Genomic DNA, 144179 nt, shown 5'->3' with positions numbered 1-144179 from the left:
ACAAATAATGAAAATTAGAAATGAAAAGGGAGACATTACTACCATCCATACTGAAATACAAAATGATTAATAGTGGATTCTATGAACAGATGTGTCTAAGTTTGCCACAGGCTGTTGATGCAAAATACCAGAAATGAGTTGGCTTCTATAACAAAAATTTTATATAAGATATAAGCTTACAATTCTGATGCTCTGAAATATCCAGATAAAGGAATAAGCAGAGATGCTTTCTCACCAAAGTGAGCTACTGGTGATCCTGGAGTCCTGCTATGTGGCAAAGCAAGATGACCACTCTTCACTGCTATGGTACCTGCCTTTTCTTCCAGAATCTACTGTCTCCTGGTGCACAGATGTGGGCAACCAGGTATAGGTCTTGTCTCTTTCTGGCTCTCCTCTCCACTGTTGTCTACTTTACTTTCTTCCCAAGTTCATTTGTGGGTTATCAGGCATATGACTCATTCATTCATCCTTAAACTGACCTGAGAACCTGGCCACTTGGGGACTTTATGTTTAAGCTTTGACTGCTAGTGCTACTTAAGTCCTTTCTCACATGGCAGGATAAAAATGGCAGCTTTCTATTTCTCTATGCCTCTATTTATATAAGGTACAGCAAGAGGGTGGAAACCCAAACTATGTCATGCTTCACTGATGTAGTCCAATCAAAAGGGCCCTACACCTGTAGGAATGGATTAACTCAAAAGCAATCTTTTTCTTTTTGGAAGTCATATAAGAACTTAAAACTGTCATAAGATGCATGCTGATGTATTAGATAACTTAGAGCTAATGGATGAATTTTTAGAAACACATAAGCTATCTGCATTGACTAAAGAAGAAATAGAAGATCTCAACACTCCAATTATTAATAAAAGAGATTGAATCCACAATCAAAATATTCCAAAGAAAAGCTCAGGATCACAAGACTTCACAGGAAAATTTTAGTAAATATGCAAAGAAAACAACTTTAAATTTGCTCAAACTCTTCCAAAACACTGAAGAGAAGGGAAATCTACCTAATTCATTCTAAGATGGCAGCATTACCTCCATACTAAATCTAGAGAAAGAAACCACAAGAAAAGAAAACTATAGACAAATATCCCATGAATTTAGATGTAAAAATCCTCAACAAAATATTAGCAAACCAAATCCAGGAGCACACTAAAATAATTGTTTATTTGTTAAAGGCTGCCTATGTAAAGTACCAGAAACATGTTGGCTTTTATAATGGGGACTTACTTGGTGTAAAAGTTTACAGTTCCAAGGCCATGAATAGTACAACTCATGGCACAAAAGAGGTGGTTTCTCACCAGAATTAGCTGACACGTTGTGAAGCAAGATGGCTGCTGATCTCTGCCAAGCTCTCCACTTTCCTCTAGGCAAACCTGGCATAGGGTTTGTGTCTTATCAGATCTTGTCTCTCAATCTTCATACTCTGTTTCTTCCTTATTTCACTGTACAATACTAGGCATATGTCTCATATATACCTGGGTCTCAGTTCTTTGAGCCACTCAGGGTCTTCTCTCCACGCAGCTCAGCTCTGAGCAAACCTGGAGTCTTTTCTCTCACATTTCAGTATAAAACATGGTGGCTCCCTTTTCCTATGTGTATGTCAGCCTGTGTCTCTGATTATATCAGACCCAGCAAAAGAGAGAAGACTCAAGCTGGCTCATGCCTCACTGACATAGTCCACTCAAAAGCCCTAAAGTGATCTTATCAAGTAATCTAAGCAAATCACTCTCAAAATAAAATAATGCAAAGGGTATCAAACCCACATGAATAGATTAGATCACAAACATCATCGTTTTTATTTGGGACTCACAAAAATCAAACTGTCAAAAGAATCAAGTAGGAGTCATACCTGATATGTAAGTAATGTATTAATAATCCATCACACTAAGAGAATGAAAGAAAATCCCCACATGATCATCTCAATCTATGCATAAAATGTATTTGACAAAATATAGCACCATTTCTAGAAAAACAACACATAGCTCACTAGAAATAGAAGAACACTTGCTCCACACAAAAAAGGGTATATATGAAAAGCCCACAGCTAACATCCTACTTAATAGTGAAAGACTGAAAGCCTTCAATCTAAGGTTAGGGCCAACACAAGAATGAGCAGTATAATCACTGTTATTCAACATTGAACTGAAAGTTATCGCCAAAACAATTAGGCTAGAAAAAGAAATAAAGGCATCCAAATTGGAAAGAAAGAAGTAAGTTTTTCACTATTTACACATATGATCCTATATACAGAAAATTCCACAAAAAAGAATAATTCTAGAACTAGTAAAATGATTCAGCAGATTGGACCAACACCCAAATATCACTAGTGTTTCTATGGACAAGCCAAAACAACTGGAAGAAGAAATGAAGAAATAGATTTCCTACTCAGTTGCAAATAAAAAAATCAAATATTAAGGAATAAATTTAACCAAGAACGTAAAGGGCTTGTACACAGAATACTGCAAAACCTTTCTAAAGAATATTTTAAAAAATCTAAATAAAAGGAAAGACAATCCATGTTCATGTGTTCGATACCATTCTGATGTCCATACTACTGAAAGCAACCTATAGATTCATTTCATTCCCAATAAAAATTCAAAAAATATTATTTGCACAAATGGGATAACAAATGATAAAATGTATAAGAAGGGTAATGAACTGCATATAGCTAAATCGATCTTTAAAAAGAAGACTGAATTTGGAGGACTCATATACCCAATAGTAACATTTATTACAAAGTCCCTATGGTTAAAAAACCATGGTAAAGTAAAAAAGACAGACATTGTATTGAGAGCTCAGAAATCAACCCACATTTTTCTTGCCAAATGATTTTTGACAAGGTAGAGAAGACATCTCAATTTGGAAAGGATTGTTTCTAAAACAAATGGTGCTGGGAAAACTGCATCAACAAGGAGGAAAAAAATTGTAACTCTACCTCATACCATATACAAAAAATTAACTCAAAATGCATCAAAGACCTTAATATAAGAGATATAAATATGAAACACCTAAGAAGAAAATGTAGGTAAGCATCTTCAGGACCTTGTTTTAAGAAATATTTTCTTAGACTTTACACCCAAATCATAAGCAACAAAGTAAAATATGTCCACGTTGGACCAAGAATTAAAGAACAGCAGGAATTCACAGCCTTCCACCACTAAATCTCAATGAAAGAGAAAGAAATTGAGCATCTAAATAAACTACCATCCTAATCAGATGCCTACACATCAGTAAAAAATTACAGGCCATCCTAAGAAAATGGAAGGAATGGCCCAAGGAAAGGAATATATCAAAACCCCACAAGAGATGCAGGATTTGAGAGTACTAATTAATGAGATGAACAGAAATGTATAAAATCAAACTAATGAGTTGAAAGACAATATGGCTAAAGAGAAAAACCTCAAGAAGCCATTGATCAAGCACAAAGAAGAATTTGAAATCCTGAAGAGAAAAGTAATAGAACTCATGGGAATGCCAGACACAATAGGTGAGATTAAAAAAAAACATATTAGAGGCATACAAAAACAGAATCAAAACGATGGAAGAATGAAAAAGTGATACCAAAGACAGAACAGCTAAAACTGAAGACAGAAAAGAAAACATTGGAAAAAAATGAGCAGGGGCTCAGGAAGATTAATGATAAAATGAAACATGACAACATACGTGTCATGGGAATTCCAGAGGAAGAGAAGATAAAAGGAGCAGAAAGTGTATTTAAGGAAATAACAGCTAAAAATTTCTCAACTCCCATGAAAGAAATGAACTTAGTTGTCTGTGGCAGTTTGATATTACTTACAAATCCAAAAAATATATAGATTTTGTTTTTAAACTGGCCTGTTCCTCTGGGCATGTTAACCCTTTGGTTGTATTTGATTCAACTGAGACATCTGATAAACTGTGCTAAGATTAGGGCTTTTATTCAATCACATCATTAGAGTGCAATGCAACCTTGAGTCCCATCCCTCTTGGTGGAATGATAAAATAGGCTCTTGAAAGGAGGAAGATGCACAGAGAAGATACACAGAGGTTTCTGTGACCCCTGGAAGAGAGATGAGCCTGATAATTTATAGTTGACTTGTGAATGGAACAGAGTATCTGAGCCTGGAATGAAACAAGACCCAGAGGAAGAGATACAAGCTGCATGCCAGCCTACAGCTGAGATCAGAAGAAGGTGGGACTACAGAGCCTTAAGAGGAAAGAGGAAAGCTGAATATTCACAGACATTACCCACCATCTTGCTTCAACATGTGGCAACAGGCTTTGGGTGAGGTAGTGCCTCTTAGGTACCTTGATTTGGACACTTTAGGGCCTGTAAGATTTTACCTTAGGGAAACGGACTTTGGCCCAGTGGTTAGGGCGTCCGTCTACCATATGGGAGGTCCGCGGATCAAACCCCGGGCCTCCTTGACCCGTGTGGAGCTGGCCATGCGCAGTGCTGATGCGCGCAAGGAGTGCCGCGCCACGCAAGGGTGTCCCCCGCGTGGGGGATCCCCACGCGCAAGGAGTGCGCCCGTGAGGAAAGCCGCCCAGCGTGAAAAGCGCCGCCCACACTTCCCGTGCCGCTGACCACAACAGAAACGGACAAAGAAACAAGATGCAGCAAATAGACACCAAGAACAGACAACCAGGGGAGGGGGGGAAATTAAATAAATAAATAAATCTTTAAAAAAAAAAAAGATTTTACCTTAAATAAATATCCTTTATAAAAGCCAACAGATTTCTGGTACTTTGCATCAGCACTACTTTGGCAGATTAATATAATGTCCACGAAGTGCACTGTACCCCAATCAGACTAAATTTGAATAAATCTACTCCAAGAAACATAGTACTAGAATGTCAAATATCTATGATAAAAAGAAAAATCTGAGAGCAGGAAGGGAGAAGCAAACACCATCTCAAGGGACACCCAGGAAGACTTAGTGGAGATTTCCCATCAGAAACCATGTAAGTGAGAAGACAGAGGTATGATACATTTAGGGTACTGAAAGAGAAAAACTGCCAGCTAAGAATTCTTTATCCAGCAAAATTGTCCTTCAAATACAAAGGCGAGTATAAAATATTCACAAACAGAAATTAAGAGAATTCATAAAACAGAATCCAACTTTGCAGGAAATATAAAAATAAGCCTTAGAACATGAAAGAAAAAGACAGGAGAGAGAGGTTTGAAGGGGAGCATAAAAGAAAGAATAGCCAATAGAGTACAAAGACAGACAAAAATATGATATGAACATATGAAAATCACAGAAGAAAATGGCAGTAATAAATAATGCATTTACACTAATATCATTGAATGTGAATGGATTAAGTTCCTCAATCAAAAGATATAGGCTGACAGATTGGATAAAAAACAAAAACAAACAAACAAACAAAAAACAAGTCATCCATATGCTGCTTACATCAGGAGTACAAACTGGCTGAAGTAAAACGTTGGAAAAGAATACTCTATGCAAATAGTAACCAAAAAGAGCTGGGGTAGCTGTACTAATATCACTCAGGCTTTAAACGTAAAAAAGGTATGAGATACAGAAGGCCATTATATATGAATAAAAGGCACAGTTCATCATAAAGGAGTAACAGTCATAAATACCAATGTACCAAAACAGGGTACCCTAACATATATGAAATAAACTCTGGCAAAACAGAAGCATAAAACAAATGTCTCTACAATAATCATTGAACATTTCAACACATTACTCACATGATTAAATAGAACAAACAAGACAGATCAACAAGGAAACAGAGACCTTGAACAATATGAAAAATGAGTTAAACCTAACAGACATACAGAATGTTGCATCTACTATCAGTGGGTTATATACTCTTCTCAAGTTCCCATGGATTTTTCTCCAAGACAGATGACATGTTAGGGCAAAATGCAGTTCTCAATACAAATAAAAAGACTGAAATTATACAAAGCATCTTCTCATATCATAGTGGAATGAAACTGGAAATTAATGATAGACAGGAAAAAGGTAAATTCACAAATGTCTGAAGATTAAATAACACACTCCTAAATAACCAGTGGTTCAAAGAAGAATTTGCAAGTGAAATCAGTAAATATATTGTGACAAGGGAAAATGGGAACATAACATCAAAACTTATGGGATACAGCTAAAGTAGCTTTGAGATGGAATTTTATAGCCCTAAAGGCCTATATTAAAGAAGAAAGACCTAAATTCATGTTTAACTGAACAACTAGAGAAACTAAAAAAGGAGTAGGAAACCACTATCAAAGCTAGCAGAATGAAAGAAATAATAAACATTAGAGCAGAAAAAAATGAAATTGAGAACAAAAAAAATCTAGAAAAATCAACAAAATGGAAGTCGGGTTCTTTGAGAAGTTCAATAAAAATGACAATCACCTTGTTAGACTAACAAAGAAAAACAGAGAGAAGATGCAAGTAAATTCAATCAGAAATGAAATGATGTGGTAGAAGACTGACCACCCACTGGGTGGACTGGGGGAGAGTGTAAACTACAATGTAAACCATTGTCCATGTGGTGCAGCAGTGCTCCAAAATGTATTCACCAAATGCAATGAATGTCCCATGATGATGAAAGAAGTTGATGATATGGGAAGAGTGGGGTGAGAGGGGTGAGGGTTATGTGGGGACCTCATATTTTTTCAATGTGACATTTAAAAAAATAGAAAAATAAATAAATAAATTTAAATTAAAAAAAGAATCACAAGAGGATATCATGAGAAACTCTGTGCCAACAAACAAGATAACCAAGATGAAATGGACAACTCCTAGAAATGTACAACCAACACTGACACTACAAGAAATAAAAGAACTTAAACAAATCTAATTTAAGGAAAATGAATCAGTCATAAAAAATCTTCCAACAAAGAAAAGTCCAGGACAAGATGGCTTCACAGATGAATTCATTTTTAAAAAAATTCATACAAATACTGTTTATTTTTGAGACATAGGATTTCTTTATATATACTGGATACCTGGGGATGAGCCTCCCTGGCACTAAGGAATTACTACCAATTACCAGCTGGTGATGCAAATAGAAAAAGACATTGAATAAAAGGGGGAGATGGTAAAGACAAATGTATTTATATGGCTAAGATTATTCGGAATGAGTCAGGAGGTCATCAGAGGGGTCACACTTATGCATATCTCTGCAGGATCCCAGAGACAGCCAAAGTGGATACAACCCCAGGTACTGCTGTTCCTGAAGGCTAGGGATACACTCAGGTTCTATGGTCATGGCAGATTGCTCTGGAATTCAATGCTTTGCCAATGGGCCTTACTTTGAAATTCATGTCCCTGAGTGTGATGGTGTTGGATTAAGATGTCACCTTTCTGCACATGCCTCTCCTGTAACTTTTACTGAATCTGTTTTTGGGGTTGGGGTTAGTGTATACTCAGGAGACTTGAATCTCTGGGCCAGCCATATGCCACCTCAGCCCTGAGCCTCAGCATAGTTGCAACATCTACTCTCCAGTTCATTGGACTTACCCAGATCAGCTAACAGAGAGGTGAAGATGGCCAACCACCACACCAGGGAACCAAGAGTGCCTGTAAGTGCAAGCAGGAGATTCACATCCATCAGCCATGTGGGATCTAATTCCCCTCTTGATTTAGAGGTGGAGTGGACATCACCATCCCAGGGTCTAAAGAATGGAGGAATAAAATATGGATTAGATTGGACTTACTGGTATTCCACTATAGAACTATTGTGACTCCAGCAATGGAAGAAATTATATCATTGATATGGAGACAGTGGCCACAGGAGTTGCTGAGGGCAGGGAGAAGGAAGAAGAGATGTGATGGGGCATTTTTGGGACTTGGAGTTGTCCTGAATGATATTGCAGGGACAGATGCAGGACATTATATATCCTGCCATAACTCACTGAATGGACTGGGGGAGAGTGTAAACTACAGTGTAAATCCATGAGCTGTTGTAGTGCTCCAAAATATAGTCACTGAATGCAATGAATGTGCCACAATGATGAATGAGGTTGTTGAATGGATATAGTGGGGGTTTGGTGGTGGGGTATATGGGAACATCTTATACTTTTTAATGTAACATTTTTTGTGATCTATGTATCTTTCAATAAAAGATAATTAAATAAAAATTTTAAAAATATATAGAATTTTTTAAAAATTTGTTTAAACTCTTCCAAAAATTGAAAATGGAAATTTCCCAAAACATTTTATGAAGTCAGCATCACTCTAATACCAAAGCCAGTTAAATACACTATAAGAAAAGAAAATTACAGACAAATCTCTCTAATGAACATAGATACAAAAATTCTCAGCAAAATAATTCCAAGTAGAATCCAACAGCATATCAAAAGACTTATACATCATGACCAAATGGGATTTATTCCTAGTATGCAAGGCGGGTTCAAAATAAGAAAATCAAACAATATAGTAGACCACATGTGGGATTTTGATATTATTTATGAATTCCAAAAAGAGGTTTTGATTATGTTTGTAAACTGGTCTGTTCCTCTGGACATTATACCCCTTTGATTGTATTAAATTCAGGTTTCATTTTTACTTATTAAATCAATATTAGCCATTTGATTCAACCACATCATTATGGCAACTAATAGTTGAGTACCCACCCCCTTGGTGGACTATATAAACAGAAGCTCATTCAAGAACTAGTAAGTAGATAAGAAAACAATGCAGAGGAAGAGAAGCAGCTCCATAGATACAGCAGAGGCCACAGGAAGCAAGATGAGATTGATAGTTTGCAGCTGAAGAGAAAAAAAGCAGATGAGAAGCCCTGAGAAACAAGTCTTATGTCACTCTACAGCTGAGAGGAAGAAGTAAGACTGAATGCTCACAGACATCACTTACCATCTTGCTTCAATACATGGCAACAGAGTTTGGTGAGACAGTACCTTTTATGGCACCATGTGTCAGACATTTTAAGATCTTGTGACTGTCAGCTTCTACCCCAAATAAATACCCTATAGAAAAGCAAAACATTTCTGGTACTTTGCACCTGCACTACTTTTGGCAAATACAGAATTTGGTAGCAGGGATGGGGTGGTGCTTTTGCAAATATCAAAAATGCTGGAACAATTTTATAAATGGGTAAGGGATTTTTTTTTTTTAAGAAATTGTGAGATGCTTGATAGAAAAGGTCTGGAGAAAACCAACACATGCAAGGGAGGCTCCATAAGATTAAGTGCTGATTTCTCATCTGAAACCATGGAGGCAAGAGGGCAGTGGTATGATATAGTCAAAGACACTAAAAGAAAAAAGTTTCCAACCAAGAATACTTTAGCCAGCTAAACTAGCATTCAAAAATGATGGAGAGTTCAAAATATTCACAGATAAACAGAAATTGAAAGAGTATGCCAACAAGAACCCTGCCCTTCAAGGAATACTAAAGGGAGTTCTGCAGGAAGAAAGGAAAAAACACGAGAGGCAGAGTTGGAGGAGAGTGTAAGAGCAACAACAACAACAAAAAAAAAAACAAAAAGAGAAGAAAAAAACAAACAATATATGACAAGTCCAATCAAAATATGGCTAACATAAATGATTCCTTGAAAGTAATAACACTGAACGTCAATGGATTAAACTCACCTATCAAAAGATTCAGACTGGGATATTGGATAAGGAAATATGACCCATCTATATGCTGTCTACAAGAAACACATCTTAGAACCAGGGATTCATGGAGGCTGAAAGTGAATGGTTGGAAAACAATCATACAAGCAAACAATAACCAAAAAAAGGCAGGAGTAGCTATATTAATATCAGACAAAATGGACTTTAAATGCAAAACAATTGTGAGAGACAAAGAAGGATACTACATATTAGTGAAAGGGACATTCTCTCAAGAAGAACGAACAATCATAAATATTTATGTCCCTAACAAGGGTGCCTCCAAATACATGAGGCAAACACTGGGAAAATGAAGTGAAAGAATAGATGCCTCTACAATTATAGTGGGAAATTTTAATACACCACTATCAAACTTTGGATAGAACATTTAAAAGGAGAATCACTAAAGAAACAAAATATTTGAACAGTATATTAGAGGAGCTGGATCTAATAGACATATACAGATCATTGCACCCAAATACAGCAGGATATACATTTTTCTCAAGTGCACATGGATCATTCTCCAAGATAGACCATATGCTAGGCCACAAAGAAAGGCTTAATGAATTCAGAAAGATTGAAATCATACAAAATAATATCTCTGACCACAGTGGAGTGAAGCTGGAAATCTGCAATGGCCAGAGGCCCAGATTTCATACCAAGATTTGGAAATTAAACAGCATACTCTTAGAAAAACAGTGGGTCAAAGAAGAAATCTGAAAAGAAATGAATAACTACCTTGAAACTAATGATAATGATAACACAACATATACAAACTTATGGGATGCAACAAAAGCAGTACTGAGAGGGAAATTTATAGCCATAAATTCATACATCAAAAAAGAAGAAAGAGCAAAAATTGAAGAACTGCACATTTGGAGGAATTAATAAAAAAAAACAACAAAGTAACCCCACAGGAAGAAAGAAAGAAATAACAAAGATAAGAGCAGAACTGAATGAAATAGAAAATAAGAAAGCACTTGAAAACATAAACAAGACCAAGAGCTGGTTCTTTGAGAAGATCAATAAAATTGACAAACCCTTTGCTAGACTAACAAAGAAAAAAAGAGAGAAGATTCAAATACACAAAATAAGAAATGAGAAAGGAGATGTCACCACTGACCCCACAGAAATAAAGACAATCATAAGAGGATACTTTGAAAAACTATATTCCAACAAAAATGACAATTCAGAGGAAATGGACAAATTCCTAGAAACACATAAGCAGCCTATATTGACGAAAGAAGGAATTGATGATATCAACAAACCAATCACAAGTAAAGAGATAGAACCAGTCATTTAAAACCTCCCACCTAAGAAGAGCCCAGGGCCAGACAGCTTCACAGGTGAATTCTACAAAACATTCCGGAAAGAACTAACACCAATCCTGCTAAAACTCTTCAAAAAATCAAAACAGAAGGAACATTACTGAACTCATTCTATGATGCCAACATTACCCTAGTACCAAAGCCAAACAAAGACACCACAAGAAAGGAAAATTACAGACCAATTTCTCTAATGAACCTAGATGCAAAAATACTCAACAAACTACCTGCTAACCGTATTCAACAACACATTAAATGAATTATACACCATCACTAAGTGGGATTCATTCCAGGTATGCAAGAATGGTTCAATATAAGAAAATCAATCAATGTAATACACAATATAAACAGATTGAAGGGAAAAAAAATCACATGATTATATCTATAGATGCAGAAAAAGCATTTGACAAAATACAGCACCCTTTCTTGATAAAAACACTCCAAAAGATCGGAATACAAAGAAATTTTTTGAACATGATAAACAGTATATATGAAAAACCAACAGCCAACTTCATTTACAATGGTGAAATCCTAAAATCCTTCCCTCTAAGATCAGGAACAAGACAGGATGCCCACTCTCTCCCCTTCTATTTAACATTGTCTTAGAAGTACTTGCTCGAGCACTGAGGCAAGAACCAGATATTAAAGGCATTCAAATTGGAAAGGAAGAAGTCAAAATTTCATTATTTGCAGATGACATGATCCTATACATAGAAAACCCTGAGAGGTCTACAATAAAGCTTCTAGAACTCATAAATGAGTTTAGTAAAGTCGCAGGTTATAAGATCAATGCACAAAAATCAGTAGCATTTCTGTACACCAATAATGAGCAAGATCAGGAGGAAATCAAGAAACAAATACCATTTACAACAGTAAATAAAGAGTTCCAGCAGAGAGCGCAGTGAAGAGCAGAGCGCGAATGCCCTCCCCAGGCCCTCCGGCCTCTCGGCCCTCGGATGGGTGAGCTGGGGGGCCCTGGGGGTGGTTTGTGGTCCCTGCCCTGCGGAGACCCAGAGCCCTCCCAGCCATTGCTCACTGGCCCAGACCAGGCCCTGAGGCAGCGGCAGAACCCTGCCCTTCCTTCCCCCATGATGTCCTGAAGGCAGCGGTGGCGGCCTCACCCAGCCTGGGCCCCACCCGCCGCCAGATTTCCTTGCCCAAAATTGTGGGGCGGCGGCTTAAGCCCCCAGCGGGCCACCGAGGACGAGGCCCCTTTGGGCACTGGGCGCGGGCGGGGAGAGAAGAATGGCGGCTAGGAAAGAAGGCCACGGAGGGCCGTTAGGCGCCTCGAGGTCCCGGATGGCGCGCCTGCGCGGACTCAAGTTCCGCCACCTCTGTAGGCGGTGGAAGCGTGCAGATCCGTGATCTGAGGTGATCACTCAGTCCCAGGTGGACAAGATGCCACTTCCCCCGACAACAACGGACAAAGGCCTTAGCGGGCCTGGAAGGTGAGCTGAAGCCTGGACAATGACGGGTGGAACGGTTAGCGGCCATCGGGCGGCTGGTCAGCGTTCTCCCCGAACTTGCTTGATATTTGAAGAGAGAAATAGTAGAATAACGTGCAACATTTGGCCAACAAGAAGTGTCCACAACCCTTTGGGAAGATTTACTGGCCATTTACAGAAGACCTGTGTATATAATATGAAAAAGCTGCTCTCAATTTTTCCCCCAATCTTTTAAAAGAAAACTTATGCTACATCTAGGCTTTCTAGATGAAAAGAGGTTGCCGATGTATGATAAAGTAGAGTTAGAAAATCACATGTCTTGTAATGACCATCTATTTTTAAAAAAAATAGAAAAATATCTTCTGGAAATGACTTCGAGATGGAATTTAGACTGCCTCTGGGAGCAACACCGGTAGCCACATACATCCATGTTTTGTGGGTTAGAGGAGGTGAAGCAGAGAAGGCTGAGAAGAGGATGAGAAGCTTCTATGCCAGACTGATCATATTTAGAAGATATTTTCATATTGTAACCATTGTTCTGTATGTCATTTTATTCCTCACTACCCTATGTATAGTTGGCAATACTAAGTACTTTTTAAAAATATCTCTTCCTATATGTTCTGAAGTGCCTGACATACGTAAAAAGTAGAGGTAGTAAAAGAACACATTTTGTAAATATCTTTTTGTTAAAATTCATATAAAATATTATGGGGGGTTTTGGAATAGCCAAACCACCTCTCTGAATAGTTCACATTTTGTGCACTGGTTTGGGGGTGGGGGGATAAGAAAGTGCAAGGGCTCTATGCTATTGTGTTTAGAATGAGCCAGGATTAACCATTGTCCCTGTGTTCCCGCCCGCATTTGGTTTTGTACTTTGCTGTGTATATAGTGTATATAATGGACAAACATGTCCTAATTTACGTCTAGTCTTCCAGATGTTAAAGAGGTTGCCAGTGTATGAAAAAATAGTAAATACATTTTGTGTTAAAATTCCTAGGAAAGATTGTCTTCTGAAAACTTGAGCATTATAGCCCACAAGGAAGGATGGTGGAGGGAGGGGTAAGAGGAAAGGGTTTTAGACCAGAATGTTCATATTTAGAAGACACTTTCAGATTATAACTTGTTAAATGTGTGTTTAGTCAAGACCGCTCTGTATATAGTGGACAAAATAAGTCCTTATTTGAAACATCTAGTCTGTCTAGATGTTTAGAAGTGCCCGATGTATGTTAAAAGTAGAAGTAGTAAAATATTATTTTGTAAATATCATTTTGCTCAGTTTCATAGGAAATACTGTCTTTTGGAAATAGGTTGCTAAACCGTCTCTCTGGGTAGCATACTACTGCCTATATATTCATTGATTTGGAGGAGGTGGGAGGGAAGCAATTGCAAAAGGTAATATGCTTGTATGTCCATACTTGGATAATTTCAGACAAAACTTTTCTGTTACGTTCTTTGCATTTTGTTTGGTTTGTACATAGTGTATATAGTGGACAAATGAGTCCTAATTTTGCAACACCTAGAGGTTCACAGTATATGACAAAGTAGAGTTAGTAAAATTAGCATGTTTTGTATACTCTGTGTTGAAATTCATTGGAAAGTTTGTCTTCTGTTATTGACTTTTGGTATGAATTTGTTCAACCACCTCAGAGCATTACACTTGCCTGTACTTGTCCACTGAACTGGTGGTGGAGAAAAGGGAATGAGGATGGAATGGTTCCAGGCCAAGATGGTCATGTTTAGGAGATACCTCAGATTATAACCTTGTTATGTGTGTTCAATTTTATTTAACAATATTATGTATGTAGTGGACAAGTAAGTTCTTATTTGAATTATCTAGTCTTTCTAAATATTTTAGAAGTGCTTGATGAGCTTAAAAATAGAGTTAGTAAAAGAACACTGTAAATAGCTTTTAAAAACTGGTGGGATATTGTCTTTGGAAATGGAACTGTACTCTTGTTCATTGGTTTGAGGGAGGTGGGAGGGAAGAAAGTGCAAAAGGTGTTTGCTAGTGTGTACTAGAAAATTTCTGATCATCTTTTGCCCTGTATGTGCATTCATTTAACTTTGCTGTACTGTATATATTGTATATATACTGGACAAATGAGTCCTAATTTTACAATATCTAGTCTCTAGATATTAAAGAGGTTGCCAATGTATGACAAAAGTAGAGTTAGTAAACTAACACATTTTGTACACTTTGTGTTAAAATTCATAGAAAAGCTGTCTTCTGAAAATGGCTTTTGGAAATGAAATTGTAAAACCACATCTAAGTGACATGTGCCTGTAAATCAGCCACTGGGTTTGTAGTAAAGAGAAGGGATTGGTAGAAATGAAGGGCTTTAGACCAGAATGTTTCTATTTAGAAGACACTTTCAAATATAACCATAGTTACATGTGTATAGTTTATTCAACACTACTGTGTATATAGTGGACAAATTAAGTCCTTATTTGAAACATCTAGACTTTCTAGATGTTTAGAAGTGCACAAAGTATGTTAAAAGTAGAGGTAGTGAAATAACATTGTAGATATTGTTTTGTTAAATTTCATATGAAAGATCTTTTGGAAATGGAGTGGTTACAGCACCTCCACAGCAGTACATACTATGTGCTGTTTCAGGGAGGAGGGAGAAGGAAGTGCCAAGTGCTCTAAGCCAGTAAGTCTGTAGTTAGATAAGATAAACCATCATCTGTGTTCTGTGCATTTTATTTTACTTTTCTGTGTATATAGTGTATATAATGGACAAACTAGTCCTAATGTTATATCATTTAGTCTTTCTAGATGTTAAAGAGGTTGCCAGTGTATTACAGAAGTAGAGTTAGTAAACTAATGCATTTTGTACTTTTTTTTTGGGTTAAAATTCATAGGGAAGACTTTGTTGAAAATGACAGAATTAAATTTGTGAAAGCAAAATTGTTCAAAAAAAAATTCCCTCTAAGCATTGCAAATGCAAACCACTAAGTTGAAAGAGGTCAGAAGGGGAAGGGTTATAGGCCAGAATGTTCCTATTTAGAAGACATTTTTGGGTTATATCCTTTATTATGAGTGCGGTTTATTCAGTGCTACTGTGTGTATTGTGGACAAGCTTAAGTCCTTGCTTGAAACAGCTAGTCTTTCTAGATGTTTAGAAGTATACAACATGTTAAAGTAGAAAGTTAAACAATACTTCAGATATGTTTTCTGTTAATATGTGGGAATGACTATTTGGGGAATGGGATTGTTAAACTAGATGTCTTGGAGCAGGATGCTGATGGGGTGGTGGTGGGGGCAGGGAAGGAAGTGCCCCGGGAAGGTTCTTTGCCTGTAAGTTGTGAGACAAGTTCAGATTGTCTGACCATTGTTCTCTAGGCATTTTAGTTATTACTGTGTATTACAGGACAAGACCTGATGTCCAAAGTATGTAAAAAATAGAGGTAGTAAAGTAATCTACCTCTGATAAAGATTCTTCTGTTAGTTTTGGGATGTACTGTCTTCTGGGAGTGACCACTGTCCGTCCACCTTGAAATGGTGGATGAGGAAGATGAGGAAGGGCAAAGGGAAGGGCTCCTTGGTAGTACTCTATATCTAGAAGACAGTTGTAGATTATAACCATAGTTCTATAAGTACATTTTTAGGTAAAAATACCTGTGTAAATTGCAGATATGGTTCATACTTTACTTCACATCTAAGCTTTTTAGATATCTTGAGGTGACAATGTATGATAAAAAGTAGAGCTAGTGAATTAATGAATTTATAAATATCTTTTTTTTTTTTTTAGTTAATAGAAGCATTTTTGATGTGGAATTGTTAAACCACCTCTGAGCAGTATGCACCAGGACTTGTTCATTAAATTGGCTTCAGAAGGGCAGGGGGAGGGGTATATGCAGATGTGTTCATATTTCCATTTGAAGTTAACATCAGTGTGTGAGCATCTCTTGGCTATACCATAGGAAAACATTGTTAATTCAATAGAAACATATGTTCTTGCTAATAATTCAATATAGATCTGATAATGAATTTTCTTAGAAGCATTTTACTTATTGTACTCTTGCTTTTGTCTCACTTTAAATTGAGCATTATTAAGGGAGCACAGTATTTGTAATTCTGCCAGTATCTATAGAGGCCTGTTGCTATTTTTGTCTTAGGAAATTTTTGTCCCCAAGAAAGGAATACATTTTTTCCCCCCTGAGATGGTGTCATATATTCTTGGTCATCACAATATCTCATGGCTTTGGGGCTGTGAATTGGTAAATATTCATGATGTGTGAAAAAGCATGATACATTCTGTGAGATCTTGACTAGATAAAAATGTATGCTCCATTGTGTTTATACATACACAGGACCTAAAGGTTATGTCAAACTAAACTGCTTGTGATTCTGGATGACTTTTGTATTCTTTGCTTCTTGTGTTTTTCAGTTTCTATATTGCACAATTAAAAGTTTGAAAAAAAATAAATGTTACTTTAAAAACCTTAAAAAAATAGTAAATAAAAAAACCAAATACCTAGGAATACATTTAACTAAAGATGTAAAAAACTTATACACAGAGAACTACACAAGACTGTTCAAGGAATCAAAGAAGACGTAAATAAATGGAAGAATATTCCCTGTTCATGGATAGGAAGACTAAATATTATTAAGATGTCTATCCTACCAAAACTGATCTACACATTCAATGCAATCCTAATAAAAATCAACACAGCCTTCTTTAAGGAACTAGAAAAACTATGAAATTTATTTGGAAAGGAAAGAGGCCCCAAATAGCCAAAGACATATTGAAAAAGAAAAATGAAATTGGGGGAATTACACTACCTGACTTCAAAACATACTACAAAGCTACAGTAGTGAAAACAGCATGGTATTGGCATAAGGAGAGACATACAGACCAATGGAACCGAATTGAGACTTTTGATATAGATCCTCATATATATAGCCATATAATATCCGATAGAGCCACCAAACCCTCTCAACTGGGAGAGAATGACCTATTCAACAAATGGTGCCTGGAGAACTGGATATCCATAGGTAAAAGAATGAAAGAGGATTACCATCTAACACCTTATACAAAAATCAACTCAAGATGGATCAAAGACCTAAATATAAGAGCCAAGACCATAAAGACCTTGGAAAGCAGTGTAGGGAAGCATATACAACACCTTGTAATAGGAAATGGCTTCATGAATTTTACACCAAAAGTACGAGCAGCAAAAGAACAAATAGATAAATGGGACCTCCTCAAAATTAAAGCCTTCTGCACCTCAAAGGAGTTTGTCAAGAAAGTGAAAAGGGAGCCTACACAATGGGAGAAAATATTTGGCAACCATATATCTGATAAGAGACTTATAACTTGCATATATAAAGAACTCCTATATCTTGAAAATAAAAAGATAAACAACCCATTTAAAAAAATGGGAAAAAGATTTAAACAGACACTTCTCCAAATAAGAAATATAAATGGCTAAAATGCACATGAATAAATGCTCCAAATCTCTAGCTATCAGGGAATGCAAATCAAAACTACAATGAGATACCATCTTACTCCCGTAAGATTGGCAGCTATGAAAAAAACAGGAGAATACAAATGCTGGAGAGGATGTGGAGGAATGGGAACACTCATCCACTGCTGGTGCGAATGCAGAAGGATCCAACCATTCTGGAGGACAGTTTGGTGGTTTCTCAAAAAACTAACCATAGATTTGCCATATTACCCAGCAATTCCACTGCTGGGTATATACCCAGCAGTCCAGAAAACAAGGACACAAACCAATATATGCACACCAATGTTCATAGCAGCATTGTCCACTATTGCCAAAAGTTGGAATCAACCCAAATGCCCATCAACAGATGAATGGATAAATAAAATGTGGTATATACATACAATACTACTACTTAAAGCCGAATACTACTCGGCTTTAAGAACGAATACACTACAAACACACGTGATAACATGGATGTATCTTGAGAACCTTATGTTGAGTGAAGCAACTCAGACACTGAAGGACAAATACTACTTAACCTCAATGATATGAAATAAGTAAACCAAGCTGCCTCAGAGAGCTAGAGACTGGATGATAGGCTAACAGGAAATCGGGGGGTAGAGGAAGGATGTAAGCTGACATCTACATGGGTGAAATCTATGATAAGCTGGAGGTAAGTATGTGTATATGGAAGGGATAAAATGGCATAGTGTTACCTTTGGGTGGGGCTTTGCAGGCTTGAGGGGGGCTAGGGATGGGAGGATGGGTAATATTGCCCAAGAAATTGGGGAGAGGGTGGGGCAACATACGAACATAGGAGATTGTCAGGTGTTCATTGAGAGTATAATGCTGAGAAAACCTTTTCAAAAATATAATAAGCAAAGTTACCTGTTTTAGATACTTAAAGAGGATAATCTGACACAGGACAGACTCCTAGGGAATATGTGGATGCTCATTTTGCCAGAGAGGGTTATATCATTGGGTAGAGACCATATAATGAGAGTGAAGGTATACCCACATCCTGGGGAGGACTGAGGCCATCAAATAGAGGGAACTGTATCTCTCAAGAGAAATGGTGGCTCCCAGGGCATAGGGGCAGTTGAGCATGTCAAGTTCTCAATACCGTTGCAAGTATCTCTGAACATGGCTCTTCAAGAAATGAAGATTGCCTGTCACTGTGGGCCCTAAAGGGAGGGGGAGAAAAGTATTAAATAGATGGAACCAATGTAACTGTGTGGGCAATAGAAGTTTTCCACAAGGGTACACAAGGATGGATATAAGACATGTAAAATTACACCAAAAATATATAGGGGCTGATAGGCTAAAATGTAAACCATAATGTAAAACATAAGATAACTACAAATTTTGAAAATTGTATAGTCTAAAATATAAACCACAATGTAAACACAAATGTTACCTTGTTTGAAAGCTATTGTCTCAATATCTGTACATAAGTTTCAGTAAATATGGTAGGAATATGTTAAAAGATTATTGCTGTGGAAGGGAAAAGGTTTTATGTTGGATATGTGGGAGTACTGTATATTGTATATATGAATTACTGTGATCTAAGACTCTTGTGAAGATCAGCTTAATTAGAAAAAAGAAAAGAAAAAGGATGTAGAATTTTTCCAAATTAATATGTATTCTATATCTAATCTTTAAGCTCATCACTATATTCCATTTTACTTTTAAGGGAACCTGGCAATATATTGGGCTTCACTTTTCAGGAAGTTTTGGATCACAGAGAGGTTCAGCAATGGTGGCAGAGGAATACTAGTGTGGGGTGTTATTGACAGGGGACACATGGTTGGCAGGGAGTTCTACAGGGCATATATCCAGGATACATATAAATGTTTGGATATTTTCATAGAGGATACAATTAAAAACAACAACTGAGCAAGTGCTGAGTTCCTAGCCAGGGGAGCTCTATCACAGTCCCTAAAGGAACAGCAGCAATCCCTCAAATGCAATGGCAAAGACCAAAAAAGAATGAAGGTCCAACAATGAGCCCCTGATACTAATGGCTATGCTTGTGAGCCTGTGCACCTGAAATAAGAACGAGGCCTAGAGCTGCAGGGTGCCTAAGAGTTACCTCCTGAGAGCCTCTGTATTGCTCAAATATGGTCAGTCTCGAAGCCAAACTCAGCATGTAAATGCATTGCCTTCCCCCCAGTGTGGGACATGACTCCCAGGGATGAGCCTCCCTGGTGTTGAGGGATCACTACTAAGTACCAGCTGATGATATAACCTTGAATAAAAGGTTCAACTCGGACCAGCAGAATATCTCTGTCTACGTATAATAACAGGAGTTAAAAATGCTTTTTGACTTAAATCAAGGGGGAAATGGAAAGGACAAATGAATTTATATGGCTATGAATCTCTAAAAAAGAGCCAGGAGGTTATCAGAGGGGTTGTTCTTATGCACACCTGAGCAGAGTCTCAGAGACAGAAAAAGTAGATACAACCCCAGGTATTGGTTCTTTTGAGGGGTACAGAGACCCATAGGTTTTATGGTCATGGCAGATGGAGTTCACTGCCATGTCATTTGGCCCTTCTTTGGAGTTGGTGTTTCTGTGTGATGGAGCTGGACTCAGATGTGATCTCTTTCCACAAGCCTTTCCTGTTACTTTACCAGAATTGTAGTTGGTGGTGGGGTTTAAGATATACCCAGGGGATCTGAATCTCTGGACTGACCATATGATAACCAGGTCCTGAGCCTCAACAGACCTCAGCTCCAACACTGGTTTATTGGGCTTACCCCACTCAGCTAACATGGGGTTAAAGAATGTCAACCACCACACCATGGAGCCAAGAGTGCCTACAACTGAAAGCAGAACGATTGCAACCAGCATCCATGTGGAATCTAAGCCCCCTCTTGACATAGATGTGGAATGGACACAACCAATCCAAGTTCCACAGGATGGAGGAATAGAATATGGATTAGAGTGGACTTACTGATATTCTATTCATGAACTATTGTGATTAGTAATCGAAGAAAATGTGGCATTGGTGTGGAGAAAGTGGCCATGGTGGCTGCTGGGTGTGGGGAATGGGAGCAAGAGATGAGATGTGGAGGCGTTTTTGGGACTTGGAGTTGTCCTGGGTAGTGCTGTAGGAACAATTACTGGACATTGTAGATCCTCCCATGGCCCACTGGCCATGTGGGAGAGTGTGGGCTATGATGTGGACCATTGACCATGAAGTGCAGCGATGCTCAGAGATGTATACACCAAATGCAATGAGTGTGTCATGATGATGGAGGAGAATGTTGCTATGGGGGGATTAGTGGGGTGAAGGGGGTGGGAGGTATATGGGGACCTCATTTTTTTTTAACGTAATATTAAAAAACATGAAATTTTAAAAAAAGGTCTGGATAGTTTTGAAGAGACTGTTGGTAGGAATAATGACACTAAAGAGACTATTTAGGGGCCTTAGAGGTAAGTTACAAAACTATTATTGGAAACTGGAGGAGAGATGATCCATGTATTAAAGTCTCAGAGAATTTAGCAAGATAGACTCCTGATGTTGTATGGAAGGCAGAATTTGAAAAATACTAGCTTGGAAATTTAGCCAAAAAGATTTCCAAACTAAATGTGGGAAATGTAGCCTGTCCTGTCCTTGCAGCTTATAGCAAAATGTTAGAGGAAAGATATAAGCTGATATCTCAACTGTTGGGTAAAAAGAAACCAGAAACTGATTCTGGGAACTTTAAACCTCTGGAAATCAAGCCCCCAGATGATAATGTCCAACTTGAGGACTTGACTAAACTTGTAATCAGGATTGACAATGTAGTTATCTAGGAAAGACTTGTGGAAAGTCTGACTCTCTGATGGCTTGGACTCATGCTTCCAACATGCTACACCAATGAGCTGTATGAACCGAACCACTGTCAGCCTGTTCTAAAAGGCAGAGAGGGGAAATATGGAAAGGAAAAAGGCTTTTAGAGTAAACCATGGAAGTTAAATTCTGGAATTAAGGCATTTCCTTGGCCCAAGAGAGGAAGCCAACCCATGTGTACAGAGGGTGAGTTTACCCTGGCAGCTGAAGAGGTTGGAATATCCAGTCCTCTGTTCAGGGAAAGTTTTCCTGCCTCAGGCTACAAAAAGGATAGAGCACATTTCCCAAGATTTGGGGAGAGTGAGGTCAACACGCCACATGTCTGAGAGGGGTAGGCTTGACCCCATAGATTAGGGAAGGCCAAGTTGCCAACTACTTGCCTTGAGTTACTTGGACCAGTATGTCAGAGATTAGGGAGAAACTTGCTGTCACCTCACTGTATAAGGGGGCTGAGACTTTACCTCCAAGATTGGGGAAGGAGTGGTAAAAACCCCAATGTTCTTGGAGGGTGAGATTTGGAGTGTGGTTGACACCCATATGCTTTATGAGGGTGCAACCAAGAAAATGGCCATTGGGCAAGTCTGTGGAAAGGGTTGGTTCCTATGAGGCCCCAGAGGAAAAAACCCACCATCTTGAGAATGACTCCAACTCTGAAATCAAATGGAGTATGAAATGCAGATTTATGGAAGTGTAGGGGACCCATGACTCATATTTCCCTCCCAATTTCTTTTTATGGTAAAGCAAATGCTTATCCTTTGTCCTTTTGTATATTGGAAGCAGAAAAATTGTTTTAAAAGCTTTCAGAGGTCAACACTCAGGCAGGACATTGCCCAAAGGCAAATTGTATTTCTATTGGGTTGTGATGTGAGTTTGCACTTAGCATTGTTACTGATGTAAGGTTATTTTTAAATGTTGTAATGTCTTTTTGGAATTTAGAGGGTGGCAGTTTAGTATTATTCATGAATTCCAAAATGTGATATTGATTATGTTTGCAAACTGGTCTGTTCCTCTGGGGGTGATACCCATTTGATTGTATTAAATTCAGAGGTTTCACTTTTACTTTATTAAAACAACAATAGGGATTTGATTTGACCACATCCTTAGGATAACTCAGAGTTGAGTTCCCACCCTCTTGGTGGCTACATAAATGGATGCTCAATCAAGAACATGTAAGCACATACACAGAACACAGAAGAAGAGAGACAGCTTCATAGACCAGTAAAAGCCCTTGGGAAGAGAAATGACCTGACAGTTTGCAGTTGAAGAGAACAGAGAAGCAGAGACACCCAGAGATGAGTCATATTCCAGCCTATAGCTAAAATGATAAGAATCTGGAGCCACAGAACCCTTAGTGGAAGACAGAAGGTTGACACTGACAGATGGTGTCTACCATTTTGCTTCAATATGGGGGGAAAGAATTTGGTAAAAAAATACCTCTGAAATTGAACTCTTTAGGGCATTGTGACTAAGCTTCTACCCCAAGTAAATACACTTTGTAAAAGCCAATAGATTTCTGGAATTTTGCAACAGCATCCATTTAGGCTGACTAATAAACTACATTAACAAATTGAAGGAAAAATTCCACATAATCATCTCAATTGATGCAGAAAATGCATTAGACAAAATCCAGCATTCTTTCTTGAATTTCCTATCAAAAGATAGGAATGGAAGGAAGATTCCTCAGTATGATGAAAGGCATATATGGTAAAAACACAGCCAACATTGTACTCAGTTGGGAAAGGTTGACAACTTTCTGTCTAAGATCAGGAACAAGGATGCTCACTGTCACATTGTTATTCAACATTGTACTAGAAGTTCTAGCTGGATCAATTAGACAAGAAATAAAAATTAAAGGCATTCACTTTGAGAATCTTAGTCTAGGAGAGACAGACAAGCATGTCAACAAATGGGTGCTAAAGTTCTGTAGATGCAAAATTAGAAATCTTTATGTGCTCTCATAGGTTCCAAAGAAGGGGGTGTTGGATTCTATCCAGAGGGGAGCATGGATGTTCTGGAGGAGGTAAAGCTTGTTCTGTCTGGAAAGATGTAAAAAAAATCGAAGGTGGACTAGTGTGTGGGACTCAGGGTGCGTGAAGCAGCAGTAGCAATGACCTAGGGTGTGAAATAGCAAGGAATGTTTGGATAACTGCAGAAAGCCTGGTAACTATAGTTTTCAGGTGTGTGGAAAGAGAATAGTGAGAAAAGAGAGACAGAGGTAAGGACTTTGAACTTTACCTTGTAGGGACTCGTAAGCCATAGACTGGTCAATTATATTTATTTGTATTTTATTTCCAAGCATTGATCATCCAAATTTAGAGTGGCTATTATGGCCAATTACTACGTGGTGTGTTGTTTGCAAAATAGCTGCCATAATTCCACTACATCCTGCACCCATACCTTCCACTCTGATCATGGGCTTGTCCAATTGACTTGCTTTGGATAATAGGATAGCAAAACTGAGGCCAATAGAAGCTTGAAAAATGTTTCCACGTTTGGGCTTGTCCTCTCTCACTGTCCATGGGAACCATGCAGACATGACCACGTGAATAAACCCAAACTACCCTGCTGGAGACACCTTACGTGGTCACTTTCATCACCCCAGACAACCAGCACCAACCTCCAGATATGTGAGTGATTCCATGCTAGACCACTGCTTCCACTTAATACATACTCATTATAGAAAATAAAAAGATAAGAAAAAAAAAGATGACATCAATAGTTGCACAACTAAATATAACTATTATAGGCTTTCTCAGTATCTTTATTTCCAATCTTTTTCCTGTACAGATTGGTTTTCTACATGGCAATGACAGTTCTATATGGATAATTCTGCACCGTGATTTTAAAATTTATGAAATAAGTATATTCTCTCATGATACTCTTCAAAATATCATGCTTAATGACTGAATAATGGTCCACCAAGTGGGTGAATTATATCTTAGCTATTGTTGGACAATTAGATATATGCTGCAATGAACATTCATAAGCATAAAACTTTTTCTAAATTTAGAATGATTTCTTTAGAATATTTCCATTAAGTAGACTAATTTAGACCAAAGGGTGTGAATATCTTTTAGAACCAATACTTGTTGACAACTTTCCCTAAAGGAACTCATACCAATTTACACACCCAACAGCACTGTCTGAGTAACCATTTCAACAAAGGCTCAAGGACTCCATGAGACTTTTATTGTTGTTGTTCATTTTGTGTTGTTTTTCATCTTCATTAATTTGGGTGAAAAGTGAATTCTATTTTCCATTGTAATTACTTCTTAGATATTCAATAAGGTTAAAGAGTTGGAAAGTCGCATTTTCTCAGGCTAACAGAGCATTGGGCTAGTTGATTTCTCAAAATTACTTCCCTCATTTAGTCCACACAATAGCTTAATGTGCTCTCTGTTTGAATATGTATGGCAGAATGATTTATAAATATTGAGAAAATGTCATTCATCTGTATCTAAGAATGGACCTATCCTCATGAAAATTATTGATGAAAGACCTAAACTCCCCCCAAGTCACCCCTTGGCCATCTCCATTGTATTTCTTTCCTAAGGCTGCCATAATAAAGTCCAACAAAATGGGTGGCTTAAAGCCACAGAAATTTATTGTCTCACAGTTCTGCAGGCGTGTCGATAGGGCCACGCTCCCTCTAAGTCTGCCAGGAAGAATCTCTTCCATCCCCCTTTCTTGACTTCTATTAGTGGCTGGCAATCCTGGGAGTTCCTTGGCTTCAATCTCTGCCTCCCTCATCACATGGCCAACTTCTCTCATGTGTGCCTGTGTGCCTCCTCCCCTTATTATACGAATACCAGTCATATTGGGTTATGGGCCCACCCTACTCCAGTGTGACCTTGGTTATCTTAACGTCATCTGCAGTGATTGTATTTCCAAAAAAGATCATAGTCACACACTTCACTAAATCATTTTTAGGGGACATGATTCAACCTATAACAGTCATGGTTTCCACACCACAATCTTCCAATTTACAGGTGAGTACCTTAGGCCTTTGAGATTTTAAGAAGTTTGCTTAAGTGTCCCATAGATATATAAACTGATTTTTTTCGTAAGAACTTTAAATAGATTGTTGGGGAAAGTGGATGGCGCTCCTCAGTTCATAGCACAAGAAAAATAATAAAACATCATTATGAGACACAAAAGGACAAATATTGCATGGTCTCACTAATACAAACTAAACACAAATAAAAAATTCATGGAGTTAAAACCTAGAGTATAGGTAATTAGGAGATAAGAAGAGGCTTGAGAACTACTGATGTTTAATGTATGTAGAAATTTTAATTAACTTGACTGTAGGTGTGTGGAAATGGATTAGAATTGATGGTAATACATTATGGTGAGTAGGACTAATGCAGCTGGTTTACAAATGGGATTGTAGCTGACAAGGGCAGTCTACAGATATAAATGTCAACTGAAAGAAAGCTAGAGAATAACCTAGGAGCTGAATAACACAGTTAACCCAGAGGTGGATGAGAAATGTGGTCAGTAGTACAAATGCAAAAATATCCTTATGTGAACTAGAACAGATGGACATCACTACTGCAGGGTGCTGGGACTATGGCGAAGAATGAGAAAAATACAATTAATGTAAACTATGGAGTATAGTTAACAGTAACACTGTAATATTGTTGCATCAATGTCAAAAATGTACTGTGTAAGTAATAGGGGGATATGGAAAAAATATTCCAGAGTTACACTGGACCATGGTTAGCTATTGAAACAAAGTTCCACATCAGAGTTGTGTGTTGGTGGAGTGCTGTATGGAAATTCCAAACATGTGCATGACAGCTTTGTAAGTTCACAATTTCTCTAATATACTTTTTAAAAAATTAAAGACATTCAAATAGGAAAAGAGGAAGTAAAACCCCCACTATTTGCAGATGACATAATCCTATATTTAGAAAATTCTAAAATGTCTACAACAAAGCTATCTGAGCTAATGAATGAGTTCAGCAAATTTGTGGGATACAAGAACAATATAAAAAATCAGTAAGTTTTTATATACAAGTATTGAACAATCTGAGGAGTGAATAAGGGAAAAATTTCCATTTGCAATAGCAGCAAAAAATCTCAAATACCTAGGAATAAATTTAATCAACAAGTACAGAAAACTAAAATGTGGAAAACTACAAAACGATGCTAAAAGAAATCAATGAAAACTTAAACAAATAGAAAGACAGTCCATGTTCATGGAATGAAAGATTAAATATTGTGAAAATGTCAATTCTACAAAAACTGATTTATAGGTTCTACGCAATACCAATCAACATTCCAGTAGTCTACTTCACAGAAATAGAAAAGGCATTTGCCAAATTCATTTGGAAGGGAAAGTGCACCTGCGTAGTTGAAAGCATTCTAAGAGTAATGTGGGAGGAATTTCATTTCCTGATCTTGAAACATATTACAAAACTACAGTGGTCAAAGATCATTGTACTGGCATAAAGATAGACATTAATCAGTGGAAGAGAATTGAGACTCCAGAAATAAACCCTCACATCTCTGGTCAACTGGATTTTGACAAACATACCAAATCTATGTTAATGTGACACAAGAGTTTCTTCAACAAACCGTGTTAGAAGAACTGGATATCTATAAATAAAAGATTGAAAGAGGAGACCTATCTCATTCCCTATACAATAAGCAACTAAAAAAATGGATCAAAGACCTAAACATAAAAGTCAGGACCATAAAACTACTAGAATAAAATATAGGGAAACATCTTAAAGACCTTGTGATATGTGGTGGTTTCTTGGACATTACACCCAAAGCACATGTAACAAAAGAAATCATAGATAAATGGAACCTTTCCAAAATTAAACACTTTTTGTCTCTCACAGGACTTTGTAAAAGGGTGAAAAGGAAATTTAATGGGAAAAAATAATTGAAAAAGGTTTATTGGACATGATATATAAGCAGATGTTACTACACAACAATAAAAAGACAAATGATTCCATTAAAAATGGCCAGAAGGACAACCACCACACCATGGAGCCTAGAGTGATTGCAACTGAGAGTGGGAGGATTGCATCCAGCATCCATGTGGAATCTGAGCCTCCTCTTGACATAGAGGTGCAATGGACACAACCAATCCAATGTCCACATAGAAGAGGTGGCATTGGATTGGGAAAAGTGGACATGGTGGCTGATGGGTGTGGGGAAAGGCAGGAAGAGATGAGAGGTGGAGGCTTTGGGACATGGAGCTGCCCTGGATGGTGCTTCAGAGGCGATCACCGGACATTGTAAATCCTCGCAGGGCCCACTGGATGGAATGGAGGAGAGTGTGGGCCATGATGTGGACCATTGACTATGAGGTGCAGAGGTGCCCAAAGATGTACTTACCAAATCCAATGGATGTGTCATGATGATGGGAACGAGTGTTGCTGGGGGGGGGGGGGAGAGGGGGGGTGGGGGGGTGGGGTTGAATGGGACCTCACATATATATTTTTAATGTAATATTATTACAAAGTCAATAAAAAATAAAAAAATTTAAAAAAAAAAAAAAAAAAAAAAAAAGAGACATAGATTCCTGGTGCTGCCTGACAGAATGCAAGCAGACACAGAAGAACACACAGTAAATGGACCCAAAAAGCAGACAATGGGGCAGGGAGGAGTGAAATAAATAAAAATAAATCTTAAAAAAAAAGGACTTTATTGTAATTGATAAATGTCAGCTTATAAAATGAGAGAAAATATTTGGAAAGTACATATCTGATAAAGGATTAATATTCAGGATTATATAATGAAATCCTTCAATTTAACAACAAAATGACAAACAACCCAATTAAAAATTGGGTAAAAGTCTTGAACATATATCTCTCCAAAAAAGATGTAGAAATGGTGAGCAAACAAATGAAAACATGCTCAACATAATTTGTCATCAAGGACAGGCAAGTCAAAACTTTCATATTCAATAAAATGGCAGCACTTATATTTTTAAAAAATGGAAACTAAGTTTTTGATAAGATGTACAGAGAGGAGAAGACTCATTCATTGCTGGTGGCAATATAAAATCATTCAGGCCCTGTGGAAAACAGTTTGGACATTCCTCAGAAAGCTAAGTATAGAAGTACCATATGACCTGGCAATCCCAATGCTAGGTATATATCAAAAAGAATTAAAAGCAACATCCCAAACAGATCTTTGCACACTGGTGTTCATAGTGCCAGTATTCACTGTTGCCAAAATGATGGAAGAAGCTCATGTCCATGAATGAATGAACAATAAAATATTATTGTATTATTTGGGTTCTCTAGGGAAACAGAATCAATAAAAGATATCTGTCGAAAGTATGCAATTTTATGAGTCTCTCATGTGACCACAGTGATGCACAAGTCCAGATTCCTCAGGCAGACTTCAACCAGGGGCTCCAATGAAAGTCCAATGAAGGTTCTTAATGAGTTCTGGGAGACTCTGGCTGTCCAAAGATGAGCTGGGAAATTCTCACTCAAAGCTGGAATCACTTCCACTTTTAAGGTGTTCAACTAATTGGATAAAGTGTCACTCATTGCTGATGGCAATCTCCTGATTGAAGTAATTGTAATCAGTTATCTGATTTACACTGAAGTAAAGCCAATGGTGATGAAAGTCCATAAATTCCCTGTATTACAGTTAGCCCAGTGCTTGCTTGACCAAACAGCTGGGTACCATTACCTGGCCGAGTTGACACATTAGCCAAACCATCACAATTACATACACACAATGGAATATTTTCAAGCACTGAAAAAGAAATGAAGGTTTTATACAATCAACAACATGGATGAACCCAAGGTAACATATTGAGTAAAACAAGGTAGACTCAAAAGTTAAAATATTGTATGATCTAAGTGATATGCAATAATTAACAGTCATAAATACAAAATATTAAAGACAGATTACCATGGACAAGGTGGTGATAGTTAATCCATAATTATTGCTTAAAATTTATGGAGTCTATACATAGAAGTCCTGCACCACTGCACATCCCAGCAGTTACTAAAATTGTATGCTCCCCATCCCAACAAATCCATGATTGGGGTGTGACAGACCATGCACCCCTCACTGTATGCATCTCTTTGCATTGTCTGCAGCAGCAATACTGCCTTCCTGGTGGAGAAAAGGACCTTACAGACTCATAAAAAACCTTCCATCTGTGGCTGAGACACACTACTCCTTCAAAGGGAAATGTGTTGTATGTTCTTGGGCCTTGGTGGAAATGGGAAGGGTTATCCAGCTCTCAGGTCCTCCTGAGGCTAGAAAGCTCCATCTCATACTGAGTCCTGTGTAATCAGAAACCTACCCCTAGGGAGTGCCCAATTACAGATTATCTTTTGTACATTAAGGACCATGCTTGCCATAGCCCCAGGAAGTGACACAATTGTATGGTTAGGTGGTGGAGACACCAATGAATAATAATCCTGATGCAATACCATACAAAGGCTTTGCCATCCCTGCATTGGCATCCTGAAGATACCGATACTCAGTGCAGGTTCACTGATAGATCAGTCAAGGTGAAGACATCTGCATTACATTTATATAGAATGGAACTGTTAAGAGAAGACACCATTTTTTATATCTGCTTATAGTAAAGCACTCTCTCTTTAAATATGACATAAAAGACAAGATGTAGTGGTAAGAACAGAAATAATTGTAGTAACCACAATTTTAGTAGGAAAGTACTCTGCAGTCTTTTAAAACTAGGCATGAAATTAGCTGCAAATTTTTGATATTTGCAAATTCTGGTGTCATATATTTTAATGATTAATGACCAGGGAAGGATTTCCAAATCTTGGCCATCATACTGGCATTGCCTATGGTCCTATAGGACCACAGGTTTTGGAATCTATTAAATATTTGATTATGAACAAGGTAATTATTGCACTGCATTTTGACTGATAGTCCCTTCTGGGTCATTAATGAGGGGCAACGGGAATGATCTGGACCTCTCCTTGGCAAAGTAAAATACTATTTGCAAGACTCACACAACCACCGATAAAGATTCTAATCACTGAAATGAAGTATTGTTTCCTTTAGGATCAGGAACAAAGCAACCATATCTTTATCTATCACTTAGATATTTTACTACTGACTCAGGAGAGCTCTACAAGGAACTATATTCACTTACCAGAGAAGATTAAAAAATCCAGAGACTGCACACAATCTCTTATCCTCTAAACCTATAACAAGTCCATCAATGATATCCATAACTCAGCCCTCAGATACCCAATCAATTGCCCAAACACTTCAAATATTATCCCTTACAGAAACACAATAACTGATGCACACCACATTCCCAATTGCTGAAAAAATTATTCCCCTGAATTTTTCTTTGAATACATTCTCTGCCATCAATTTTCTGGAAATCCCTCAAGTGGTTTCATCCTCCTAATAAAGACATTGCCTTCTGATTTCATGTTTTTTTATGGTTATATTATTTACTTTATATTTAAAGAAGTTTTAGGTCACCAAAATATTACATAAAAAATATAGGATTGCCATATGCTGCAAACCCCCTCTCACAATTTCCATTATGAATAACATCTTATATGGATATGGCAGATTTTTAAAAACTGACAAACAAATATCAAAACATTGCTACTAACCATGGTTAAGAGTTTTCATTATGGTTTACACTTTGCAGTGTATAATTTTATAGGATTTGAAAAAATGGATAATGGTCTGTATCCATCATTGCAATATCATGTAGAACAATTCCAATGTCCATTTATAATGTTTCATTTTTAAATGCCCTATGTTCCACCTTATCTTATCCCCTTTGCTCAAAACATCTGGAAACTACTATTTCCACATCAATGTTACAAGTTTTTCCATTACTACAATAATAAGTCTAATTTGATCCATAGTTGCATTCCTCCTTAGTTGTTCATTCCTCAGTTTTGAGGCTTTTGGGATGGTGATCCTGCCCTGCTTCAGACTGAAAGGGGGCTTAGATGTTATGGGAAAGATGGAAAGAACAGTTTTGCTTGCAGTTTTATTCTTTGCTTTTTGGAATGGGTGTTCATCATCATTTGTTTAGTCTTGGGCAAGTCTGATGAACTGGAGAGTAGGTGTTGGTTGCAACAGTGCTGAGATTCAGGGTTCAACTGACATATGAACAGACTGAAGATTTAAGTCTCTGGCACCTACATTTAATGTATATAGTATTAATTATAGGTGCAAAAACAAAGGGTAGAAAAACCTGAAGGAAATGATAAATGAGCCTTAGTCTGTTACACTAGGGAAATAGGTTATCAAATATTCCAAGGTAAGGCACAGTGATAGGAGGCTGATTTCATAGGGTTCTGTGCTTTGCTTATACTATCCAGGTGTCTCCAGAGCCCTCAGAGGCACCCCAGTTTGAGGCGTAAACCTCACCCATTCACTTTATCATAGATTCTCCTCAAATTGAGCATTGGCTTTCCACTCTCTACTCACTTTTCATCCCCTGATAACATATATTCAAGACTCTAACTCTGGGATTCTGCTCAATATCATTAGCTCATATCAGTGAGATAATGCAATAATTGTCCTATAATGACTGGATTACTTCACTCAACATTGTCTTCAAGATTCATCCATGTTGGTGGTGGACTTGGCCCAGTGGTTAGGGCATCTGTCTACCACATGGGAGGTCCGCAGTTCAAACCCTGGGCCTCCTTAACCCATGTGGAGCTGGCCCATGTGCAGTGCTGATGCGCGCAAGGAGTTCCACGCCACGCAGGGGTGTCCCCCATGTAGGGGAACCCTATGCGCAAGGAGTCCGCCCCATAAGGAGAGCCACCCAACGCAAAAGAAAGTGCAGCCTGCCTCAAAATGGTGCCGCCCACAAGGAGAGCTGACACAAGATGATGCAACCAAAAGAAACACAGATTCCTGTGCTGCTGACAACAACAGAAGCGGACAAAGAAGATGCAGCAAATAGACACAGAACAGACAACCGGGGTGGGGGGGAGGGGAGAGAAATAAATAAATCTTTAAAAAAAAAAGATTCATCCATGTTGTCTCATGTGTCAATGCGTCATTTATTTTTAGGGCAGAGTAATATTCCATCATATGTATATACCACATTTTATTTATCCATTCATCCATTGATGAAAACTTGTGCTGCATCCATCTTCCAGCAATTGTGAATAATGCTGTGATGAACATTGTTGTGTGTATAGGTTTGCGTCCTTGTTTTTGATTCTTCTAGTAATGGGACTGCCAGATCACATGACAATTCTATACTTAGCTTCCTGAGGAAGTGTGAATCTATCCTTCCCAGTGGCTGCAGCATTTCACATTCACACTGGCAGTGGATGAGTGTTTCTATTCCTCCATGTCCTCTCCAACACTTGTAGTTTTGTTTTGCTAATAGTAGTTAGGGTAATAGATGTAAGATGCTATCATATTGTAGTTTTTGATTTGCATTTCCCTAATAGCTGGTGTGGCTGTTTGGAATTATTTATGAATTCCAAAAAGAGAGATTATGTTTGAAAACTGGTCTGTTCCTCTGGGTTTGATAACCCTTTGATTATATTATAGATTCAGATGAGATGTCTTACTAAATTATGTTAAGAATAGGGATTTAATTCAGTCTTATTATTAGAGTGGGACTCAGGTACTGATAAAGCAGACTCACACAAAAGTAGACACACAGGAGAACAAAGAGAATAGAAATGGTGCCAAGACACAGAAGAAGCTCCAGGAAGAAAGATGCACCATAATCTACATTTGACCTTTTGAAGAGAACAGAGCAGCTGACTCAAGAAAGAAATGAGCCTTGGGGAGTGATGAGCCTTATGCCAGCCTACAGCTGAAAATAGAAGCTGGGACCATGGAGCCTTAAGAAGGAAGGCTGAACCCTCACAGACATTGCCCACCACCTTGCTTCAACATGTGGCAAAGTACTTTGGGTGAGAAAGTACCTCTTGTGGTACATTGTGTTTGACTCTTTAGGGCCCTGTGACTGTAAGCTTCTACCACCAAAGAAATACCCTTTATAAAAGTCAACAGTTTCTGGTACTTTGTATCAGCACTCCTGTTGCTGACTAATGCTGCTGGGGATGTTGAGGATCTTTTCAAGTAATTTTTAGACATTTGTATTTCTCTTTGGAAAAGTGTTTATTCAAATAACTTCTTAAATTTTTAAATGAGTTGTTCCTATTTTTGAGATATATGATTTCTTTATATATGCTGGATATTAGGCCCTTATCATATAAGTGGTTTCCAAATATTTTCTATGATTGAGAGGGTTGCCTTTTTATTTCTTTGACAAAATCCTTTGAAGCACAAAGGTTTTAATTTTCAGGAGATCTTATTTATCTATTTTTTCTTTCATTGTTCATCCTTTGGGTGTAGTTTATAAAATCATTACTTCTAATGAGATCTCATAGATGCATGCCTACATTATCTTCTAGGATTTTTATGGTCTTGGCTGTTACATTAAGGTCTTTGACCCATATTGCGTTAAAATTGTATAGGGCATGAGATGATGATCCTCTTTCATTCTTTAAGATATAGATACCCAGTTCAAGCCCCATTTATTGAGTAGACTATTCTGTCCCAGTTGAGTGGGCTTGGTGGTCTTGTCAAATATCAGTTGGCTATATATGTGTGGGTCTATATCAGGACTCTCAATTTGGCTACATTGGTCAGTATGTCTACCCTTGTGACAGTATAATGCAGTTTTATCACTGTAGATTTGTGGAATGTTCTAAGGACATAGGGTGATTCCTCTATTTCAATTTTCTTTTTCAAGTTGTTTTAGGGTCTTTTGGATCCCCTGCCTTTCCAAATAAATTTGATAATTGGCTCTTACATTTCAGTAAAAATTTCTGTTGGAACTTTTATAGGGATTGCATTAAATTTGTTAATGTATTCAGGAAAGACATCATAATGATATTTAGTCTTCCTATCCATGAACATGGAATATTTTTCCATTTATTTGGATCTTTAATTTCCAATAGCAGTGTTATATGTAGTTTTCTCTGTACAAGTTCTTTATATACATAGTTAAGTTGATTCTTAGATATTTGATTCTTTTTGTTGCTACTGTAAATGGTAATTTATTCTTGATTTCTTACTCAGATTGCTCATTATTATTTTAAAGAAATGTTATTGATTTTTGCATGTTCATCTTTTATACTACCACTTCATTAAACTAATTTGTCAGCTCTAGAAGCTTTGTTGTGAATTTTGGAGACTTTGTACAATAGGATTGTGTCGGGAAACGGACTTTGGCCCAGTGGTTAGGGCGTCCGTCTACCATATGGGAGGTCCGCGGTTCAAACCCCGGGCCTCCTTGACCCGTGTGGAGCTGGCCATGCGCAGTGCTGATGCGCACAAGGAGTGCCTTGCCACGCAAGGGTGTCCCCCGCGTGGGGGAGCCCCATGCGCAAGGAGTGCGCCCGTGAGGAAAGCCGCCCAGCGTGAAAAGAAAGAGCAGCCTGCCCAGGAATGGCGCCACCCACACTTCCCGTGCCGCTGACGACAACAGAAGCGGACAAAGAAACAAGACAACAAGACACAGCAAACAGACACCAAGACCAGACAACCAGGGGAGGGGGAGAATTAAATAAATAAAAAATAAATCTAAAAAAATAAAAATAAAAAAAAAATAGGATTGTGTCATCTGCAAATAGTCAAATTTTTATTTTTCCTTTCCAATTTGGATTTTTTTTGTTTCTTTTTCTCACCTGAGTGCTCAAGTAGTTGCAATACAATGTTAAACAAGAGTGGCAACAGTGAGCATCTTTGTCTTTTGTAGATCTTAAAAGGAAAGCCTTTAGCATTTCACCATGGAGTATGTTAGCTATGGGTTTTTCATATATGCCCTTTATCACATTGAGGAAGTATACTTCTAATACTACCTTTTGAAGTATTTGTGATTAAAAAAAAACACATGCTATTTTTTTGCATGTTCTGCGTCAAGAGTTAATTGCTTGATTTTTTTCTTAGAACTGTCAATGTGGTGTGTTATATTGATTTTCTTCTGTTGAACCATCCTTGCATATATGAGATAAAACCCACTTGATCATGGTGTATAATTTGTTGTGTGATTGGATATGATTAGCAAGGATATTTGGACATCTTTGAACGGTTCTTCCATGTTGAGTGATTCCTCTTACATTTTAGTTTGTTCATTAGATTGGGCCATGAATTGTTTTCTTAATATGGCTTAAAAAATCGTTGCTGATGCCTAGACATCAGTTTATTTTGAGGTTTTCATTCAGTTGGTTAGTTCCTCTTTCTAGTCTAGGGTTTTATTTTTGCTTGGTTTTCTGTTATGAGCCTCCTTATCACTCAGCTCCACCTTTTCTATATTCTTGTTATTGCCTATTTCAATGAAATAGGAAACAAAAAGGAAAGAAGAGGCAAAAGAAAAAGAAAAAATAGAAGAAAAAGAAAAAAGAAATAAAAAGTAAATAATGGGAGACATAGTAGATAGGAATAAAATTTTAAAATGTGAACGAGAGGAAAAATTGAAAATAAAATATAAACATCCAATTATGTGAGAAGACAAAAAAAGGGAAAGAAAGGAGGGAAGAAAAGAAGGAAAGTATGGCAGGATATTAGAGATGAAAGAAATCAAAAAGAAAGAGAAATAAGAAAAAGGAAATGAAATAATAAGGGAGGAAAATGACATAAGAAGGAAGGAAAATTAAAAATAGAAAGGGAAAAATGAGTAGTTGGAAGAAAAGAAAGAAAAACATAAGAAGGAATGAAAATGAGGAAGAGGAGAAGAGGAAACAAATAGGCAAAACAAAACAATACAAAAGGAAACAAAAATTTGATTCTCCCTTTCAAACTACCAGATGCACTCAGACTGCATGTTCTAGGCAACTGATCACTCCTCAAAAGTATGAAAAAAAAAAAACCGGCCTCCATCTGAGGCCATTAGAACCTCACTAGTCTACTCTGATGCAGCTGCTTTTACCTGCCAATCAGTCCACCCACAGCTAGCTTCTCTGCCAGAACCCAAATAAAGAAAAAAAGTTAAATAAAAATGCAAAGAAAAGGAAACAGAAAAAAAAACATTTTTGGATAATTTCCCTCAGCTCCCTCCATGTTTCATTCAGCTCTACCTACTCTAAGCTGGCTGGGCACAGTCCCACTTGTATGATTGTTCCTCAACATATCCTGTGTTCATTGAGAGCTGTGTGTCTTCCCACCACCCAGGACCAGATGTGTGAATCTCCATTCCTGCATAAGATAACATTAATGTGGTTTCTTTGCTGTGTGAGATCTCTAATGTTCTTTAAGATAAAAATACTGACTGAATGCTTTCACACATAAGTGACAATCATGAGTTTTCTCTCCAGTGTGAGTTCCCTCATGTTTTTTAGAAGAGTGATGATAGAGGCCTTTCTCACACAGATTACATTCATGGGGCTTCTCACCAGTGTAAGTTCTCTCATTTTGTTTTGGTGAAGAGGATTGAATAAGACTTTCACACAAAGATGACATTTATGGAGTTTTTCTCCAGTGTGACATTTCTCATGGTATTTGAGGGAAGAGGATGCAGTGAAGACTTTCCCACAAAGATGACATTCATAGGATTTATCTCCAGTGTGAGTTCTCTCATGTCACTTAAGTTGGGAAAGTTAACTAAAAGCTTTCTCACATAGATGATATTCATGGGTTTTTCTCACCAGTGTGAGTTCTTTCATGTTGTTTAAATTTAGAATATTGACTGAAGCCTTTGCCACATAGATGACATTCATGGAGTTTCTCCCCAGTGTGAGTTCTCTCATGTTGTTTAAGGTAAGAGCAAAGAGTGAAGTGTTTCCCACATAGATGACATGCATAGTGTTTCTCACTAGTGTGAGTTCTCTCATGTTCTTTAAGTTTAGAATATCGGCTGAAGCCTCTGCCACATAGATGACATTGATGTGGTTTCTTACCAGTGTGAATGCTCTCATGTTGTTTAAGGGAAGAAGAATGAGTGAACCATTTCCCACATAGATGACATGCATAGGGTTTCTCACCAGTGTGAGTTCTCTCATGTTGTTTAAGTTCAGAATAACGACTGAAGCCTTTGCCACATTGATGACATTCATGGCATTTCTCTCCAGTGTGAGTCCTCTCATGTCTTTTAAGGGAAGAGCAATTAGTGAAGCATTTCCCACATAGATGACATTCATGGGGTTTCTCTCCATTGTGAGTCCTCTCATGTCTTTTAAGGGAAGAACAATCAGTGAAGCATTTCCCACATAGATGACATTCATGGGGTTTCTCACCAGTATGATTTTTCTCATGCCTTTTAAGGGAAGAGCAATGAGTGAAGCATTTCCCACATATATGACATGCATAGGGTTTCTCACCAGTGTGAGTTCTCTCATGTTGTTTAAGGTGAGAATGTTGACTAAAGCCTTTGCCACATAGATGACATTCATGGGGTTTCTCTCCAGTGTGAGTCCTTTCATGTTGTTTAAGGGAAGAGCAATGAGTGAAGCATTTCCCACATAGATGACATTCATGGGGTTTCTCACCAGTGTGAGTTTTCTCATGTTTCCTAAGGTTAGAATATTGATTGAAAGCTTTGCCACACAGATGGCATTCATGGGGCTTCTCTCCAGTGTGAGTCATCTCATGTCGTTTAAGGGAGTAGCACTGAGTGAAGCATTTACCACATAGATGACATTCATAGGGTTTCTCACCACTGTGAGTTCTCACATTTTGTTTAAATGTAGAAAATTTACTGAAGCCTTTGCCATGCAGATGACTTTCATGGGGTTTTTCTCTAGTGTGAATCTTCTCATGTTGTTTAAGGGAGGAGCAATGAGCAAAATATTTCCCACAAAGATGGCATAAGTATTGTTTCTGGGCAGTATGAGCTCTTTCATGTTCTCTAAAATAAGAATAGTGACATTCATGAATCTGCTTATGCTGATTAAAAGGTGAATGCTCCATGTGTACTTTTGCCATTGTACTGTTAAAATATGGTTTCTTTGTCATGGAAATTAAAGCATATTTAGTCACTGTGGCTCTGTCAGTGGTATCTTCTTGCAAATCGTTGCATTTGAAGGAATTCCTTTTAATGTTAGATCTCTCCTGTGAGGAATTAGATGAGAGACTGTAGAACATTTGTACATATACATGTATTTCTTTATTTCCCTACATATGAATTCTAGACTACTCTTTCAGTGATAGAATCCAATCAAATAATTCCCTTGTTACATTTATAAATACATTATTCTTCTTCATACACAGAGATATTTTTTATAGCAATCCAATTTCAAAGCTTTCTGATAAATTTTGAACTTTATTATGTATCAAAGATTATATATGTGAAACCTATTTATGCAATTCTTTTTTAAATGTTCTCAGGATAGATTTTTTGGCTTAGGATAATTTCCCCTAAATTCAAACACTGTTTTTTTTTTTGTTTTTTTGTGTGTGCTGGATTAGCATTTAACCCCAAAATTCATTACTATGAGGGTATTTTACTGAATTCCTAATTTATTCCATCTCCAGTTATCTATGTGGAAACTGGGTTCACACAGTGAAGCTTACCAATGACAAGATTTCAGAATTGTCTTTCCTATAGATGGGTGGGTTAAATATAATTTCTATCATTTCCCATTTTTTAGAGACACTTTTCCTACCTGTAGTAATTGGAAAAAACATAATAACATGTTAGAGTAGGATTCAGGGCATGAAAATGTTTGTCGTTTCCAAGTATTCCTCTCTGTATGTTTCCAACATTCAGAATTATCTGGAAAAGAATATCAAATTGAATACTTTAAACATAAAAAAACATTATATTCATATATAATGGGCAAAATTGCATATGATTTTTTTCTTTGAAACTGAACAAATGTATGTTAATACTACAAGATGTTAATATCAGACAAAAAACTTGATGCTAAGTGAAAGAAACAAGAAGCAAAATACTATATATTATACAATTCCATTTATATAAAATGTAAGTATAAATCAATTTATAAAGTAATAAGTTTACTCGTTATGTAAGGCTAGGGAAGGATTGCTAAGTGGGGTGGAGTTTTTCCTTTTTGAATAATGAAATTGTTCTAAAAATTTTTTGTATTGATGAATGCAGAACATTTTCATTATGCTAAAAGTCACTGATTATACCTTTTGGATAGACTGTATGGCATATGAATATATCACAATAAAACTGCTTAATAAATAAATAAGCTAAAATAGCTAGATATAGCAGCTATGTACAACAGGCGAAGCATAGATAAATTGAGAAATGAAGAACCTACTCATGTGTCTGTTTTTTATTATAATTATTGAAATAATGAAAATGCTCTAATAACATTAGTGATGCTTTAGAGAAAATAAAGAATCCTGTTAATTCTAAATAGGAAGAAACCTATGTTTCCACAGTGATGAATATTTTTTAAAACAAATCAATTTTATTGATACATATTAGTAATGCATATGACCCATCCAGCATGTACAATCAATATTTGGAATAATCATATAGTTGAACATTCAAGACTTCAATCACTATTAAAGCAGCTTCATTATTTCAGTAATAATAATAAACAAAAAACAAAGAAAAAATTCATCACCTCTCAATCTCTCTATGCTTCATGAGATTCATTTTATGCTAAAAATATCCAATAAACAAATCTCATTCAGAATTATCTAAATTCTATCTGGGAAAGTATATATGCAATTTTTTTGACTGTTCTGAAAACTCAGCATAGCCCTTGGAGTGGAATACTTATTTCATAACAGCTAATTATTTATCCTTTCAAAAAATATTCATTGGGTTCTCCACACTGCACTGAGTGTTAGAAATGGAGATTCACTAAAGACATTAAGTTGTGGCCAAGATTAAATTATATTGGGGTGAAATACAGGTAAGTAAAAGTAAGGAATAAATTTCATTTAGACAGTTGTATGTGTAAAAAATAATATATTTAGGGAAGCAGATGTGGGTCAACTGATAGAGCATTTGTGTACTATATAGGAGGTCCAGGGTTTGAACCCAAGGCCTCCTAAACCCATGTGGTGAGCTGGCCCACACAGTGCTGCATGCAAGGAGTGCCATGCCATGCAGGCATATCCCCCACATAGGGGAATCCCATGCACAAGGAGTGCACCCCACAAGGAGAGCCACCCCACAGCAAAAATGCGTACATCACTCAGTAGTGGTACCACACACATGGAGAGCTGATGTAGCAAGATAATGCAACAAAAAAGAGATACTGATTCCAGGTGCCACCAAGAATGCAAGTAGACACTGAAGAACACAGAGTGAATGGACACAAGAGAGCAAACAATGGCGGGGGGGGGGAAGAAAAATAAATAAAATAAATCTTTAAAATAATAATACATTTAAATTATAATATATAAAATATAAAAGAAAATAATGATTATATGGCAACATGGAAAAGCTGATCTAGATATTTGAATTAATAAATGGAAGATGATTTATGGTAAATATATAGGTAAATAGTAGATACATAGGTTAGATGGATGGTAAACAGAGATAGATATAGATGATAGATAAAATTTTAGATTCTTACCCATTGAAACCAGGTGATTGATAGTCTCCAGCATCACTTCTCTGAATAGCTTTCTCTGGGAGGCATTTAGCATGTCCCACTCTTCTTGGGTGAAGTCTACAGCTACATCTTTGAAGGTAACTAACTCCTAAAACATCACAGAAATTTTGGTTCACACAGGGCTAACAACGTCCTGAGTGTGATGTTCAAAATAACAGCACTAATCTCTAGAATAAACTTACATGTTATACTGAATTGTATTAACCATAAAAACTCTTTCATATCTAATGATTCCCCATTTTGGTCAAGGTCTTTTTCCAAATATATCACTAGTTGGTGCTTCATATTAATGTCTTAGTGACATCTCTGGAATTCATGTCCCATGCAGGGGGTAAAGCAGTGCTTTTATTTGTTCATCAGTGGTTTGGCATTTTGTGTTTTCTTTTATTAGGCATTGCTTATGTACTTGATGTTCTTGCCTCTCTATTTGAGAATGTAGCAGGAATCTCCAAGATGGGAGTTTAAAATTTTGTTATTGTGTAGGTCTCTACCCATTTAATATAACATTCTATGCCAACACGAACACATTCATATTTCAAAGGGGCATATTCCAGGTGTACCTTTCCCCATTCATCCCCAAACCGACAACATCCTGCATCAGTGACCCTCCTGCCACATTTGCCAAAATAACACTCCCACAATGTATTATCAACTATAGTCCTCCACCTCCCCAAAGTTCACCTGTTCCTTACTCCTGCCCACCCCTCAGCTCCATGGAGAGCCCAAGCCACCCTCCAACCCTTCACACATTCACATTCTAGTACCACTGATCCCACTCACACTGTTCCTCTAACATCTTTTGCCAAACCAAACCCATTCACCTTATCATACTTTCTCCCCAGATTGAGCATCAACTCACCACTCTCTACTCCCTTTCTGTCTCCTGGCAAACTATCTTCCAGAATCTGTCTTGGCGAGTCTGCTAAATATCCATCATACCAGTGATATCATGCAATATTCCTCTTTTAGTGACTGGCTTATGTCACTCAACATAAAGACTTTGAGGTTCTTCCATGTTGTCTCAGGTGTCAATATTTCATTCATTCTTATAGCTAAATAGTATTATATTATATTATATTATTTTACTTTATTTTATTTTATATACCACATCTTGTTTATCCATTCATCCCTTCATGTAAACTTGGGTTGCTTCCAACATTTGGAAGCCATGAATAATGCTGCAATGAACATTTGTGTGCACATATATGTTAATGGCCATGCTTTCAAATCTTCTGGTATATTCATAATATTGGAATTTTTTGGTCATATGGCAATTCTATACTGGGCTTCCTGAAGAACAACCAAAGTGTTCTCCACAATGATTGCACCATTCTACATTCCCACTAGGAGTGGATGAGTGTTCCGATTCCTCCACATTCTCTCATATCAGTGGACATTATCTTGCAACATACGCCAACCAATTTCCCCAATGTAAAAGAGTTAGACTCATTTATAATTTCCCTACACATGATTCTTCTACCTTTTGTTTGAGGCAATGAACAGTATCATATGAGTTAAATATACATCCCTGAAGATTGGATCTTCAGACTGTTCGTATGCCACTTGAGCCATGAATCTCAGCAGAGGTGCAGTCAATACCAAATCTTCAATTCATCAGATTCACATAGGACAACTAACATAAAGTTGATGCTGGAAAACCCCCTTTCCCCAAAACAGGGAGGATATACAACTGCAAGCAAAACAGTTCCTTCACCTGTTCCATAAGATCTAACCATCCTCTCAATATGTAGCAGTATGGAAATTGCCATTGCATAATCCTCAAGACTGAGGAATAAAAAAACGTAAAGGGGGAATGCAACCACGGACCAAAGTAGACATTACTATTGCAGCAATGGAAGAACTTGTAAAATTGATATAAATATAGTAGTTACCAGAGGTTCTCAGGGACTATGAATACATGATTTCTCCAATGAGGCATAGGTTGGGAGAGAAAAAGAAACATGTCTTATCTTTCCAGAGAATACACAGCCTTCATGGAAGTGGAAACAACTATTGTAATGGTTGGAAGGAGAATAATTATTGATCAGTCCCTAAATTACCATAATTATTCTTGAATCCTGTATAATCATAATTTAACACCAGATCCTTGAATAGCTTATGAATGCACTCAGATAATACATGCCAGTAGGAGAAATCTCCTCATCTGCTGTCAACAGAGGTGTGATTTCAGTTAATTCCAAACTCACCTGTGATTCCATTGTTAATACCTCAGCTGGAATCTATCTTCTTCTGGTTTTTCATTCAAATCCTGACAAGCAGAAGGAGAGGAAAGCTGAGAATGGAGAAAGAAGTCTTAAGAGTCAAGATCTGATCACAAATTCCAGTTCCACTTGTCATGAATGCCAAACACTTCACCTGGTAATAACCCCAACCCAGTCAACAAGAGGAACATGAAGTATGTTCGAAGGGAAATAAGGGACGGACTCTCCTTTCTGAGGGTTAAGAGGGCAGAGTTCTTGTCTTCCCTGGCTAATAAAGATAATATGAAAACTTTCATTGTAGAGAGAAGAACATGAAAATCCATGAATTTTATTAATTAGCTCATGATCTTCAGAGACATACTTAAAAACATTTTTTAAAAAACATATTTAGATTACATAAATGTTACATAGAAAAAAATAGGGTTTCTGATATGCTCTGCTCCCCACACCAGCACATTTGCCCCATTAACTGCAGCCTTCAATAGTGTGGTACATTCATTGCAATTGAACACATTTTAAAGCATTGCCACTAAGCACGGATTATAGTTTACATTTTAGTTTACACTCTCTCCCACACAATTTTGTAGGTTATGGCAAGATATATAATGACCTCTATCTGTCATTTCAATGTCATTTAAGGAAAATTCCCAAGTCCTGAAAATGCTCCTGTATTACACCTGTTTTACCACTCCTTGACCTCAGAACCTCTTGTCGCCACTGCATCCACATCAATGATATAAGTTCTTCCATTGTAGAATCATAATAGTCTACAGTAGAATACCAGTAAATCCAGTTGAATCCATATTTCATTCCCTAATCCCAAGGATTCTGGGATGGTAATGCTCACTCTAACTCAAACTGAGAGGGCTTTCCATATGGCTGATGGATGGGACTCGCTTGCAGTTGTAGGCTATCTCAGTTCTTTGGTATGGTGGTTGTCCATCATCACCTCCTTGTTAGTTGTCCTGGGTGAGTCCAATGAATTGGAGCATATGTGTTGCAACTCTGCTGAGGCTTAGGATCCAGGTGGCATATGGACAGTCTAAAGATTCAAGTTTCTTGGATGTATACCTAACAACTCCAACACTAAATATAGGACCAAAGAGCCATGTGTAGGGAAATGACAACTGAGTCCAATTCTGTCACACTGGGGGGCACAAATCCCAAAGTAGAGTCCAATGGCAAAGTACCAACCTTATGAGCTAACTACCCTGACCATAGTGCCTGGATATCTCCAGAGCCCTTAGGAGCCCTGCTATTTGGGGTACTGTCTAATTTGACAGTCAATGAGTGTTCTACATGATCTTCCAATGATGGATATGTGATGTTAAGTTTCATCAATATTTATAAAAGTGTATGGTCCAAAATGTAAACCATCATGTAAACAACTGACCATGGTTGGTAGATATGCTTCAATATTTGTACATCAGTTATAAGAAATGTATCATCCACATATAAAATATTATTAAATGAGGAAGGGGCAAAGTGGGGAGGATGTTGTATATATAGGTATGCCCTTTATTCGGTATATGACATTGCTGTTATCGAAAACTTTTTGAAGACAAAATGAAAAAAATAAGACATTGGGAGAGTAAATGGAAGAAAATGTCACTGTATATATAGGACAACAGATCTTACAGAGTTGAAAGGCACAATGACAAAAAGAGTTTCAGGCAGTGGACTTGGCCCAGTGGTTAGGGTGTCAGTCTACTACAGGGAGGTCCGCAGTTCAAACCCTGAGCCTCCTTGACCCATGTGGAGCTGGCCCATGCACAGTGCTGATGTGCGCAAGGAGTGCCCTGCTGCGTAGGGGACCCCATGCACAAGGAGTGCACCCTGTAAGGAGAGCCACCCAGCGTAAAAGAAAGTGCAGCCTGCCCAGGAATAGTGCTGCACACACGGAGAAGTGACACAACCAGATGACACAACAAAAAGAAACAGAGATTCCCATGCTGCTGACAACAACAGAAGTGGACAAAGAAGACGTAGCATATAGACACAGAGACCAGACAACTGGGGTTGGGGGGAAGGGGAGAGAAATAAATAAATAAATAAATCTTTAAAAAAAAAAGAATTTCATATTTTTTCATTATTTGTTATTATCCCAAAATTTATTTTATTTTTATTTTTAAATTTTTTGTGTGTTTGATTTTCAATTATCAAAACTTTTAATATTATTTCATTAACAATTGTATTTGGCTATTTTATTGGGTCCTTTTTAAAGTTTTGATCACAGAAGGGTTACAACTGTACCAGGGAAGGACCATTTGTGAACAGTGTCAAGGAAAGGGGATACATGGGAGATAATTCACATGGGCACACATATTAGGCATATAAATGCATTCAAATGTCCACAGAGCATTGTCATAGTGGTTGGAGAGTCACACAATAAATGAAAGAATATTTAATTCCCATCCTGGGGAACTCTGCACATTCTTTGATGAAACAGCAAGAATCCCCCAAGTATAGAGGCAATGGCTAGAGAAGGATGATGGTCCATTGAAAGGCCTTTGATATTTCTGACTGTAGTTATGAACCTTTACTCTTGAAATTGAAGCATAGCATAGTATTATAGGGAGCCAAAGTTCTCCTGAGATCCTCTTTGCTGCTCAATTGTGGCCTATCTTTAAGGCAAACTCAGCATATAAATGCAATAATTCCTCCCAGCATGTGATATGACTCTCAGGGATGAGCCTTCCTGGCACCAAGGAATTACTACCAAACACCAATTAGCAATGCAACTGGAAAAAGACCTTGACCAAAAGGGGGAAAGTTAATGGCAAATTAATATATATGACTAAGAGAGTTCAAAGTGAGTTGGGAGGTTATTATAGAGATTGTGCTTATGCACATCTAGCAGGACCTCATTAAGTGCCAAATTAGATGAAGACTTTTGATTCCATCCCTGATTCTAAAACATAGGAATCCTTGACCCATGTCACTTTTTGAATTATGCCTCCACCACCAGAGAAAGCAGATTGAAGTTACTCAATTATATTTATCCTTAGGTTTAGCACCAACATTGGTTCTCCAATCTCCATGCCTGTTTTCTGGAATCTACCTCCCTCTCTGCTTTATTATGTACCTGAACTTGTGGATACATATGTTCGAAATCATCTTGTTCTTCCATATGTGATGCCTAACAATGCATCCCCTCAAACACTGAGTTCTGCTTCTCAACCAAATGTATATGAAAATCAACTGAAAGAAAAATATCACATGATCATACCTATAGATGCAGAAAAAGCATCCAACGAAATACAGCACACTTTCCTGAAAAAATCTATGCACTAAATAGGAATAGAAGGAATCTTTCTGAACATGATCCAAGGTATATATGAAAAACCAACAGCTAACACCATTTAGAATGGTGAAATCCTAAAATCTTCCCCTCTAAGATCAGGAACAAGACAAAGATGACCACTGTCAAACCTTCTTTTTTACACTGTGTTAGAAGTACTTGCTCAAGCACTGAGGCAAGAAACAGATACAAAAGGCTGCCAAATTGGAAAGGAATAAGTCAAAATTTCACTATTTGCAGATGACATGATCCTATATATAGAATGCACTGAGAAATCTACAAAGCTTCTAGAACTTCCAATGAGTTCAGTGAAGTCACAGGTTATGAGATCAATGTGCAAAAATCAATGGCATTTCTGTACACTAGTAATGGGCAATCTGAGGAGGAAATCAAGAAAAAATACGATTTAGAATAGTAAATAAAAATATCAAATACCTATTAATAAATTTAGCTAAAGATGAAAAAGACTTATACACAGAAAACTACACAACACTGTTAAAGGAAATCAAAGACTTAAATAAATGGAAGAATATTCCCTGTTCATGGATATAAGGACTAAATATTATTAAGATGTCTATCCTACACAAACTGATCTATAGATTTAATGCAATCCTAATAAAAAGCAGCACAGCATTCTTTCATGAACAGGAAAACATAACTATGAAATTTATTTGGGGAAACGGACTTTGGCCCAGTGGTTAGGGCGTCCGTCTACCATATGGGAGGTCCGCGGTTCAAACCCCAGACCTCCTTGACCTGTGTGGAGCTGGCCATGCGCAGCGCTGATGCGCGCAAGAAGTGCCGTGCCATGCAAGGGTGTCCCCCGCGTGGGGGAGCCCCACGCGCAAGGAGTGCGCCCGTGAGGAGGGCCGCCCAGCGTGAAAAGAAAGAGCAGCCTGCCCAGGAATGGCACCGCCCACACTTTCCATGCCGCTGACGACAACAGAAGCGGACAAAGAGACAAGATGCAGCAAATAGACACCAAGAACAGACAACCAGGGGAGGGGGGGAAATTAAATAAATAAATAAATCTTTAAAAAAAAAAAAAGAAATTTATTTGGAAGGGAAATAGGCCATGAATAGCCAAAGACATTTTGTAAAAGAAAAACAAAACTAGAGAAATCACACTACCTGACTTTAAAACATACTACAAAGCTGTTGTGGTCAAAATGGTATGGTATTGACACAAGGATAGACATACTGACCAACTGAAATGAATTGAGAGTTCTTATACTGATCCTCACATATACAGTCATCTGATATTTGACAAAGCCACCAAGCCCACTCAACTGGGAGAGAATAGCCACTTCAAAATATGGTGCTTGGAGAACTGGGTATCTTATGCAAAAGAATGAGAGAGGAATACCTTCTCACACCTTATTCAAAAATCAACTCAAGATGTATCAAAAATCTGAATATTAACAGCCAAGACCATAAAGACCATGGAAGACAATGTAGGGAAGCATTTACAGGATATTGTGATAGGAACTGCCTTCGTGAACATCATACCCAAAGCACACAGGGTGAAAGAAAAAATAGATAAATGGGACTTCCTCAAAATTAAATCCTTTTGCATCTCAAAGGAGTTTATCAAGAAAGTGAAAAGACAGCCTACCCAATGGGAGAAAATATTTGTTAACCATATATCTGAAGTACTCTAATAACCAGCATATATTTAAAAAATCTTATATCTCTAAAATAAAAAGACAACCCATTTAATAAATGGGCAAGATATTTGAACTGATGCTTCCCCAAAGAAGAAATACAAATGGCTAAAAAGCATATAAAAAGATGTTGAACATCACATGCTACTACAGAAATGCAAATGAAAACTACAATGATATACTATCTTACACCCATTAGACTGGCAGTTATGAAGAAAACAGAGGACTATAAGTGTTGGAGAGGAGGTGGAGGAATGGGAAACCACCAATTACTGGTGGGAATGTAGAAGGATCCAGGCATTGTGGAGGACAGTTTGGCAGTTCCTGAAAAAATGAGCTATAGATTTGCCATATGAGCCAACAATTCGACTGCTGGGTATATACACAGAAGAACTGTAAACAAGGATATGAATCAATGTATACACACCAATGTACATAGTGTCATTATTTACTATAAACAAAATTTGCAATCAATCTGAATGTCCATCAACAGATGAAGGAATAAACAAAATAGGGTATCTACATAGAATGGAATACTACTCAGCTGTAAGAAGCAATACAGTATTAACACAAAGGCTAACATGGATGAATCTTGAGGACCTAAGTTGAGTGAAGCAAGCCAGGCATTGAAGGACAAATACTACATGACCTCTCTGATATGAATTAAGCAAATCAAGCTGTCTCAGAGTGCTGGAGACTGGAAGATAGAATTACAGGAAATAGGGGGAGAGGAAGGTTGTGAGCCAATGCCCACATGGGAAAAATCTATGCTAAAGTGGAGGTAAGTAGTTGTGCAGTGAAGGGATAAAATGGGGGCAAAGGAATACTATTGGGTTGGGTTTTACAGGCTTTAGGAGGGCTAGGGTTGGGAGGATGGATCAGATGGTCCATGGAAATTGGGGGATTGGGAGCAAGTGAACATGGGAGATTGTCAGGTACATGGCTGAAACTAAAATATTGAGAAAACTCTTTAGAAAATATAATAAGGAAGGGTTACTGGTTTTAGGTGTCTAATGGGGGACATCTGGCACAGGATGCACCTGGAGTAGTCTTCTAGGGAGTGTTCATCTTGTCATAGTATGCCATATCAGTGGGAGGAGACACATACAGTGAGTATTAATGTGTTGTAACCCCACTCTGGGGAAGCCTGATCTTCTCAAACTGAGGGGATGGTGTCCTTGAGAGCATGGATGGCTCCCCATGAGGGAGGACAGACTAGTATGTCAAGCCCTCAGCATTGTTGCAAGTATCTATGAATCTAGTCCTTCAAGCAGGGAAGCTTAGGTCTCACTGTGGGCTCTGAATGGTGGGGAAGAGAGGAATAGAATAGATGGATGAGGGGGTAACTGGGGGGCAACTGAAGTGTTCTGCATGATCATTCAATGATGGGTACATGTTAAATGTCACAAAAAATTTATAATGGTGAACAGTCTAAAATGTAAACCATAATGTAGAACATAATGGAACCATGGTTGGTAGTTATGTTTCAATATTTGTGTATCAGTTGTAGCAAAAGTATCTGCACGTGAATGAACTGTTGCTGGGGAAAGGGGAAAAGGGTGAAGATTGGGTATATGGGACTTCCCTATATTCTATATGTGATTTTACTCTGACCTAAAAGTTTTTTGAAGACATAATAAAAAAAAAAAAAAGATGTAAGCCACTGGAAGAAATGGAAGAGATTGCCATGCCACTGTACATAGAGGACTACACCTGTTGCAGTAATGAAAGGCAAAACATCAAAAAAATTTTTATATTATTCAATTTTTAATACCCCAATTTACTTTACTTTATTTCAGTTTTTCTAAATTATTATGTATTTTATTTTTTTATTCATTTTTTAAAAAATATTACATTAAAAAAATATGAAGTCCCATTCAACCCCACAGCCCCCATCCCCCACTCCCCCCACAGCAACACTCTCTCCCATCATCATGACACATCCATTGCATTTGGTAAGTACATCTCTGAGCATCGCTGCACCTCATGGTCAATGGTCTACATCATAGCCCATACTCTCCCACGTTCCATCCAGTGGGCCCTGGGGTGATCTACAATGTCCCGTAATTGTCCGTGAAGCACCACCCAGGACAACTCCAGTCCTGAAAACACCTCCACATCGCATCTCTTCCTCCCATTCCCCGCACCCAGCAGCCACCATGGCCACTTTTCCCACGCCAATGCCACATTTTCTCTGTGGACATTGGATTGGTTGTGTCCATTGCACTTCTATGTCAAGAGGGTGCCTAGATTCCACATGGATAATGGATGCAATCCTCCTGCTTTCAGTTGTAGGCACTCTAGGCTCCATGGTGTGGTGGTTGACATTCTTCAACTCCATGTTAGCTGAGTGGGGTAAGTTCAACAAATCAGAGTGTAGGAGCTGAAGTCTGTTGAGGTTCAGGGTGTTGAGATATATCTCAAACCCCAGCACCAACTACAATTCCAGTAAAGTAGCATGAAAGGCTTGTGAAAAGAGATCCCATCTGAGTCCTGTTCTATCATGCAGAAACACCAGCTCCAAAGAAGGGCCAACTGACATGGCAGTGAACCCCATCTGCCATGACCATAGAACCCGTGGGTCTCTTTAGCCTTCAAAAGAACCAATAACTGGGGTTGTATCTACTTTATCTGTCTCTGAGACTCTGCTCAGATGTGCATAAGGGCAATCCTTCTGACAACCTCCAGACGCTTTTAGAGACTCATAGCCACATAAACTCATTTCTCCTTTCCATTTCCCCCTTACATTAGGTCAAACAGCATTTTAAACTCCTGTTATTATATGTAGACAGGGATATTCTGCTGGTCCGTGTTGAACCTTTAATTCAAGGTCATTTTCTAGTTGCATCATCAGCTGGTATTTGGTAGTGATCCCTCGGTGCCAGGGAGGCTCATCCCCGGGTGTCATGTCCCACGCTGGGGGGAATGCACTGCATCTACATGCTGAGTTTGGCTTCGAGACTGGCCACATTTGAGTAACATGAAGGCTGTCAGGAGGAAACTCCCAGGCACAGTGCTGCTCTAGGCCTTGTTCTTATTTCAGGTGTATAGGCTCACAAGCATAGTCATTAGTATCAGGGGCTCACTGTTGGACCCTCATTCCTTCCTGGTCTTACCATTGCACCTGGGGGACTGCTGCTGCTCCCATAGGGACCACAACAGAGCATCGCCAGCCAGGAACCCAGTACCACCCCAGCTGTTGTTTTTAATTGTTTCCACTATGAGTATATCCAAACATTACCATGCACCCTGGACATATGCCCTGTATAACTCCCTGTCAACCATATATCGCCTGTCACTAACATCCCATACCAGTATTCCTCCGCCGCCATTGTTGAACCACTCTGTGATCCAAAACTTCCTGAAAAGTGAAGCCCAATATAATGTCAGGTTCCCTTACTAGTAAAATGGAATATAGCAATGAGTTTAAAGGTTAGATCTAGAATACGTATTGATTTGGAAAAATTCTACATCCTACCTTTTTCTTTTCTTTTTCCCTAATTATTGAGCTTCTCTTCACGAGAGCCTTAGATCACAGTAATTCATATATACAATATACAGTACTCCCACACATCCATCATAAAAGCTTTTCCCTTCCACAGCAATATTCTTATAACTTATTCATATCATATTTACTTAAACTGATGTACAGACTCTGAGGCAATAGCTTTCAAACAAGGTGACATCTGTGCTTACATTGTGGTCCATACTTTAGGATATACAGTTTTCTAAATTTTTAGTTATCCTATGCTTTACATTATGGTTTACATTATTAGTCTGTTGTACCCTATATGTTTTTGGTGTAATATTATATGTTTTATATCCATCCTTGTGTACTCTCGCAGAACTCCTCTCTTACCCCCACATTTACCTTGGTTCCATCCATTCAACATCCATTTTCCCCTCCCCTTGGGGCACACAGCGACAGCCAATCTCCATTTCCCGAGGAGCCACGTCCAGAGATACTTGCAACAGTGTTCAGGGCCTGACTTGCTCAACTGCCCTAATGCCCTGGGAGCCACCCTTTCTCTCGAGAGATACAGTTCCCTCTATTTGATGGCATTAGTCCGCCCCAGGATGTGGATCCACCCCCACTCTCACTACTTGGGTCTCTACCCAATGGTACAACCCACTCTGGCAAAATGAGCATTCAGACATTCCCCAGGAGTCCGTCCCACATCAGACCATCCCCTCCTAGCATCCTAAACAGGTAACCCTCCTAATTATATTTTGATACAATTTTCTCAGTATTTTACTCTCAACCAACACCTGACACTCTCCTATGTTCGTGTGTTGCCCTTCCCTCCCCCCAATTTTTTGGCACTATTACCCATCCGCCCATCCCCAGCCCCCTTCAAGCCCGCAAAACCCCACCCAAAGGCAACCCCTTGCCCCCATTTTATCTCTTCTTTGTGCTCATACTTACCGCCAGCTCATCATAGATTCCACCCCTGCAGACATTGGCTCATATCTTTCCTCCACCCCCCAATTTCCTGTAAGCCTATCTTCCAGTCTCTAGCTCTCTGAGGCAGCTTGCTTATTTCATATCATTGAGGTCATGTAGTATTTGTCCTTCAATGCCTGGGTTGCTTCACTCAACATAAGGTTCTCAAGATTCATCCATGTTATCACGTGTGTTTGTAGTGTATTTGTTCTTACAGCAGAGTAGTATTCCATTGTATGTATATACCACATTTTATTGATCCACTCATCTGTTGATGGGCATTTGGGTTGATTCCACCTTTTGGCGATAGCGATCAATGCTGCTATGAACATTGGTGTACATATATCAGTTTGTGTCCTTGTTGTCAGTTCTGCTGGGTATTTACCCAGCAGTGGTATTGCTGGATCATATGGCAAATCTATGGTTAGTTTTTTGAGAAACCACCAAACTGTCCTCCAGAATGGTTGGATCCTTCTGCATTCCCACCAGCAGTGGATGAGTGTTCCTCTTTCTTCACATCCTCTCCAGCATTTGTATTCTTCTGTTTTTTCATAGCTGCCAATCTTATGGGAGTAAGATGGTATCTCATTGTAGTTTTGATTTGCATTTCCCTGATAGCTAGAGATTTGGAGCATTTTTTCATGTGCTTTTTAGCCATTTGTATTTCTTCTTTGGAGAAAGTGTCTGTTTAAATCTTTTCCCATTTTTTAAAATGGGTTGTTTATCTTTTTATTTTCAAGATATAGGAGTTCTTTATATATGCACGTTATAAGTCTCTTATCAGATATATGGTTGCCAAATATTTTCTCCCATTGTGTGGGTTCTCTTTTTACTTTTTTAACAAACTGCAGAAGGCTTTAATTTTGAGGAAGTCCCACTTATCTATTTGTTCTTTTGCTGCTTGTGCTTTTGGTGTGATATTCATGAAGCCATTTCCTATTACAAGGTCCTGTAGATGTTTTGCTACACTGCTTTCCAAGGTCTTTATGGTCTTGGCTCTTATATTTAGGTCTTTGATCCATCTTGAGTTGATTTTTGTATAAGGTGTGAGATGGTAATCCTCTTTCATTCTTCTACCTATGGATATCCAGTTCTCCAGGCAACATTTGTTGAATAGGCCATTCTCTACCAGTTGAGAGGTTTTGGTGGCTTTATTGAATATTATATGGCTATATATATGAGGTTCTATATCAGAACTTTCAATTCAATTCCATTGGTCTGTGTGTCTCTCCTTATGCCAATACAATGCTGTTTTCACTACTGTAGCTTTGTAGTATGTCTTGAAGTCAGGTAGTATGATTCCTCCAATTTTGTTTTTCTTTTTCAATATGTCTTTGGCTATTCGGGGCCTCTTTCCTTTCCAAATAAATTTCATAGTTAGTTTTTCTAGTTCCTTAAAGAAGGCTGTGTTGATTTTTATTGGGATTGCATTGAATGTGTAGACCAGTTTTGGTAGGATAGACATCTTAATAATATTTAGTCTTCCTATCCATGAACAAGGAATATTCTTCCATATATTTAGGTCTTCTTTGATTTCCTTGAACAGTCTTATATAGTTCTCAGTGTACAAGTTTTTTACATCTTTAGTTAAATTTATTCCTAAATATTTGATTTTTTAATTTACTATTGTGAATGGTATTTGTTTCTTGTTTCCTCCTGATCTTGCTCATTATTGGTGTACAGAAATTCTACTGATTTTTGTGCATTGATCTTATAACCTGCAACTTTACTAAACTCATTTATGAGTTCAAGAAGCTTTCTTGTAGATCTCTCAGGGTTTTCTATGTATAGGATCATGTCATCTGCAAATAATGCAATTTTGACTATTTCCTTTCCAATTTGAATGCCTTTTATATCTGGTTCTTGCCTCAGTGCTGAAGCAAGAACTTCTAAGACAATGTTAAATAGAAGGGGAGACAATGGGCATCCTTGTCTTGTTCCTGACTATAGAGGGGAGGATTTTAGGATTTCACCATTGTAAACAATGTTGGCTGTAGGTTTTTCATATATACTCTTTATCATCTTCAAAAAATTTCCTTGTATTCCGATCTTTTGGAGTGTTTTTATCAAGAAAGGGTGCTGTATTTTGTCAAATGCTTTTTCTGCAACTATAGATATAATCATGTGATTTTTTTCCTTCAGTCTGTTTATATGGTGTATTATATTGATTGATTTTCTTATGTTGAACCATCCTTGCATACCTGGAATGAATCCCACTTGGTGATGGTGTATAATTCGTTTAATGTGTTGTTGAATATGATTAGCAAGTATTTTGTTAAGCATTTTTGATCTAGGTTCATTAGAGAAATTGGTCTGTAATTTTCCTTTCCTGTGGTGTCTTTGTTTGGCTTTGGTACGAGGGTAATGTTGGCATCACAGAAGGAGTTAGGCAATGTTCTTTCTGTTTCAATTTTTTGGAATAATTTCAGCAGGACTGGTGTTATTTCTTTCCGGAATGTTTTGTAGAATTCACCTGTGAAGTCGTCTGGCCCTGGGCTCTTCTTAGTTGGGAGGTTTTTAATGACTGATTCTATCTCTTTACTTCTGACTGGTTTGTTAAGATCATAAATTTCTTCTTTTGTCAATATGGGCTGCTTATGTGTTTCTAGGAATTTATCCATTTCCTCTGAATTGTCATTTCTGTTGGAATAAAGTTTTTCAAAGTATCCTCTTATGATAGTCTTTATTTCTGAGGGGTCAGTGGTGATACCTCCTTTCTCATTTCTTATTTTGTGTATTTGCACCTTCTCTCTTTTTTTCTTTGTTAGTCTCACTAAAGGTTTGTCAATTTTGTTGATCTTCTCAAGAACCCACCTCTTGGTCTTGTTTATCTTTTCAAGTGCTTTCTTATTTTCTATTTCATTTAGTTCTGCTCTTATTTTTGTTATTTCCTTCCTTCTTCAACCTGTGCGATTACTTTGTTGATTTTTTCCTAATTCCTCCAAATGTGCAGTTAGTTCTTCAATTTTTGCTCTTTCTTCATTTTTGATATATGAATTTATGGCTATAAATTTTCATCTCAGTACTGCTTTTGCTGCATCCCATAAATTTTGGTATGTTGTGTTATCATTATCATTTGTTTCAAGGTAGTCATTGATTTCTTTTGAGATGTCCTCTTTGACCCACTGTTTTTCTAAGATTGTGCTGTTTAATTTCCACATCTTGGTGTGAAACCTGTGCCTCTGTCCCTTGCAAATTTCCAGCTTCACTCCACTGTGGTCAGAGATATTATTTCGTATGATTTTGATCTTTCTGAATTCATTAAGCCTTTCTTTGTGGCCTAACATATGGTTTACCTTGGAGAATGACACATGTGCACTTGAGAAAAATGTATATCCTGCTGTATTTGGGTGTAATGATCTATATATGTGTATTAGATCCAGCTCCTCTAATATACTGTTCAAGTGTTTTGTTTCTTTAGTGATTCTCTTTTGAGATGTTTTGTCAAGAGTTGATAGTGGTGTATTAAAATCCCCCACTATAATTGTAGATGCATCTATTCTTACACTTAGTTTTTCCAGCGTTTGCCTCACGTATTTAGAGGTGCCCTTGTTAGGAGCATAAATATTTATGATTGTTCGATCTTCTTGGCAGATTGTCCCGTTCACTAAAATGTAGTATCCTTCTTTGTCTCTCACAATTGTTTCACATTTAAAGTCTATTTTGTCTGATATTAATATAGCTACTCCTGCCTTTTTTTGGTTATTGTTTGCTTGTATGATTGTTTTCCAACTATTCACTTTCAACCTCCATGAGTCTCTGGGTCTAAGATGTGTCTCTTGTAGACAGCATATAGATGGTTCATATTTCCTTATCCAGTGTTCCAGTCTGAATCTTTTGATAGGTGATTTAATCCATTGACATTCAGTGTTATTACTTTCAAGGAATTATTTGTGTTAGCCATATTTTGATTGGAGTTGTGTTTGTCATATTTTGTTTGCTTTTCTTTTTCTCTTCTCTTTTTGTCTTTTTTGTTGCTCTTACACTCTCCTCCAACTCTGCCTGTCCTGTTTTTTCCTTTCTTCCTGCAGAACTCCCTTTAGAATTTCTTGAAGGGGAGGTTTCTGGTTGGCATACTCTTTCAGTTTCTGCTTATCTGTGAATATTTTGAACTCTCCATCATTTTTGAATGCTAGTTTAGCTGGATAGAGTATTCTTGGTTGGAAATTTTTTTCCTTTAGTACCTTGAGTATATCGTACCACTGCCTTCTTACCTCCGTGGTTTCAGATGAGAAATCAGCACTTACTCTTATGGCACTTCCCTTGTATGTGATGGTTTTCTTTTCTCTTGCTGCTTTTAGAATTTTCTCTTTGTCTTGAGTGTTGGATAATTTGACAAGTATATGTCTTGGGATGGGCCTGTTGGGGTTTATGATGATTGGGGTGTGCTGTGCTTCTTGGATATGTACGTCTGTCTCTTTCAGTAGATTTGGGAAATTTTCAGCCATTATTTCCTGCAACACTCCTTCTGACCCCTTTCCCTTCTCTTCTCCTTCTGGAATGCCTATAATACCTATGTTTGAGCATTTTGCATTTTCATTCAGGTCCCTAAGTCCTAGCTGGGTTTTTTCTATCTTTTTATCGACCAATTCTACTATCTGTTTGATTTCCAATGTACTGTCTTTCACATCACTAATTCTCTCCTCTGCCTCTTCTAGTCTGCTGATATATGCTGCAAGTGTATTTTTGATTTCTTGAACTGTGGTGTTCATTTCCATCATATCTGTTATCTTTTTGCATATGTCTGCAATTTCCCCTCCAAGTGTTGTCTTTATGTTGTTAACCTCTTCCTTTACTTCATTAAATTTGTAGGTGATAAATGTTCTGAGATCTTTCATTACTTGTGTGAAGTCCTGCTCCCCTTCCTGATTTTTAGTTTGTTCATTGGATTCAGCCATGTTTTCCTGATTACTGGTTTGGCTTGTAGATTTTTTTGCTGTCTGGTCATCATTTTATCTTGACGGGTTTAATCAGTTCCTTAGCTTCTCTATTCTTGGAGATTAATTAGCTGTTGTTTTTGCGTAAGTGTTATATCTTCTCTTTGTCACTTTGTTCTTCTTATTCTAATTTCTTATTGCTGGCTGAGTTCACTTTAAAGGAAAGTATTAGGGCCAGGGAAAGGCAATTGTGTAAGCAAGGAAAAAGTGTAAAGTAGTATTGGTGATATATGTTAACAGAGCAACAATATGAGATCTGGGAGGATGGATGTTAGATTCATGTAAGTTGTGTAGAGTTATCGCAGTAGGTAGAGTACCTATAATGAGGGAGTTGACTGAATATGGGAGGAATACGGTATGAAATAAAAAGCTATTGTTTTCATGAGAAAGGAAAAGAGAAAAGAAAGGTAGTTTCAAGAGTGGATAAAAGAAAACAAAACAAAGGTATTAGAAATTAAGAGTTAGACACTTTGTGGATCAAAGAAAGGGAGGTGGAATATAGGAGAGACAGTAGATGATGGAGGATATCAAGATGTAGGGGAAAGGGGCTAGTGTAGGTAGCCAAAATCTATTCACACAGAAATGAGGCAGTGGAGGATGAGGAAACCCAGCATATGTGAGGTGTTCCCTGTAGCACCTATTGTATAGTTAAGATAAAATAAAATAAGAAGAAAATGAGGGACAAGAGAGAGAGAGAGAAAAAAAAGAGAAGAAAGGAAGAAAGAAAAACGGGGTGGGGAACAGGTAGCGAAAAGAAAAAAAAAGATATACAGCATCCACAACAGCCAGAACAACAATTTAAAAAAAAACCTAAATAACTGAAAAAAAAAGACTTTGATAATGCAATGTTAGCAATCAGGACATTAAAAAAAATAAAAAATAAAATAGAATAAAAATAAAAACAAAACAAAACAAAAGAGAAAAAACGCAAACGTTGAGGGCTAGGACATTCAAGGACCTCAGATGGACTTCAGGGCATGATGGATTCAGGGATGGAAAGTCTGAGATTTTGAAGACTCAAGAGGCGTGAGTCTCTGGGGTGTGGGCTACCAGGGTTTTAGGGGACTCAGACCTGGCAACCTTGAGTCTGGTTAACAGGGAGCCTGGGAGCACTGCAGTGCATCACAGCCTTCAGGGATCCCCGCACCTGGGTGCCAGCCCTATGGGTGAAGTCACATCCGCAAGCTCTATCCTGTGTGTCTGTACTCCACATTTCACTCACTCACTGGGGTCTATTTTGTGGATGTATCACCAGTTCGACTCTAGGACCCCTCCCACCCTGTAATCCCCGGGAATGGCCACCTGGGGGCGCCTCTACACTGTAGCCAATTTAATGACACAGATCAATAGCCAGACCTGGGGATGGGGCTCCAGCCGGAAACGCTAATAATAGAGTCCAAACCCGAAATTCCCACACTTTGCAAAATATTCCCCTAATAAGCTTCCAAACATCTCCCACCCTACCAGACCCTGGTGGTGTCTCTTTATTGCTATCAATTTAAGTCCACTGTAGATCAGCAGCTGGGCTTGGGGGATGGCGGGGCTCTAGGCGGAAGTGCTATTGTTTGTGTCCGCAATCATAAATTTCCCCCCTTCGCAATAAAACTCCCGTTTGTCTCCCCAAATCGGTCTGCAAGCGCCTCCTGTCCTATTGACCCCCCAATAGGCCTCTCAGGGCTTATGAATTCCCCAGTACTGCAGAGCCTCCAAAAAAAAATGCCACAGCAGCGCCCGGTGACACGGCTCCGCCCACCCTAGGAGGGAGCATTCCGCACGCAGCCCGGACCTCCGTGTAAAGAGTCTCAATTATATTTTATAGACGTATTTTCTCCGTTACCTTCCCACCAAATCGATGTCCAGACACCTCCTGTCCTGCAAAAATCCTGAAACAGCCTGGTCCCTAAGAACCTCCAACGCTGCCCAGCCGCTTCTTTGCAGGAGATATTATCAGGTAAGCTCACTCAGCCACCATCTTGCCCCACCCCCCTGTATTTTATTTCTAATCTTTAAACCTACATTACTATTTCATTTTCCTATTGGTTGAATTTGGCTGTGTATTAGTCTTCATTCATGAAGACGTTTTGGATCACAGACTGGTTTAACTATAGCAGGGGAGGAGCACTGGTGTGGAGTGTCATTGATGGGGGATGCATGGGTGGGAGGGAGTTCACCAGGGCATGCATGTGGTATGTATGTATATGTTCGGATGTTATTTGGGTGTTGACATTCTGGATGGAGTTTCACATAATGGCTGAATGGGTTGGGTTCCCATCATTGGGAGCTCTTTCATTTTCCCCAGGGGTGTGGTGGTAGTTCCCTGGATGGAAGGACAGAGACCAGTTAAGAGGAATGGTCAAATTGTGGGCCCTTGAACAGTGATGACTATGCTTGTGAGTCTGTGTTTGAAATTCCAACTTGGCTTAGAGCTGCAGGGTGCCTAAATGTTACCTCCTGAGAGCCTCCATGTATCTCTAAGCCAAACTCAGCTGAGAGATGCATTGCCTTCCCCCAGTGTGGGACATGACTTCCAGAAATGAAACTCTCTGGCACCAAGGAATTGCTAGCAGGCTCTGGCTGGTGATGCAACTAGAGTAGACAATGGTCAACCACCACACCAATGAAATGAGAGCAACTGCAACTGCAAGCAGGAGAATTCCAACCATCAGGCACATGGGATCTAAGTTCCCTCTCAATTTAGAAGTAGAATGGTCATTGCCATACCAGAGTCCTCAGGATGGAGAAAAATATGAATTAGAGTGGACTTACTGGTATTCTACTATAGAATTACTGAGATTGTAGTAATGGAAGGAATGTATCATTAATGTGGATATGTGGCCACTGGAGTTGCTGAGGGCAGAGAGTGGGAAGAAGAGGTGTGATATGGGGGAATTTTTGGGACTTGGAATTGTCCTGAATGATTTTGTAGGGAGAGATGCAGAACAACATATTACTGGCATATTCCACTGAATGGACTGGGAGAGAGTGTAAACTACAAAGTAAACTATAATCCATGCTGTGCAGCAGTGCTCCAAAATGTATTCATCAAATGCAATGTATGTGCCACACTGATGAAGGAAGTTGTTGATGTGGGAGGAGTGGGTGGGTAAGGAGTGGAGGTATATGGAATCCGCATATTTTTAATGTAACATTTTGTAGGATCTATGTATCTTTAAAAATATATATTAAAAATATATTTAAAATTTAAAAAAAGAAAATAAACTGAAAAACTTAAGAATGTATTTTATTATGGGATTGATCAAAGTCTTCATTGTTTGGGAGGGATCAATGACTCCCATCAGTCAAATCTAGTCATGAAAATCTCCTGCATCAAAAAATAGAAGAACTATATGGGTTATAATGTCTTAGTCATTTCCCACAATCCTCATAGGATTAGAAGGCTCAGATGATGAAGAATTAAGGAATTTGGTAGAAAATACATTCGAACAGTTTGAAGTGATAAGTGAAATCTTGTTCTATATTAATCATCATCAGCTACAACATCTCTAAATTTCATTATTTGTCTTTTAGAAAATGTATATACTGTAAATTCTCCTCTAAACTATCATCAACAATTACATCCATTTCATGGACAATTAATGAGAAGGTGTCATAAACAGAGCTAGGATTAACTTAGCTATTTGTATCTGAAGTCCAGGAAAAAATGGTTGAATTCAATATGCTTGGAGATTTACATATTTTTAAAAATTTAGTCCTCATACTAACCCTGCTGATAAATGGTAATTTACCAATTTAACAAATTTCCTAAAGAGAGGTTCAGAAAGAAAAATATGACAAACTTACATGGCCAGAAAAAGACAGCTAGAGTTGGAATTTTTTCTTCCCATATACCAATCTCAAATAACACAAGGGTCACGTGCCAATACTGGGTATTACATGGAATGTCACCATTCATATCAATAATCAGATCCTCACCATGCTTTCAAAGTATTCTCTTTACACTCTATTACCACAATTAAATCCCATGCCCAGATTTTCCTGTGAAAGGAAAACTCCATCACATTGGGCCCAATTGCAAAACATCAGATTCTAACTCACTTAATGTTTATTACCAATCAAATCCAAGCACATTTATTTCAGTATATTCTTCCTGAGAATGACATTTCTGATGTTGCTTTATTTACTTACCTGTCAATAAATATCTTACTAATTACCACCCCTACCCTCTAGGAGGTGACTGTGATTATCTGTCCTGTTTTTACTCATCTGACACAGCACATTACTAATCTCTTTTTTAAGTCTCAAAGCAGAATCATTATTCCTAGTGCTTTCAAATATATCTGGGAAACAGATTATAGCTTGAAAATTGAGTTAATTTTCCACATTCCATAATCACTTCACATCCTATATTTTGAACATCACATTCTCTCACATTTCACATTACCTCCTAATAACCAGTTGAATGATGTAATTTGAGAAATCTCCTCAATTTAACACCATAATATTCCTGGATGCATTATTTCTGCATTCATACCCATTAGTTAACCCTTCTCTTTCATGAAGTGTCCTATCACCTGATTGTCTCCAACTGAATTACTATCTTTTCTGTTTCTTCTTGAAATCTTTACAAGCAACATCTCTTATCATAATCATCTCATCATTTAACATCGTTTCTCTTCTATTAAGAATGAAAATGTAACCTGTGCCTATTTCCTATCTCATGCCTGATAACTTCCTCCTCTCACAATCAATCTGCATGAGCATTTTACCCTGTAATCACACAGCCTAAAATGATGAGTTATAACGTCACTGTCCTCCTCTTTAAAAATCATGCTATCATCTACAATGAGCTCCTTATGAATAGTTTGTGTACCTCATTCTATAACTTGGAATTAAAGAATTAGACCTTTTGAGAACTTTCTTTCCCTAGATTTCTCTGACATCTCAGTCCCCTGAATGTATTCAAGCTATTCTAGTTATTTCTTCCTTTTGTGTTCTGCATGGTACTCCTCAAACTATATTATTAGAATATCTTAATACTCAATTGTAGCACCTTTCTCTCTCATTTCTGTAACTGCCATGACATTCTCACACATTTATTTAATTACTTCAATTTATTGCACTCTCAGCCCTAAAATGACAATGAAATTCCCTATTTTCATAGGCAGAGGCACAGAAAATCAAATATAACTCAAGACATTACCCACACAAACCCATAAATCTAAAAAAAATTATCCTCCTATAGAGATTACTCTCTGGTTAGCCTAGATGTCAATCAAGATAAATATAATCTAGGTATACTTTTTTAAATTTTATTTTTTAATTATCTTTTTAAAAATTAATAGATCACAAACAACTTTACATTAAAAACATAACAGGTTCTCATATACCCTACTCCCCACCCCCCTGCCCCATCAAAATTAATTATATTTTTGAAGATACATAGAACACACAAAAATGTTACATTAAAAAAATATGAGGTTCCCATATACCTCCCAACCCCCTACCCCAACCCTCCCACATCGACAACCTCTAAGTATGCTTCTTTAACAAAATATTTCCCTTCAAATTGGATGAATTTCATTTAGGAGTGTCCAGGTGTCCAAGGATTAAATAGAAATCACTGCTCAGAAATGCCCAAATACCTTTAAGGAAAGCTATTATTTTAGCTCTGACTACCATAATCACCTATCATTTCCATGGCAACCCTCTCAAACTTTGTCCCATATAATAGTATGGTTTTTTTTGGTCTCTATTTTGTCATTTCTTCAGAAATCTCTTCACTGAACCCAGCCTAAGAGAGTCTTTTCCTTTCCTACAGCCTCTATTAAAATTCTACAGTTCCTTCAGGTCACTCATATAATTTTTCATTATACATTTATTTGTTTGTTCATTTGTCTCTTCTGCTGGTCTAACTGCATAAAATTCTTCAATGAGTACTTATTTTAGGGGAATTTCCCTTTGAAAATTAATAAATAAGTCCAGAGATACTGTATCTCTACAATAAATTCACCTAACCTCAGATGGCCTTGGCCCAATTGCCTGCAATAGAACTAAATAATATCTTTTGAATAAAAAGATAATTATTTCCAAAATAAATTAGAATTCTCACACCTGGTTAAAATTCTCTCATTTCTTATCAGAACAAAAAAGAACTGAAAAGGCAAGGAATCTAAGTTTTAATGAGGCTGCTTTCACCATATTATGTAGTTCAGAGCTCCTTTCTCTCTAGAAAAAGTACCATTTTGATGGTGAATCCTTTTTTTATGCAGTTGATAACCTCATCGGTCCTATAATTCAAAAGACATATCTTGATTAACTCACATGCTAGTCAAGATGAATTTAATAAAGTCATGCCTTGTGTCATTCACTTCCAATAGTCTCAAAATTCATCTACCTGCCTAGTCCATGAGGATTCACAACTTTACGGATTTTGATTGTCCTGGGTAAGTACCAGTAGAATATCTATAGCAAGAAGATTCCTACTAATCTGTATGTCTAAAAGGACTGGTAATCTACCAATATTTTCTCAGTCATTCATGTGACTATAAAAATATAAAAATTCATGTTGAAAAATATATTCAAGGAAAAGTATTTTATTATTTCTTGAATGTGTATATTTTACTACCAAGAAAAGGAGAGACCATCCAGTACAGGTCTTGTTATGTCAGATATTGCTTCAAACTTCAAAATATTTGGTGTTCCCAAAATAAGTGATTAAATTTCACTGCTGATTTTCCTATGAATAGATGGACTTCAAAGAATTTTTACATTTATAACTACAAAATTATTCAGATACCTCATGAGATATAGAAGAATAAATTATTTCTGTAGGGAAATCAAGCAATGTATTTCCATTTTAGGCATAGGTATTTGAATGCAAATAAATATTTTGCCATTTTCTTTTATAATTCACTCTTCTGAAATTAAAAATTGTACTTTATTATTTTGGTAACATGCATTTTAGGTAATCAATTTCTCCCTTTTCATAGTTTTCTAACATAGTCCTATGAGTTTGCTGCCTAATTTCTGTAGCATTAGTAAAATAAAATCTATGTTAACCTACCAAGCACCTTAGGATAGAAGCAAAGCTTCTGTAGGAAAGCAAATAGTTCTGTCTATGTGCTTTATTTGAAAGTAAGCAGACCTTTTATTTCTACTTTGTAAAGAAAAATATATGATGTAAGCATGGAATGCTTCACTCATTCTTTTCTCCTTATCACCATGAGACTTAGAGTCACCAGGCATGATATTTTTTATATTAATGAGAGTGGAACACTAAAGAAACTCCTGAGCTCCTTCCCAGAGATTCTCAATGAAATAATTACCTTTGTGTTTCAAATCTATATAAAAGCTGTATGAATATCCCTCAGTAGGGAGGCATATTTGAGATTGATTAGATCTCCTTTAATCCACCTTTTGATAAATGTACTTTTACTCCCTAGCCTAGTTTACTGTGTCTTCCTATTCCGCTGTGCCATGTGATGATCTGTGGAGCATTCTGGTCACCTTCAATTTGTCAACCAAGATGGACTAGTATCCTCATGATAAGGACACTGCTTGGTGGTCCCCAAAGATTAGATATTGATGGGCTTTGGCTCTGTAGCTGCCAGAGTATTTTATTCTGAGACTTGGAACACGAGTTTCTTGCCCTGGGTATCTAGCATCCCTAAAGGAGGCAGGGCTTGAAGGGAAACATGCTCTCTTCTCTGTGTATTGTGTGTGAGGTTGTACTGTCCTTTTCAGCAGCACAATACCTCTGGCTGAAGCTGTAAATGGAAATTTGTCATGACAGGTTTGGGGAGGTGTTACTTATATAGGAGGTGTTACTAACATTGGTTGCCTAGGTTTCTTGGAGCCTGAATGAACAAAGGGGCTGAAATAAACTGGATAATTACATACTTGCATAATTGTTGGGCTCAGGAATAGGTTCCCCAATAGGAAACCAAAGGAACAATATCAATATTCAGGATGGACAATGAACCCCAAAGTGCATGGATCCTAATAAAACTACTGTGAGACACTTACCATTCAGATTGTCAAAGGCCAAACATAAAGAGAGGATTTTGAGAGCAGCAAGAGAAAAGCAATGTATTACTTACAAGGGAGACTTAATAAAGCTAAGTGCTCTTCTGTCTTCAGAAACTATGGATGTAACAAGGTAAAAAATGTTTAAAATACACAAAGAAAAAACTGCCAGCCAAGACTCATTATGTGGAAAACTATCCTTCAGAAATGAAGGTGAGTTTAAAGTTTTTACAGACTATCAAAAACTGAGAGAGTAGGTTACCAAGATATCAAATCTATAAGCAGTAGCAAAGACTATGTTACAGCATGAAAGGAAAAGACAAGGAAGAGAGCCTTGGACAAGAATGTAGAAATGAAGAACACAAGTAAGAGAAACTAAAAGGGTTAAAAACAGACAATAGTAAGATACTACAACAGAAAGCAAAAAGATAAAATGTACAAAATATGTAATGCTTTTACAGTAGTAACATTGAAGGTTAATGGATTGAATTTCCCTATTAAAAGACGTAGACTGGTAGGGTAAGGTACAGGCATCTTGTATGGTGTTACATATGTTTGTTTTATAAGTTCACAATTATTACTTATAATTATTTATTTATGTTTATGTATGAGTGACATACTTGAGTAAAATTTTTTAAAAATTGTAAAAATAAAGATACACCCTCAAAATTTTACTCATACATTGGTAGTGGGAATGTCAAATGGGATGGCTGCTCTGGAAATTTCTTTTTCAAAAAGCTAAACTTACAGCTACCATATGTCCCAGCAATCACACTATTGGGGAATTTATCCCAGAAAAATTAAAACATATGTTCACATAAAAACTGTACACATGTTAGTACTATACTTATTTGAAATTAGCCAAAAACCGTAAACAACCTAGATGTCCTTTTAAAGGGTAATGGTGGGAAGCGGACTTGGCCCAATGGATAGGGTGTCAACCTACCACATGGGAGGTCCATGGTTCAAACCCCAGGCTTTCTTGACCCGTGTGGAGCTGGTCCATGCACAGTACTGATGCACGCAAGTAGTGCCGTGCCACGCAGGGGTGTCCCCCACACAGGGGAGCCTCACGTGCAAGGAGTGCGCCCCATAAGGAGAGCCACCCAGCACAAAAGAAAGTGCAGCCTGCCCAAGAATGGCGCCACACACACGGAGAGCTGACACAACAAGATGATGCAACAAAAAGAAACACAGATTCCCGGTGTCACTGATAAGGATAGAAGCTGTCATAGAGGAACATACAGCAAATGGACAGAGAGAGCAGACAACTGGGGGAGAGAGGGAAGGGGAGAGAAATAAATTAAAATAAATAAATAAAACATTGCTAAGAGAAACCAAGGATGATCTGAATAAAAGGATATTTTGTGTTCAGTTTGGAAGACTAAATATCATTAAGAGGTCAGTTTGATTGAACTGATCTACAGATTTAAAGCAATCCTAGTGAATTTTCCAATATCCTTTGTAGAATTGGAGAAGCAAATTACAAAATTTCTGTATAAATGTAAAGCCCCAAAATAGTGAAAATTATGTCAAAACCAAAAAAGAATGAAGTGAGGGACTCAACCCCAGAGAGGAAACCCCTCTCTACCATTCGCCAGATCTCTCTTAATCCTGAAGTAGTCTCCCTCCCAGCAGCTTTTTGCCTTGAGGGTGGGGCTTAGCAACCCACCATTTCCAGACACTGGGTGAGAAACTCATGGTTTTCCCTTGGGCTTTTTATTTATTTGTCTTGTCTGTCCAGATCAACGCCCTGAAGCCTCTTGCACTGTGGGTTCCCAATACAGCTCACTCAGGCAGGATCTTGCCCCTTCTCAGACATCTTTTGTGAGAGGTGGTGAGTGCCCAATTAAACCAATGCCATCTTGCCACCTTCTTTTTTAATATATACAGTTAGGGCTATAAATTTCCCACATAACACTGCTTTTGCTACATCCCATAAGTTTTGATATGTTTTGTTCTCATTTACTTTCATCTCTCTATATTTACTGATTTCTCTTGCAATTTATTCTTGATCCCCTGAACATTTGTGTATGTGTTGTTTAACTTGCATATAAAAACACATATTCCCATTCTCCCCCTATTATTGATTTCCAGCTTCATTCCATTATTATCAGATGTAAAGCTTTATATAATGCCAAGCTTTTAGATTTTGTTAGGTTATGATTTTTGATGTAACATGCAGTATATCCTGAAGAAAGTTCCATGAGCACTTGTGAAGAATATATATCCTACTAATTTGGGGTACAGCATTCTGTATATGACTGCCAGTTCTTGTATGTTTATCATATTACTAAAGTTCTCTGTTTCCACATTGAAAAAAAAATAAAGATAAAAATAAAAAAGAATGAAGTGAGGGACTCCAACTTCTAAACTTTAAAGCATATTATCTAATTTTCAGTGGTAGAAATGTCATGGTATGTGCATAAAGACAAATGGATTGACCAATGGAATCAAATCAAGAGTTGATAAATAGACCCACAAATCTATGGTCAAGTGATTTTTGACAAGAATATTCAGCACACTGAAATAGATCATAATTGCCTATTCATCAAATGGTACTGAGAAACTGAATATCCATATCTAAAAAAAGAGGACCCTTATCTCACACTTTATACAAACATTAAATTAAAAAAAAGGATCAAGGACCTAACTATAAAAAAATAAAAGAAATATAAAACATCTTCAAGATCTTGTGGCTAGTAATGGTTTCTTGGACCTTAAACCCGAAGCACAAGCAACAAAAGAAAAACTAGATAAATGGGACTGTCTCAAAATTAAATACTTCAGTTCTTCAAAAGATTATCAAGAAAGTAAAAAGGCAGAAAAATCTGATAAAAAATCTTGTGAAAAGTTATCTGATGAGGGATTTATTTCCATGGTATAGAAAGAGATCACACAATTTACCAACAAAATGACAAGCAACACCATTTTACAACTGGGCAAAAGAATTGAAAAAAAATTTCTCTTAAGTGAAAAAAAAATCACCAAAAACACATGAAAAGATGTTCAACATCACTAGCTATTAGGGAAATGCACATCAAAACTCTTCTGTCAATATATAATATGGCCATTATTAAAAGAACAGGAGTAGTGGGGTGGGGTCCATGCTTGCAGCACTGGCTCCCCTCACCTACCTCCCCTACCTCCCCCTTAGCCCCTCCCCCTCACCATCAGTCTCTGCCAGGACCACCTGCTACTCTAACTGCATGCTGCCCATAACTGAGCAAATCTACCTCCAGCTTGGGCCGGTCCCTCGCTCTTCCCCCTCAGCCCAATGGCCAGGCAGACTGCACCACCACCACTGTGCACAAACCCCACAGGTATGAGTCACCTTGCCCCAGTCCACAGCAGTGCACAAGCCTCTGTGCAGTGGCATGAGATAGGGCCTCTGCCCCTGGGGGAACCAGAAAGGAACAACATACCCCATGCTCCCTTGGGTCACCGCCCAACCCAGCAGAAGCAGGAGCAGCACTAGCAGGCCTAAGGACCCTGCACCACTGTAACAGGACATTTCTGACTCATTGCATCTTGAAGAGCATCTGTAGAAGAGGAAGGAGAAGATGGCTGTGAAAACATTTATTCATAGCTCCTCTCCCCATAGCCAGGAAATGCTTGGAAAGTTAAATACGCTGCAAAATGATGAACATTTTGGTAATATCACTATATGTGTCCAGGACAAAATCTTCTGGGCACATAAGGTGGTCTTAGTGGCTTGCAGTGATTTTTTTTTGCACCAAGCTTGTGGTCTAGCTGAGGATGAGAACAAGAATATGTTGGTTTTATATTATGTCATAGAGACTGGATTTCTACCCTTTTAAAATATGCTTACACAACCAATTTACCAATTAACTCAGAAAATATTATTGATGTTTTAGCTGTTGCCAGCTACATGTAAATATCTAAAGTTGCCAGTCCCTGCTCAGAGTTCATGAAATCAAGTATTATATGGAATATACCCAACAGCCAAACAGAAAAGAATCTACATGCTGGACAAGAAAGACATTCTGACTGCAATTTTATTTCTTGAGATGGAAGCATTTTTCCTATGTGTGGTAGAAAGAATCTTTCCTGTTTGCCAAGAGCCCAAGAGAAAGTGTAAAACTACATAGTTATGCCTCCTGAAAGTCCTGGAAAGTGTACCAAACAAGCTCTCTCCAAGTATTGAATTCTTCGGCTTCCCACTCAGAAGGTATAAATCAACTAGTTGATTCTTCTTTAGATTTTCCCTGGACTTTTCCTTTTGTAGTTGATTGGATGGAGTCTGAAAATGTTAAGCATGCAGAAAATACCCAGACTTTAGAATTTCCTGGCCCATCTGAACCATGTAGAAGACTGACTGATTACGTGACTTGTGAGAGCACAATAACTATTTTGCCTCTGGGTACTGAAGATGTCCATGTCAAAGTTGAAAGGTTAAGTGATGAGGAGGTTTATGAGGAAGTGCCACAACCTGTCAGTGCATCTCATTTTTCACTGAGTGATCAGCAGACAATACCAAGAAGTGAGCAAGTTCAATAGGACCTTCTCATTAGTTAATAGTCTTCCTCTATATGTGTAATGTCTTCTGTGTTTTTCAAGATACAATAAAACCAATTCAGCAAATGTTTTTAAGTGCCTATTAGATACCTTTGAAATATAAAGAATGGTAAAACATGACAACTGGATTTTTTTTAAATGCTAATAGCATTACCAAATTTTTTTCCATTTACACATTGGGAAAGAAAATACAGTTGAACAGCAGATGATGGGCCAAAAGCAGAAGGTATGAATTGTGAATTACTCTCAATGCAAAAGAACAAAATACACAAGTTTTAAAAAAAGGACAGAAATCTACAAGTGCCGCAGAGGATATGGAGAAATAGGAACACTCCTTCACTGTTGATGGGAGTATAAAATGGTTCAACCTCTGTGGAAGATGATCTGGTAGTTCATCAGGAAACAAAATATAGAAATGTCATATGATTCAGCAATCCTCCTACTAGAAATATATTCAGAAGAACTGAAAGCAATGACTTGAACAGACATTTGTACACTAATATTCATGTGGCATTATTCATAACTGCTAAAAGAGGGAAACAAACTAAGTGTTCTCCAACTGATGAATGGATAATCAAGATGTGGTGTATTCATATGATGGAATATCATTCAGCACTAAGAAAAAAAATCATTTGAGAAAGCACATGAAACAAAGTAACCTTGAATATATTATTTTGAAAGAAACAGGTTACTTTTTCCTTTATTTTTTCTAAATTAGTATGTATTGTATTTCTAATTTTTAAAACTATCATTACTAATTCATTTTCCTACTAATTGAATTTGACAATATATTAGGCTTCATTTTTGAAAAAAAATTTGGATGACAGAGGGGTTCAACGATAGCAGGGGAGGAACACTAGTGTGGGATGTTATTGTTGGGAGGCACATGGTTGGGAGAGAGTCCTCCAGGGCATTTATATAGGGTATATAAAAATGTTGAGATATTCAGTGGGTATTTTCATAGTAGTTGTAGTTACAAATGACAACTGAGGGAGTGCTGAGTTCCTACCCAAGGGAGCTCTGTCACATTCCCCAATGGAACAGCAACAATCACCCTAGTGCAAAGTCAAAGGCCAGTGAAGAAGAAAGGTCCAATGATGAGCCCTTGATACTGATGACTATACTTATGAGCGTATATCTGAAATTTCAGCTAAGCATAGAGTTGCAGGGTGTCTAAGACTTACCTCCTGAGAGTCTCCATGTTACTCAAATGTGGCCAAACTCTACATGTAAATGCATTACCTTTCCCCCAGCATGGGACATGATTCCTAGGGATAAACCTCCCTGGTGCCAGGGGATTACTACCAGTCAACAGTGGGTGATGAAACTAGAATAAGACTTTGAATAGGGAAGGGGCTGTGGCTCAATTAGTTGGGCTCCCATCCACCATATGGGAGGCCCTGGGTTCACTCCTGGAGCCTTCCTCTGAAGGCAGGCTCACCCACACAACATGGAGAGCCATTGGCCCAGGCACCACAGAGTGCAACTGGCCTGCAAGTGCCACAGAGGGCTGCCAGCCTGGGTGCTGTGGAGTGCTGCTGGCCCACAAGCTCCACAGAGAACCACCAGCCCACAAGCTCCACGGAGTGCTGCCAGCCTGCAAGTGCTGTGGAGAGCCAACTCAGCAAAGTGACCCAACAAAAAGGGAGACAAGCAAAAACACAGAAGAGTGCACAGCAAATGGACACAAAGAGCAAACAGCAAGCAAACTGCAAGGCAGGGAGGAAGAATTATAAAAACAAAAAGACCTTGAATAAACAGCAGAAATGGTAAAGACAAATGAGTTTATATGCTAAGAAATTTCAAAAAGAGTTAGGAGGTCATCAGAAGGATTGTACTTATGCACATCTCAGCAGGATCCCAGAGACAGCCAAAGTAGATACAACCCCAGGTACTGGTTCTCCTGAGGACTATGGAGACACACAGGTGTGATGGTTATGGCACATGGCTCTGGAGTTCAGTGTCTTGTCAGTGGGCCCTATGTTAGAATTTGTGCTCCTAAATGTGATGGAGTTGGACTCAGATGTGATCTTTCTACACGTGCTTCTTCTGTCACTTTTACTGAACTTGTGTTTGTTGCTGGAGTTTGTATATATTCAGAAGACTTGATTCTCTGGATTGGACATGTGCCAGCTATACACTGAGCTGAGGGTTGCAACTCCTACTCTCTGTTTCATTGGACTTACCCAGGTCAGCTACTAGGGAGGTTAAGATAGCCAACCACCACATCAGGGAACAGAGAGTGCATACATATACAAGCAGGAGAATCACATCAATCAGGCATGTGGGATCTAAGCCCCCTCTTGATTTAGAGGTGGAGTGGACATCACCATCACAGGGTCCCCAGGATGAAGGAATAAAATATAGATTAGAGTGGACTTATTGCTGCTATACTATAGAACTATTGTGACTAGCAATGGAAGAAATTGTATCACTGATATGGAGAAAGGGACCACTGTAGTAGCTGAGGGCAGGGAGAAGGAAGAAGAGATGTGATGTGGGAGCATTTTTGGGACTTGGAGTTGTCCTAAATGATATTGCTGAGACAGATGCTGGACATTATATATCCTGGCCAAACCCAGTGAATATACCAGGGGAGAGTGTGAACTACAATGTAAACTATAATCCATAATGCAGTGCAGCAGTACTCTAAACTGTATTAACCAAATGCAATGAATGTGCCCCAATGAGAGGTTGTTGATGTTGACGTAGGAGTTGAAGGATGGGGTGGGTTGTGGGGTATATTGGAACTTCTTATACTTTTTAATGTAACATTTTTGTGATCTATGTATATTTTTAAAAAAGACTAAAATAAAGAGGAAATTGAAAAGAAGGTTAAATGTGCAATATATTTAAGGTATGTAGGCGATAGGGTTTGTTAAGACACTTGGGCAATGACATGGAGATGATTCATCAATTATGGGAAAGTTAACTGATAAGTGGAGATGTAAAATACTGTGCTGATTGCGGTCACCCCTCGGGCTGAAGTGTGGTTTGCTGGCCTGGCGAGGGGAGCGGCCGCGGTAGGCCTAATTCCGCTGCCCCCATAATAGGGTGGTTGGTCGGGTCCACCTCCACCCCTGAAGGGAGCTCGGCATGGGCGCAGGGTGCCCTCGGGTCTCCCCTTCTCGGCAGCCATGCTTCCGCGGCCGCCCCTCCTCCCGGATGGCGCCACACGATGCCTGTGGGGCGGCACCCTTCTTCTTCCTTCTCCCTGCGCAGGCGCAGGGTGGAAAATTCCAGTCTGCCCTTTTCCCCTCCCCCGACAGCAGCAACAGCCAGGCGTGGGCGGAAAAATCCAGTCTGCCCTTTTCCCTCCCCCCGACAGCAGCAACAGCCAGGCGTGGGCGGGAAACTCAAGTCTGCCCTCCACCCCAGCAACAGCAGCCACCAATCCCTAAACCCTGCCCCTTCCCCCAGCAACAGCGACAGCCAATCCCTAACCACCACCCCTCCCCCGTCCAGTACCGCCCACTGACCTTTCGCCGGCAACCAATCAGAACAGGGCGTGGCTTCGACCAATCAGCCTTCCCCAGCCCCTATAAAACTGTTGCCTCTCCCTCAATAAAGTGGACTTGCGTGTTTACCTTGTCTCCGCGGTAGCTCTTCTGCCGTGCGCCCTCCAGTCCTGAGAGCCCCCGACAAGGGCCTGGCCTCCCTTGTCCCCAGTTCGTCGCCTGCTTCTCCGGGCGACTCCTTCGTCGCCTGCTTCTCTGGGGGACCCCTTCGTCGCCGGCTTCACCGGGCGACCCCGTCAGCCGAACCGCGCAACCCCTTGTGAGACCGATCCCTCGTCTGCTGCCGGACCGACCCCTCATCCCAAGTGGGACCGACCCTTCGTCCCAAGCGGGACCGACCCCTCGTCCAGAGCTGGACCGACCCCTCGTCCGCAGCCAGACCCCACCTCTACCGACCGAGCAAACCGTTGCAGCTGATCATCTTAATTGATAAATTAAGAGAAGACTGAAAGCTGAATGGTTCAATTAAGAGACTATTTCTGGATAATTTTAGTATGACTGAAAAATAACTGATCTTTTAAACTTATTGCAAGAGAAAATGCTATGACTAGGACATAGCTATCAATAATTTAAGAAACATAACTATATTTGTGTCACATCCTTCTGTTTTGTATTAAGAAAGTATTTATAACAGTATAAAAACTTGCTTACTGGATGCAATAATATTAAAATTTTATGGCTTATTCAATAAAAATAGGTTTAAACAAAGAAAAACAAGAAAGAAACAGGCAGACTCAAAGCAGGAATATTGTATGGTCTCATTGATTGATATGAACTAAATACAATATGTAGGAAGTGGGGCAAGATGGCATCCGAGTGAGTGCACCCTTGTCACCTCTCCTGCAAAGCACTGAGTGGGCATGGAATACTGCCTGAGTGGGCAGGTTTGGGAATCTACAAAGCAGGAGGTGCCTGGATGTTGATCTGCAGAGACTGCAACAAATGTAGTGCTTGCTCACAGTAAAACTGCAGGTTTCTAACACTGAAGTCAGAAGTGGTGGGAAGGCAAAATCCTTCCCCTAGGGATGAGGTCTGCAGCACTCCCTGAACACCGCTGGTCACATGGTGGCATTCCCGAGCCTGTGCTCCCCAAACACATGATCCCTGAGCCTGTGTTCCCTTAATCTCACATTCCCCGACTGCCGCACTCCCTATAACCCACATTCCACAGACCCAAATACCCTGAGCCCTCATTCTCCCAGGCCTATGTTCCCTGAGCAGAGCACTCCCCAAACTCTGGCATTCCCCTAACCACTGGTCTCAGACTAACTCCAGGAGTGGGAGAGTTTTGGTGAGGGGTGCAGAGGAGCCCAAGGAGTGCAGGTTCAATTTTCTGGTCCCCCCCTTTTTTGAGCTTGTAGAAGCATACCGGATGGCTTGGAGAGAGCCTCAGAAGAGAGGAAAGTTGAATTTGCTGAGAAAGACCGATTTACCCAAACAACCTGGGACAGGGAAACTTTGTCTGGGAGAAGGTAGAGTCAGAAAATTGACTAGCCCCTGGTAGCACACCGAAAAGGGAGGGACAGTAGGACATGCTTTGCAGGCTTCCAATAGCGTATTTTGGGTTTCTGAAAAGGTGTGGGTATCCTCTCAAGAAAAAAAAGTCATCTTCTGTGATGAGTTGGTTTACCAGGGTCCCATTTGAATCTCCAAGGGGAGCCCTCACACTGCCTTCCTACTGCCCTGGGAGAGAGAGAAGTGAGGAAGGGAGAAAGGGGAAAGGTCAGACTCCTAAGCAGTTCACTCAATTGCAAAGAGGATTCCTTGTTTGAGGCCTTGTCAGGTCTATTTTGTTGGTTTGATTTCTTGTTTTTCATTCCTCTTTATCCCCCCAGAGCCCCTTTTTTTTTTGTTTGCTTACTTGCCTTTTTTTTTTTTTTTTGCTTTATTTCCCTTCCTTTTTCTTTTCTTTCTTTTAGGTGTTGCAGGCAGTGTGTCTTTCTTTTTTTTCAGATTTTTATTTTCTCTCTCCTCCTCCCTGCCCTCTGTAGTCTGCTCTCTTGTCCATTCACTGTGTGTTCTTCTCTTTCCACTTGTCAGTGGCACTGGGAATCTAGGTTTCTTTTTTGTTGCATCAGCTCTCCATGTATATGGTGCCACTCCTGGGCAGGGTGCACTCCTTGCGCATGGGGCTCCCCTATGCAGGGGCCACCCACGCATTGCATGGTACTCTTTGCATGCATCAGCACTGCTCATGGGCCAGCTTACCACACAGGCCAGGAGACCCTGGGTTTGAACCCCAGACCCTCCATATAGTAGGTGGACACTCTATCAGTTGAGCCAAATCCACTTCCCAGCAGTGTTTCTTATTTGGGATGCTTCCTCATATAAAAACTTATGGGATGCAGCAAAAGCTGATGATCTCAACAAACCAATCACCTCCCAACTGTGAAGAGCCCTGGGTCATATGACTTCACAGGTGAATTCTACCAAACATCCAGGAAAGAGGTAACACTAATCTTCCTTAAAATCTTCCAAGAAATTGAAATAGGAGATAGATTGCCTAACTAATTCTATGTTGACAACATAACCCTAATACCAGAGCCAAACAAAGACACCACAAGAAAGGAAAATTATAGACCAATCTCTCTAATGAACCTAGATGTGAAAATTCTTAAGAAAATACATGCTAATCCTATCAACAACAAATTAAACAAATTATACACAGTGACCAAGTGAGTTTCATTCCTGGTATGCAAGGATGGTTCAACATAAGAAAAACAATTAGTGTAATATACCATATACACAGATTGAAGGGAAAAAATCACATGATCATATCTATAGATGCAGAAAAAGCATTTGACAAAACACAGCACCCTTTCTTGATAAAAGCACTGCAAAAGATAGGAATAGAAGGAAACTTTCTGAACATTATAAAGGGTATATATGAAAAACCCACAGCTAATATCATTTACAATGTTGAAATCCTAAAATCTTCCTTCTAAGATCAGGAACAAGACAAGGATACCCACTATCATCCCTTCTACTTAACACTGTGTTAGAAATTCTAGCTTAAGCACTCAGGCAAGAACCAGATATAAAAGGCATCCAAATTGGAAAAGAAGTCAAAATTTCACTATTTGTAGACAACATGATCCTATACATTGAAAGCCATGAGAAGTCTACAACAAAGCTTCTAGAATATATAAACAAGTTCAGTAAAGTGGCAGGTTATAAGATCAATGCACAAAAATCAGTAGCATTTCTGTACATCAATAACGAGCAATCTAAGAAGGAAATAAAGAAACAAATATTATCTACAATAGTAAATAAGAAATGAAATATCTAGGGATAATTTTTTTTATTTTTTTACTTTTTTCTTTCCCCTTCCCCACTCTCTCCCCACCCCAGTTGTCTGCTCTCTGTGTCCATTCACTGTGTGTTCTTCTGTGTCCACTTATATTCTTGTCTGGCACCAGGAATCTGTTTCTCTTTTTTGTTGCCACATCTTCCTGTGTCAGTTCTCCATGTGTGTGGTGCCACTCCTGGGCAAGCTGCACTTTTTTCATGCTGGGCAGCTCTCCTTATGAGGTATACTCCTTGCACATGGGGCTCCCCTATGTGGGGGACACCCCTGTATGGCACGGCACTCTTTGCATGCATCAGTACTGCATGTGGGCCAGCTCAACACATGGGTCAAGAGGCCCTGGGTTTGAACTCTGGACTTCCCATGTGGTAGGAGGACACTCTATCCATTGAGCCAAATCTGCTTCCCTAGGAATAAATTTAACTAAAGTTGTAAAAGACTTACACACAGAAACTACACAACACTGTTCAAGGAAATCAAAGAAGACTTAAATAAATGGAAGAATATTCCCTGTTCATGGATAGGAAGACTAAATATCATTAAGATGTCCATCCTACTAAAACTGGTCTACAGATTCAATGTAATTCCAGTAAAAATCAAAACAGCTTTTCTTAATTAACTATGAAACTTATTTGGAAAGGAAAGATGCCCCAAATAGCCAAAGACATACTGAAAAAGAAAAATGAAATTGGAGGAATCACACTACCTGACTTCAAAGCATACCACAAAGCTACAGTAGTGAAAAGAGCATGGTATTGGCATAAGGATAGACACACTGACTAATGGAACCAAACTGAGAGTTCTGACACAGATCCTTGTATATACAGTCATATGATATTCAGCAAGACCACCAAGCCCACTCAACTGGGAGTGGCCTCTTCAAAAAATGGTGCCTGGAGAATTGGATATCCATATGCAAAAGAATAAAAGAGGATTACCATCTCACACCTTATACAAAAATCAATTCAAGATGGATCAAAGACCTCGATATAAAAGCCAAGACCATAAATACCTTGGAAAACAATGTAGGGAGGCATCTTAAGGTAAGGTTAGGTAATGGCTTCATGAACTTCACACCCAAAGCACGAGCAGCAAAAGAACAAAGAGATAAATGGGACTTCCTCGAAATTAAAGCCTTTTGCACCTCAAAGGAGTTTGTCAAGAAAGTGAAAGACAGCCTACCCAGTGGGAGAAAATAAATGGTAACCATGTATCTGATAGATTAATATCCTGCATATAAAAAGAACGCCTCTACCTAAAAAAGAAAAAGAAAACAAACCATTCAAAAAAATGGGCAAGAGATTTGAACAGATGCTTCTCCAAAAAAGAAATACAAATGGCAAAAAAGAACATGAAAAAAAGCTCAAAATCACTAGCTATTAGGGAAATGTAAATCAATCCTACAATAAGATACCATCTTACTCCCATCAGACTGGAAGCTATAAAAAAAAACAGAAGACTACAATTGTTGGGAGAGGATGTGGAGTAATGGCAATACTTATCTACTGCTGGTGGGAATGCAGAAGGATCCAGCCATTCTGGAGGACGGTTTGGTGATTTCTAAAAAAAACTAGCTATAGTTTTGCTCTATGACCCAGCAACCCCACTGCTGGTTATACACCCAGAAGTACTGAAAACAAGAACACAAACCAATATATGCACACCAATGTTCATAGTAGCATTATTCAGTATTGACAAAAGTTGGAATCAATCCAAAAGCCCATGAACAGATGAATGGATAAACAAAATGTCGTATATACATAACATGGAATACTATTCAGATATAAGAAGAAATAGAGTACAAACACATGGAACAACATGGATGAATCTTGAGGACCTTATGTTGAGTGAAGCAAGCCAGGCACTGAAGGACAAATACTACATGACCTCTCAAATACAAAAAAAAAAAAAAAAAAAAAGCTACCTCAGGGAGCTAGAAAATGGATGATAGGCTTACAGGAAATTGGGAGGGAGAGGTAGGTTTTAATCTGACACCTACATGGGAGAAATCTACAATGAATTGGAGGTAAGTATTTGTACAGGGAAGGGACAAGATGGGGGCATAGGTATACCTTTGGTTAGGGCTATGCAGACTTGAGGGGGACTAGGGTTGGAAGGATTCTTCAGATGGCCCAAGCAATTGAAGGGAAGACTAGGAGGAACAGCTGAACATGAAAGATTGTCAGGTATGTGATTGACACTATAATATTGAGAAAACTCTTTAGAAATTATTGTAAGAAGAGTTATCTGTTTAAGGTGCTTAAGGGGGGGGGGCATCTGACACAGGGCAGGCTTCTAGGGAGTGTGTGATTGCTCATAGTGTGTTATATCATCGAGTTTAGACCCATACAATGAGTGGAAAGTTGTCCCCACATCCTGGAGAGGCCTGATTTTCTCAAACAAAGGGAACCATGTCTCGAGAGAATATGTGGCCCCCAATATGGGATGACTCTCTAATATGTCAAGCCCTTAGCATTATTGCAAGTATATGTGAATCTGGTCTTTCAAGCAGGGATGACTGATTGCCAATATGGGCCCTGAGGGGATGGGGAGAGAGAAATAGAATAGATGGAAGCAGGGTAACTGGGAAATAACTGGGGAACAATGGAAGTGTTCCACAAGATCATGCAATCATGGATATAGGACATGTTAAATTACACCAAAAATGTATAAAAGTCTATAGGCTAAAATGTAAACCATTATGTAAAACATAAAGTAGCTAAAAATATAGAAAATTGTACAGTCTAAAATATAAACCATAATATAAACCAAAATGAACCATGTTTGATATTTGTACATCAGCTGCAGCAAATAAAACATGAACATGTAAAAAGATCATTGCTGGGGAAGGGGGAAAAATGTGTTTGATGTTGGATATGAGAGTCCCCTATATTGTATATATGACTTTACTGTGATTTAAAACATTTTGAAGACAAAATTAAAAATTAGAAAAAAAAAAGGATGTAGACACTGAGGAAGAAATGAAAGAAATTTCCTTGCCACTGTACATATAGAGCAATGTCTATTAAAGTGATGGAAGGCAAAATGTCAAAAACAAAGTTTTATGATATTATTTCAATATTAATATCCCAATTAATTTTTACTCTATTATAGTTTTTCAAAATTAGTTTGTTATCTATTTTTAATCTTAAAACCTATCACTACTATTTCATTTCCTATTAATTGAATTTGGCAATATAATCTTCAGTTTTTAAGAAGTTTTGGGACACAGAGGGTTCACCTATGGCAGGGGAGGAATGCTGGTGTAGGGTGTTATTGATGGGTGACACATGGTTGGGAGGGAATTCTCTAGGGCATTTACATAGGGTACTAAAAATGTTTGAATATATGTTGGTTATTTTCATAGTAGTTGTTATGTCACAAACGACAGCTGAGGAAGTGCTGAGTTCCTACCCAGGGGAGCTCTGTCACATTTCCCAATGGAGCAGCAACAATCCCTAAAGTACAATGGCAAAGACCAGTGAAGGATGGTCCAATGATGAGCTCTTGATACTGATGACTATTCTTATGAGCCTGAGTGCCTGAAATTTGAACTAGGCCTAGAACTGCAGGTGCCTAAGAGTTACCTCCTGAGAGCCTCCATGTTGCTCAAATGTGGCCACTCTCTAAACAAAACTCCACATGTAAATGCATTATATTCCCCCCAACATGGGACATGACTTATGGGGATGAGCCTACCTGGCACCAAGGTATTACTATCAATCATTAACTGGTGATGCAATTAGAAAGACACCTTGAATAAAGGGGGAAATGGTAAAAATAAATGAGTTTAAGTCTTCAAAAAAGTCAGGAGTTCATCAGAGGGGTCACACTTAGACACACATCAGAAGGATCCCAGACACAGCCAATGTAGATACAACCACAGGTACTGGTACTCCTGAGGGCGACAGAGACACACAGGTTCTATGATCATGGCAGTAGGCTCTGGAGTCTTGTCAGTGGGCCCTACCTTGGAATTTGTGTTCCTGGGTGTGATGGAATTGGACTCAGATGTGACCTTTCTACACATGACTCTTCTGTCACTTTTACTGAACCTGTGGTTAGTGCTGGGGTTAGTGTATACCCAGGAGATTACAATCTCTGGACTGGACATGTGCCAGCTGGGCCCTCAGCCTCAACAGAGTTGTAGCTCATACTAACCAGTTTGTTGAACTTGTACTGGTTGTAGAACAGGGAAGTGAAGATGGTTAACCACCACACCAGAGACCCGAGAGTGTCTACAACTCCAAGCAGGAGAATCACATCCATCAGCCATGTGGGATCTAAGTCCTCTCTTGATATAGAGGTGGAAGGGACATCACCAATCCAGGTTGCACAGGATAGAGGAATAAAATATGGATTAGAGAGAACTTAATGATATTAGAGTGAACTTACTGGTATTCTAGATATACCCAGACTGGTATTGTCTGGGTCAAATGGACTTCAGACCCACTATAGAATTATTGTGAGTCTAGCAATTAAAGAAATTGTATCATTGATGTGGAGACATTGGCCATGGTAGTTGCTGAGGGCAGGGAGAGGGAAGAAGAGATGTGATGTGGGATATTTTTGGGACTTGGAGTTGTCCTAAATGATATCGCTGGGATATACACTGGACATTATATATCCTGCCATAGCCCACTAAATGTACTGGGGGAGAATGTAAACTACAATGTAAACTGTATTCCATGTGGTGCAGCAGTGCTCCAAAATGTATTCACCAAATGCAGTGAATGTGCCATAATGATGAAAGAGGTTGTTGATATAGGAGGAGGGGGTTTGAGGTGTGGTGTATGTGGGAACCTCTTATATTTTTTGTAACATTTTTTGTGATCTATATATTTTTTTAAAAAAGACAATTTAATAAAAAAAAGAAAAAATTCAAAATAGAAAAAAATAAAACAAATAAATACAATGTGTAGACTTATGGAGTTGGAGTATGAAGTGAAGGTTGGTCAGAGATGGAATAGGATAAGAAGGGAGAAAAGATACTGGATATATGTAGTATATTTATTAAGGTCAAATATAAATAGTTATTGGTTGGAAATGATGGTAACACATTATAATGAATGTCACAAACACTTTTTGTTTAATGATGTGATTGTGGCTGAAATGATTAGTCTAAGATGATTAATGTTAGTTGGAGAATAGCTGCAGGAAAATGTTGGGAATGTATACAATGATTTTGGAAATAGATAAGGATTGTTCATAATAATATAAATACAAGAATGTTCTTCTATTTCGAGGTGTTAAGAATGTGGTGGCACATAGGGAAAATATTATTTTATGGACTATTGTTTACAATATTTTAATGTTTTTGTAGCAAAAACAAAGTTTGTACTAAATTAATTGTAAAGGTAAAAAAAGAATTGGGGTTAGGTTTTTTGAGGTATGAATATGACTATGCTTTTTTTCTCTTCATTTTTTTTATTAATAAGGAGACCTGTTCTATGTCATTTAATGAATCTGTGTTCATTTATGTATCTTTCTGAACTCTAGAGGAAAAACTGAGTTAGTAGTTTTAATTGACCAGCTATAAGTGCTTGAGAAAGAAAAAAAAAGTTCCTCAGTTGGGACCTAATCAGACCTTGCCTGTCAAATTTTAACATGTTCATCTTTCCAGTCCTGAAACCTGGCACACAAGGTTAGAAATTTGTATAAGACTTAAGAGTTGTTAATTAAGTGACAGAATACATCCACCCAACAGTGCCTAATCCATATATACTCCATGTCAGGACCTTAGATGCTTAAGCTTGGTTCACTATTTTAGAAGTGAAAGATGCTTTTTTACTGCATACCCTTAGAGAAAGAATCACATATGCTTTTTGTTTTTGAATGGAAGGATCCCAATACTGGACTAAAATAATAATATTGTTGGACTCTATTGCCACAAGTATTCAAAAATGCCCAACTCTTTTTGGGCAGATGCTGTCCGAGGAGTTAGAAAGAATATGCCTCCAAGAAGGGCATTTCCTTCAGAGTTCTGATGAAATACTCACAGTTAGAAAAAACCAGGAAGTCTCAAATCAAAACACAAGAATAATGCTAATAAGGCTGAAAAGAAAACTCAAATCTTTTATTGCTACTTTTGATCATTGGTTCAAATAGACTTCAGAATGAAGAAATGTGACCTTAACGCAGTGACCAGATGTTTATTTGGTTACAGCCCTATGTTATACCTTGAGTACACAGCGTTACAGTTTGAGTTATTAGCCTGACTGGGGTGAGTATGGAAGTGCTCTCAGTGTTACAGCTCAAGCCTGACCAAGGTGACAATGGAATTGCACCCAGGGCAAAGATGGAAGCATGCCCGGGACTTTGGGGCTGTGCTAGATATAGGTTCACTGTGCATCCACCCTGTGGGTGGAGCCTTAAATTGCAATGCTCTAATTGGTTAGTTATTGGGTTCTGCATGGGAGCATTGGCTGGGGTTTGGGGATTAACATTTTATGTTAATAGGTTATGTTAGCTGGGAGACATCAGAGTAGGAGATTACCAATTAGGGGAATGGTTTGAAAATCTTATCCTACTGGTTGGTTCTTCCTTCTTCTGCACAGGGGTCAAAGTTCAACCACCAGCCCACTCCCTCAAAACCCAGGTAAAATACCTTGGGTTTTATTTACCAGAAGGACTATGAGCCCTGCTTCCCAGCAAAAAGGAAATCATTCCATAAGTGTCAGAACCCCAAAACAGAAAGAAATTTTAATGGTTTCTAGGTATGGTGGGCTCTTGCAGGTTCTGGAAACCAAATTTTGGTCTTATTGCAAAATCCCTATATGAATCCTTAAAGGCAGAAGAAAAAGATCTTTTAGAATGGAACCCAGAATGTTCTCTGAAATTTCAAAAGCTTAAGGATGAGCTCCTCGCAGCGCCAGCACTAAGACTCCTTGACCTAATTAAAGTATTTATGTTGTTTGTATATGAATGATAAGGCATTGCATTAGGAAAATTAGTACAAGAATTTGGAAGAAACAGGTCAATTGTTTACATATCAAAGCAGCTCACCTCTGTACTTGAGTATGGCCAGCTTGCTTACTAGCTGTAGTTCCCACCTGTGAACTTCTCCAGATAGCAGAATTCTCATTGCGCCCTCCCATGTGAATTTTCAACCCATATTACATTCGTACTATACTAGAACAAAAAGTGGGTCCCAATTTTAGCAAATATGGCATTTTACTAAACAACCCAAATGCCACTCTGAAAACTATAGATAAACTCAATCAGGCCACTTTACTACCTGAATTTAATGAAAGACCAGAATGGAAAACTTCCACATATGATTGTGTGCAACTTCTTGTTGATGTATACTCTAGAAGTCCTGGATTTGAGTCATGTTAGTTTAGGGAGAAGGGAAATGAGTAACAGCTGAGACCTGGTAGAAAATAGGGGTATGAGACATGTGGTCATGAAACCCTATCTGGAAACTCCCTGAAGGAAGAGTGCTGCCAAGAATAAGGCTGGAGAGATTGCACAAGACACCAGCCCCATTTGGAACAAGACTGGAATGAAATCCTGTTCAGGGTCAAGGGATAGCCCCAGATCCCTTCAAACAAAAGGCCTCACCATTGGACCCTGAGACCTAACAGGGACAATCAATCAGAAGAGCAAATGGCAGGGGCCTTGCCCCAATATTATGAAGGGAAAGAGCAAAACTTTTAAAAAGGTCTGCCCTGGGACCCCACACTCACATCTCACTTTGGAGCACGCCCACAGTCCATGCCTCAGACTAGGTACTTTTCTCATTTTCTTTTTTTCTTAAACTGTCTCCCTTGCCTACCCTATGCCATGCTGTTAAATTCTTTTATGTGAAATAAGCCATAGAGAAGCCCAGAACCCAGAGCTTTCTGCTAACAGATTAACTAATGTCCAATTATCAGACCCAGAAAAATTCTTCTCCAATGGGAACAGTTATATGGATCATGGAGAGCATAAGGCAGACTACACAGTAGTCATTCCCAGTGAAATACTAGCAGCAGATCTTCACTTCCAGGAACTTCAGCACAAAGAGGTGAATTAATTGTTCTTTAAGGGCCCTGCTATTGAATGCAGGACAAAAAGCAAATATATATACTCATTCTAGATATGCTTTTGCCATCCTGCATTCCTATGGAGCTACTTCGAAAGAGTATAGATTGCTAACCAATACCTATGAAAATATTAAACATAAAGACTTAATCCTGCAACTGCTAGATGCAGTCTTTTTTTAAACAATGGAATTTGGTATAATCGCATAGTTGTGCATTCATCATCTCAATCATTATTAGAGCATTTTCATTATTAGAGTAATAATAATAACCAAAAAAAAAAAGAAAATTCTTCATCTCTCAATTTCTCTATGCTTCCCCTGCTGTACATATCTGCTATTTCTGTCTATTCTTGCACAAGTATTTACTTATTCATTTAGAAGTTTTATTAAGATTTATTTACATACTATATGATCTAGTCAAAGTGTACAGTCAATGGCTCTTAGTTTAATCACAATGCTGTGCATTCATCACTGCAAAATTTTGCTTTAATATTTGTACATCAGTTGTAACAAATGTGTGATCCACATGTAAAATATTATTAATAGGGGAAAAGGAGGAAGATGTGTTTATGGGAATTCCCTGTATTATGTAGATGATTTTTCTGTAACCCAAAACTTCTTTGAAGACAATGTGGAAAAAATAAGACATAAATAGTGTATAATAGTTTATAGAGTATAAATAGTGGAAAGGTCACTGTCCATACAAGAAAATAGATCTTACAGTGATGAAAGACATTGTAAAAAATTCTTTAAATATTTTTTCATTATTTTTTATTATTCCAAATTTTTTTATTTTTAAATTTCTTATATATTATTTCTTATTTTAAAAACTATAATTAATTCTGTATTAGCCAAAAGGGTGCTGATGCAAATACCAGAAGTCTGTTAGCTTTTATAAAGGGTATTTATTTGGGTAGGACCTTACAGATATCAGGCAGCACAGGTTACTTCCCTCACAAAAGTCTACTTCTACATATTGGAGCAAGACAGCTGCCAATATCTCCCAGGGTTCAGGCTTCCTGGGTTCCTGCCTTCCCAGGTCTTGCTTCTCTCTGGGCTCAGGGTTCCTCTCTTCCCAGGGCTTGCTTTTTCCTTGGCTCAGAGTTTCTCTCTTCCTGGGGCTTGCTTCTCTTTCCTCTGTGTGCTTACTTCCTGGGGTTCCAGCTTAAGTCTTCAGCATCAAATTCCAACATCAAAACTCCAACATTAAAAACACTCTAACTCTGTCCTTGGCCATGGCTTTTATTAGTGAATGAGTCCCCACTGGCCAAGTGGTAGGGACTCAACCCTTTAAAGATGGCCCAATCAAACCCTAATCATAATTTAATCATGTTCGGGCATAGGCCAGTTTAAAAACATAATCCAATATCTACTCTTGGAATTCATAATTATATCAAACTGCTATACTCCACTCTCTGAATTTCAAAAAGACATTACAATATTAAAACAAACCTTAAATCAGTAACATTGCAGGTACTAAATTACATCACAATCAATTTAAAGAAATACAATTTGTCTTGGGGCAAAGTCGCTCCAGGATGTAGATTTATGAAACTTACGAAACAATTTATCTGATTCCAATACACAAATGGACCAACAAAGGATAAACATTTTCATTACAATATGGAGGAATTGGAAGGGAAACATGAGTTATGGGTTCTCTAGATTTCAGTAATTCTTCAGGGCATCCTCAATATAATTTCAGTCTGAAAGTCATTCTTAAGAAGATGATTTTCTTCTCCTTTGGACCTTATGGGAACCTGCCCCTTTCACAGGCTTACCCAATGGCCACATTCTTTGTTCCACCTTCATCAAGTATCTGGGTGTTGGTTTTGTTCACATATCTCTCTCAAAAAGTCTGATAGTATGCAGGAAGCATGGGTCCAAGCCATCAGACAGTAAAACTTTCCACCAGTCTTTCTGACATAACTGCATCTTCAATCCTGATTTACAAGTTCCATGTTTAGTTAAGTCCTCCAATGGGGCACCTTCCTCTGGGAACTTGATTTCCAGAGGCTTGGAATGTCCAGAATCAGTTTCTGTTCTCTTTGTGCCCAAAAGTTCAGCCCTCAACATATCTCTTTCATCTAGCATTTTGCTATAAGCTGCAAGCAGAAGCAAAACTGCATTCTCCAGGTATATTTTGAAAATTTCTTCAGCTAAATGCGCAGGCTCCCCATTTTCAAATTCTGCCTTCCAAAAAATACCAGGAGTTAATCTTGCTAAATTCTCCACAACTTTAAAACATGGATATCCTTTTCTCCATTTTGCAGTAATAGTTTCATCATTTGCTTCTAAGGCATCATTGAAAGTCTCTTTAGCATCCATATTGCTATCAACAGTCTCTTCAAAGCACTATGTCTTTTCTTCCAAACAACTCACAATTCCTCCAAAAAAATACCCATTACCCCTTTATAAAACCATTCCAGCATTTTGTCATTGTAAAGGCACTTCCCCACTCCTTGGTACCAAATTCTATATTAGTCAGCAAAAAGGGTGCTGATGTAAAATACCAGAAGCCTGTTGGCTTTTATAAAGGGTATTTATTTGGGGTTACAAGTAAATCTGTAAGTTGAGGTTAGAGATACTAGGCAGCATAGGTTACTTCCCTCACCAAAGTCTTCTTACACATGTTGGAGCAAGGTGGTTGCCAATATCTATCAGGGTTTATACTTCCTGGGTTCCTGTCTTCCCAGGACTTGCTTTTTTCTTGGCTCAGGGTTCTCTCTTCCTGGGGCTTGCTTCTCTTTCTTCTGTGTGCTTACTTTCTGGAGTTCCAGCTTAAGGGTTCAGCATCAAACAGCAAAATCAAAACTCCAACATTAAAAACCCTCCAACTCTGTCCTTTGTCATTGTTTATATCAGTAAGTGCCTACCTACCAACTTGCGGGTACACAACACCCTACTGACATGGCCCAATCAAAGCCTTAATCATAATTTAATCACGCCCAGGTATAGGTCAGTTCACAAACATAACCCAATATCTATTTTTTTGTCTCTATTTATTTTTTAAATATTACATTAAAAAAATATGAGGTCCCCATATACCCCTCACCCCCTTCTCCCTATTCCTCCCCCCATAGCAACATTCTCCTCCATCATCATGAGACATTCATTGCATTTGGTGAATACATCTCTGAGCACCATTGCACATCATGGTCAAGGGTCCACATCATAGCCCACACTCTCCCACGTTCCACCCAGTGGGCCATGGGAGGACATACAATGCCCAGTAACTGTCTCTGCAGCATCACCCAGGACAACTCCAAGTCCTGAAAACGCCTCTACATCTCATCTCTTCCTCCCATTCCCTACCCCCAGCAGCCACCATGGCCACTTTCTCCACACCAATGCCATATTTTCTTCGATTACTAATCACAATAGTTCATGAATATCTATTTTTGGAATTCATAACTATATCAAACTGCTGCAATTAGTTTTTGTATTCATTGTATTTTATTATTTTGTTGGATTTATTTTTGAAGAAGTTTTTACAATTATAATAGGGGAGGGTCATTGGTGTGGGGTGTCATTGATAGGGGTACAAAGGAGGGGGTTCACCTATAAAGCATATAAATGTGTTCAAATGTTCATGGGGCATGGCCATGGTGGGTGGAGATCTACACAATAAATGAAAACATACTGAATTCCAATCCTGGGAAGCTCTGCCACATTCTCTGAAGGAATAGCAAGAATCCCCTGAGCACAGGGACATTGACAATTGAAGGAGGATGGCCCATTGATGGGCCCATGTTACTGATAACAGTACTTAGGAACCTTTAATTTTGAAATTGAAACTTAGCCTAGTATTACAGGGTGCCTAAGAGTTACCTCCTGAAAGCCTCCTTGTTGCTCAAATGTGGCCTCTCTCTAAACTGAACTTGGCACTTAAATGCATTGCCTTCCCCCCCAGGTTGGGACATGACTCCCAGGGACGAGCTTTCCTGGCACCTAGAGATTACTACCAAGCACCAACTAGCAATGCAACTGGAAAAAAGACCTTGAACAAAAGGGATAAAATGTATAGACAAGTGAGTTTATATGACTAAGAAATTTCAAAGTGTCAGGAGGTCATCCTGACAACAGGATCTCATTGGCTGCCAAAGTAAATATTGTCTCAAATAGCAGAGACATCCAGACACTATAGGCAGTGCAGAGAACTCAGGAGTTTGGTGACCTACCAGTCAGCCCTACTTTGGAATTTATGCTCCCCAGTGTGACAGAGTTAGACTCAGTTTTGGTTTCCCTATACATGGCTCTGTTGCCCCAGCCATATGAATGTAATTAGTTCTAGAGTTAAGAGCTGTATGTCCAAGAGATTTAAATCTTTGTGCTGTCCATGTGTCAGCTGGGCCCTGAATCCCAACAGAATTGCAACGCCTCCTCTCTGGTTCATTTGACTCACCCAGGACAACTAAGAAGGAGATATTTATGGACAATGACCACCCTAAGGAAGACAGAGAATCTGCAACTGAAGCAGGATAGTCTCCTCCATCTGCCCAATGGAATCTAAGCCCCTTCTCAGTTTGACATGGAGTGGGTATCACCATCCCAGAATCCTCAGGACTGAGGAATGAACAATGGCCTAGAATAGTGTTACAGGTGTTCTAGTATAGACTTATTGTGATTCTAGCAATGAAAGTACTTCTATCACTGAAGTGGAGAAAGTAGCCACTGTACGTTCTGAAGTGAGGGAGAGGGAAAAGCAGGTATGTTATGGGGACTTTTCAGGACTTAGGAATTGTCCTGAAGGACATTGCAATGACACATAAAGGACAATATATACCCTGCCATGTCTTACAAAATTGTGCAGGTGAGAGTGTAAAATACAATGTAAACTATAATCCACACTTAATGGCAGTGTTCCAAAATGTGTTCATCAATTGTAACAAATGTACCACACTAATGAAGGATTTTGTTAATGTGGGAAAATGTGGGAGGGATAGGTAGTGGGGCATATGGGAATCCCTTATATTCTTTATGTAATATTAATGTAATCTATGTTTCTTTTATAAATATAAAAAATATATTAAAAAAACCACTCAGAACAATAGGAATAGAAGAAAATTTCCTCAACCTAATGAAGGACATTTATGAAAAACATACACTAATGGGGACAGCCATAAAGCTTTCCCCCTAAGATAAGGAAAGACACAAGGATACTTGTTTTTGTCATTGTTATTCAAAATTATATGGAAAGTTTTACCCAGAGCCACTAAACAAGAAATAAAAATAATTCTGTACCTACCGTGAAAAAAATAAAATGAAGGGTAGCAAACGTAGCTCAATGATTATATATTTGCTTACCATGTATCAGGTCCTGCGTTCAATACTCAGAACCTCCTAAATTAAATAAATAAGTAAATAAATAAAGTGAAGATGAAGAAATATGAGTACTTCTGATTGACATTACTTTTGTGACAAAAATGAAACTGGTTAGTGTTATGGAGCATGGAAGAGGGGAATGTTAGGGTAGAGGCCATATAGTAGTCTCAAGAACATTTCATTCTTACTAACTCTAAGATAAAATGAGAATCCTGTTTATGTTTTTGTAGGTCAAAAGTAAAAATTTAAGTATCTACCATAGAGTGCTATGCAATTTTATGGTTTTCTTACTAAGAATTAGAATTTATATTTGAATGGAATTGAAGGATTTCACTTTTATTAATTTCCTAATTTAGTGGATTTTTTTTTCTAATTTAGTAGATTTTAAATTCTGAATATGGGTACAAATATCACTAGAAATACACTCTAGTATATATAAACCTATAATAATATACATATGAAAATAATTTTCCTTTTATTAAAAATATGCAATTGTTCTTATTTAATGTAGCATTTCCCATATTGTATCATGCACTCAAAGGGTACAGATCTTAAAAGCATCAGCATATTGAAATCTCTTGGAAACTTTAATAAATTCTAATGCTAGGGTCTTTGCATCAGAGATGAGGATTAAATTGTTCCCATGTGTGGCCTGGGTGTTGAGAGTTTGAAAACTCCAGGTATGATTCTTATTGGTATCAAAGTTCAGAACATATTCTCTAAGGAACAAATCCCCTGTTACCCCAAATAAGTGAGTGGTAGGTGAATCTGCAGCACCAGCATGTCTGGGAGGATAGTAGAAAAGCGGAATCCATAAAATCCCATCAAAGACCAATGGAATTAAAAGTCACTACTGATAATGTTGGACTATCTTCTGCCACTTTGTTAGTATTTGTGGGTGATAGATATTTTTGTGACCCTTGATTCTTCCATTAATACCTACTTCCATATTTATTTGATTTTCTGTATTTTACCATTTGGCCATTTCTATCTGGATATACTTTTCATGTATTTTCCTTGTGGTTATATATAATGATCATATTTCATTTGATATTTTATAACTATTATTGTTTTTATTTTTTTTTTAGGCCCTGAAACTTTTTATGTGCCCAGAGTCTTCCTACTCATGTCTTCTCTATGGGAACTGTGAAGTGTGAGTCCTAAGATATTTTACCAATTTAGAAAATTGTGCATGCAAGTTGAAGAGAATTGTATAGAAACAATAGAGTACTGATTTATAATACACTAATCATAGACAAGAAGCCCACCCTTAGAAAGGGAAGAGGCATTGTTCAAAATTTTCCAAATTTTCTAAATAGTATCATACATCTCCATGTCATTGATTCCTGGAAGGAATAATTCTACCAACATCAAACCCTCACAGGAAGAATTGAGAAAATGACAGATTTTATGGCTATATTTCCATCTTCAATATTAGAAAATTTGATATTATAAAAATAACCAAAAATAGATGCCATAATTTAAACTAAATAATCCAGGAAATATTTATCATAAATTTGATACGAAACACAAAAATTGTTTTAGTAAAATGGTAAAGAGAATCCTTTGAATTAATCTAATAGGGCCCTAAAAGCTTGGGACAAAAATATACTTTTTAAACTTGCCTACAAATAAATGACTTCCCAATGAAAATTTATTGTCATTGCTATTGATAAAATTCTGTATTAAATGATTTTTATCCTGAAAACAAGGAGTCTAAGTATTTATAAATTTATACAGTTTGGATTACATATTCTTTTATTACCTGACCATAACCAATCTCAATTCAGGTTTCCTTGAAAGGGTTTGGGTCAATGAACATTGATGGCTTTTATTCAATCATCCTTGAAACTGACATAGTTTATGTATATGGGTAGTCCCCATATACATCCACATTAGTGCTCAACATTCCTTGGTTGTTTACTAACTTCTTCACAGCTCTTAAAATACTTCCCTCACAAGTGGTTTCCATCAATATTAATCCCAATACTTGGGCTTTAACAAATAACAAATACCCAAATCAGTGTCTATCATTCTGTTATTAATATTTCTGAGCTCCTTCATATACCAAACTTTGATGGTGAAAATAAAACAGATAGGCTAGACTCCTGACCACTTGGTGTTCATTGCCTACTGGAAGATGTAGTCAAGAAGTGTATTTTTATAGTGGTACAGACTTTGGTAGAACACAGAGGTTCTGTTAAGCTTTAGATTGGCACTAGTATTAGAAATGACTATTCAAGAAAGTTTTCAAAATTGTTATATATAGTTCAGAGTTGGAAAGAAAGCCATTCTGGATGTTGCTATAAACTGTACCAGCAGTAAAGGACTTCATAACAAGTCATTAATGAACTTTTAGAGGAAAGAAACTACTATGTTAGCTCATAAACCCTAGAGCAATGGAAATGAACAACACTATAAACCTCTTTGACTCTGGAAGATATATACAAGTCATGTCAAACAACAGTAACGGACTTGGCCCAGTGGTTAGAGCGTCTGCCTACCACATGGGAGGTCCGTGGTTCAAACCCCGGGCCTCCCTGACCCATGTGGAGCTGGCCCATGCGCAGTGCTGATGCACGCAAGGAGTGCCCTGCCACGCAGGAGTGCCCTGCCACGCAGGGGTGTCCCCTGCGTAGGGGAGCCCCACGGGCAAGGAGTGCGCCCCGTAAGGAGAGCGCCCAGCGCAAAAGAGAGCGCAGTCTGCCCAGGAATGGCGCCGTATACACTTCCCGTGCTGTTGACGACAACAGAAGCGGACAAAGAAACAAGACACAGCAAATAGGCACAGAGAACAGACATCCAGGGGAGGAGGGAGAATTAAATAAATAAGTAAATCTTAAAAACAACAACAACAACAACAACAAAAAATAACAACAGTACCAGAACATTCTTCTCACATGTACCTGGGATATTCTACAGGGTAGACCATATATCTGTTCATAAAAATACCTAAAAAACACTTAAAAATTGAATATATTCTTGAACAATAATGGAATAAAAGCAAAATTCAGTTCCTGAAAAAAACCTGGAAAACTCACAAATACATAAAAATTAACATTTTTAAGCAACCAATGATTCGAAAATAATCATAAGGACATTAAAAAATACTTTGAGATGAACTAAAACCATGACAATATACTAAAACTTATGGGATGAAATTAAAGGAGTGTTCAGAGGATAATTTATATGTATAAAGTTACTTTAACAAAGAGAAAAACCTTAAATCAGTAACCAAAAACCTAATCTGTTATCTTGAGGAACTTTGAAAAGAAAAGCAATCTAAGTCCAATGTTATGAAAAGGAAGGTAACAATATGGATTAAAATGGACATGCATGGAATAGGGAAAAGAGGAAATAATACAGAAAAATCAACAAAACCAGAAGTTGGTTCTTTGACAATAAAATTGCCAAACCTTAGGCTCCATTGTCCAGGAAAAGAAAAGAGAAAGCATGAATAACTAAAGTCAGAAATGAAATTGAACATAACTCCTGAGTATAGAAATTGAAAGATTGTAAGATGATGCTTTGAACAATTGAACATCAACAAATTATAAAAGTCCTGCTTTATTTTGGAACCTGATTCAGAACTTAGCTGACTTCACCATGCCTTCCAATTTTGATGTTCTGGTGAATTCTCCAAAGCGTAAATGTGAGCAGGCCTCATTTACTTAAAATTTTATAAGTCCTGACTATATTCAGAATTTTTTATATAAAAAAACTGTCTTCCATTTTATTGTATCAACTTTTGCCTCACCATTCTCCTTGCCAATTTTTGACTACTTTTGTCCTATATTCATTTTTGTTTCAAATCTATTTCATTATTTTTTCAAAGATTTATTTTATTTCTTTCTTTCCCCTTCCCACCCTGCTTATCTGCTCTCTGTGTCCACTCACTGTGTATTATTCTGTGTCCGCTTGCACCCCAGTGGCACCGGGAAACTGCGTCTCTTTTTTGTTTCATCATCTTGCAGCATCAGCTCTCGGTGTGTGTGGCACCACTTCTGGGCGAGCTGCACTTTTATTTTTTTCACATGGGGTGGTTCTCCTTGCAGGGTGCACTCCTTGCACATTCCCCCGCCCCCCCCCCCACCAGGCAGGGGCACCATTGTGTGGTCTGTCACTCCTTGCATGCGGCAGCTCTGTGTGTGGGCCAGCTCATCACATGGGTCAGTAAACCCTGGGTACTGAATCCTGTACCCTCCCATATGGTAGGTGGATGCTATCAATTAAGCCACATCCACTTCCCATATTTCATTAGTTTTAATTACATTTTCCAAGATTCTAGGTCTTCACATTTCAATAATGTAAGCAATAGCCATATATGAATATTAAATGTAATTAGTTAAATTTAAATAACACTAAAAATTCCGTGCTTTAATAGCACTAGCCAAATTTCATGCCCAATAACTGTATGTGGCTATCAGCTGCTGTTAATGGAGTGTGTAGATATAGAACACTATCTTCATTGCAGAAATAACTAATAGGCACATGGATCTGGAACTAGATATTTCTTCTATTTTTTCCAGTTATAAATGATTTATTTTTTGCTTCTCCATTAATTCCATATGTACACTCCAGTAATGGTTACTTTTACTTCTTTTAACTTTTTAAGGTAGGTATATATATCATTTATATATTTTAATTTATATAAATATTTGACCCAATACAAGAACAATAATTATCTCAGAAATAATGGTTTTTTACTCTGGTTATATATAAAATATTCAACAATTATTATTATTTTTCCTAATGTATATTTATTATTTATGCCAAGGTTATTTAGAAGAATTTTCACCCTTAATTTTCAATTCACAGATTGTATTTTCCATGTTTACCATTATTTTCTGGATTTTTTTTTTTTTTGAATAGGGAATATTGTTCATCTCTTTCCAAGTTTTGAGGTTTGCAACCATCCTATTAAGTGAAACATTTATATCATGGGTCCATTGGTTCTTTAAAGATAGTTTATTTTTTTTCTTTTGGTGTGTAGTTCCTTAACATATATTTTGTTGAATAATTGTGGAAATTATTCTACTTTTGAGAAAGTAGTAAGGATTTTCATTGTCAAAACAAGAAGAGATATAGGCCTAAATGATGTTAAATAGAATACATTGCACTGAGATGGAAGTCAACCATGCTAAGCCCCATGTCAGCAAACCAAAGCTTAACTAAGTTCCTTTCTCTGTAAGGGCTTCTTTCCCAGAACCTCAATCTTGGAAACAACCAATTATAATACAGCAGCTCCCTTCTTCTTCTGTAGCTTAGTTCCTCATAGTCAAGGTTAAGCCAAGATAGGAAAACTATCCTGTGCCAAACAGTAAGATTGCTTGTTTTAAAACTAACTTTTTCTGTCTATAGAATCCTTCTTGCTCTCACTCTTCAGAACCCCTTCCATTTTATGGTTTGTATCTGATTCAGGAAGAACTTTAAAAGCTGTGAGACACAAAAAGTTCATTTCCTTTGGATTTTTGGTGATTTTCCTTTTGTCAATTTTGGATATGAGGACAGGATCCAATGGTGACTGCTAATGACTCTGAAGGCAAGAAGACAGACAGACCAAAGTGCTTGCTGAACCCTTTGTGTTTTCCTTTCTCTCCACCATTTCCAAGGTTCAATGATAAGTCCCTCTTAGATCTGAGTTCCACTATTTTTGCATTTAAGCTCTCTGATTTTGCTAGCTCTCAGTCCAAAGATAAGTGGGTCAATCTTACTGATGAGAAAGTCCAAATTTTGAGCTTGGACTGAGTTCCTAACCTTTTGGTACCAGTTTCATATCTGCCAAAATTGGTTTCTTTGTCCTGTGCACAAGATAAGAAGTAAAATGGTAAAGGTGGAGCCTCATTTTTATCTAAAAACTTTGACTCCCTACACTCTGGCATATTACATATTCAAAGTTTTGGGGGCTAGAAGCTGTGCCAATCTAACAAATAGGCAAAATCTCATGAAACACAACCTGGAATTTCCGGGCCTGTTTTGGGGATCATCCAAGTATATAAAATTACTCACCACTCCAGAAGAGGAGTTCTAAAATTGAAAAGCTGAATGAAATGTCCACTTTAATTAGTATTCACAGTTTACTAAGATATCATACCACTTGACAATAGTTTCATTAAAGGATTCATTGCGAAATGCAAATGAGAATTTGTAAGCTAATGGGATTTCTATATTTCTTTATATCTGTAATTTTGTGTTTGATAAATAGCTCACTTATTTTTAATTCAACCTATAAGTCCTCTATTTGTGTCTGTCTTATGGTTGATGTATGATATTTTCCTACCTCTGAATGGTATTACCAAATTAACTTCTCAAATTCCTTCAAAGAATCTCTGTTCAAGTTGGCAGAAAGATAAAATAAGCACTTATACATATAAATTAATTCTCCTATTGTTCCAGAAATTAAGGAAAACAAACTAATATTTTCAGTGAAAACAGAGTATTCATAGAAATGAATCCAAATTTTTGAAGAAAATTAAAGTTCCCACAATTAAGGTAAAACCTAGGCAAAGAGGATTGATTTAATATTGTTAGTTAGATAAAAATAATTCTGTCTTTGGAATTATCAGTACTAAGTACAATTAAGCATAATTTTATTCTACTTGGGTTTGTTCTTCCTAAATTTATAGTTTTCAAATCAAATATTAAAGCATTGTATCAACTAGATCCTTAAAATGACCAAAAGTGTAAATTGTGCTCAGAAGGATATTGTGTTAAAGATAGTTTGCAAGACTTCCTATAACTTAAACATGTAAGGTATGTAGGATGGTTTTGTTAAAACAAAGGAAAATAGTTTTGTCTTAAGGTAAAATGGCATATTCTTACAAAATGAGAAATGATGATATGTAAGACAATCCTGAATATAGAACATTGTAGAGAGTTTACCAAAAAGAGATTTTATTTGTCATGGTCAAGGATGTTTAAGATTTGACAGGTTTATAAGATTTTTAAGAGTTTTCTTATCAGACATTATCTCATGCAAAACTATTCAGTTTTCTTTCTGTTAAAATGATAAAGTATTTTTGGATAATTGGTATGCTCTTAATCATTTAAAAAAGGCTTTTCTAAAATATGAGTAACTTGCTTTGAAAGCAAAGATTTTATATTTTATCAAAAAAATCTCCTGTGCCTTATATTGATCTTATCCTTTATTGTTTAAGAGAACAAGTCTCCTTACTTTTGAAATTATTTTTTACGATCATGCTTTATCTTCTCTTCACTTTTAAAATATTTTTTGTCACTATTATTAAGTCGGGAAATAAATAGTTTCACAATTTAACATGATCCTGTTTAATAAAATGTTAAAATCTGACAACTTTTGACATGTTCCTTACAAAAATTGAACCATAAGTGATACCTTCTTGATCTCAAACTCTTGGGATTTTCCAGAGGCCCACTAGAAAATGACAAAAGGATTTTTTCTTTTACAAAGAAGAAAGAGAAGTGATAAAACTAGTTTTATTTGAAATGGTAGTTGCATAGGAAGTGTTATCAAATTAAAAAGGATTTTGTAACTTCTGTTGGTTAAATTTATAAGATAAATTGTTAATGTTATCATTTTAGAAATTATATGAAGTTCTTAAAGGCTTGTCAATAACCTCGATGTCAAGAAGTTGTCCAAATACTGATGTATCTGATACTGGACAATAGTATTATTTTTCATATGTTCAGTTGTTCTTAAAATAGTATTTCATGAACTCTCATCTGATTGTTCACTTTTGCACAACAGCAATAAATTAGCTATGAACATTTCAGGATATTTTATCATCTACAAATAATTTTTACTCAGATGCAGCCATGAAAACAAAATCAGCTACAGGCCAGTGTCCTATGAACAAAAAAGATTGTCTCAGAGATGTACAGACACCAAATTCTGGAACACCAAATTCTAATAACATTTTTAAATAACTATGAGAGCAAGATCTGTACTGAGGCAAGATCTTCAGAATTCTAGTGAAGAAGTTGATAGGTTCATGAGATTGATAACAGATCAAATGAAAAAAGGATTAACTGCCTAAGGCTAAATGAACTGATAAAGAATGATTACAGTTTTGTTTGGATTATTACTAATATTTTATTGTTCTATTTTCTAGATACAAGGGATTAAACTACTATAATTCAAATAAAACATGCATATTTTATTCTATCCTTATGGAGACCCCACCAGATTTTGAAAACTCGTATGGAATATTCTTATTTTTACAACTTTATGTAATACATAATAATAATTGTATTATGGTAGTACAAATATTTGCATAGTTATATCAGGATCTGTTCTCCTTGTTTAACAGGTAAAAATTGGAGTTAATTGTTATATAACCAAGTCTTAGGAATATTAACTCAAAAACACAGAGGAAACGCAAATCTATTGCTTTTTAGAGCCTGAACCTTGATTCAGTTGTCTGTGCTTACCCAAATTGTGTTAAAGCTATAGCAGAAGCTGCCAAATTAGATAAAGCCTCAGCAAACTAAACTTTGAGTATACCTAACATTTTCCCTCTCTAATAGTAACTTTTGAGATCCTTTTACTTTACCTCTTAACCATCACCTAAAATGTTGCAATGCTCTTAACCCTGCTACTCTTCTACATTTATCTGATGAGGTTGTACCCCTAACTGTAAACTGGTAACTTCAAAATTAACAACCCTATTAAAGCTATTATGATCAATCCAGGTGTCATTTTGTTGTTAATGCTTCTTATGCTAGAAATTTCATGATACATTCCAAGCTGGTATGTGGTTACCACTTACTGACTGAATAATGTAGACTTCCACAATTTTCTTCTGCCAAAGAGGATGAACTCTATGCTCTTACCCAAACCTGCCTTCTATGTGAAGGAAATTCTGGCATCTGTAATGATAACAATATGCTTTTGCTTCAATTCATGACTTCAGCATGCAATGGGAACAGAAGGTTCCTAAATTTTTTGGAATACCAGTTGAAATTTGTGGACAATTATCTCATTTCTGCCATTTTATTCCCAATATGATCACCATCATTAAGATAGATACACAAAGAAAAATAACTGGGCCTGAATATTTCTTAAAAGGTTCTTGCATACTTTCATGTGAAAACAACCACTACTAAAAGATCTGTTAGTATAAACTTAAATTAAAACTGTCTGTGAATTAACTGAACAACATGGCCTTTCTGGGGCCAAAATTTTACCTTTGGCTATCATATTTAATCATACCATTCTCACTGGTGAACACAAACCCTTCCCATATGAGATCGTTACTACCAGACCTATCCCTGTGTATAAAAGTGAAAACTGATAACTTATTGTCACACTGAGATATAACACAAGTTGTTAATCCTAAAGGCATTATGCCAAAGATTATCTTCAATGGGTAAAGGACACCTTTCCTGTCCCACATGACAGACACTCCATTAATCATAATCTGACACCAGGATAATGGGTCTGCTAGAAATGACACAGACAAAAGGCAGCCCAGAACCTCATTAAAATGAACCCAGCCAAGTACTCCTAATTTCTGACAATGCATCTTAATGTCAGGGTGTTGACCAATGGGACCACATCACTCAACTAAAAAAAGTTCCATCAGACTCCTGGAATTGTTCTAACTCTGGAAACTTTAAAATTAAACTAGACAGGAACTGAAGTAGACAATGTAATGTGTTAGACTACTTATTCCCAAGGTGGCAGGTCAAGTGATCACATAAATGAGATCTCAAAAAAACTTTAAATAACACTTACAATGCATATGTTTTCCTATACTTCATCCATGCACTGGCCTGGAAAGACAGTGCCATTTTATGCTTCTTCAAGGACGTTTCAAAGAAAAGTAACATCACAGCCTTTTGGATTTGTCACCACAAACCCTGATCTATGCACATTGCAGGGGACCTCTTTATTCTACCCATACAAATTACTTTCTTGTCGCAAATAAACTATTAGGGCATTAGCCTGGCCATCACATGTCCCTTTGGATCAAACTGCATATTTGTTTTACATCAGATACGAATACTAGACCCAAGGTCTTCTTTATTCTGCTTTAAGCTTTCTTGGAACTATAACCTTGTAATTTAGAATTAAGAATTATAATAACAAAAGTTTATGGTTATGAATTGTTATATAAATGCATTTTTTTCCTTTTTTTTTAGAATACTATAGAATAACCAAAAATTATTACCTGGAATTACTGAATTTGGCTAGCTCAGCCTCACCCTTATTTATGGTTATTTGAAACTTGGTTCTCCTTTGTATATACTTACGGTTGTGATGGTTATTCTAGTCTGACCTTACATTTGTTTACAGTTATTTCTAAGCTAGTCTCACCCTTGTGTAAACTTACTATTTGGATGGTTATTCTAGTCTGACCTTACATTTGTTTATGGTTACTTGAAAACTACACTAGCCCTGTGCATATTTATATGGTAATAGTCACCACTCCACCCTCCCCTGTTTGAACCCATAAAAACCCTAAACTCTTTTAAAATATGGGAGGAAGATTTTTGGGCCCTTGTGCCAATGACATCTTTGCTAGACTAGCAAAGAAATTCTTCTGTCTTAGAACACCAGTGTCTCAGGAATTGGTCTTTAAAGAGTCAAAGAATAGTTTCTGTGGCATTCCACCTTCTTCCTTTTAGTCCTTCTGGGAAATCTTCCACAAAGCATGGGGACCTCACCCAAACAAAATTGAAAGCATTGTTAGATTTTCATCCAAGAATTGCTGTAGCATGGCTGACTGGTGAGTGCAAACTATCCATGGCTACCAGGTACACTAAGGTTCTAATAGCATTTTTACTTTCTGTGTAACAAATGAATCTTTGTAAATAAAACCTTAACATTTTGGATCTGTTTTCCTTGATTTTATTTTCTTTTTTAATGATTTTTTTTATATTAGGATATTTTATGTGAGATTTGCCCAAAAAGTATTATTAAGAAATAAACATCCATGCTATCCCATGTGTTAGTAGTGTATGAGGAAGGGGCAAAGGGTTTGATGCTGGGTATATGGGAGTTTCCTATATTCTCTATGTCTCTCTATGTGACTATACTGTGACCTAAAATTTTTGGATGACATAAAAAAAAGAGGTTATAGACACTGAGGAAGTAATGGAGGAGATTGCCTTGCCACTGTACATAAAGGACAATACATATCAGAGTGATGAATTGCAAAATGTCAAAAAAAAATTTATGATATTTTTCATTTTTTAATACCCCCAATTTATTTTTTACTTTATTTTAGTTTTTCTAATTTATTATGTATACTATTTCTAATCTTTTTTTTTATTTCTAATCTTTTAACCTATCATTGCTATTTCATTTTCTTATTAATTGAATTTGGCAATATATTAGACTTCATCTTTGAAGTTTTGGAACACAGAGTGGTTCAACTATGGCAGGGGAGGAGCAGTGATGTGGGGTGTCATTGATGGGTTGGCATGGGAGGGAAGGAGTTCTCCAGGTCATGCATGTAGATTATATAGATACATTCAGATGTTCATTGGGTATTGACACAGAAGGTAGAGTATCACATGGCAACTGAGGGAGTGCTGAGTTTCCATTCTGGGAAACTGTTGCACACCCCAATGGATTAGCAACAATTCCCCAAGTATAAGGGGAAAGACCAGAGAAGGATGGTCCAATAATGGGGCTTTGATACTGATGACTATGGTTATGAGCCTTTTGCTTGAAGTTTCAACTCAGCCTAAAGCTGCAGGGTGCCTAAGAATTACCTGCAGAGAACCTCCATGTTGCTCAAATGTGGGCACTCTCTAAGCCAAACTCAGCATGTAATTACATTCCCTCCCTGCAGCATGGTACCTAACCCCTGGGGGTGAACCTTCCTGTTGCCAAGGGATAACTGCTGAGCATCAGCTGGTGATGCAACTAGAAAAAGCCCTTGATTAAAAGGGGGAAATGGTAAAGACAAATTAGTTTATATGGCTAAGAGAATTCAAAATGAGTCAGGAGGTCATCAGTGGGGTTGCACTTATACACATCTTAACAGGATCTCAGAGACAGCCAAAGTAGATAGAACCCCAAGTAGTGATGCTCCTGAGGGCTGTGTAGCAGTGCTCCAAAATGTATTCATCAAATGTGACAAATGTACCACACTAATGAAAGAAGTTGTCAAAATGGGAGGAGTGTGGGTTGTGAGGAGTTACATATATTGGAAACCTCTTACACTTTTATTATAACATTTTGTGTAATTTATTCATCTTTAAAATAAAAACACAATAACAATAATTTTAAAGAAGAAATAAACATTACTCTTTGGTTAAAAAAATAATTAAGTGAATTTGGGAAGAAAGAGCCTGCTTTTGGTTCAGTATCAATCACACTAGAGACACAACTGGTCTAGATGATTAAAGCTCTCATAGAAGAGCATGGAAACCTTACTAAAATAGTCCATATGCCTCCTTGAACTACAAGTTAGCTTAACAATGCATGTCCACATTCAGGGTTAAGGTATTGGGTCTACAAAAGATTCACAACACAAGTAAATTTTGGTCAGCTCCTTATTTATACTCTGAATACCATAGAACCTTGAATACAAAGGACAAGTGACAGTGTTCCTAGTAATGGAATGATAAACAAGATTACTTTGGTTGTACTGACTTTGTTCTGCCAGGCAAAATTTTTATTGTGGAAATTTTATAGGATATTTGCCTGGGCAGTACATTGCCTTAATATCTGGTAAGTACCTGGGCAATGTGCACTTGGTCCCCTCACAGCCCCTTAGGACTTTAAAATCAATCTGAAACTTCTCACTGGACTACTGCCCTCAATCTACATTCTCAAGCAAAACAGGATAAACACAGGGAGCTAATGATTCTAATGATTTTGCCTCTTTTGGCAGATTTTTGCTACCTTGCCTTATGGTTAACACAATGAAAATAGGATTAGATATTTATCAATCACAATAGGAGAAATTACTAAATCTACTACTAGAGCTATAGGCAGCAGAGCAAGTCATTAGATTTTCTGCTTGTTTTCAACAATAGCACTGCAAAATTTGATTACTTAGCTGAACAAGGAAGCATTTTTGCCATTGCCAACACCACTTGCTCTATTTGAGTAAATGCTTCTGGGGAAGTTGTTCCACACATAACATAATACCATGAAAAATCAAAACATGCCACATGGTTAAACAGGTAAGACCTTCCTCAGGGCCATGATTTGATTACTTTGCTTTCGGGTGGTTCAAATCATGGGCCCTTGGCTTAGGAGCATAATATGAAGTGGACATTAGGGCATTTTTTTCTTTCATAGTACTCATTTTAATCTCCCTGAAGAGTTTTGAATGCATGTCACCAGCCACTTGTGAAACAGCAAATGATTTCTTCACATCTGGAGTGACATAAAAATGATGATCAAAGAAAAATGGACATCATTACTATGTGCCTAACATGAATACAACATGTATGTACTACTCCAAGACCTTAGGCAGTAACTGAAAATGGGTTCAACACCTTAAATTTTTGTCAATAGCAGAGAGCCAGATCAAACTGGGGGAACCTGTTAAGTAAATTAATTTATGCCCTAGTTGTTTTCCCTCATACTAAGCCCTCTATCTGCAAACTGAAGCTTAACTAAGATCCTATCTCTTGTAAGGTCTCATTTTCCCAGAACCTGAAACATGAGCACAACCTGTCTTGACAGCTTCTTTCCTCTCTGCCTTCAGCAGGAAACTTGATCAGTTCAGTCTATTTTTGTGCAGAATTCTGTTCCCAGTTCCTGTGATTTGTTTAAATTCTCTTCCTCACTCAGTACCCCATTTTCCTTACACATTTTATTTTTGACACCGTCCATCACACAGCAGTTCAGTTTAACCCTCCCCACTATTTTCTCCAAGAGGCTTTTCTGCCTCAGGTTTCTTGCCTGCTAGGAAAACACTGACTCTGGGAGTCAGATGGAGTTATTCCAGTAAGGTGGTCCCTCCAGAAAAGTCAATTCTGCATTTAGAATCCCACCAGCAGTAACTAGATTGCATGATTGCACCACTTAGCTACCAGCATGTTTTCACTCCCCCGCGTTCACCCAGAGGCCGTTTTGTTTTCAGTACTCCTCAGAGGAATGCTTTCCCTCCTGGATCTCTGTGGATGGACTCGGGTCTATGTGCCTGGATATGCATGGGGTTCTAACTCACTGCTGTGAGTTCTTCTAAAATCTTTTTCTTCAGTGAGAGGGAACTCATGCTGCTGCCCGCCTCTGGAGAACTCCCAAGCATTACATGAGACACATTGAGAAGGAAGGGAAGAGGACCGGCAGGTCATGGATGGAATTTTCCCACCTGATATTTTTCTCTTTCTTCAATTCAGTGTCTGTGGAGTCCTTTTCCAGCTTCTACCGTCCTCCAGAGCTCTGAAATCTTCCGTTACAGTCACTAAATGACATCTCTGAAGTTTTTTTCAGGGGCTATCTTCCGTCGCTGCGTTGATGACGTCAACCCCCTGTCTGGTTCAGGGGGAAGTCGAGGGAGCGAGCAGCTTAGAAATCAGACCAGGAGCTGAAATAAGTTTAAGCCAAGTCTTTAAAGAGAAGTTTTAGCAGTAGGACTTGTGGGGATTAGTTCCACCACCTCAGCACAGGCATGATGAAATGATTTATTAAAGCTCATCCGTTCTTGCTTCAGAGCAAAAATAGCTCTGTCCTTGCTATCTCTGCACAAGTTATCTCTTTTTGCTTGAATTTGGAAATGGCTTCTTCTTGCATTTCTGCCGCTAGATAGCATGTGAGTTTAGGGACAAGGTTTATTGTTCCAAGACGAAATATCCTTGAGAAATTTCACTTTAGCTACAGCCCTTGGCCGAATCCAAAAATACATGACATATAAGCAAGAGAAATAAAGCAGATGGGGTCCTCCGTTCATATGAATTTTGGTGTGTGAGTCTTTCTTTCCCGCGGCAATTGGCGCCCAAATGTAGGGGAGCTGATTTTCCCTCTTACAGGGGGGGATTTTTCAGAATGGCCCCCAGGAACAGCCCAGTGTAACTACACTCTGCACTCTGGACTTTCATCACTGCCAGCGATCACATCCTCCGTTGAGGTAAGATGCTCACTGGGTTCATTCATAGAAACACATCCGCTTAGAGAGATTAGTCTGGACCATGCATCCTGCAGAAACAGGACATCAACTGCCCTGAGAGAGGTAAGTTGACTGCAGACGCTGGTATAACATGGGAAATACATTATCAAAGCAACGGGAGATCTACCTCCACACTTTACAAAAACTATTGAAAGCAGCTAATTGTAAAGTGAAAGAAAAACAAATTACTACATTGCTTCAAACGGTACAGACATTTTGTCTGCAGTTCCCAATAAGATTTTGAATTATAGAAATTCTAGACCTAGAATTATCGGTCAAATTATAAACTTTATGTTTATGTTGGTGTGTTATAATTGTTTTTGTGTTTGTCTGTTTGTTCAATGCCAGCGTATATTTTGGTGCATCCAGATGGTAATATTATATTAATGGATAGAAGTTCCTTGGGGAGCTCTACTCAAATAGCCAATAAATAAGTGCTTATATTAATACATAAGTATAAATGCTAATAAGATCTCTACAATGATAAAAAGTATATGTCTTAATTAATGCAATTACAAGTCACTTCATAAAACATAGTTTTTACCTAAATTGAAATAAATAATTTATTTTTCTTCACAGGATAAAATGAAGGATGTAAGTCTTAAATGAATATTTAAAAAGATGAAAGTTTTGTGGGAATGCTAACTGAAATTTGATAAATTTGTTCAAAAAAGTGTGTTTTGTCCTAAAATAAAATGGCTATTTTTCATAAAATCAAAATGGAAATATGCAGGACAAATTTAAGTGCGTATGGCAAGTTGTAAAAAGTATATTGTGGTGGCATTCAGTGAGAGAATGTGTTCTATGAAGATAAAATTTGTCTTAAGATAAATAATTATAGTCTATGTGGTTATGAATAGTTATAAGAAGTTTGTAGATGCATTGTTTGAATTGAAGTGTTTAAATAGCTAATTCCAAGAAGTCATTACTAAACAGAAACTGAATTGATAATAATAACAAAAAGTAACTTCATAATAGGAAAAGTTATTAGCAGCCAGCCTCCCAATGCTAACTTACCTCTAAAAAACTGTTTCTAATATTGCATGCTACTAGGTATTTGAAATAAAGAAAAGGTTATATTTGCATACAACCAAATTGAAACATTATTTTGACAAGTTTGTTTAGTGTTGATAGTAATTGTATGTTGTAAGAAGTTTGCTTAAAGACAGTTTCCAAAATGATTTTGGTAACTTATGTATGTAAAGTGTATAAAATGCGTTTTTATTCTTAAGAAAACAGAAAATAATTTTGTTAAGATAAAATATGTAGTTATTAAGGAAGATTAAAATTTAGGACAAAACCTGAATAAATATGAAAGTGCAGAAGGTGTGCAGAAAGAGAATTTTTATGATTAAATAAAATTTGATGGGTCTATCTAAGTTTAAAAAGCTTTAGTATCAAATAGTATACTAATGCAAAGTTAGATTTTGTTGGTTCTCAAAGTTTCTTAAATTGTTAGTCTGTTTTAGCAAGAGTTTACAAAGAGTTTTTCTCCAGACTAATCAGAGTACAAAAAAGTCTCTTATCAAAATAGTTTTTTGTACTTTAACCATATCATGTCCATGAATGTTTAAGAAAAAGCAAGTCTTTTCACTTTTAAAGAAAATTAATGTTCAAACATGCTTTCTCAGCATCAATTCTGAAAAGTATCTTTTATTTCAAGCTTTTGCAGAGGATTTGTTCTTTTACCTTAACAGAAGTGAAATAATAAAATAATTAAGTTCATTTAATATGTTATAGGTTAAATGAACAATATTTAAAAGAGTAATAAAATTAAAAGGATTTATTTAACCTTTTGTTAAAGTTGGATAACTTTACACAGGATGCATAATTTTACACAGGTGTATAACTTTACACAGGATGGAGGAATAAAATATGGATTAGAGTAGATTTACAGTTATTCTACTATAGAACTATTGTGACTAATAATGGAAGAAACTGTAGCATTGATGTGGAGAATGTGGCCATGGTAGTTGCTGATAGCAGGGAGAGGGAAGAAGAGATGTGATTTGGGGGTATTTTCAGGACTTGGAGTTGTCCTAAATGATATTGCAGGGACAGATACTGGACGTTATATATCCTGCCACAACCCACAGAATGTACTGAGGGAGAATCACTACAATGTAGATTATAATCCATGCAGTGCAGAAGTGCTCCAAACTTTATTCACCAAATGCAATGAATGTGCCACAATGATGAAAGAGGTTGTTGGTGTGGGAGGACTGAGGGGGAGAGGTTTGGGGTATGTGGGAACCTCTTATATTTTTTAATGTAACATTTTTTGTGATCTATGTATCTTCAAAAAATACAATAAAAATTTTTTAAAAGTTCATATGAATACTTAAAAGTATATAAAATTCCTGAAGATTTAATAATGTTCCAGCATAATATTTAATAAAAATATAATGCTGTTAATCATAATTTTAATTATTAAGAATAGTATATATCATAAAAACAACCTCTCTACCTAAAAATCAAAAAGCAAATGCTTTAACTCATACTTGTCTGATTTACACTGAAAGCTCCCACAGGATGATGTAAAACAGTAAGCTATCATCAATTATGTGCAATTATGTGTTGCTATGTGCAGCAACCCTAAATATTGTTAGTTTATTACAAAAATTAATATCCATTATATCACTATCACTTTGTTTTAAAACTTGCTAAAGCTTTCTCTAGTATCTCCTTAAGCAAGTCAAGCCAGCCTGAATTCATAAGTGAACAAGTCAACAGTAAATTTTACAGAGCTTTCCCAAAGCTGTGTGCATAACCCAATCATCTATCCTAGCCTAATAACAAAAATCTAACTGTATAAAAAACCTGTGGTTTTAAACCTCTTTTGCTGTATTAATAATATTCTGTTAACAATTTTTTTTTACAGAATAATTTCATTCCAACTTAAAACTATGCTTACAAAACAAAAAAGAGCGAATAGGGTTTTAGGTCTAACCAGTCCAAAGGATGTTATACAAATAGCCTTATATACTTTAAATTTTTAAAATCATAGTGAGGATGGTTATAAGCTGCAGAACAACATTTTCAGATACCAATTGTAAATATTTATCCTAAAGTGTTATACAAACTCCTGGATGGAAAAGAAGCTAATGGTAATTGGCATGGTCCAGTAAATTTACTAACCTGGGGACAAGGGTATGCATGTGTTCTCTCCCCAAGGAGGACCCCTTTGGCTTCCAGCAAAGCATGTAAAACCATAGTATGTTTCTGTGGGATCCGCTGCAAAACACGATACCAAACCTGGATGCACTCAAGCTGCAATTGACTAACATCATCCTAAAGACTCCCCAGGGAGCTGAACCAGTTACATGGAAGTCTTAAAAAAAATTGAGCAACCAAGCCAAACTCTTATGGCATGAGTTGGGTGCCCTAAGATGCCTGAAAATACTTTTTGGCTTATTTGGCAGTAGTCACTGCTTCTTCTAAAGTGGAAACATGGAAAATGTCTATATTGCTCATCTTTATGTCTTTTAACCCCTGCACTGCTAATCACACCTATTGGACTCTTATAACAGATCCACCCATATTTGCTCTCACCTCCTGGTATAATCCTGAGCCCCCATTATCCTCAAATGATTAAACATGGATAGGACAATACTGGGTTCCTCCCGCAGGGCCACTAATAAATGAAATTGATTGGAAGTATTCTAACATTTGTGTCACTCCTTTAAAATATAATGACACCCAACAAAATTGGAACCAAATAAAAAAACACCTTCAATGTGCATTCTCCACTCATATATCAGATGAAGTAGAAGCTTTCCATCTCCAATTAGTGGGGCAATTATGGAACCTAAAAATCAAACTAAAAAAAACACAATAAAAATCTTTGCCAAACAAGTCAACAAGTCAAACAAGTTACTATGGCTAAATGCTTCGACATGGTTTTCCAAGCTAAATTTTGAATGGTAGGCAACAATAGGAGGATTAGTTTGTCTCTGTCTTGCTGTATTTATAGGATGCCAATGCTTCTAACAACTTTAGCAATGTACCACACAACTCTGTGTACCTGGCCACCATATATGCAGGTATTCAATAAAACCAGCTGCTCATAAAAGAAAGGGGGGAGATGTAGAGATTAGTTCTACCACCTCAGCACAAGCATGGATAAATAATTTATTAAAGCTCATCTGTTCTTGCTTCAGAGCAAAAATAACTCTGTCCTTGCTATCTCTGCAGAAGCTATGTCTTTTCACTTGAAGTTTGAAAATCATTCTTCTTGCATTTCTGCTACTAGATAGGATGTGAGTCTAGGGACAAGGTTTCTTGTCCCAAGACAAACATCCTTGAGAAATTTAACTTGTACCACAGCCCTTGGCTGAATCCAAAAATACATAATATATAAACAAGAGAAATAAGCCCAAAGGGGCCCTCCCTTCATATGAGTTTTGGTGTGTGAGTCTTTCATTCCCATAGCAGGACTGATAGAATAGGCTGCAGCAGCCAAGGAGGGGGATGGGGTGTATTTATAACTCTTCTGGGGGCTATGCTAGAAAGGGGCTAGTTTGTGATGGTTTATAGTAGCTTTGCAGTTTTAAGGTCAGGAAGAGATAACTCTTATAGGCTTTGTAGTTCCACCTGTATCCGTCAGACATGGGTTGCTACTATCAGACCTGAATATTTAGGGAGGGCCCTGGGAGAGATCAGGGAGAGGAGATTTGGTTTCATATCAATTAGGACCTCACAGTTACAGGGAGAGGGGGAGAGAGGGGATGAAGGGTAGGTGCAGGATGGGGACCCTGGGCCTAACAACCTCCACCACTTATTCTTTAACTTCATTTCAGCTTCAATATTAAAAGAGACAAAAAGCAGGTTAACAAATTATGGAAGTACTACTCTAAAAAAATTCTATCCAGGCTCACTTATCTTATTTAATTCTAAAAACAGTTGTTCCTCTATTGTTCCAAAAGATAAATAAAAGAACACAAATTGGTTGACAAGACCAAAGTCCACTTGTTAATGAAGAAAATGAAGAAAAAAATGCTTAATCATATTCATGTCTCATATTCAAAAATTTATTTTCTTCTAGAAGTTTAATGATTATAGATTTTAGATATATATATATATAATATATATATATATATCTGTACACACACAAATGTTTTGGGGTGTAATGTAATACAAATGCCCATTAGGTCTAGTTCATTTATGTTATTTTCAAGCTCTCTACTTCCTTCCTTTTCCTCTGGCCAGATATTCTACCCATTGCTGATAGTAGTGTGTCCTCTCCAACAATTATTGTAGAGACATATATCCCTTCATGAGTGAGATGAATAATATTTATTATTGTTATTTCTTCTTGTAATTGTCCCCTTTTTTATATGTAGTCACTTCATCTCTTTTTAAAATCTATTTTTATGATATCAGCATTGCTACTCCAGATCTTTTTCATTACTGTTTGCATGGAATATTTCCTTCCATACCTTTACTTTCAGCCTGACTGCACCCTTGTGCCTAAGGTGAGTCTCTTGTAGACAACAGGTGACTCATATTTTTATCCAGTCTGTCATTCTACATCTTTTGATTGGGGAGTTATAATAGTCTGGCAGAGGGGTGCCAATTTCTGCTATCGTGTTAGGTGTAGAGAGAGAGTGTGATAGATAAAGGGTCTGGTTTAAATTGCCATTCCCAGTTTTCCATGGTGGTGGTTATGTTTAGGACAGCTGAGAGTGGGAAAAGAAGAGGCACTTCCCCTTTAGCTACTGTATAGGGAGAAACTGCAAGACATGAAAACAGACAAGATTTCTTAAGGGGTGTCTGGCTTGCCTTCCCCCTAGCAATAGGTCTTTGGGCTAGAGTTAGAGGGAACAGCTGGCTTTGACACAGACACTACATAATTTTATCTCTTGAAGATGCATTCAGGCCATCCAATAACTGTCACTCGTATGTCCCATCAGGTGTTTCTGGTGAGTTGGCACTTTCCTCACAAACCACATTTACTCAGGTTAAGTGCCCCTAGCAGGGAAATTCCTTTAACAGCATACTCTGGTGAGGATCAAGGAGCCCCACTCATTTATTTTCTCAAGGTTTTGATTAACAAAATGAAGACAGAGAAGCACTGGATTCCTGTAGGTTCTTGGCTATTTTGCATAAATGAATTTAGGAACACATCAGTTTAGTTAGGTCAGTAAAAAGAATTTATTAGGGAATGGGGAAAAGAATAGAGCTTGCTACAAAATGGAAGAGAAAGATGGAAATACAAACCAAGATTTGGTGCAGGCCTCTCTAGACAAAGACACGTACGCTGTTTTAATTACAGTGATTTTCTAATAAGTTTTAAAAGATTTATTTGTTTACTTATTTCTCTTCCTTTTTGTCTGCTATCTATGTCCATTCAGTCTGAGTTCTATTGTGTCTCCTTGTCTTCACTTCAGGTGGTGCCAGAAACTGATCCTGGAACCTTCTGGAGTGGGAGAGCTGTGCTCATTCTCTTCTGCGACTCAGCTCCCTGGTCTGCTGCATCTCTTATTGTCTCTCCTCTCTGTCTCTTTTTTTTTGCATCATCTTGCTGTGCCAGTTTCCCACTCTGGTCAGCTTGTTGCATGGACCAGCTCTCTGCATGGGTCGGCATTCCTTGTGGTCCAACTCTCCATGTGGGCTATGTTGCCTTCATCAGAAGATCCCAGGAATCAAACCCTTTATCTCCCATATTGTAGACAGGAGCCCAATTGCTTGAGGCGCATCTGCTTCCCTCTAATAAGTTTTAAGATTGGGAAATGTGACTCCTCCAACCGTATTGACCTATTTCAAGATGACCTTGCCTATTTGGAAACCCTTATCCTTCCATATAAATTTTTGGTTGGCTTCCATTTTTGAAAAGAAGATTGTTAGTGTTAATTGGGAATGTGTTATTTTATAAATTGCAGGATTAGCAACTTGACAATATTTTGTCTTCCAATGCACAAACACAGAAAGTCCTTCTATTTATTTAGGTGTTCTTTGATTTCTTTTAGCAATGTTTTATGTTTTTCTATATACACATCCTTTAATCCTTGGTTAGATTTATTCATAGATATTTCCTCAGTGAGTGAAAGATGTTCTGTTCATGATGAAGGGGCTTTTTCATGTGTTTTCTGAGAAGATTGTTATTAGACAGGGAGCACAAAATATTTCATTTTCTGGACTGTGCCCACACAATTTATTCTTTACTTTCTCATTGAATACTTTAGCAAGATTTATGCAAGTTTCCAAAAGGCATTCTGCAGTATCTTTTACTGATTTAGGACTGTTTTTATGTAAAATTCTTATATATTCAAAGAGAGTGGGGAAGCATATACAGTTGTTACTCCAATATACAAATCATTGGACTCTTTCAGTAACGTGTGTTGGGGATATACTGGTGCCAGGTGAGCCACATTGGAGACCAAGGAGAAAGGGAACATGGGTGCCCCTGATTACGTTTTTCAAAAAGATAGATTTTACTTCCCCCTCCCCTGTTTTGCACTTGCCGTCTGCTTGTGTTCATTTTGCAAAGGATGCACAAGGAACTTAACCTGGGACCTCTCATGTGGGAATGAGTTGCCCAGTTGCTTGAATCCCTTCTGCTCCCTGCCTGTGTCTTTCATTGTTTGCTTGTTGAATTATCATCTTGCTGCAACATCATCTTGTTCTGTTGTCATCTTGTTGCATTGTCATCTTGTTACATTGTCAGCTTATTGTGCCAGCCCTTTACTTCAGCTTGTTCTCTTTCTTGTCTTCTTTAGGAAGCCCTGGGAACCAAACCCACGACCTCCCATTTGGTAGGTGGGCACCCAAGGGCTTGAGCCACATTTGGTTCCCAAGATGGTTTTATTAAGTTTTAATGGGCAATAATTCCTGGAACATTAAAGTAGTGAAAACTGTTTAAAAATGAGAAGTATGTAAAATTTAAAATAAAACAATATTTTAAGTGTGAAATTTTATATATAAGAAATCCAATATTTATTTTAATACTTATTTCTTGAATTTAGTGAAAATGAACCTTTCAAAAATATTTTCATATTTTACTATGAGGTTCATTTCATTTTCAATTGGCATGATTGCAATGTATAACAATTTCTCATGAACCAGTAATGGTGTTAAATAAGTTGCGCTTTTTTTCACTTCTAACACATATGTATTAATAAGTTTTCATTAGTGTTTCCATTCTAAGATGTTTTTCCCAGGCTCCCTGTCTTTAATATATTTCATAAATGGTTTGTAGCTTTCAAGTTATAAATCTTCCACAACGTTGGTTGAATTTTTCAAAGTATTTTTTTTCTTTTTAATGTTGTTCTAAAATAAATTGCTTTTCATATTTCCTTCTTATATTATTTTTTGCTATTGTACAGAAATACAATAGATTTTTGTGCAACTTTGCTGATGTTTATTAGCTCTAAAAATGTTTTTGTGAATGCTACAAGATTTTTTTTATATATAAATCATGTCATCTTCAATTAGCGGTAGTTTGACTTCTTCCTCTGTCTGGTTTATCAAGGACAATGATGAAAAGTTGTAATAAAAGATGTCTTTTTTGGTTTGTTTCTAATCCTATTAGGAAAGCTTTCAGTCTTTTCCAACTAAGATGCTACATAAGTATTCCTACTTTGTTTTGTTTTTTTGTTTGTTTTAATCATGAATGTTTATTTGATTTTGTCAAAAAAAATTTTTGTGGCAAACAATATGATCCAATTTTTTTCTTTATTGAATTAATAGTGTGTTACTTTGTATTTTTGATAAAATTTTGAAAGTTATTTTATTAGAGAAGTTTTAATTTACAGATAAATCACACATAAAGTACAGAATTCCCATATAGCTTTCTTTGACACACAGATTTCCCTATTAACACTTTACATTAATGTGGTAATTTCATTAAATTTGATGAAACCCTTTTATGAGTATTATATGGTTAACTGAAATCTATAGTTTATGTTAGGATTCACTGTTTTTGTTGTACAATTTTATGATTCTTTTGGAAGCATATGTACAACCTAAAATGTTAATTTTAACTACTTTCCAATGGACATTCAATGGTGTTATTTACATTCACAGTATTGTCACTACCGTCCATCACCCAAATTTTTCCATCACCCCAAATAGAAACTCTATACCAATTTGAAATTATCCTCATTCCATACACTCACCCTGACCCAGGTAACTTAGATTGTAGTTTCCTACAATAGAATTTATTTTTCAGAGCAAATTTGGTTCTATGGAAATAGTTTTTAGAAAATATAATTACTTCTGATATCCACCCTTTACACTCTCTGCTCACAGTTGTCTTTTTATTTACATCTTGCATTAATGTGATACATTTTTATCATTGATGAATCAATATTGATGCATTTTATCAATGAAAGTCCATAGGTTATTTTAGCAATTATGCTTTGTGTTTTATAGTTCTGTGGGTTTTGACAAATTTGTAAGGTTTTGTACCCATTACAGTACCTTACAGAATAGTTTCATTCACTTAAAATTGCCAGTGCTTTACCAATTCACCCTTCCCTCCCTCCCCCTGAAACCCTGGAAACCTTGAATTTTTTATTAATGCTGAATTATCGCCTTTTCCAGAATATCATGAATGATATGTAGGCTTTTCTAGAGCAGCTTCTTTCACATATTAGTATGCATTTAAGATTTCTCTATGCTGTTTCATGACTTGATAGCTAATATTTTCTGATCACTGCAAAACACTCCATTCTATGGATGTATCACACACTGTTTATCCATGCATCTATTGAAAAGTTTATTGATTACTTTCAGTTTTTGGCAATTTTGAATATATTGCTATAAACACTTTGTGCAGGTTTTTGTGTGGATATCTATTTTCAACTAAATTGTGTAAATTAGCCATATTCTTGTTGGATTTTGTGGCAAGCCTATGTTTAGCTTTTTAAAAAACTGGCAATCTCTCTTTCAAAATGACTGTACTATTTTCTTTCCCACAAGCAATGAATGAAAGTTTTTGTTCTCAGCAACCTCACAAGCATTAGAAGTTATTCAGCTTTTGGGTTTCCAATCCTTCAATTAGCTGTATAGTGGTATTTCATTTTTAGAATTTTATATTTTCCTAATGACATGATGTTGCAAATACTTTTATATACTACTATGTCATCTGTTTATCTTTTTTGGTGAGGTGTCTGTGCAGCTCTTTTGTCCATTTTTTATTGGATTATTTGTTTTCTTATGTTGAGATTTAAGTGTTCCTTTTATATTTTGGATATACTTTATCAGATATGTGGTTTGCTTATACTTCCTCCCAGTCTTTAGTTTATCTTTTAATTTTCTTAACAGTGACTTTTGCAGAATACAGTTTTTAAAATTTTTAATGAAATCCAATATATCATTTTTTCTTTCAATATATAATGCTTTTGATATTGTGCATAAAAAGTCATTGCTTAACTCAGTGCCACCTAGATTTTCATCAATGTTTAATATTATAAAATTGTATATTTTTGCAATTTATTTTAGATTTATGATGATGCATTTTAAGTTTGTTTTAGAGAAATGTATATAGTGTTTGTCTATATTCTTTCTGTATTTGGTTGTCCAATATTTCCAGCACAATTTGTTCCAAGGACTGTCCTTACATCTTGAAATTGTCTTTGCTCCTTTGTCATAGATTAGTTGACGGTTAACTGTATACATGTGGATATTCTTCTTTTCTATATATTCTTTCCAATTATCTTCTTTTCCATTGTTTCACCATTACCACACTGTTTTAATCACAATAGCTTTATAATGTTTTTTTATTCTTTTTGGAATGCAGTGTATTTCTCTGAGGTACCAGGACCAGGGGTTGAACCTTAGAACTCATATGTTGGAAGCCAGTGCTCAACCACTGAGGCACATTGGCTCCCTAATAGGCAGTGCAGTTACTTTTTTAAAAGGAGGTTCAGGGGATTGAACCAAGACCTCATATTTGGGAAGGAGTCACACAAACCACTGAGCTATATCTGCTCCCCTCAATGTATTTTTCTTTTCTTTTTTCTCTTTTTTCCCCTGTTATAAATTTTTGAGCATTTTTAAAATATTTTATTGAATTTTTTGAAGATACATAGATGGCAAAAGTGTTACATTAAAAAATATAAGAGGATCCCATGTACTCCACACCCCAACCCCTCAATGCTCCCACATCAACAACCTCTATCATCATTGTGGCACATTCATTGCATTTGGTGACTAAATTTCAGAGCATTTCTGCACTGCATGTATTATAGTTTACATTGTAGTTTACACTCTCCACCAGTACATTCAGTGGGTTATGGCAGGATATATAATATTCAGCATCTGTCCCTGCAATATCATTTAGGACAACTCCAAGTCCCCAAAATGACCCCACATCACATCTCTTCTTCCCTCTCCTTACCCTCAGCAACTACCATGGTCATTTTCTCCAATCAATGCTACAGTTTCTTCCATTATTAATCACAATAGTTCTATAGTAGAATATCAGTAAGTGCACTCTAATTCATATTTTATTCCTCCAACCTGTGGACCCTGGGATGGTGATGTCCACTCCACCACTATATTGAGAGGGAGATCAGATCCCACATGATTTGTGGATGCAATTCTCCTGCTTGGAATTGTGGCCCCTCTTGGTTTCCTGTTGTGGTGGTTGACCATCTTCACCTCCCTGTTAGCTGACCTGTGTAAGTCCAATGAATGAGAGAATTCTGAGGTTGAGGGCCCAGCTGACTCCTAATTGGGGAATACAGTCTAGTATGAGAAGCCCTCAGCATTGTTGCATGTATCTGTGAATCTGGTCCCTCAAGCAGTGAAGCTTGGTTGTCACTGTGGGCCCCGAGGAGAGGGGAAGAGATAAATAAATAGATGGAAGCAGGGGTAACTGGGGGGCAATGGAATGTTACACAAGATCATGCATTGATGGATATAGGACATGTTAAATTTCACCGAAAATATATAAAAGTCTATAGGTTAAATGTAAACCATAATGTAACTAAAAATTTAGAACAGTATACAGTCTAAAACATAAACCATAATGTAAACCAAAATGGAACCATGTTTGATAGCTATGTTTCAATATCTGTACATCAGCTGCAGCAAATATAACATGAACATGTAAAAAGATCATTGCTGGGAAGGGGGAAAAGGGTTTGATGTTGGATATATGGGTGTCCCCTATATTGTATATGTGACTTTACTGTGATCTAAAATTTTTGTGAAGACTAAATTAAAAATCAGGAGAAAAAAGGATGTAGACACTGAGAAAGAAATGAAAGAAATTGCCTTGCCACTGTACATACAGGGCAACACCTGGACAGTGATGAAAGGCAAAATGTCAAAAACAAAATTTTATGGTATTTTCCATTTTTTATTTCCCCAATTTATTTTTACTATATTTTAGTGTTTCTAAAATAGTATATATTCTATTTCTAATCTTTAAAGCTAGCACTGCAATTTCATTTTCCTATTAATTGAATTTGGCAATATAGTAGGCTTCATTTTTGAAGAACTTTTGTTGGACAACCGAGGGGTTCCACTATGGTAGGGGTGAAATGCTGGTGAGGGGTGTTATTGATGGGGGACATATGGTTGGAAGGGAGTTCTCCAGGGCATGTATATAAGGTATATAAAAATGTTCAGATATTAGTTGGATATTTTCATAGTAGTTACAGTTACAAATGACAATTGAGGGAGTGCTAGTTAGTTCCTACCCAGGGGAGTTTTGTCACATTCCCAATGGAACAGCAACAATCCCCCAAATGCAAGGGCAAAGACCAGTGAAGAAGGATGGGTCAATGATGAGCCCTTGATACTGATGACTATGCTTATGAGACTGAGTGCCTGAAATTTCAACTAGACCTAGAGATGCAGGGTGCCTAAGAGATACCTCCTGAGAGTCTCCCTGTTGCTCAAATGTGGCCACTCTGTAAGCCAAACACAGCATGTAAATGCATTACCTTCCCCCCAGCATGGGACATGATTCCCAGGGATGAGCCTCCCAGGTGCTGAGGGATTACTCCCAATCACTAACTGGTGATGCAACTATAAAAAGACTTTGAATAAAATGGAGAAATGGTAAACACAAATGAGTTTATATGTCTAAGTGTGTTTGAAAGAGAGTCAGGAGGTCATCAGAGGGGTCATGCTTGTGCACATCTCAGCAGGATTCCAGACACAGCCAAAATAGATACAACCCCAGGGACTGGTGCTCCTAAGGTCTATGGAGACACATAGGTTCTACAGTCATGACATTTTTCTCTGGAGTTCAGTGCCTTGTCAGTGGGCCCTACTTTGTAATTTGTGTTCCTGAGTGTGATGGAAAAAATCTGTGAAAGTACATCTGGGATTCCTGCCAGCAGCAACATGTAACTGGCTATCAGATCCCTGCCTACTCCTCTAACATCACTCTTGGGAATGCTGAAGCAGATGCCTTCATGAAGATTTGGAGCAATACCACTGAGACTGGGAAACAGCATAGTGGATCCACAGGAAAAGCAGACATCATGACTACCAGATTCTGTGGTGCCTAGCCCAGCAATTCCAGCTGCCTGTCACTCACCAGCAACATGTAGATACCACCCACAAGCATTTATCATGCTTGTACCAATGACTGCAACAATTATGTCACCAGATGAGACACATTGGCTGAAGAGAAACTCCAGTAACATGAAAGCAACTGAATTACATCAGTCCCATTCTTCTCTTGGAGAGGTCAAGGCATGCTTTCACTGCCACAGACACTGCCATGGATATTTTGAAACCAGCATGCTACTATCACTTCCTAGAAAATGTAAGTGTCCTTTATGGAATGCCAGCCCAAACTGACAGTGACCAAGGAACTCCTTTTACCAGACAACTCATGCAGTCTTAGGTTACAGACCAGGATATTCTTTGGACTTTATGGAAAGGAATAATTGTCTTTTAAAGGAACAAATAAAAGGCAATAAGATCTTTGCAACAAGGAAATAAGAGGCCTTGTCCAACCTTAACCCTTTTAATTCAGCATGGCCCCTGCTTCAGTTAAAATGCTAATAGGAGGACTAATGCAGTCATTGAGATTACAAGTTAAAGGGCCAGCCACCCTGCAGCCCAAAAAGGGAAGTAATAATCTGTTGTTGCCTTTGCCTCAAACCATAAAAACTGGGGAAAATGAGGTCATTTTGCTATGGTATTGGCATATGCAGCATCACTGGTTGGAAGTTGTAAGCCCATGGGAAATAGGAGTCATCCAAACCATTTTTATAAGACCATAGTTTATTTTTAAAATGACAGTAAAAATCTTTATTAATAATCTGAGGTCTCCTATTCCCACTAGGACCCTATGTGTGTATATGTGGACTCTCCTTATGCTTAAAGTAACGTTTAATGTCATTGTAGAAAACTCAGAGTATTTAGAAGGGGAGAATATATCATATTGGAAGCCTCCTAATAAGACCCGGTACTTTGTTATCTACTTATGGAAATGTTGCTTGTATAGTTTTAGATGAGCATGAACTTCCCTTTATTTTTCCCCATAAACATCTTTCTGTCACCCTAGATCACGTGGCCCCTCTCCATATGGAACAACCAAAAGGAATCTCTAATATGGTGTGGTTATCCCCCAAATAATGTACTTTCACTGTCAAGCATTAAAGGTCAATATTATGCATATGTTACCCAATTATTCTGTTGTCTTTATATTGTTGAATCTGGATTCAATGCTCCAATGCCTTAACAACCTTGGATAATACCTTGGAAGATGGGTACATACAATGGAAGGTGGAAGAGACATTGGGGCATTGGGGTGGAGTGTGGGGAGACAGAATGTCCACTTCCCCCTCCTACCAGTTACCTGTGTAGATTGCTAGGAAGCATGTTGTTGAACTGGCCGTCAACCTGACCCTCTCATGTGGAATGACAGTAAACTGGTGACGAGATGTCTAACCTGTGTTTATGCATGTACACTATAAACAAGTTTATTTTAACAGAACCTATTTAAATTATACCCATTTCCTATGCCCACTGTTCTGTATATGAGCACACTCATCCATTGTATTTCCCTATATAAATCTGTAGCCCCCAAGAAGTTGCATGGTATCTCCCAACTGGCCATAAATGGTTTCTCTAAGTATTAAAGGCATGTCTACTCCTGCTGGCCTCCTGTGTGGTTTCTCTGGAATATTGAAATATTTTGTTAAGTTGAAAATCTCCCTGGGCTTGACCTTCTTTGTTACAACATCTTATTTCATTTTTGAGAAAAATGTATTTTATTTTTGTGTTTGGAAAACAGGAAGGATAACACATGGTGGAATAATGTGAAGCAACACATTTAAGTAGGGTGAATTCTTACAGTATATATTTTAAGATTCATTCTCTGCTGGCCTAAGAGTTATGTGAAATATTGAAATTCAATAAGAGGAAAAGCAATTTGGGGTTGCACAATTTGAAAAATGTTTGATAGTGGATATGGGGCAAAGTATAGCAATAATCTCTTATATAATTTTTATTAATAGTAATGTTATTGTAGCTGTTTTGTATTCACTTTAAGAAGTTTTCTAGTATCAGGAACATCCTGCTTCAGTAAGACCCATTTAAATTCAGTTGAGTTTTAGTAGGGATCTTTTACTGCAAACATATATTATCTTAAAAAATTGCTAATTGGCTATATATGTTTTCAAAAGCTATCAATTCATATTGGAAATTCATCTTCTTTACTTACAGCAAAATATATTCTGTACAATTATGTATTAAAATGTTTTTTAGATAGATGTGTGTGCTTGTTTAGAAGTTAGGAATTTTATTTTATTTTATTATTTTTTTAAAGATTTATTTATTTATTTAATTTCCCCCCCTCCCCTGGTTGTCTGTTCTTGGTGTCTATTTGCTGCGTCTTGTTCCTTTGTCCGCTTCTTTTGTCGTCAGCGGCACGGGAAGTGTGGGCGGCGCCATTCCTGGGCAGGCTGCACTTTCTTTTCACGCTGGGCGGGTTTCCTCACGGGCGCACTCCTTGCGCGTGGGGCTCCCCCACGCGGGGGACACCCTTGCGTGGCACGGCACTCCTTGCGTGGCACGGCACTCCTTGCGCGCATCAGCACTCCTTGCGCGCATCAGCACTGCACATGGCCAGCTCCACACGGGTCAAGGAGGCCCGGGGTTTGAACCGCGGACCTCCCATGTGGTAGACGGACGCCCTAACCACTGGGCCAAAGTCCGTTTCCCTAGAAGTTAGGAATTTTAAACATTGGCCTTATGTTACATTTGGAGTCATTATTGCATTATCTACTGTTATCAGAAACAAACTTTACCAAGTTTTTTGCCCTATAAATCCCAACATAATTTTATTATAAAGTACAAAGAATCATTTGTTTTTAGATATATAGTAAACTTTTCTTGTATATACAATATTTAACTCATAAAGTTGTAAACTCAGAATATGAGGAAGGCATTTTGATTTGTTTACTCTTCAGCTGGCTAACTTTACCTTTGTCATGTATTTCTTTTAGCTAAAACTTATGTCATGTATAACTTGGTTAAGTAAATTAGTAGGTAATTAAAATTTCAAAATAATCAAGATAAATACAAAATTTTAAAACACAGTCATTTGAGTTTCAAACTTACAGTCATTGAACATAAAGCACACTAAAAATGCATGGTATCATCTATAATAAAAATGATACTTTTAAAAAAGTAAAAAGCTGAAGACATGTATTTAGCCTGGCACAGAATTTTCATTTTAATAACCCCCGTTCTGATTTTCAGCTTGTAGATATTTTGTAGACATTTTTTCTTACTTTTCAATTGACACTGGAAACAGTGAAATATCTAGTCCTGCAGGGAAATGGGAAACTTGCTCCTAGATTGGGAATGCTTGCCTCTGAGTTAAAGGGTTTCCTTGAGGTAGGTCACCGAAAGGCCACATTTTTACTCAGCCTTTCTCCTACAGGTTAACAGCAAGTATTACTTGGTTTTAAAACTTTATTCCCCAAGTTTTCAATCATTTCTTTATAACTTAGAAATTGTGAGGAGCTGCATTTAACTTTTTTAAAAATGTGGGGACCTAAATCAGATTTAACATGAAGTAAGGTCAGTTCTCTAAGAGGAAAAGTATGCAAAATAGCAAAAGTGGGACCAGGTAAAACATGTATTTATTTTTTTTAAAACATGTCCTTAGTCTTTTATCTGTCTCTTTTGTGCTATTAAAGTAAATGTGTCCTTGATGTAAATACAAAATATTTCTTCTTGATTAAATTGTAGATGTAGTAGTTAAGACTTTACAATATAATTCAATAATAAAAAAGTAATTAGTATCTAAAAACCTTATGATAATTTCCTAAGAGACATGGGTCTTAGGATATTAGATTGAGACAAGTTGCCTGCCCAAGGATTCTCTCAATGGTTCTAGAGATGTGAAAGAAAGTTTTGTGATACAAACTTGCTTTAATGTTGGTGCCCATGTGCAGTCTTTCTTGTCTCCTAGAATTACCCAGAAACACAACTTGTCATGAAAACTTGTGGAAAGAACATACTGACAGTGTGTGTTCTTCTCTTTATGCACATAGTATTTCTTTTAACTTCTTTTCCATGCCTCCCTCCTTCCACCTTGCCCCCTCCCTACCCCAACCTTCAAGTATACTTGCCAAAGGCAGTTAAGCCATATAGCCTTGCAGAGGACTATTCTATCCTGTTTGCCAGTCTTCTTCTGACACCTACAGTAGGCACAATTATGGTTTCATTCTTCAGAAATAGAAGGGGAATTCATATTCCTTTTCTGGAGCTTCTGTAAGCCTTCAGGATTACTAGTAAAGGTCTTGCAAGTGCCACAGCTGCTTGGTGGGTACCTAACAGCTGACCTTTCAGGAAGCCCATAATATTTGGGGGAATTGGAGCTCTCCAAATAATAGCCAGGTCATTTTTACACTCCTTTAAATCTACTTTTCCAAAGGTCTCTGCTTCTGTTAATATATACACATAAAAGGTAAATACTATCAGATATAACTCTCAACTGGGTGTAAAGATTGTGAATGTAGATGTTAACTAGTAAATCTTAAGCTCAGTTAACTTATCCCTTTACATTCCAGGTGGCTTTCACTGTTTTAAAAAAATACATTAAGGGTATACACCATCCCCAGCACCAACCACAGGTTAAGTAAAAGTGACAGAAGAAACGTGTAGAAAGGTCCATTTGAGTCCAACTCCCCCCCATAGAGGGCAGCTCACAGCAGCCCATTGTTCCTGTCTTGTTTCTAGTAATCTGAAATCCACCCCTGGATAGGGATGACAATCTTTAGAGTGAACAGACACTAGTGGGTTAAGTCCTTTCCTTGGAACAGGGCATGATATACTGTACATAGTTGCTTGTTTAAAAGACTATATTATAAGTAGACAGGGATATTATGCTGGTCGGTGTTGAACCTTTTATTCAAGGTCATTTTCTAGTTACGTCATCAGCTGTTACTTGGTAGTGATCCCTCGGTGCCAGGGAGGCTCATCCCCGGGTGTCATGTCCCACGCTGGGAGGAAGGCAGTGCATTTACATGCTGAGTTTGGCTTTGAGACTGGCCACATTTGAGTAACACGGAGGCTGTCAGGAGGGAACCCTTAGGCACACTGCTGCTCTAGGCCTTGTTCTTATTTCAGGTGTATAGGTTCACAAGCATAGTCATAAGTATCAGGGACTCACTATTGGACCCTTATTCCTTCCTGGCCTTTGCCGTTGCACCCGGGGGACTGCCACTGCTCCCCTAGGGACCACAACAGAGCCCCCCACCCCCAGCCAGTAACCCAGCACCCCCCCAGCTGTTGTTTTTAATTGTTTCCACTTTGAGTATATCCAAACATTTCCATGCACCCTGGACACATGCCCTGTATAACTCCCTGTCAACCCTATGTCCCCTGTCAATAAAATCCCATAGCAGTATTCCTCTGCTGCCATTGTTGAACCACTCTGTGATTCAACAGACTCTGTGATTTCAAAACTTCCTGAAAAGTGAAGCCCAATATAATGCCAGGTTCCCTTAATAGTAAAATGGAATATAGTGATGAGTTTAAAGGTTAGATATAGGATACATATTGATTTGGAAAAATTCTACTTCCTATCTTTTTCTTTTCTTTTTTCCTAATTATTGAGTTTCTCTTCACAAGAGCCTTAGATCACAGTAATTCATCTATACAATATACAGTACTCCCACATATCCAATATAAAATCTTTTCCCTTCCACAGCAATAATCTTTTAACATATTCCTACCATATTTACTGAAACTGATGTACAGATATTGAGACAATCACTTTCAAACAAGGTAACATTTGTGTTTACATTGTGGTTTGTACTTTAGGCTATAAAATTTTCTAAATTTTTAGTTATCCTATGTTTTACATTATGATTTACATTATTAGTCTGTCAGCCCCTATATGTTTTTCATATAATATTACATGTTTTATATCCATCCTTGTGTACTCTTGTGAAACACTTCTATTGCCCTCACAGTTACGTTGGTTCTATCTATCAATATCTATTTCCCCCTCCCCTTGGGGCCCACAATGACAGTCAGTCTTCCTTTCTTGAGGAGCCATGTTCAGAGATACTTGCAACAGTGTTGAGGGCTTGACTTGCTCAACTGCCCTAATGCCCTGGGAGCCACCATTTCTCTTGAGAGATACAGTTCCCTCTATTTGATGGCATTAGTCCTCCCCAGGATGTGGGTATACCTTTCACTCTCATTATATGGGTCTCTACCTAATGGTATAACCCACTCTGGCAAAATGAGCATTCACATATTCCCTAGGAGTCTGTCTTACATCAGATTATCCCCTTTAAGTATCTTAAAAAGGCAACTTTCCTAATTATATTTTGAAAAGGCTTTCTCAGCATTATACTCTCAACCAACAATTCTCCTATGTTCATATGTTGCCCCACCCTCCCCCCAATTTCTTGGGCAATATTACCCATCTGTCCATCCCTAGCCCCCCTCAAGCCCACAAAGCCCCACCCAAAGGTAACCCTACGCCCCCATTTTATCCCTTCCTTGTATACATACTTATCTCCAGCTTATCATAGATTTCCCCCATGTAGATATCAGCTTATATCCTTCCGCAACCCCCTGATTTCCTGTAAGCCTATCTTCTAGTTTCTAGCTCTCTGAGGCAACTTGGTTTACTTATTTCATATCATTGAGGTCATGTAGTATTTGTCCTTCAATGCTTGGGTTGCTTCACTCAACATAAGGTTCTCAAGATTCATCCATGTTATCACATGTGTTTGTAGTGTATTTGTTCTTAAAGCTGAGTAGTATTACATTTTATGTATATACCACATATTGATCCACTCATGTGTTGATGGGCATTTGGGTTGATTCCAACTTTTGGCAATAGTGAACAGTGCTGCTAGGAACATTGGTGTGCATATATCGGTTTGTGTCCTTGTTTTCAGTTCTGCTGGGTATATACCCAGCAGTGGAATTGCTGGGTCACATGGCAAATCTATGGTTAGTTTTTTGAGAAACCATCAAACTGTCCTCCAGAATGGTTGGATCCTTCTGCATTCCCAAAAGCAGTGGATGAGTGTTCCCATTTCTTCACATCCTCTGCCAATCTTATGGGAGTAAGATGGTATCTCATTATAGTTTTGATTTGCATTTCCCTGATAGCTAAAGATTTGGAGCATTTTTTCATGTGCCTTTTAGCCATTTGTATTTCTTCTTTGGAGAAGTGTCTGTTTAAATCTTTCTCCCATTTTTTAAATGGGTTGTTTATCTTTTTATTTTCAAGATATAGGAGTTCTTTTTATATGCAAGTTATAAGTCTCTTGTTGGATATATGGTTGCCAAATATTTTCTCCCATGTGTAGGCTCCCTTTTTACTTTCTTGACAAACTACTTTGAGGTGCAGAAGGTTTTAATTTTGAGGAAGTCCCATCTATCTATTTGTCCTTTTGCTGCTCGTGCTTTTGGTGTGATGTTCATGAAGCCATTTCCTATTACAAGGTCTTGTAGATGTGTCCCTACACTGCTTTCCAAAGTCTTTATGGTCTTGGCTTTTATATTTAGGTCTTTGATTCATCTTGAGTTGATCTTTGTATAAGGTGTGAGATGGTAATCCTCTTTCATTCTTCTACATATAGATATCCAGTTCTCCAGGCACCATTTGTTGAATAGGCCATTCTCTCCCAGTTGAGAGGGTTTGATGGCTTTATCGAATATTATATGGCTATATATATGAGGTTCTATATCAGAACTTTCAATTCGATTCCATTGGTCTGTGTGTCTCTCCGTATGCCAATACCATGCTGTTTTCACTACTGTAGCTTTGTAGTATGTTTTGAAGTCAGGAAGTGTGATTCCTCCAATTTCGTTTTTCTTTTTCAATATGTCTTTGGCTATTTGGGGCCTCTTTCCTTTCCAAATAAATTTCATAGTTAGTTTTTCTAGTTCCTTAAAGAAGGCTGTTTTGATTTTTATTGGGATTGCATTGAATGTGTAGATCAGTTTTGGTAGGATAGATATCTTAATAATATTTAGTCTTCCTATCAAAAAACAAGGAATATTCTTCCATTTATTTAGGTCTTCTTTGATTTCCTTGAACAGTCTTGTATAGTTCTGTGTGTATAAGTTTTTTACATCTTTAGTTAAATTTATTCCTAAATATTTAATTTTTTTATTTGCTATTGTGAATTGTATTCATTTCTTGATTTCCTCCTGATCTTGCTCATTATTGTTGTACAGAAATGCTACTGATTTTTGCGCATTGATCTTATAACCTGTGACTTTACTAAACTTATTTATCAGTTCTAGAAGCTTTGTTGTAGACCTTTCAGGGTTTTCTATGTATTGGATCATGTCATCTGCAAATAATGAAATTTTGAATTCTTCCTTTCCAATTTGAATGCCTTTTATATCTGGTTCTTGCCTCAGTGCTCGAGCAAGTACTTCTAAGACAATGTTAAATAGAAGGGGAGAGAGTGGGCATCCTTGTCTTGTTCCTGACTTTAGAGGGAAGGATTTTAGGATTTCTCCATTGTAGACTATGTTGGCTGTGGGTTTTTCATATATACTCTTTATCATGGTCAAAAATTTTCCTTGTATTCCAATCTTTTGGAGTGTTTTTATCAAGAAAGGGTGCTGTATTTTGTCAAATGCTTTTTCTGCATCTATAGATACAATCAGGTGATTTTTTTCCTTCAATCTGTTTATATGGTGTATTACATTGATTGATTTTCTTATGTTGAACCATCCTTGCATACCTGGAGTGAATCCCACTTTGTCATGGTGTATAATTCATTTAATGTGTTGTTGAATATGATTAGCAAGTATTTTGTTAAGTATTTTTGTGTCTAGGTTCATTAGAGAAATTGGTCTGTAATTTTCCTTTCTTGTGGTGTCTTTGTTTGGCTTTGGTACTAGGGTAATGTTGGCATCATAGAATGAGTTAGGCAATGTTCCTTCTGTTTCAATTTTTTGGAAGAGTTTCAGCAGGATTGGTGTTAGTTCTTTCCGGAATGTTTTGTAGAATTCACCTGTGAAGCCATCTGGCCCTGGGCCCTTCTTAGTTGGGAGGTTTTAATGACTGTTTCTATCTCTTTACTTGTGATTGGTTTGTTGAAATCTTCAATTTCTTCTTTCATCAATATAGGCTGCTTATGTGTTTCTAGGAATTTGTCCATTTCCTCTGAATTGTCATTTTTGTTGGAATATAGTTTTTCAAAGTATCCTCTTATAATAGTCTTTATTTCAGTGGGGTTATGGTGATATCTCCTTTCTCATTTCTTACTTTGTGTATTTGCATCTTCTCTCTTTTCTTGTTTGTTAGTTTTGCTAAAGGTTTGTCAATTTTGTTGATCTTCTCAAAAAACCAGCTCTTGGTCTTGTTTTTTTCAAGTGCTTTCTTATTTTCTGTTTCATTTAGTTCTGCTCTTATCTTTGTTATTTCTTCTTCTTCCTGTGAGATTACTTTGTTGTTTTTTTTCTAATTCCTCCAAATGTGCAGTTAGTTTTTCAATTTTTGCTCTTTCTTCTTTTTTGATGTATGAATTTACGGTTATAAATTTCCCTCTCAGTACTGCTTTTGCTGCATCCCATAAATTTTGGTATGTTGTGTTATCATTATCATTTGTTTCAAGGTAGTCATTGATTTCTTTTGAGATTTCCTCTTTGACCCACTGTTTTTCTATGAGTGTGCTGTTTAATTTCCATATCTTGGTGTGAAATCTGGGCCTCTGGCCCTTGCAGATTTCCAGCTTCAGTCCACTATAGTCAGAGATATTATTTTGTATAATTTTGATCTTTCTGAATTCATTAAGCCTTTCTTTGTGGCCTAGCATATTATCTATCTTGGAGAATGATCCATGTGCACTTGAGAAAAATGTATATCCTGCTGTGTTTAGGTGTAATAATCTGTATATGTCTATTAGATCCAGCTCCTCTAATATACTGTTCAAATATTTTGTTTCTTTAGTGATTCTCTTTTGAGATGTTCTGTCCAGAGTTGATAGTGGTATATTAAAATTCCCCACTATAATTGTAGATGCATCTATTCTTTCACTTAGTTTTTCCATTGTGTGCCTCATGTATTTAGAGACCCCCTTGTTTGGAGTGTGAATACCCCGGCCAGCGGGGCTGCGAACTGGGGCTCGTGGCTTGCGTGGAGGAGAATGATGAGACAGGAGACGCGAGGAATGACAGCGAGACAGGGTGAGGATCAAGCTGCAAATTTTATTGAGGGGAACAAAGCATATATACTCTTGGGAAGGGGAGGGGTAATAGGCGGGGGTGGAAGCTAGGGATTGGCTATGATCACCACTGACATATAGGGTGGGTTTCAGTTTACCTGCCTAGCGCCTGCGCACTGCCTTGTCAATCTGGGCAGTGGCGGGAAAATGGAGAACAAAGGCCTGAAGGGGAAGAAGAATAAGGAAGTGACAGGGCAGATTTGGATTCTGCCATGTTGTGGGACCTGACATTTTGTGAGGAGCTAATTATAGTTTGCTTAATTGAGAGGGTTGGCTCTTCTCTGGCAGCCGTGCTACTGATTCTCGCTGAGTTCGACATACATTCTTTTTATCGCTCCCAACATTGGAGCATAAATATTTATGATTGTTCATTCTTCTTGAGAGATTGTCCCTTTCACTAATATGTAGTATCCTTCTTTGTCTCTCACAATTGTTTCGCATTTAAAGTCTATTTTGTCTGATATTAATATAGCTACTCCTGCCTTTTTTTGGTTATTGTTTGCTAGTAAGATTGTTTTCCAAACATTCACTTTCAGCCTCCATGAATCTCTGGGTCTAAGATGTGTCTCTTGTAGACAGCATACAGATGGGTCAAATTTCCTTATCCAATGTCCCAGTCTGAGTCTTTTGATAGGTGAGTTTAATCCATTGACATTCAGTGTTATTACTTTCAAGGAATTATTTGTGTTAGCCATATTTTGATTGGGCTTGTGTTTGTCATATTTTGTTTGTTTGTTTGTTTTTCCCATCTCTTTTTGTCTTTTTTGTTGCTCTTACACTCTCCTCCAATTATGCCTGTCCTGTTTTTTCCTTTCTTCCTGCAAAACTCCCTTTAGAATTTCTTGAAGGGGAGGTTTCTTGTTGGCATACTCTTTCAGTTTCTGTTTATCTGTGAATGTTTTGAACTCTCCATCATTTTTGAATGCTAGTTTAGCTGGATAGAGTATTCTTGGTTGGAAATAGTTTTCTTTTAGTACCTTGACTATATCATACCACTGCCTTCTTGCCTCCATGGTTTCAGATGAGAAATCAGCACTTAATCTTATAGAGCTTCCCTTGTATGTGATGGTTTTCTTTTCTCTTGCTGCTTTTAGAATTTTCTCTTTGTCTTGAGCGTTGGATAATTTGGCAAGTATATGTCTTGGGGTGGGCCTGTTGGGGTTTATGATACTTGGGGTGTGTTGTGCTTCTTGGATATGTACATCTGTCTCTTTCAGTAGATTTGGGAAGTTTTCAGGCATTATTTCCTGCAACACTCCTTCTGATCCCTTTCCCTTCTCTTCTCCTTCTGGGATGCCTATAATACGTATGTTTGTCCATTTTGCATTGTCATTCAGGTCCCTCAGTCTTAGCTGGATTTTTTCTATCTTTTTATTGATCAATTCTACTATCTGTTTGATTTCCAATGTACTGTCTTCCACATCGCTAATTCTTTGCTCTGCCTTTTCTAATCTGCTGCTATTTGCTGCGACTGTATTTTTGATTTCTTGAACTGTGATGTTCATTCCCATCATATCTGTTATCTTTTTGCGTATGTCTGCAATTTCCCCTCCAAGTGTTGTCTTCATATTGTTATCCTCTTCCTTTACTTCATTAAATTTGTCTGTGATATATGTTCTGAGATCTTTAATTACTTGTGCAAAGTTCTGCTCCCCTTCCTGGTTTTTAGTTTGTTCATTGGATTCAGCCATGTTTTCCTGATTACTGGTTTGGTTTGTAGATTTTTGTTGCTGTCTGGTCATCATTTTATCTTGATGGGTTTAATCAGTTCCTTAGCTTCTTTGTGTAGTCTTGGGGATTAATTAGCTGTTGTTTTTGCGTAAGTGGTATATCTTCTCTTTGTCACTTTGTTTTTCTTATTCTTATTTCTTATTGCTGGTTGAGTTCACTTTGAAGGAAAGTATTAGGGCCAGGGAAAGGCAGTTGTGTAAGAAAGGAAAATGTGTAAAGTAGTATTGGTAATAAATTTTAACAGAGCAACAATATGAGATCTGGGAGGATGGATATTAGATTCATGTAAGTTGTGTAGAGTTATAGCAGTAAGTCGAGTACCTATAATGAGGTAGTCGACTGAATACGGGAGGAATATGGTCTGAATCAAAAAGCTAGTGTTTTCATGAGAGAGGGAAAGAGAAAAGAAAGGCAATAGTTTCAAGAGTGGATAAAAGACAGAAAACAAAACAACGGTATTAGAAATTAAGAGTTAGACACTTTGGGGATCAAAGAAAGGGAGATGGAATATAGGAGAGACAGTAGATGATGGAGGATATCAAGATGTGGGGGAAAGGGGATAGTGTAGGTAGCCAAAATCAATTCACACAGAAATGAGGCAATGGAGAATGAGGAAACCCTGCAAATGTGAGGTGTTCCCTGCAGCACCTATTGTATAATTAAGATTAAATAAAATAAGGAGAAAATGAGGTACAAGAGAAAAGAGAGAAAAAAAAAAGAGAGAAGAAAGAAAGAAAGAAAAAAGGGGGGTGGGTAAAGAAAAGGGAGGGGAACAAGTAAGAAAATAAAAGAAGATATAGAACACCCACAACAGCAACAACAAAAATCCCCTAAATAAATGAAAAAAAAAATACCTTGGGGGATACAATGGGAGAAAAGACTAGGAAATAATGCAATAAAAAATAAAAAATTAAAATTAAAATTAAAAAATGCCAACATTGAGGCCTAGGACATTCAAGGACCTCAGATGGACCTCACGGCGTGATGGATTCAGGGATGGAAAATCTGTGATATTGCAGACTCAAGAGGTGTGAGTCTCTGGGGTGTGGGCCACCAGGGTTTAGGGGACACAGACCTAGCAACCTCAAATCCGGTTAACAGGGAGCCTGGGAGCACCGCAGTGCAACACAGCCTTTAGGGATCCCCGCAGCTGGGTGCCAGCCCTATGGGAGAGGTCACATCCGCAAACTCTGACCTATGTGTCCAAAACCCGCAATTCCCCCTTTCACTAGGGTCTCTTCTGTGGCTGTATCACCAGTTTGACTTCAGGACACCTCCTGCCCTGCAAGCCCGGGAAACAGCCAGTTGGGGGCGCCTCTATATTGCAGCCAGTTTAAGGACGCTGCAGATCCACAGTCAGGCCTAGGGGGCAGGGCTCTAGCCGGAAGTGTGTATCAAAAATCCCACACCTTGCAAAAGATTCCCCTAATCGGCTTCCAGTCACCTCCCACCCTGCAATCCCTCAATATAGCCACCTGGTGATGTTTCTTTACTGTGAGCGATTTAAGGCTGCTGCAGATCAGCAGCCAGCCTTGGGGGTGGGGCTCTAGCCAGAAGCGTTATTATTCGTGTCAAAAAACAAAAATTCCCCTCCTCACAAATAACTCCCATCTGTCTCACCAAATCGGTTTGCTAAGGCCTCCTGCCCTGTTAGCCCCTTAATAGCCCGCTCAGGGCTTATAAATTCCCCAGTACCTCAGAGCCTCCAGGAATCGCCGCCATGGTGCCGCTGCTATGATTCTGCCCACCCCAGTGGGGAGTGTCCCATGTGCAGTCCCTAACTCCGTGTAAGAGAGGCTCAATTATATCTTTAACACAAATTTTCTCTATTACCTTCCCACAAAATCGATGTCCAGACACCTCCTGCCCTGCAAAATCCCAAAACAGCCTGGTCCTGAAGAATTTCTAACGCTGCCCAGCCACTTCTTTGCGGGAGAGACTATCAGGTGCACTCACTCAACCACTGTCTTGCCCCGCCTCTCTATTTTCTTATTCTTAGGGCATTTTTCTCCATGTTCGCCTTGCCATAGGCTTCTGTCCCAGTTCTTCAAATGCAAATATGAATGTAAACTCAAAACATATACATTTGAATATATAAATGTTAGGACTTCTTTGTTCTCCATCTCCTTAAAACACACACACACTATATGATGAGAGGAGTACAAAATATACTCTTCCAAAATGGCATTAATAAAAACAGTTGTTTGTGGTTTTGAACTAGACTAGGGAGAATGAGGACTTACCTAATTTAGGCTCCTGTAATGGTCCTTGGAGTAGTTTGGGAGCTGAAGAAGCACATGAGCGGTCTTAGGTTCCTGCCTTTATTATGACATCAAGGGGAAGGTTAGGGTTTTCCTATGGATACTTGGAATTGGATGTTTCAAACTATGCAGAATAAAAAGCAGAAGTGGCAAGTGCAATTTATCATAAACCAAGCCATATGGAGATACAGAATTTGCTATTGCAGTGCAAAATGGCCAGGAACCTTTTGGAGAGGAAGAGGCAGAGGTCATTTGCAGAAAAAAAAAAAAAAAAAACAACCACCAGTCATTCAGAAAAGCTAAGGATGTTTCTTAATTTTCAAATTGTATATTGGAACAGACCTTACTAGTTGTGGTAATGTCCAGCACAGGACTAACTGGGGTGGTCACTCAAAGGGAAACACATCTAAGGGATACAGCAGTAGCCAAGGCATTGATAAGAGGGATCACTGGATTTTGTTTGCAAATATGTTTTTATATTTTCTTCCTGCCCGTGTTGGATTAAATGATCCTTTCATCAACTGAACATTTTAGCTTATTTCATGATACACATTTTTTTTCCTGGGTTGAATAGAAAACACAGATACTGGAGATCAGCAGAAATTTTACTTAAGAATAATTGTTTAATTTGGGATTGTGTAAATTGTGATTCCTTAATAAATCATTTCTTGGCTTTGTCAGAAGTTTCCACCTAGGGGATTTGAGTGGAATTATTGCTATGGTTTGCACTCTTTAGAGTGAGAAGCATGTTGGGAAGAGGGACTAGCAAGGGTTTGGCTTGGCAATGTGGCAAACCGCTGGGTAACACTACACCTCTGTATGCTACAGACACCTGGGGCACCACTCTCTCCACAGACCCAGCATCCAGTATTTTTGACATGTTTTCCTCATACTTTATTCAAATACACAGCATTCTTTTTAAAGCAGCATAGTAATTAAATATATGGGTGCATAATTCTTTCCAAAATTAAAGGATTCTACTACAGCATAGGTTCCTAGAAGTAGAGTATCATTAATGAGAATACTTTATAATTCTTTAGAAGCAATGCAAACTTTTGCTAATAATACTTATTATTTTGCAAATACTTACAGAGAATAATAATGATTTAAATCAGAATCTGAATATTCACTATGCACAATAACCAAAGTTAACCAAATTTCATTGACTCTCCAGATTATGTCTCTCCTTTAAAATCATAGTGGGACCTCTATATTTACATTTGAAATGTTCACAAGGACCTTGTGAAACTAGAGTTAATTTGGCTTCAACTGAAGAGATGATAAAATGAAGTCTGGATAATTTGATGAAGGGTATGCAGGAAGAAAGTGACATAATGACTCTTTAAACAAGTCTGCTTCTGGAGCCTGAGACCTAAGCTGTTTGCACTAACATACTTGCACACACATTCTGAGGAACTTTGAATACAGGAATTCAACAGTAAAAGACTAAACCAGGACAGTGAAATTACAAAATAAGAATAGGGCAACTACCCCTGTTGGGCCCTTGCCCATAACTCAAATATAACTTTATGCATCCCCTCAGCATTCACCTGCTTGGAGACCTATGTTTACCAATGTGCCCCCACACTAGCAGTAGGATGTTTCCCCAAAATTGTTTTCCTTTCCAAGGCCTAGTACTTTTTCTTTTAGGTTAATTTCATCAGACTTTTCCTTCTTAAGAAATTTTCTCCTAGTATTAATGTCCACATCAGTTTCCTCCTAGCTTTAGAACTGCCTAAAAAGGAAGAAGGGCACAAAAATGTACCTGCTGGTGACTTCTGCTCTTTGTCTTCTGGCCCAGGACTCTGTTGATGGAGAAACATTTTTCCCACTGTGCAGAGCAGGTCTGTAATTCCACAAAATGAGGCCTCAGGGCCCCAGAAGATGCCAACTCTGAACTCAGAAGGCTCTGGGTCATGGTTACTACATTTCTTACTCCAAGGTACACAATCAGCTCTCTTGGGATAGCTTTTGTTATCTTAATATTGTGTATCTACATGATTAAATTATATTTACTAATGCAGACATTCCATTTGGGGATTTCAACTTATTTATTTCTCACATCATACTGTACAGATTTTCCAACATCTACATTTTGGCAATAATCATCTTCAACATGTATAATTTTGGCTTGTATGTCTGGAACACACTGACAGGTGTTAACGTTTTGGGTTCCAAGAATATGTGCATTGTAAATTAGTTCAAATATTCCTATTGTTGTTTAAATTACTGTACAAATGCAACATCTCCCAGAGTTACATATGGTATAAAAAGGAGGGGAAAATGGATTAAAAACCAGTTTTGTTTCACTTTAATGCCTTTGCCCTGAATTGTTACAGTATCTTCTGCCAAATTCTCCTTTGCAAAATACACTCTATTTCCTAATTTTCTACTGATCTACCTGTGTTTTTAGGGGAAAATGTTATAAGTAGTTGACAGGGACATTTTATAAGCTCTTGTTTTTTTTTAAATTGGTCCTCAGATGCACAGCCCTGTATTGCAGATTAATAATAATAATTAATAATAATAATAGTCCTAAATTCAGGACTGTGGTACATTCAGTTTTGAGGTATTCAAAGCTGATTAAGACATTTGATCATTAGATGACACTAACACAGATAATTTATTGGATCACACTTGAACAGGCTGCCAGGAAGGGGCAATTCTTCCCAACACTGGAACTTCCAGATGCTGCAAGGGGCCATCAGAAGGGGAAGAGGGCAAGGGGAGTGGAGGCTTAGCACTCTAGATGATGTCTGATAATCAGCATAGTGGTGTGTCTCTGGGCCAGAGATTTCCTGGGCACAGAATTTATAACAGCATTTTACATCTCTATGACTAGCTGATATTGGAAACAGTTTTGTAGTGTATGCAAAACAGATTGACTCTAAATGTCTAAGAAACACTTATTTGTTTTTTTATTAATCCAATTGGATGTTCAAGGATTTCAGTTTTGAAATGGGTGGGTTTGTGGCTAAACTGCCCCAGGCTTCTGCAAAGAGCTGAATAACACACAGCACAATCACAGGGGCCATCTTTGGCTCATTTTTGTACCAATTACACAATTCCGTCATGACCTTCCCTCTTTATTACTCTGTTCAAAATCTCTTCCTTTGGAATAACATATGCAACACCTGTAAGATTTCCACCAAAACACAAACTAGGTTCTTGACATTTTAAAATTATCAACAACTCTAAATACAGAGGCATAGGAAATCCAGTCCCTGTGTTTAATTTCTCTCATTTCTGCCCCATTCACATCCTGACTTTTCTTTTCCATGCTTTATCCCACTCTTTTCTCTCCTTGACATCTTCCCAATCATAATCTCAAACCTATAAGTCCTTATGTTACTTTCCTTTCTGATGGTAAGGAATGAAGTTGGAGAATTGGAATGTAAATTTCAGTTCCCTGTGCTTATATAAGCTTGTCTAGAAATCATTTAAGGAATTCATTGCAATGTACTTTCAGGCAGCCCACTCCAGGTAATCCAGATTCAGTAAACCTGAGATGGACCAAGGTAATTTGCATTTCTAACAGTCTTCTTTGAGAAACACTAATAGAAAATATATGTAGGACAGATGATTCTGTATTTTGTAATTATCATTCATACATGTTCCATGAATTTTAACATTTTTTCCTTTGAATTAATACCCTTATATGTAATAGCTAACATGGGAAGATATGTTCTGTGTTGGATTATGACTCTATTTTTCCTTTCAAATAACCTAATTTGCTTTTGCCAGAATTTTTGTGGATACTTTTATAAGAAATTCTAATCCAATATATTAATAGGTCTTCACTGAACTTCTTTTGATTTAAATCATAATTCTGTCGATCTAAGTTAGGTTTTGTCATTGTTAAGTTGTGTCATTATTTTATATATCTCTAGAAAAGATAATTTCTGTTTAATGAACTATGACAATAGTAAGAAAGAAATAATTTTAAGATACCACATATACTTATTTCAGAGATGGTAAAATGAGAAAAAAATTCATCTCAGAATTTGTTAAAGTCAGTATATCTTTGTCCACTCTTTTATTTCAGCACTAGCATCATTTTATTTATCTCCTGAATTTAAATATGTAATATTATAGCCTATCAATGTGATTAAATTTTTCCTTTCCCAGGCTGTTCAATACATTGAATTGATTTTGTAATTTGGAAAATCATCTTTCCCACACGTCCAGTTTCTATCGTTACCATTTTCAAAAAAATTTTTTTTTAGTTTCATGCCTCATCTTTTAGTTCTCTCCATAGAGGTTGAGCGAATTATCTGGGTGTAAATTTGAGAGGAGAGCAACAAAAAGTACCTGCAAGTACAATCAGCTGGTACAGGCTGAATTGTTGGAAGTCTACTGGGACAACTAAGGTCATTTAGGACTGGCACAGCATAGATTACTGCCCACACTTGCAGCTCCATTCCTGCCCTAGGCAGGGGAGAAAAGAGCTTGAAGCTTCACTAGTCTCTCTGGGCAACTACAGTATAGACCTGCACAACGTGGATTATTTCACATGGCTGTGGCTCTGTCCTGGCAGAGGAAAATGTTGGGAGAAACTTCATCAGTCCCTGAGGAAATGAGGGTAACTTGAGCTGACACAGCTTAAAGCACCAACTACATCTTGACCCTACTACACAACCAGCAAGGGAGAAAGGGCAAGAAAGCCCTAAAGTAAAGTGACAAACTGCACCTAGAAAAAATACACCTAGTAAGCCAGAATCCAAGACACCAGTAAAAAATTACAGTTCTCACCAAGGCACAGGTAGATATGTCCCAGTTAAAGGAATAAGAAAAGACTCCAGATGATATAAAAGATTTGAGACAATTAATCAGTGATGTTCAAACAAATCTTCTTAATATATTCAATGAGTTGGCTAAAGAGATTAAGGATATTAAGAAGACATTAGATGAGCACAAAGAAGAATTTGAAAGCATACATAGTAAAATAGTGCATCTTATGGAAATAAAAGAAGCAATAAATGAAATTAAATCATTTAATATCAGATTTGAGGAGACAGGAAAGGATTAGTGAACTTAAAGAAATGGATTATGAAAGTGGATATACAATAGAACAGATGGAGAAAAGAATGGAAAAAGTTGAACAAGGTCTCATGGAACTAAACAACAAAAGGAGATGTGCAAACATATGTGTCATGGGTGTTCCAGACAGAGATGACAAAGAAAAAGGGGCAGAAGGAATATTTAAAGAAATAATGGTACTATATTTCCCAACCATATTGAAAGACATGGATATCCATGTCCAAGAAACACAATGTAGTCCCATCTGAATAAATCTGAATAGATCACCTCTGAGACACATATTATTCAGAATGGCAAATGGCAAAGACTAAGAGAGATTTCGGAGAGCAGTAAAAGAAAAGCAATGCATAGGATAAAGCAATACCCAATAAGATTCATTGTCAATTTCTCATCAGAAACCATGGAGGTAAGAAGACAATGGTATGATATATTTAAGATTCCGGAAGATGGTGGTTGAGTGAGTGCACCTGATAGTCTCTCCTGCAAAGAAGCGGCTGGACAGCGTTAGAAATTCTTCAGGACCAGGCTGTTTCGGGATTTTGCAGGGCAGGCAGTGTCTGGACATCGATTTCGTGGGAAGGTAACAGAGAAAATTTGTTAAAGATAAAATTGAGGCTCTCTTACACAGAGTTAGGGGCTGCGCACAAGACGCTTCCCCCTGGGGCGGGCAGAATCGTGGCACTGGCACCACAGCGGCGATTCCTGGAGGCTCTGCAGTACTGGGGAATTCATAAGCCCTGAGTGGGCTATTAAGGGGCTAACAGGGCAGGAGGCCTTCACAAACCGATTTGGTGAGACAGACCGGAGTTATTTGCAAGGCGGGGAATTTTTGATTTCTGACACAAATAATAGCGCTTCCGGCTAGAGCCCCGGTCCCAAGGCCAGCTTCCGATCTGCAGTGGCCTTAAATTGCTCGCAATAAAGAGACGTCACCAGGAGGCTGTTTCAGGGACTTGGAAGGGTGGGAGACATCTGGAAGCCGAATAGGGGAATATTTTACAAAGCGTGGGAATTTCGATTTTGGACTCTGATATCGGCGTTTCTGGCTGGAACCCCGCCCCCTGGTCCTGGCTACTGATCTGGAGTGTCATTAAAATGACTGCAGTGTAGAGGCGCCCCCAAGTGGCCGTTTTGGGGGCTTACAGGGCGGGAGGTGTCCTGAAGTCGAATTGGTGATACAGCCACAAAAGAGACCCTAGTGAGAGGGTGAATTGTGGGGTTCTGACACATAGGTCAGAGTTTGCAGATGTGACCTCTCCCATAGGGCTGGAACCCAGCTGTGGGGATCCCTGAAGGCTGTGTTGCACTGCAGTGCTCCCAGCCTCCCTGTTAACCAGATTTGAGGTTGCCAGGTCTGAGTCCCCTAAACCCTGATGACCCACACCCCAGAGACTCACACCTCTTGAGTCTGCAATATCAAAGACTTTCCATCCCTGAATCCATCACGCCCTGAGGTCCATCTGAGGTCCTTGAATGTCCTAGACCTCAATGTTGGCATTTTTTTATTTTAATTTTAATTTTTTATTTTTTATTGTCCTCGATGCTAATATTGCATTATTTCCTAGTCTTTTCTCCCATTGTATCCCCCAAGGTATTTTTTTTTTCATTTATTTAGGGGATTTTTGTTGTTGCTGTTGTGGGTGTTCTATATCTTCTTTTCTTTTCCTTACTTGTTCCCCTCCCTTTTCTTTACCCATCCCCCCTTTTTTCTTTCTTTTTCTCTTCTCTCTTTTTTTTCTCTCTCTTTTCTCTTGTACCTCATTTTCTTCTTATTTTATTTTATCTTAATTATACAATAGGTGCTGCAGGGAACACCTCACATTTGCTGGGTTTCCTCATCCTCCGTTGCCTCATTTCTGTGTGAATTGATTTTGGCTACCAACACTGTCCCCTTTCCCCTACATCTTGATATCCTCCATCATCTACTGTTTCTCCTATATTCCACCTCCCTTTCTTTGATCCCCAAATTGTCTAAGTCTTAATTTCTAATACCTTTGTTTTGTTTTCTGTCTTTTATCCACTCTTGAAACCATTGCCTTTCTTTTCTCTTTCCCTCTCTCATGAAAACACTAGCTTTTTGATTCAGACCATATTCCTCCCGTATTCATTCAACTACCTCATTATAGGTACTCGACTTACTGCTATAACTCTATACAACTTACATGAATCTAATATCCATCCTCCCAGATCTCATATTGTTACTCTGTTAACATTTATTACCAATACTACTTTACACATTTTCCTTTCTTACACAACTGCCTTTCCCTGGCCCTAATACTTTCCTTCAAAGTGAACTCAACGAGCAATAAGAAATTAGAATAAGAAGAACAAAGTGACAAAGAGAAGATATAACATTTACACAAAAACAACAGCTAATTAATCCCCAAGACTAGACAAAGAAGCTAAGGAACTGATTAAACCTGTCAAGATAAAATGATGACCAGACCAGCAACAAAAATCTACAAACCAAACCAGTGACCAGGAAAACATGGCTGAATCCAATGAACAAACTTAAAACCAGGAAGGGGAGCAAAACTTCGCACAAGTAATTAAAGATCTCAGAACAGACCCATGGGAGTTATGGTCATGGCCGATGGGGTTAACTACCAGGGCAGATGGCCCCTCTTTGGAAATGGTGTTTATGTGTGATGAATCTGGACTCAGATGGGATCTCCCTTCATAAGACTTTCATGCTAATGTGCTGGAGGTGCAGTTAATGTTGGGGTTTAAGATATATTTAGGGGATTTGAATCTCTGGACTGACAATGTGATAGCCAGATCCTGAGCCTCAACAGACTCCAGCACCTACAATCTGATTTATTGGACTTACCACACTCAGCTAAGATGGAGGTGAAGGACAACCACCACACCATGGAGCCTAGAGTGATTACAACTGAAAATGGGAGGATTGCATCCAGCATCCAGGTGGAATCTGAGCCTCCTCTTGACATAAAGGTGCAATGGACACAACCAATCCAGTGTCCACATAGAAGAGGTGGCATTGGATTGGGAAAAGTGGACATAATGGACAAAGGGTATGGGGAAAGGCAGGAAGAGATGAGAGGTGGAGGCGTCTTCGGGACATGGAGCTGCCCTGGATGGTGCTTCAGAGGTAATCACCGGACATTGTAAATCCTCACAGGGCCTACATGATGGAATAGAGGAGAGTATGGGCCATGATGTGAACCAATGTATATGAGGTGCAGAGGTGCCCAAAGATGTACTTACCAAATCCAATGGATGTGTCATGATGATGGGAACAAGTGTTGTTGGGGGGGTGGGGAGAGGGGGGGGTGGGGGGGTGGGGTTGAATGGGACCTCACATATATATTTTTAATGTAATATTATTACAAAGTCAATAAAAAAAAAAAAAAAAAAAAAAAAAAAAAAAAAAAAAGATCTCAGAACATATATCACAGACAAATTTAATGAAGTAAAGGAAGTGGTTAAAAATATGAAGAAAACACTTGGAGGGGAAATTGCAGACATATGCAAAAAGATAACAGATATGATGGGAATGAACACCACAGTTCAAGAAATCAAAAATACACTCGCAGCAAATAACAGCAGATTAGAAGAGGCAGAGCAAAGAATTAGCCATGTGGAAGACAGTACATTGGAAATCAAAGAGATAGTAGAATTGATCGATAAAAAGATAGAAAAAAATCCAGGTAGGACTTAGGGACCTGAATGACAATGCAAAATGCACAAACATAGGTATTATAGGCATCCCAGAAGGAGAAGAGAAGGGAAAGGGGTCAGAAGGAGTGTTCCAGCAGGAATTAATGGCTGAAAACTTCCCAAATCTACTGAAAGGGACAGATGTACATATCCAAGAAGCACAATGAGCCCCAAACATCATAAACCCCAACAGGCCCACCCCAAGACATATACTTGTCAAATTATCCAACACTCAAGACAAAGAGAAAATTCTAAAAGCAGCAAGAGAAAAGAAAACCATCAAATACAAGGGAATCTCCATAAGATTAAGTGCTGATTTCTCATCTGAAACCGTGGAGGCAAGAAGGTAGTGGTATGATATAGTCAAGGTACTAAAAGAAAAAAATTTCCAACCAAGAATACTCTATCCAGCTAAACTAGCATTCAAAAATGATCGAGAGTTCAAAATATTCACAGATAAACAGAAATTGAAAGAGTATGCCAACAAGAAACCTCCCCTTTAAGAAATTCTAAAGGGAGTTCTGTAGGAAGAAAGGAAACAACAGGACAGGCACAGTTGGAGGAGAGTGTAAGAGCAACAAAAAAGACAAAAAGAGAATGAAAAAACAAACAAACAAAATATGACAAACACAAGTCCAATCAAAATATGGCTAACATAAATAATTCCTTGAAAGTAAGAACACTGAATGTCAGTGGATTAAACTCACCTGTCAAAGATTCAGAATGGGACATTGGATAAGAAAATATGACCCATCTATATGCTGTGTACAAGAGACACATCTTAGACCCAGAGATTCATGGAGGCTGAAAGTGAATGGTTGGAAAACAATCTTACAAGCAAACAATAACCAAAAAAAGGCAGGAGTAGCTATATTACTATCAGACAAAATAGACTTTAAATGCGAAACAATTGTGAGAGATATAGAAGGATACTACATATTAGTGAAAGGCCAATCTCTCAAGAAGAATGAACAATCATAAATATTTATGCTCCTAACAAGGGTGCCTCTAAATACGTGAGGCAAATGCTGGAAAAACTATGTGAAAGAATAGATGCACCTACAATTATAGTGGGGGCCTTTAATACACCACTATCAACTCTGGGAAGATAATCTCAAAAGAGAATTACTAAAGAAACAAAATATATGAACAGTATATTAGAGGAGTGGCTCTAATAGACATATACAGATCATTACACCCAAACACAGCAGGATATACATGTTTCTCAAGTGTGCATGGATCATTCTCCAAGATAGACCATATGCTAGGCCACAAAGAAAGGCTTAATGAATTCAGAAAGATCGAAATCATACAAAATAATATCTCTGACCACAGTGGACTGAAGCTGGAAATCTGCCAGGACCAGAGACCCAGATTTCACACCAAGATATGGAAATTAAACAGCACACTCGTAGAAAAACAGTGGGTCAAAGAGGAAATCTCAAAAGAAATCAATGACTACCTTGAAACAAATGATAATGATAACACAACATACCAAAATTTATGGGATGCAGCAAAAGCAGTACTGAAAGAGAAATTTATAGCCATAAATTCATACATCAAAAAAGAAGAAAGAGCAAAGTTGAAGAATTAACTGCACATTTGGAGGAATTAGAAAAAAAACAACAAAGTAATCCCACAGGAAGAAGAAAGAAGGAAATAACAAAGATAAGAGCACAAAAATGAATCAGAAGATAAGAAAGCACTTGAAAAGATAAACAAGAGCAAGAGCTGGTTTTTTAAGAAGATCAATAATATTGACAAACCTTTAGCCAGACTAAAGGTTTTTTTAGAGAGAAAAAAAGAGAGAAGATGCAAATACACGAAATAAGAAATGAGAAAGGAGGTATCACCACTGACTCCACAGAAATAACGACTATCATAAGAGAATACTTTGAAAAACTATAGTCCAACAAAAACGACAATTCAGAGGAAATGGACAAATTCCTAGAAACACATAGGCAGCCTATATTAATGAAAGAAGAAATTGAAGATCTCAACAAACCAGTCAGAAGTAAAGAGATAGAAGCAGTCATTAAAAACCTCCCAACTAAGAAGAGCCCAGGGCCAGATGGCTTCACAGGTGAATTCTACAAAACATTCCAGAAAAAATTAACACCAATCCTGCTGAAACTCTTCCAAAAAATCGAAACAGAAGGAACATAGCTTCACTCATTCTATGATGCCAACATTACCCTAGTACCAAAGCCAAACAAAGACACCACAAGAAAGGAAAATTACAGACAAATTTCTCTAATGAACATAGATGCAAAAATACTTAACAAAATAACTTGCTAATCATATTCAACAACACGTTAAATGAATTATACACCTCGA

At 37.8% G+C, this 144179-nt stretch overlaps 1 protein-coding gene and 1 pseudogene across 6 annotated transcripts; one reads left to right on the top strand and one right to left on the bottom strand.

The window, feature by feature from the left end:
- Positions 1-28297: 28297 nt before the first annotated feature.
- Positions 28298-104854, bottom strand: LOC101437195 (zinc finger protein 596-like). Of its 6 annotated transcripts, none has more exons than XM_071215930.1 (6): positions 104696-104854; positions 43373-43434; positions 43058-43090; positions 41127-41253; positions 39228-39337; positions 32637-38673 (listed from the first exon to the last, which is right to left on the bottom strand). In XM_071215930.1, the coding sequence occupies exon 6, from the start codon at positions 38181-38183 to the stop codon at positions 37224-37226; it is 960 nt and encodes a 319-aa protein (XP_071072031.1). In that variant the 5' UTR covers positions 38184-38673; positions 39228-39337; positions 41127-41253; positions 43058-43090; positions 43373-43434; positions 104696-104854; the 3' UTR covers positions 32637-37223. The 6 variants fall into 6 exon arrangements, with proteins under 6 accessions (XP_071072034.1, XP_071072033.1, XP_071072031.1 ...); XM_071215931.1 differs by having other exon boundaries at positions 34365-38673; positions 43373-43458; positions 104696-104835; XM_071215933.1 differs by lacking the exons at positions 32637-38673; positions 43058-43090 and adding an exon at positions 28298-31781 and having other exon boundaries at positions 43373-43458; positions 104696-104846.
- Positions 69283-70309, top strand: LOC101436769 (zinc finger and BTB domain-containing protein 44-like; annotated as a pseudogene).
- Positions 104855-144179: the final 39325 nt, after the last annotated feature.

This window comes from Dasypus novemcinctus, chromosome 6, assembly GCF_030445035.2.
Source record: "Dasypus novemcinctus isolate mDasNov1 chromosome 6, mDasNov1.1.hap2, whole genome shotgun sequence".
Classification (NCBI taxonomy): Eukaryota; Metazoa; Chordata; class Mammalia; order Cingulata; family Dasypodidae; genus Dasypus; species Dasypus novemcinctus.
Note: the sequence above shows the minus strand (reverse complement) of the source record. Positions and strands in the feature narration are given on the sequence as shown.

Coding starts and splice junctions, on each gene's coding strand:
- LOC101437195 (XM_058299329.2), bottom strand. Junction 39,338..41,126: donor CAATCACCTGGTTTCAATGG/GTAAGAATCTAA, acceptor ATTCTTTTCCAG/ATAATTCTGAATGTTGGAAA. Junction 38,674..39,227: donor GTTTTTTCCAATTACTACAG/GTAGGAAAAGTG, acceptor AATTCCTCACAG/GAGAGATCTAACATTAAAAG.